Below are 144179 nucleotides of genomic sequence, written 5' to 3' on the forward strand. Positions count from 1 at the left end.
AGTGAATTGTTTAGGTGTTGAAAGTACAACAACTAAATATTTACATTAAAACCCCTTTCAGCCTTTCCAAACGTGAGGACGCGAGCGTTCAGCCGTGACAGAGTCACAAGGTCGGTGACTAATGGAGTTGACTAAGCCGTCCGTGACGTCATTGAGCTGGACTAATTGAATCACCTGGTCATACTGTCAGGTCAAGTAGTAAGAGGACAAATCAATTGTAAACCTCTTTGTATAATAATTCGGCTGGCATTGGTAGTTATTATAAGTTTGTACAATGTTTTGTAAACCTGACTTTGAAAGGACTCTTACATTAATAAGAGTAAAACGCTTTAAATTAGCCAATGATGTAGATAGTATAGACGGATAATTTTATTGCGCTCGCATATTATTGACAAATTAAAGGTTTCCATAAAAAAATTAAATTTTAGGTTAATCTGGTCTAAAGCCATTAAAATCTAATTAAAATCAATTAAACGGACCATCAATTAGGAAATCATTATGTAAGCCGGGCTGAGTTTCAAACCTACATTAAATAAAATACTTTCAAAAGGTTTGAAGCGTAAGTTTACAATATAAATATATAAAACTATTTCATTCATCGTTACCCTTGGTTGTATAGTTGTTATTGTCTTTGCCTGGTTTCATAGAATAAATGCTTATAATGCTTTTTTTTACAAAAAAATTCTTGGTAAACCAGAATTTACTTTGAAATCAACATGAGTTGGAGAACTTCAAATGGCATATAGTACATGATACCATTATGTAATTTAGACCCTCATCTCCAGAGGTTTCAGGTCTCACATGGTTTCCCACATAGAAAATTTATATTGAAAATATAAAAAAAAAAATATTTGAAATATAAAGCTATATATTTGCTAATATATATTGTCAATATATTTTAAATATGCAAATTATGGGACCGAGCAATATATTTAGTTATATTTCATTTGTTGTATTTATATATAAGTTATATATTTCAAATGTGTTCTTATAATATATTTTAAATATGGAAAAGAGCTAGTATATTAAAATTATATTTAATATAATGTATTTCAAATATATAAATAATATATAAAGCTGTTTAAACAGTGTTTGTGAGTCGCAAAAGTGACGCATAACACCACGGTGGTGTGTTATGAGTCGTTTTTACGACGCTTAACATTCGGCGTGCTAAACAAAACCAGGCCTATAATTTAGGACTACTTAGTCAGCTCTTTTATGGACAAATGTTATGCTTTTAATTGAGAGAAGCTTTATCCAAATATATTATCGTAGTATTTTAGGTTTACTAATTGCACAGATTTGCTTCATTCGGGATGTAGGCCGGCCTGATATCACTACTATACTAGTAAAAATTCAGACTCGCGCACATATTTACAAAATAGGCTAGAATGTTGTTTGTAAAAATAGATTGAATATCGTACATTTTTATTGGTAAATGTACCGTATATATTCTAATTTATAAACAATTGATCCACTTACCATAAAATCGTGCAACTAGGCCGTATCCAAATTACTAACACTCATGTTTTGAGGTTAGGTCCAAATTAGCACTCATTTTTATTGCCTAGCCTAATAATTACACATATTTAAACACTAGACAATTTCACTTATACTCTTTTTTGTTTCTTCAGCAAACATTCTACAGATACGCATATTAGGCATATTGCCTTAAACTAGAATCGTGAAACTAGGCCGTAACCTAAATGACCAACACTCATTTTTTGAGGTTAGGTCCAAATTAGCACTAATTTTTGTTGCCTGGCCTAATAATCACACACACATTTAAACACAAGACACTTTCATGCATACTCTTTCTTATTTCTTCAGCAAAAATCCTGTAGATACGCATATATCTGTTAAGTCCACAACATATAACCTACGGACGCAGTCCTACACCCACCTATCGCCGGCACAACACTGCTCAACTGAACATAATTAAATAAATATGGCCGCATATATATGTGGAATATATTTATAATATAAATCTATTTTGTATTAGAAATGTAAATGTTAAAATATATTTTTAATATATTGAACAAATACATTTAAAATATAAGTGTAAAAATAATCTTAAACTATATTTAAAATATATTTAAATAGTATATGAAATATATTTACAAAGATATATTATAAATATAACATAAAATATACACTTTAAATATATTTTAATAAATATATTCAAAATGTATTATGAGAAATATGATTAATTTATAATAAACTTATATTCGATTTATATTTAAAATACATTCTAATATATGTTCCAAAGTATAAACTTTATACATAATGCCAACTATTTTCTTTATATATTTATACTATATTAGGAATATAGAATGGAATTATATATTTGTACAACTATATATATTAACTATATTTTGAGAAATTTTTATATATTGAAATATATTCTTAATATATTTTCATTAATAATTCTTTTATGTGGGTTGCTCCTATTACACAAACTATTAAGCCCATTGAGTTCCTTGTTCAGCCCGGGGGTTTTAGTTGGAAACTGTCGGAAACATTTCCACATGGGGTCATTTAAAAATTTAGTTTATTTTTTTTTCTTTTTATAAGTAATACAGGCATTTAAAAATCTTTAGGGGGCTTTCATAGCTTGTTAGTGCATATTTAATACAAATCTACAAACCTTTTTGTATGTTTTTAAATACATTTTATAATACAATTACAACTGTACACAGAAACGGGGTTAAAGTGTTTAAAGTAAATAATTAACCTGGTAGTCTGACAAAAATATTTATTTAATAATTGATGAGTATCTGAAACACCTTATTGTTTTTTCCTACATTGGTTAGTGGAATCAGCCAATGGTGACTCTATATGCATTTATTACTTCTAATATTACATGTTTTATTGTTGACAAACACTTGAATTTGAAAAGTGTTTTCCTCATGTACTAACACGTTATAACCTTAACTGTAGGGCTTAGAAATAAACGTACTCTGTAAGATAACTAGATAACTATATCTGATCACATAATGTATTGATATCAGTTAGTTATGTGAACGTAACTATCCTAATCGATGTAATAAGTGCAGTGCGTGGGAGATTTAGATCCTATATTAGCGTTTCGACTTTCAAATGAGACCTCTTCACTAGCTACCATATTCCCCTAATTTAGTTAGTCACTGAAAAAAGGAAATATTTTTTTTCCTAATTTTTTCGCATATAGGCATTGTAGATGATATAATTAGAGCGAGTCTGTCCCAATCCAGTTTTTGCGAGATGTGATTGTTAAGTGGTGAATGGGACATCTTAGCTGTGTACAGTAATGAATGAATTTGCAGAGGAATTATCATGCCCGAATATCAAGGTGCTATTGTAAATATTAAGTAAATGGTTTTTGTTAACATAACATAGTTTCCTACGTTAGACATCGGATTAGACTGTCATATTTTGGTGATAACGATCAAACAGATATGATAATAACGTACACCAGGGTAGTATAGTAATGCATATTATGTATTGCTAGTTATTGATTTTTAAGTGTGGCGATCTGTATAAAAAAACTTTACACAAGAAACAATACAACCAAGTGGTATTTTAAAGTAGACCAAGTGATGGGTCTTAAAATACTGTTTGCCGCAGGTGGATAACGCTGTCGAGAGCAGAGTTCAAATAATTCTAAATATATTATTTCTACTTTTTTCGTGAATCTTTCAACAACAACGTAAATATTGGAATATGTTTCCCTTAGTTTATTATTATTGTTTTTGGACGCAATCATAACATGACTACGTTATTATAAGGGGGCAGTCTGATGTAGTGCCGCATTTTGCTAACGTTAATTGTTATCAGATAGGATCATAATTTGTTAACCAAATGACAAATGCCTTCTTTATTCGTTAATATAAAAAACATATAATTCTGCTTTTCGATGAATTGTAAAATACCAAGTTAAATTTCCAAGTATTCAAGTAAAGAATCCAATATTGGATGTTAAAACCAAAAAGTTATATAATAAAAAAACAAACACCCTTATTTACCCCTCCTAAAAATAATGCTACACAAATAAGTATTTAATAATACAACGTTTGTGTATAAAAATGTAATACTCTTTGATAGAAAGGCAAAATGCCTATATAAGAAGATGTATGTGCATTAGCCTAATACTAGTCAATACTATTAGTTATACAATTTTTTTAACAAGAGTAACTGCTTAACCATTTAGGCGTATGTAAAACATTTTAAATAAAAAGGAAATACTGAATTAAAATAATTTATTTAAGAATACGACTGTGTGCAGAATAGTATATGTTTGTATTATTACTACAACAATCCGCCAAACCGACTTCCTTTGGAAAGTTGTCTAACAAATATAGCAAAGCATAGTTTCTCAATGCAAATATCTAGACTCGGATATCAACACTGAATTGTCCAGGGATGGAGAAGATTGCTTACCTTGTGTTATTGCATCGAGCTGTTGCCTTGTACCAATATTGGGGATGACCAACTCATTGCATAACGATATACAATATACATACACATACATATACGATATACATAATAACAATAACTATACATAACATACTGCACATACATCAGGTTAATCTGAAAACGTTGCACCCCTTAAATATTTAACAAATGAATCTAGGATTATTTCGTATTAAAAATTAGGGTTATAACCTAAAAAAATTGTCATTTGTATTAAGTATTTTACTTTCAGTGCTAGTTATTATTGCAGTACTCATTTGTTAATTTTTTAACAATTATCACCGTTCAATTCAAAGGATGGCAAGGTAATTAATATAAATATTTTTACCGTTCTGGTCCGATCATTAGTTTGGAAAAGTTTTTATAGAAATTATTTTTAAAACTCATAACACAATACCATTTTGCCGTTTGTCTTTTTCAACAACTTTGAAATCCATACAAACTAGTTAACAAATTTATGTTTTCCATTTAAAGTTAGGTTCTGATAATAAATACGAACTATGGATTGTAGGGACAAAGCCACTAAGAACCTAAAAAACAATATAGTTAATAACGAACTAATTAAGCAAAAATATATATATCACAATTTCTCCAAAGCGGATTTAGTATTGGACCACAATGTAAACTCAATGATGTAATAGTAGTTTGCGCAACGATTGCGTTAAGTGAGTCTTTACGACACGAGTAGAAAATTTAAGGTACGAGCCTTGGCGAGTGCCTTAAAAACTTCTACGAGTGTCGTAAAGACTATTAACGCGAGTTGCGTACACTACTTTACCTACGACCGTTTTTTAATTACTATCAATCTGGATTTAATTACTAACAATCACTAATGATAACTTTTTAGAGAGGTTATGTTTTCGTGTATTGTCATTGCCACTGAAAGTGATGCAACGACTTGTTGTATAATCAGCTGATTTCCTGTAATTACGTGTTTGTTAAACTTCGTTAAATATTGCATTGCTAGCAGCATTCTTACCATAAATAATATTGTATCAGGTACAATTCAGCAAATATTTAATTTATTTTTGGACTTCCACCAACTTAATTAAGAATATGCGAGTATCAACATGAACAAGTCGGATCAACAATTAAATTGGTCAACCGATCAGCTGATCAGCTGATTAGTTGACGTTCGAAGCATTACAATTTTAATTCTTTTCTCTCAATACTTAAACCTCATTGGTCCGTTACCTGTGTGGATATGAGAAAACTATGCGGATATGAAATGAAACTATGCGGATATGAAAGTAAACAGCTGTAAAGTGAAACTTTTCAATTCTTAGAACTGGACTGAAATGGCTACTTTAAAAAACGGTCGTAGGTAAAGTAGTTTTTCACCGTCCTCTATGAAAATAACTAAAACAGTTTGATTGAGGTTTGCCTACGGTTGAATTTTACACACCACGATTCAGATCACACCTGCATCATGCGTATTAATATATCTCCTGAATTATCGGTCTTCTAAATGGTGGGTGAATGATAGTCTCACTTTAGTTCGAGATTGATTACACTTGCTCGTGTCTGTGTGTTGTAGTTTCTTTGAACGACTCCAGTCTTATCCCCTTAAGCGTTTATAAATTTAAATTAGGAGAAGAAATATGTATTTCCAGAGAACATTACGTCGTATTTTCAACGCATGTTTTAAAATAAATAGAAGCGTACTTTTTTATTTAATCTTGGATCTGACTCTATGCATGAACAATAGAGAATGTAGTTATTCTGTATCCAGCCATCTACAAAGACCGAGGATGTACCCAACTTCCCTAAAAACTAAAAGGCTTATTTATAAAAATTCTGAATTATTCCTACTCAAATTAGCATTTAGGCTACACACAACAGACCTACTCTTGCATTAGTTCAAGACTGCTGTGAATAATTTGATGATTAAGAGACCGTTTCACAAAGTAGCTGATTTCTTTGAGGACAATCTGGAGCGGGACAGTAATTTATTGTACCGTCTGCTGCCTGCCCGCCATGTAAATATAGTTTTAATTATGAGTGTGTAGCTTTTTTTTGTGTGTTTTTCGTACTAAACTCTTATGCAATCTCTTCTCTCTGCCAGAAGGGACTGATGAGCCCAATGAATATGAATATGAATACTGTAGGCCTACAGCAATTGCCATTACATTAACCTTCAGCAAAGAATTGTTAACAAAACAATATGTTTACAACCAACTTTAAGCAAGGATTTGAAAATAAAAAGCTGAAATAGTTATTTCATGTCGGTAACTAGTATTGCAATGAATTAGTAAAATAACCATAAACTGTTGATAAAGTTAAATGAAACAAAATAATTTATAACAAAGCGGGTCACCGGAAATCATCCCCTGGAATATTACCCCATAGCAGAGTTGACGTCACTGATGAAGCAGCATGAGCGCTCTCGAATTTGATTATGTACGAAATTTCCCTCCCGTTGATTTTGGTGTTTAACGAAAATAAACAGGCATGATAAGTAAAAACGACGAATTTTTACCCCTACCATTATAGCTAGGTTTTTACCTGTAGATGAATGGCCTAGAGATTTACCCCCGGAACTTTACCCTCCGAAATTCACCCCCGAAATTTTACCACCAGGAAAAACTCTCTTGGTAGCTAGCTCTTCATTTTACCCTTCTAGACATTTTCTCCATTACCAAAAATAGAGTTTTTTTGGGAATCATTATTTGGAACATTTTGTGCGTAATTTAGAGAAAGTCCTGTAACATTTTTTTTCTGGCCTATAAAAACTTCTTTAGTCACTCTAAAAGAAGCCCAGTATGTACTCAAGTTTATATTTTTACAAAATTCTATCACAAAATGAATTTTTAGAGGGATAAAGTTCCGTGGTCAAAATGCTGGTGGTGAAATACAGGCCAGTACCCTCTAGTTTTTATAATTTGATTTGATCTGAACAAATTCACAACCTTGAAAAAATACGTTTAATTCCACCTTTAATTTATTCAACTTTTGTTGCGGAACTCAAAAGTTCGCGGGCTTACTACGGGGAAACCTTCCATGGGGGTTAAAATTCCTCTACCCCAATAAAGCTTGATGATATGTTATAAAATAAAAACGAAGCATAAATTTATACAGGGTAGCTGAAAAGTAACTTGCACCTCTCTTAACCTGTTTACCATTTGCAATCGGTTTGCGGCAACGTTCTTAGGTATGAGTGGCTACAATAATTATGGTTTATTTTTATTGGTAACCTCAGAAATTAAATATGTCAATTTAGGCACTAATATTAATACTGTAGTTTACCAACAACCTACAGTCAAAAGATCAAATAAACCCCTACTGAATTACTTATTAGTCATGTCAAATGAACGTTGGCGACAGACAACTCACATTCCTTCTCACCAGTGGAAATTCCCAAGCTCACGTTGGAATGTTCATAAACTTTATCGTATATTAAGTTTTGCTTACTTTAGAGTAGGACAGTTATCTAGAATTTTGTTTGGTGCTTAATTTATTCTGTTTTTAACAGGCGATGTTTAAAACATATAGGAAATTAAAATTAAGAACTGTAGTTTAATTTTTTACGGATAATTTGAAAAAAAAGAGTTTCCCATCTAAATATTCCTGTTATTTTTTTTTCGAATCAATAAAATAGTGAGACAACAACCTTCAGCCTTCAGATAGACAAAAATTGTACGCGTTTTGTGATGCATCTATATCAAGCTTTTGATTAACAAGCTATTTATTGGTGTACTTAAAATACAGCTAAGCTAGTTTTTGAAAGGCTTCCATTTTTTACTCAGTTTTTCTTTTGAACTCAACATTGTGGCATTGAATTCTACTAATTAAGACCTTTAATCTGATGTGCATATCAACCTGTGCCTACATTTCCGATCTTCTTCCCAATCCTAGCGGGCCGTTTCCCTGAGAAGGTAGCGTATCCTTTAATATTTTGTTAAAATGAGTTTAATGCCCAGTTCCTGTGTACCAATAAAAAAAAAAACTCTATATTTGTTACTTTTTAAAATATTTAACCGTCCCGGGACTTATTTTCCACCTAATTAAATGCTCGAACTATATTGTAAGGACTTAACAATCACCATGAAGATTGTAAAATACCGGATTTCCCTAATAGAAATCCTTTACTTCATACTTTTATTAACTTTTTACAATAATTGTATTATAACGGCAGATTATGAGATTAACTACCTATCAATCATATCCTGGCTGTCCCCGAATATTAATACGATGGTTATAACGGTGGGTTGTGTATGTTGTTTATAGAAAGTGCTATGGATGGGTGGGTGTTACATGGAAGTTAGAAGCATAACCTTTAGTTACCAGATGGGAGGTTAGGTATTGGTGTACTTCGAGGATTCACTGGTCAGGCTAATTTAACTGAGGGCTTAGGAAGCGCCAGATCTGTTTAATTAAAAAGGAAAAGGCTTTACCCTGAGGCTGAACATGCCTCAGTCCATAGAGGAGTCTTGTTTATTGACGAAAACACCTAAGCTAGCTTTTGATGAGCTGTGATTAACTAATGAAAACATGCACATGTTAAACAGCCACTACAAATCTCAGATCTGCATTGACATGAATAGATAAATAAATATTTAACTATTGAATATTGAGTTTTGGACTGTAATAATTTTATGGACTAGAGAATTACTTGGATTAGCAGGAGGGGAAGCACTATTGATGAATTTAACACCTTGTGATTTCTGTTACATTGTCCATTCGTCATAAACTCAAAACCACACCCTGAAACCTCTGGTTTCTCCCTGGCAACCTATGAATAATGCATACCAAACAAATCAACCACAATTATTAATAATACGATTCTACTCTTAAACGTAGATACTTATCGAAAACGAACCGCAAAAGGTCTGGGACGAGGGAGGCTAGATTTGTCGCTTTTCGTTTCTGTGACGTTTGATGACTGATATTGTTTGTAGTCAGATCGAAAGAGATTTTTGCCAGGACCTTTTTTCTTGCATGCTGGGTATATATATATATATATGAAATGGTGACGCACACGGCACACTGTGAATGTTTTAATAAAGTTTGTGCTTGAAGGGTTTTTAATTACAAGGTACACAATTTCAGATTGTAGTTTGTATTTCATCGTATACCTAAGTATGGAACGTTGAGTTTGTTATATAAGTCATAAGTCATTTATTCAGCCAAATCAACCAAATACAATTAGTGTTAGCTATGTCAAAAATATGTTCACTGGCATAAAGGTTTCCCTGTTAAAATGTTTAAGAATATGTATAGTGCTATAAAGAGTGAGAGTCACTAACAAAATTTGAGCCAGGCAACTGATCGATACAATAGCACAAGGTTCAGTCAATAAAATAGCAATTCGGTCTTTAAAAAATAGGGCCAGGTTTGTAAGTAGACCATGGAGATTACATAGCAGCTGAAACAGCTTATCGTGCAATTCAGTCTTAATATAAGAAGTTAAATATTTGCGTTATAAAGCTATGTTTTATATATTGTATACACTACCGTTTGTATATAATAGTCTATTAGATAGTACAAGCAACGCAAACTAATAGAGGAAAATTATTTTTTTTAATATCATATTACAACTACTGTGACATTTTTGAGGTTATAGGAACTGTCAATAATCCATCACCACATTAACCACAAGTCACTAGATAGAATATATTGCAGTACAGAGACATGGTCTTTATATCATGTTATAAATACTGTGGTGTTTTAGAGGTTGTAGGAACTGTCAAAAATCTATTGCCACATTAACCACGCGTCACTAGATAGAATATATTGCAGTACATGGACATGGTCATTATATCATGTTGTAACTACAGTGATGTTTTAGAGGTTGTAGGAACTGTAAATAATCTATCACCTCATTAACCACACGTCACTAGATAGAATGTATTGCAGTACATGGACATGGTCATTATATCATGTTGTAACTACAGTGATGTTTTAGAGGTTGTAGGAACTGTAAATAATCTATCACCTCATTAACCACACGTCACTAGATAGAATGTATTGCAGTCTAGGGACCTGGTCCACATTTCACGTAATAACTACTGTAATGTTGTAGAGGTTGTAGGAACTGTCAATAATCTATCACCTCATTAACCACATGTCACTAGATAGAATATATTGCAGTCTAAGGACCTGGTCCACATTTCACGTAATAACTACTTTAATGTTGTAGAGGTTGTATGAACTGTCAATAATCTACCACCTCATTAACCACACGTCACTAGATAGAATGTATTGCAGTCTAAGGACCTGGTCCACATTTCACGTAATAACTACTTTAATGTTGTAGAGGTTGTAGGAATTGTCAATAATCTACCACCTCATTAACCACACGTCACTAGATGGAATATATTGCAGTCTAAGGACCTGGTCCACATTTCACGTAATAACTACTTTAATGTTGTAGAGGTTGTAGGAACTGTCAATAATCTACCACCTCATTAACCACACGTCACTAGATAGAATGTATTGCAGTCTAAGGACCTGGTCCACATTTCACGCAATAACTACTGTAATGTTGTAGAGGTTGTAGGAACTGTCAATAATCTATCACCTCATTAACCACACGTCACTAGATAGAATGTATTGCAGTCTAAGGACCTGGTCCACATTTCACGTAATAACTACTGTAATGTTGTAGAGGTTGTAGGAACTGTCAATAATCTACCACCTCATTAACCACACGTCACTAGATAGAATGTATTGCAGTCTAGGGACCTGGTCCACATTTCACGTAATAACTACTGTAATGTTGTAGAGGTTGTAGCAACTGTCAATAATCTATCACCTCATTAACCACACGTCAATAGATAGAATATATTGCAGTACATGTACATGGTCTACGTATCTTGTAGAGGTTGTAGCAACTGTCAACAATCTATCACCTCATTAACCACACGTCACTAGATAGAATATATTGCAGTCTAGGGACCTGATCTACATATCATGTTATAACAACTGTGGTGTTGTAGAGGTTGTAGGAACTGTCAACAATCCATCACCTTATTAACCACACGTCACTAAATAGAATATATTGCAGTCTAGGGACCTGGTCCACATTTCACGTAATAACTACTGTAATGTTGTAGAGGTTGTAGCAACTGTCAATAATCTATCACCTCATTAACCACACGTCAATAGATAGAATATATTGCAGTCTAGGGACCTGGTCCACATTTCACGTAATAACTACTGTAATGTTGTAGAGGTTGTAGCAACTGTCAATAATCTATCACCTCATTAACCACACGTCACTAGATAGAATGTATTGCAGTCTAGGGACCTGGTCCACATTTCACGTAATAACTACTGTAATGTTGTAGAGGTTGTAGCAACTGTCAATAATCTATCACCTCATTAACCACACGTCAATAGATAGAATATGTTGCAGTACATGTACATGGTCTACGTATCTTGTAGAGGTTGTAGCAACTGTCAACAATCTATCACCTCATTAACCACACGTCACTAGATAGAATATATTGCAGTCTATGGACCTGATCTACATATCATGTTATAACAACTGTGGTGTTGTAGAGGTTGTAGGAACTGTCAATAACCTATCACCTCATTAACCACACGTCAATAGATAGAATATATTGCAGTCTAGGGACCTGATCTACATATCATGTTATAACAACTGTGGTGCTGTAGAGGTTGTAGGAACTGTCAACAATCTATCACCTTATTAACCACACGTCACTAAATAGAATATATTGCAGTCTAGGGACCTGATCTACATATCATGTTATAACAACTGTGGTGTTGTAGAGGTTGTAGGAACTGTCAACAATCCATCACCTTATTAACCACACGTCACTAGATAGAATATATTGCAGTCTATGGACCTGATCTACATATCATGTTATAACAACTGTGGTGTTGTAGAGGTTGTAGGAACTGTCAATAACCTATCACCTCATTAACCACACGTCACTAGATAGAATATATTGCAGTCTAGGGACCTGATCTACATATCATGTTATAACAACTGTGGTGCTGTAGAGGTTGTAGGAACTGTCAACAATCTATCACCTTATTAACCACACGTCACTAAATAGAATATATTGCAGTCTAGGGACCTGATCTACATATCATGTTATAACAACTGTGGTGTTGTAGAGGTTGTAGGAACTGTCAACAATCTATCACCTTATTAACCACACGTCACTAGATAGATTATATTGCAGTCTAGGGACCTGATCTACATATCATGTTATAACAACTGTGGTGCTGTAGAGGTTGTAGGAACTGTCAACAATCTATCACCTTATTAACCACACGTCACTAAATAGAATATATTGCAGTCTAGGGACCTGATCTACATATCATGTTATAACAACTGTGGTGTTGTAGAGGTTGTAGGAACTGTCAACAATCTATCACCTTATTAACCACACGTCACTAAATAGAATATATTGCAGTCTAGGGACCTGATCTACATATCATGTTATAACAACTGTGGTGTTGTAGAGGTTGTAGGAACTGTCAACAATCTATCACCTTATTAACCACACGTCACTAAATATAATATATTGCAGTCTAGGGACCTGATCTACATATCATGTTATAACAACTGTGGTGTTGTAGAGGTTGTAGGAACTGTCAACAATCTATCACCTCATTAACCACACGTCACTAGATAGTATATATTGCAGTGTAGCGACCTGGTCTACACGTCATTTACAGTGTTGTATGAATTGTTTACAATATGTGGTAACGCGGCCACTAATAACGACGTTGTTGATCGCATGAGTATGATATTCTAAAATCAAGCAGCACACATTATCATACCAATAAACAAGGTGTATCCACAGACATTATGGTAATGTTTAAACAATGTATATTTATAATTACAAAATATTTCATAAACCTAGTATAATATAAAATATTTTAGATACTTCGAAAATGTGTGTTGCAAACTCATGTCGTCCAACAACTACTTGTCCTTTGATGCTAATTTAAAGTACGACAAAATTACATATTATGCTGTAACAGGGATAGAATATTGTTATTCCTTAAAATAGTTTATCGAACATGTATTTTAACATAAATATGATCACATAACGATTTGCCAGACTTAGTTGTAAGTATAAGTGTTCTTGGTTAAACGCCTCTACCACTAATCAATGATTAATTTTTATGCTTATTTATTCAGTTGCATTTTTCCTTAAAGTTTTATCGATAATTTTGGATCTTAATTTTTTTAGAAGATATGAAAGGGGTTCTAAATTTGAAATCGTAAGGCTTTTATGGAAGGAATTTGAAGCCTGAGTGTTACAAATTTTTATTTTTATTTTATTTTATTTTTATATTTTATTTTTTCTGTAGATTTTCTGTGTGTTTCATGACTGGTAACGCACGAGTGTGTTCTTCTTAGTTTATGGTGAAATTTTCAGTGTGCGAGCTTCTCTTTTATGGTGTCGATACAAATCAAACCAAGAATGCGTATACTTAGGGTTTTTTTTGCAGGATGCGTTGGTGGTTTGCATATCATTACGTTTCAAAAGCACGCTATAACATACAGAGTGTCTCACCTAAAGTAACCCAATAGCTAACTTTTTTATTTGAGATATTGAGTTAACTTCTTATGGGGCACGTCTCTTTATAATTAATATGTTTTTTGGGATGTTTTCAAATTTAAAAATCATGTCCTTCATTTTCCAATATGACCGACATCTTAGTATATTTTTTACCCTATATTTTATGATCGTTTTAGAATATAAATGTAACTTTAAAAAGATTTTATTCAGAAATGTTTCCTCTAAAACTACTTTTTTAAGAGTTAAAATGTGTTACATCTAAGAAAAAATAGCTTGTGGTGTATATTTTGCATCATGTAGCTCCTAAGCGAGTAAGCTTAGAGAGAAAATGCAAAGAATAAATAAGTCTTAAAATCGCATCTACGTCATAAAAAGACCATAAAACAGAGTTTTCCAATATTAAAGGGAACTTAAATTTTGAAAATGGTGGCAATTTTGAAACAACGAAATCTATATTTTTACGTGTTTTATGATCTGTACTCGTTATTAGCTGCATGATGAAGAATGTTTCTCCACAAGCCTTTTTTTCTTCAGTTTAAGCTGGGTTTTCCTAGGCGTGGAGTCGGCCAGCGGAGAGAGGAACGCGGAGAGCGGACTCAGCTTGTCTTAGGCAATTTAATGTTACTGTTTTCCTAGCAGCGGAGCGGAATGCCATGTTAATTTCAATTCCGCTCTCCGCGTTCCTCTCTCCGCTGGCCGACTCCGCGTCTAGGAAAACCCAGCACACGAGCACACGCTGTACCTCCTAAGGTAGTAGCTTTAGAGAGAAATGTCAAGAATAAAAACGTTTTAAAATCGCATTTAAAATTTAACACAATGAAAAAAATACAGAGTCTTCTAGAATAAATTACAAAATTACCGATCATACTGGAAAATGGTGGACATATTTTTGAAATTTGAAACCATAAAAAAACATCTATAAAAATAACGGGAGTGTCTCAAAAGAAGTTTACTCTATATCTCATAATAACAAAGTAAGGTATTATTTCACTTTAGAAGAAATACCCTGATGAAAAAAAATATTTACTAGACAGTGGACATTGAAGCTTATCATTATGATTGTTCTTTATTCCTAAGCAACATACTATTCCCTTTGGCTCAAACATCAGGCACGTTGTACACTTAAATTTAAAAATGAAGAGCAATTTTGAACCTCATGTACATTTAAAAAATGTTTTTCTATATATTCTACGATACATAATCATGAAGGAATTATATTTTAAAACACACATTTACAGTAGTCCATTCTGTTATTTATCTACAATGTTTCAGTTCAACAACACAGTCCTCCCTTGTGACTAGCCTTAAGTAAGCTCAACAACACAGTCCTCCCTTGTGACTAGTCGTGAGTCAGTTCAACAACACAGTCCTCCCTTGTGACTAGTCGTGAGTCAGTTCAACAACACAGTCCTCCCTTGTGACTAGTCGTGAGTCAGTTCAACAACACAGTCCTCCCTTATGACTAGCCATGAGTCAGTTCAACAACGCAGTCCTCCCTGGTGACTAGCTGTGTGTCAGTTCAACAACACAGTCCTCCCTTGTGACTAGCCTTAAGTAAGCTCGACAACACAGTCCTCCCTTGTGACTAGTCGTGAGTCAGTTCAACAACACAGTCCTCCTTTGTGACTAGTCGTGAGTCAGTTCAACAACACAGTCCTCCCTTGTGACTAGCCGTGAGTCACTTCAACAACACAGTCCTCCCTTGTGACTAGTCGTGAGTCAGTTCAACAACACAGTCCTCCCTGGTGACTAGTCGTGAGTCAGTTCAACAACACAGTCCTCCCTTGTGACTAGCCGTGAGTCAGTTCAACAACACAGTCCTCCCTTGTGACTAGCCGTGAGTCAGTTCAACAACACAGTCCTGCCTTGTGACTAGCTGTGTGTCAGTTCAACAACACAGTCCTCCCTTGTGACTAGCCGTGAGTCAGTTCAACAACACAGTCCTACCTTGTGACTAGCTGTGTGTCAGTTCAACAACACAGTCCTACCTTGTAACTAGCCGTGAGTCAGTTCAACAACACAGTCCTCCCTTGTGACTAGCCGTGTGTCAGTTCAACAACACAGTCCTTCCTTGTGACTAGCTGTGTGTTAGTTCAACAACACAGTCCTCCCTTGTGACTAGCTGTGTGTCAGTTCAACTACACAGTCGTCCCTTGTGACTAGCTGTGTGTCAGTTCAACAACACAGTCCTCCCTTGTGACTAGCTGTGTGTTAGTTCAACAACACAGTCCTCCCTTGTGACTAGTTGTGTGTTAGTTCAACAACACAGTCGTCCCTTGTGACTAGCTGTTTGTTAGTTTAACAACACAGTTCTTCCTTGTGACTAGTTCTGTGTTAGTTCAACAACACAGTTGTCCTTGTGACTAGCCATGAGTCAGTTCAACAACACAGTCCTCCCTTGTGACTAGCCGTGAGTCAGTTCAATAACACAGTCCTCCCTTGTGACTAGCCGTGAGTCAGTTCAACAACACAGCCCTCCCTTGTGACTATCCGTGAGGCAGTTCAACAACACAGTACTCCCTGGTGACTAGCTGTGTGTCAGTTCAACAACACAGTTCTCCCTTGTGACTAGCTGTGTGTCAGTTCAACAACACAGTCCTCCCATGTGACTAGCTGTGTGTCAGTTCAACAACACAGTCCTCCCATGTGACTAGCTGTGTGTCAGTTCAACAACACAGTCCTCCCATGTGACTAGCTGTGTGTCAGTTCAACAACACAGTCGTCCCTTGTGACTAGCTGTGTGTCAGTTCAACAACACAGTCCTCCCTTGTGACTAGCTGTGTGTCAGTTCAACAACACAGTCGTTTCTTGTGACTAGCTGTGTGTCAGTTCAACAACACAGTCCTCCCTTGTGACTAGCTGTGTGTTAGTTCAACAACACAGTCCTACCTTGTGACTAGCTGTGTGTCAGTTCAACAACACAGTCCTCCCATGTGACTAGCTGTGTGTCAGTTCAACTACACAGTCGTCCCTTGTGACTAGCTGTGTGTCAGTTCAACAACACAGTCCTTCCTTGTGACTAGCTGTGTGTTAGTTCAACAACACAGTCCTCCCTTGTGACTAGCTGTGTGTCAGTTCAACAACACAGTCCTACCTTGTGACTAGCTGTGTGTCAGTTCAACATCACAGTCCTCCCATGTGACTAGCTGTGTGTCAGTTCAACAACACAGTCCTACCTTGTGACTAGCTGTGTGTCAGTTCAACAACACAGTCCTACCTTGTAACTAGCCGTGAGTCAGTTTAACAACACAGTCCTCCCTTGTGACTAGCCGTGAGTCAGTTCAACAACACAGTCCTACCTTGTGACTATCCGTGAGTCAGTCAAAAACACAGTACTCCCTGGTGACCATCTGTGTGTCAGTTCAACAACACAGTCGTCCTTGTGACTAGCCGTGAGTCAGTTCAACAACACAGCCCTCCCTTGTGACTATCCGTGAGTCAGTTCAACAACACAGTCCTCCCTTGTGACTAGCCGTGAGTCAGTTCAACAACACAGTCCTCCCTTGTGACTATCCGTGAGGCAGTTCAACAACACAGTACTCCCTGGTGACTAGCTGTGTTCACAGTTCACAGTTCACAGTTCAAAAATCTTTATTTTTCTGCATATGAAATAAATACAAATACTCCCATGAACCACGCAGGGTTCGTGCGGGAAAAAATACATTATGGTTAGTACAGAATAGGTGTCTGGCAGCCTAAATCATCATAATGTCTATTGTTCCTTTCTTCAATATTAGGTAGTCATATCACTTTTTTCACTTTTAACAATCAATAATAATTCTTTCTTTTTTTACAATTATAAAACATGCACAATATAGCTATACAAAAATACGTTTAAATAGGTACATTCATAATAATTTAAAGATATTTTTAACATGCATACTTTTTAAACAATTATAAATTTATAGAAACATCCTTTACCTTACGCTAATATATTATGGCACAACTTCATCCCTATCATACTGTAATACAAACTCTATGACAGTTTTCTTAAATACCTCCCTACTGTCTACATAAACTTGATTTCCAAACATTTTTACCAGATTATTGAAATGCTTGGGCCCGAGAGCACTGAATTGATGCCTACTGATTTCTTTTGCACAAAACCTCTCTTGAATAAGATTAAACTGTGCTGAACGAGTATCTCTAACCACTGGTCTAGCATTAAACAGACAAATATACTTTTTTACATACATTATTACGCTATAGACATGCAACTGGTTAAATGTTAATAAATTATTTTCGAGAAACAAGTGAGACACACTATCATAACGCTTAACATTAAATATTGTGCGGATGGCATTTCGTTGACACATAATAACAGATTTCAAAAGAGTTGGGTATGTACCACCAAAATGAATTATTCCATACCTTAAGACACTTTCAAACCATGACAAATAAATATTTTTCAAATAAGCACTTTTCACATGATCTTTCAGAAAGTACAAAGCATAGTTTATTTTTCTCAATTTACTACATAAATGGTTAATCTGTGGACTCCATTTCAGATATTCATCAACAAACAAACCCAAATACTTAACACTACTGACTATTTCTATACTAGTACAATTACATACATAAACGCAGTGATGCTTGTGGCACATGATATTGAAATGTTTTGTCAAAAACTCTTTTGAAATACTTTGGTCAAAGAACAATATGCATTTGGATTTTTCTGTATTTATCACTAGTTTATTACTCACCAGCCACTGTGAAATTTTTTCCAAATCACTGTTTACTTTTAGCCTTAAAGAATTCTTGTTGTAAGAAGAACATACAAGTGCTGTATCATCAGCATAAGCAAAAATCTGTGAATTTAAATTTAAACTTAACAAATCATTTACATAAATAAGAAAAATTGCAGGCCCTAGAACCCCTCCTTGAGGTGTCCCATATCCTAATTTAAGTACACCACTCAAATTGTTGTCTATTTTTACTACCTGCATCCTGTCTTTGCAAAATGACATAAGCCATTCCAAAGCTTTCCCACCTATACCATACTTGCTGAACTTATGAAATAAAATGTTAAGATCTAGTACATCAAATGCCTTTTGGAAGTCCAAATACAGTGACAGTGTGTACTTATTTCTATCCATTGATTCGGTAATGCAGCTAATGTGCCTCTCTATAGCCAAGTCTGTTCCCTTGCCTGGTAAAAATCCATATTGATGATTCGAAAATAATGATTTTCTTTCAAAGTATTCAAATATTTTTTTCTTAATGAGAGATTCAAAGATTTTAGCTATTGTATTTATAACTGAGATTGGACGATATGAAACTATTTCAGAGGGGTCACCTGACTTGTAAATGGGGACAACAGTGGCTACTTTAAGTTTGTCAGGAAAAACACCCTGTGTCAACGACAACTGATAAATTTTACACAGGAGAGGGGCAAAAATATCTAAGTTTTCCTTGATTACAAACAGTTCCTTGTGTCAGTTCAACAACACAGTTCTCCCTTGTGACTAGCTGTGTGTCAGTTCAACAACACAGTCCTCCCATGTGACTAGCTGTGTGTCAGTTGAACAACACAGTCCTCCCATGTGACTAGCTGTGTGTCAGTTCAACAACACAGTCCTCCCATGTGACTAGCTGTGTGTCAGTTCAACAACACAGTCGTTTCTTGTGACTAGCTGTGTGTCAGTTCAACAACACAGTCCTCCCTTGTGACTAGCTGTGTGTTAGTTCAACAACACAGTCCTACCTTGTGACTAGCTGTGTGTCAGTTCAACAACACAGTCCTCCCATGTGACTAGCTGTGTTTTAGTTCAACTACACAGTCTTCCCTTGTGACTAGCTGTGTGTCAGTTCAACAACACAGTCCTTCCTTGTGACTAGCTGTGTGTTAGTTCAACAACACAGTCCTCCCTTGTGACTAGCTGTGTGTCAGTTCAACAACACAGTCCTACCTTGTGACTAGCTGTGTGTCAGTTCAACAACACAGTCCTCCCATGTGACTAGCTGTGTGTCAGTTCAACAACACAGTCCTCCCATGTGACTAGCTGTGTGTTAGTTCAACAACACAGTCCTCCCTTGTGACTAGCTGTGTGTCAGTTCAACAACACAGTCCTCCCATGTGACTAGCTGTGTGTTAGTTCAACAACACAGTACTCCCTGGTGACTAGCTGCGTGTCAGTTCAACAACACAGTCCTCCCTTGGGACTAGCTGTGTGTCAGTTCAACAACACAGTCGTCCCTTGTGACTAGCTGTGTGTCAGTTTAACGACAAAGTCCTCCCTTGTGACTAGCTGTGTGTCAGTTCAACAACACAGTTCTCCCTTGTGACTCGCTGAGTGTCAGTTCAACAACACAGTACTCCCATGTGACTAGCTGTGTGTCAGTTCAACAACACAGTCGTCCCTTGTGACTAGCTGTGTGTCAGTTCAACAACATAGTCGTCCCTTGTGACTAGCTGTGTGTCAGTTCAACAACATAGTCGTCCCTGGTGACCAGCTGTGAGTCAGTTGGACGTCGGTCTACAAGGTGATGAATGGTCTTGCTGTGGAGAATACTAATCTGGCCGGTCTTGATTGCTCTATCTACATTTACATACTACTCAGACTAATGCAGCTGCTTATAACGAATACTACTATTTGGACGGATTAAAGTTATTTTTTTGTAATTAATAACGATTTATTGGTTTTGCTTCCTTTTAGTATTTATGATTTAAAATAAATTTTAGGTGTATTCCAAAATAAAGACAAACTTAAACCTTGACAAATGATTATAAATTGGGAAATATTTTTGTTTGATAAGTCTGGTTAAAATATTACGTCCTATTATGTTCTTATTATGTAGTTTTTACATGCTAGTTTCTGTTCGTCACAGCAATTTTTTTACGGTTTTAAAGACACTTCCTGTATTTTACGAAACACTCACAACATTTACAAATTTTCATTGTCCTGGTAAAGTCCCTAATAGTAAGCCTGAAATGTTTTATATCTGTCAAAACCTAAACATAAATATGACACTTGGTTAATAATTCTCTTTGGATTGTCAGCTTATTTGTTCTGGGAATGATTGATTTAAGAACTAAATGACGTACTCCTTTCCCTGATTGTACGAATTACACTTTAAGTTATATTATTTTTCATCATATGTAAGTATATAGTTTCATATATATGTAATACACACTTGTAATTTTGTGGTGAAAAATATCTAAATGAATTTAAATTTATGAAAAGTTCTACAATTATGTCTCATAATGTGTATTTATAATGAGATATAATCAATATATTGCAGTAGTGTCTTAAATATCCTTAGTCTTCTCAAGAGTTGATGTTTGATAGGTCTATAATCAATTACCTCTTTAACTCGTGCTACGAGTTAGAAGGTATTGCATTGTTGGAGCTTGGGTCTCATATCATGTTCTAATAACAAGGATGTGTTCAAGATACCGTGTTATATAATATTGTCGTGAAACATTTTTAATACCTCATTAATACAACGTTAAGAGGTGGGGTATAAGGTATTGGATGGACAAAATACATATATAACGACTATTGCAAGGCATAAAAAGGCACTTGATATATTGTTATATGATTTACTGAAACATTTGATAGACAATGGCTATATCATTTAGTTATGCGGTTGTAGGGTCGGGCTTACGGTTCCCACATTTGTGATCATTTTTAGCTTTAAAATAGCTTTAAAAGACCTATATTGCGTTAGCCAAATGTTTGCACATACTTACCGTTTTTATGTTCGTGCAGTGATTGTTTGCCGGGTTTTTAACAAGTTTAAAGATTTGAAAATGTTGTCTTCGCAAAGAAACATGTAAGCTTTTGAGTGATCTCAATTGTTGGACTATTTAACGGAGGTACGTAAAACCTTATTGTGTAAACATAATTGCCCAGGGGCCGGAAACATGAATGAATATATGAATAATTACTTATTAATAGAAACATTGCATTCGTGGCTATTGACATTTTTACAGATTTTTATTATTTAAGTGTATCAAACACATTTATCAGGGTCTGACTTAGGGGAGGTACGAATGAGGCATTTAGTTCAAAATTCCTCCGCGAACAGCGCTGTAGTAGAGAGCATTTTGGCAATGAAGGTTTACTATTCGCAAAAATAGTTCTGGTCATAAAATAAAATTATAAATGCCTCAAATTCAATTTTTTAATTTTTTAATTATAAAATTAAACTATCATAGCCTAACCGAACTAACCAAACTTGCTGATAGTTAAATAATATAAAAAAGATTAGTAATAGAAAAAATAATTATGTTTATTAAATAAAACTAGAAATTGCTCAATTAAAATTTTATAATGACTTAATAATAAAATTAAACTGTCATAACCGAACCAAACCAACCAAACTTGCTGATAATGAAACAAATCTTAGACAAAAAGTTAATGCATCCAGCGAGATTCGAACCCGGGACCTTCAGTACACCAGCCCGGCATGCTAAACACTCGACCACGGACGCCGTTGTCCACAAACCGTATTGTTACGGTAATAGCGTTCCCTCAGCTAATAAGAAGCCCACAGCTGTCATCGTAGCCTCTTCCGTACCTCCCCTGAGTAAATACCCATTTATCATACGTAAACCTAATGAAATCTTTAAAAAACCAGTTTAAATATAATTTTTCATGTGAAACGGTTCACTTTTATGAATACATATGAATATATTCTAATGAATACATTTTTATGAATAGACTTTTATGAATACATTTCAAATTTACAATGGTACACAATTAGGAAGCTGAACTACTTTTTAGTAACGATTTAAGCAAACTCTGTAAGCCGTTTAGTAAATTTTATGTACTTTTTGTAATATCTTAACTTGTATACACGAATAATATTTCAATTATAGACTAATTTAATATATGTCTAAAACGTCTAAATACTATAATATCGGTATACTGAAAGTGAAGTACAATACCCTTACATATTGTTTTTTTTTTGTTTTTTATTTCAATGTGCGTCATTGGGATAAATTACACGGTGGTGTTATGTGCATTTATGTATTCACTTCTAAGATTGAATGTTTTATTCATGACAAAAACTCGATCATATTGAGAATTTTGAGTGATTTTTCTCGTGTAACTTTTTACAACCTCTGACATTGCATTACATAAAGTCTAGATAAATTATTTAAATGTATGCTTTAAGTTTAAAATAATGACGATTCTGATCACATAATACAGTTTAATGATGCCAGTCAATCAGACACTGCCACCATACTGTAAGTTTTATGGATATTTTTGACAGTTTTGTGTTACAGGGTGGAATAAAGTAAATTTAGATACTTTCGTGAATATTATTTAGGATAGGTTTCTGTTTTTCTCTTCGTCATCTACCGTTGCTTTATTTTTATTTTTAGGTAGACGTTGAAAAAAAACTTTACTTCTCCTGTTGTACGTTGACCATAGTTACTTTACAGCTTCGAAACAGTGTAAGGCCGAATCTTGTTATTTTATACCATTTAAACACTTGTTTTGGGACGTTAATCATAATTTTGTTTTTGTATTTACAGTAGGAGTGTTAAAAAAATGGTTAAAAAGCTATTTGATTTTCATTACATTCTTGGGAAAATACAATATATGTTCACTATAAAAATGTTAAAACAAAGATGAGAATGTAAAACCAGCCAGGGTCAATGTTAGTGCTAACAATAGTTCGGAGAAAGATCGCCGGCCTATCACCCAACAGAGTTAAATAAGCAGTGTATTTATAGTTCATGTATATTTTAATCTACAAATATCGTTTGTGATATGTTTAAGTCATTTTAATTTTTAATTACGCAAAAAATATTTTTTTAATGAGTGGTGAGTTATTAATAAACCCTTTGTAAACTCGTTTTGATAGTTTAAAATTAATGTTATTTTTGTCCGTGAAATGCCTGGTTTATAAATCTGAAAGAGTCTGGAGATATGATTTCTTCTTTTCTTTAATATATATAAAATCCAATGTATGTTTGTTTGTTTGTTTGTCCATTATGGACTCCGAAACCGCTCGACATATTGTAATGAAACTTTTAGACATTATTTAACATTATTCAAGGATAGTTTGTGTGAAGTCTGGTGCAGATCCGTCAAAAGGGCTCCACCCCAGTGGCTCTGGAGTTTCCCATATAACCTTATGAGTACTCATATTTAAATTGAATTGAAGAATCTTACCAGCTGGTTCAACTAAACAATTTGATTCTGTAATGTTTAATAGCATTAAAAAGTTAAAAGGTTTACCAACAGGGTGCAGCACCATTATTATGGGGCAGTCTATGACCTGGCTAACATCATGTGCTAATAAAGGTGATGTGGAGTCATGCATGAAGTTAATGTTTAAACACTCATCCATTCATCGTTATGAGGATACATTGCAGAGTGATATGACACAAATACTACATGTTAACAACAACCTTAAAATATTAGTTTAAGCATTCATAAATTTATTGCCTCATTCGTCATCAGGTTCGAATTGTTATTGTATCTGGGGGAATTTCCCTTACAATAATCTTTTACACGATCAAACGCAGTGATAAAATTGTGGTTATTAGCCAAAAGCCTATATTGTTACTCATGATATAGTATTTTGTGTAGTGTATCATGGGCTTTTATAACTTCAATCATGTTAATAAAGTTAACATCAAATGTGAAACATAGGTTTCTGACTGCTTCATATCTTTACATGCCCCTCATTCTCATTATTGTTTTGGGACCACTTATTCAATGGTCGTGTCTCCTACGCCAATACCTAATGTAGGTTATGCTCGTAAGTTTATACATACATGTTTAAAAGGTTTTTTGGGTCAACAATGATTATACAAATTTATAAAAACAAAGTTTATAAATAATATTACATTATGAAAGTAATGACAATTATAGTATAACATGAAACAACGTTTTATATAATATTAAATAGTTTGATTGACAACTATTTGCTAGACATCAATCAAACGGAACAGTAAACATGATTCTCGTGTTCTCAAAGGCTACAGCAGAGAAGTGTTTGGCACTATTGTGTGATAGAGTGACTACAAACAGGGATAAGTACCAGACAACTCTAACTACAATTATAGCTTTGTAACTTGGTTGCAAGGAGGCAAGTCTATTAATTGATTAATTCTATTGGCTCTAAATTAATTCTGGGTCATTTAAGTAAGCACTGAACGTATTGGTCCTCAAAAATTCCAATATGTTAAAGAGCTGAAGTTTTACTTTAAGATATTTACGTATTAATAATGGAAATAATGGCCAAGTGGATTTATGGGCGAAGTTCACTATTAGATAACACAATCCTTTATTTCATATGTTACAAGTTGTGGAGCCTATCAGTGTAATTTAATTTACATAAACCAGTTTAGAAGAGCTGAAAGTGTTTATTAAATGTTTCTGAATTTTCTTTGGTAAAATTGTATTAAAACACTTTTTATTATTTCTTGTGAGAAGTATCTGTAGTAGGTTATTATTTTAATGAAACGCAAATATGTAAAGACCCCATGTTTTATAAGTTTTGACAAGTATATTTTTATTAAGGTAACTAACTACCTGTATTATATATTATCGAAACGTTTAGCCAACGATGTAGGACTACACACTACATGAGTTGTCTGTAAAATAATAGATATACTCAAATTAATATTTATATAATCTAATAACAACAAAGAGTAAACCACTATCAACAAAAACAAAGAGCAAAATTAAAATCGCTGTTGCCTTAGCTGAAGTCTTTTACAAGTGATCCAATATATAGGTTACATTACGATAACCATGCAATAAATGTTCTTCCCGAACATATTTTATGAAAAACACATATCCTTTTATAGTCATGGAAATCTGGCCAGTAGTTAATGCGTAATTGAACTTCAAATAAACAAACAAACACACAAACTTTCACATTTATAATATTATTATGATTATATATTTTAAACAGCTGTTTTCAATTAACAGTTTTTGACCGGCTACCTGTTACTGATAATTAAAACTAACCTGAGTGTGCTAATTAAGATTAATGTAGTAATAGTAATTCCTATTGAAAACGGGAGGAGTTAATCCACCCCCAGAAACGTTGTGTAGTTTTAAATAGAAGAAAGTTTGAAATCCAAATAATAATAGTATAATTTTAGAACCAACAACATGATGAATTTTACAAATTTTAGACACTTCAACGTTTTAAAATATGACGATTCCCTCAACACGTTCGGAAGAGAATGTAATTACCATAATGTTTAACACTTTTTATGGCATTACATTTGAGAAAACAACAACCTAACTAAAGTTTCTACAAGTTTGGCCCTCAGAATGTTAAGAATTAGATCAAATAAAATCGCTTATATAGTATTCTGATTTCTCATAACTATTGAGAATTAAACATTTAGCATTAAATTTTATCAAAAGTGCATTAGAGTATAAAATCGTCTTTCTCACAAATTAACTATTCAATGAAAAATAATTAGATCCCAATTAAAATTGTAAATTTAAAATTCCCATGTTATTCTTATGGAGAATAAGTAAACTGTTGTAGTTTGCTTGTTTATGAACATATTTTGATCAAATTTGGAAAATGTTTTTATTTCTTACTAACTATTAACATTTTACAAAAAAAAAAAAATTTACCCTCCCTGATGCAGCAAACCTAAGTACTTGTTAAACTAATTCTATTTAAATCGGGAATAAATGTTATATTTTTAAGTAGACATTTCAGTGTAAATCCAATCAGTCAAATGGAAATTCGCTTAGTCTGCAGGTTTGCTGCGGCGGGGGTATTTTACTCTTCTGGCTTAAAAGGGTAACCTTTGAATAATATAAAACATTAATTAATTGAAACTACTCAATAAAAAAAAAAATTATTACCCAAATAATTCTTAGTATCCCAATAGAAGTTTAGTTAAATTTATTTTAAGGAAAGATTTTAAACACTAAAATAATGCACAAACATGAGTAAAGTACATTCCGAGAGAATTAAACTGATAGTGAGAATGGAGCAACATTAGCTCTCTTAGCCAAAAGTCTGTGGTAACTCAAGAATGTGTGGGAAGTGTGTTGGTTGGGGGGGGGGGGGGGAGGGGGAGGGTTGGTTTAAGTTGAAGGGGCTGGAATGTTTCACTTAAGCAATTTAGGATAATTATTGCTTTATTAGTTTACTTTATACAAATCACAATATTGATAATACAGTAGTTTTATCAATGTATACTTATAATTTAAAGTATGAAACAAATGCTAGGATTTTACTTTTAAAATATCATACAGTTAATAACAACCAGCTTAAAATATTTATAACATAGGCTTTTACCAAACTTAAAATGATAATTATATCAAAGTAATTTCATCAAAGACTCAAACAAATAATAAAACATTACCAGCCATACTACATAACTTACTCGTTTCTTGTTACAATAATTTAAAGTTACCGATTGATAGACTAGACATGGGTTTCTCTCAAAACTAACTAGTTAAACATTTTGTAATAAACTATACCTATATACTTGAATTTGTTTACATTGTAGTTATACTTTGACCCTAACACCCATAAGTAGATCAACCAATGGTATCCTTTTTAATTTAAAATTAGTTAAACTTTGCTTTTATACTGATAAAATAGTATGTTGTATCAATTAGCTCTAAAGTGTTTATTTTGGAATGAGTTCCTTAGACAACGGATATGAAAAAATGTTAAGAATATTTTTCCCATGTGCTGAACCACACTTTTCGTGCCAATCTACACGATAGATTTAAGCAAAATTTATCGTTCCCATAATATTATAAACAAGAAGTGGTATTTGTGTGTTTGTCTTTCTGTCTGTCTATCCGTACGAATAGTAACGCTAATAAGTTAACCATAGAACTTCTGAACCGATTATACAACATTAAAAAAAAAAATCAAGCGACACCTTCGATCGTTTGGATTTATTCCCCGTAGGCCTTCAGAGTTCTGCCGTGAGGCTTTTATATATAAATGTTGATAGGTCTTAATGATAAACAAAAATTGTAAAACTTACAATATTATCACCTTTGAATAGATACTAGCGCATTCTGTAACTGCTAGATGGATGGGATGTCTACTTCAGTATCCAATAGTCGATGACATAACCTTAAAAAAATATACAGTATATTAATATTTCATACATTTATTGATTTAGGAAATGAGTAGGACTGTACTAATCTAGTCTCTGAAACTGAGTTTAAAGCTTACCTTATGAGAACAATTCTCTTGATTTATCTTCAGGTAAATAATACAATTAAAATGTTTATATGTTTAGACTAATTTAAAGGGGGTTTTGTGTCTTCTTAGCATGTCATTGGATTCGGCCTTACACCCCATGATTGATTGTGTAGTCCACAATTCGTATCCCATTGTGAAAACTAAAGTCTTTAATAAAATGAGTTTTAAGTTAATTAAGATTTAAGTGATTTGATATTGGCAAATGTTAACTGTGATTTGAACTAAGTTTTATAAGAACTAGTTAAAATTTACTAGGCATGTATTGAAAAGGCGTTTTTCTCACAGTAGGTAAAAAGTGATATTTTAAATATCTTTACCAAGTGTGCTGTCTGAAGAGTAAGAAACGGAGACAAGATAAGGACACTTGTCTCAATCAGCAGTAGATGGCACAATAAATGTAGGAGTTATCAGGGTCCTGGGAGGGGGGAGGCCAGCCCAGCTGATGGGGTGGTTGTGGGGGAGGGAGCCGTGGTGTCGCCAGTAGCGACCGAGACGCGTGGATATCTGCAACTGAGCCGTCCGACCACAGTGTGATAAGTTAGTGAGGTGTTGTGACAGTGATTCATCTCACCAACACGTTTAGTGACACACAAATTAAACGTAAGGATCTTTGGTTTATAAACTTTTAATTAAGTGTTCTCAAAATGTCCATCCTGCTGATAGCAAAGTTAATCCAAGTTACTGATTTATTAGCATAACTATGGTAAAAGTATGTAAGGAAATTCTAAAACAATTTGTTTTACACTTTATGTTGTATATGCTCTTGGAAACGGGCTTAAAACTTATTACCCCAAATAATGGGTATTTTGCTAAGTAATGAGGCTTAGATTAATAGAGTGTGCATTTACGTCGTTTATATAAAACATATTGTGCATGTGTGTGTGTGAAGGGTTTTATACCGATTAAAAAAAGGTATAATTTTTTAAATCAAATTGTATCTGCCAGTTTTTAAAAGGGTTGCGAGGGAGAACGAGGACGTTGAGTCTTGGGGGGAAATCTGTATATAAGTAAAAATCGTTAAATTAGGTAAACTTTTATTGATTACGTCTAACGAATGGAAGAGATGGCTAGTAAAATAGAAATTTACCATTAAAAAGGGAAGGACAATAATAAATACTCGGTTTTAGGGTAAGTTTGAAAATTGTATTTACCTACAACCATATAAATATTTAATATTATAGATGGAACAATTTAATTTAAAAACAACGTACTACTTACTCAAATTGTACACATTTCGATCAATAATACCTGTAATCGGTGATACGCCCAGTTGGAGAATTTAAATCGCATATTACCTCATAGCTCATTTGCAATAGCTCTCAGTAATATCCAGTCAGTATCAACTTTAGTATTAGTTGCCTAGCTTTGAGGTTGATTAGGTTTATAGTTAGTAGATTATAGTTTGTAATTAGGACTCAAATGTTGCAGATTAGTCTTAAACGGTGATTGCAGCGAGCTTAATTCTCCACTGGGTTTACAATCAATCCCTATGTAGTTGATAGAAACCTATTTATGATTCAGCTTATTTAATTAGACAATATGATATTTACTTATTTATTAACGGAAAACTCCATTTTACATGTACATACAAAAAATATGGCCTTACGTCAATTAAAGACTAGATTATTATTAAGTTTAGATTATTTTTATTAATTAAATTAAATTGAAGAATATTATTAATGTGTTTGCTAACAAATAAAATCGCTTTGGTACAAATAAATAACCAGTCGTATTACAGACGTAAATAAAAGTTTTAAAAGCTAGGCTTTTTTGGACTAAGCGCTGTACACTACATATTAATATAGGGCATGAACGGTTTGCTATTACACTATTAAAGTTACTTGAATAAAACCCATTTAAAAATAATGTGATGTTTAAAATGCATGCTCAAAGACAACAAGCTCTACAGCAAGACCACAGTTCATTATATTAACATTAAATTGATTATGTATTTCCATTAGAAGCTTTTAAAAGTATGATAACATGTCGAATATTTTATCGTAAAAATACTAAATACAACCACGATTTTCATTGTTATTTTAGTCCTAGTCACCTATAGTTTCTAATGTAAATTTTATTGATTAACTATGCGGAAGTTCGACTTGATCCCCAAAACATGGACTAACACATTTGGGATTCATTTCAAACTTTGAATTTGTATTTATTTGTGATGACTTTGTTATTGAAATAAAGCATTTTTTCTTTTAATTTGCTAGTAAAGGTATTTAATTTGATGTACATATCAAACTATGCTTATATTTAAGATTTCCTTCTGACTCCAAGCGGGACGGGACCATGATATGGCACAAAATTGATAGTTCCTTAGATTCTTAGGTGTAGTGTTGATGTACCAAATCTTATTGATTTATCTGTTATCGTTTAGAAAATATTAAGCCGGTCCGGGACTTTGTACACACTCTATTACAGGGATTACAGGACACTATTACAAAATCCATTATACATAATCAAGATATACAATATTATGTTTTAATGTATCAAAACTGTTTCTACCGAATACAAACCAACTTCTAATGAATGATATTTATAAATATAAATATATGCACATTGATGTGTTTGTTATAGTTAAAATGGAAATTCTTAGGACCAAATTGTAAAAGACAAAGTTGACTCATTCAACCACTATTGGCTATATTATATTTCTTTAATTTACTCTCAGTAGTTTAGGAATACAGCCTTAGTTGAGTTCTCTTGTTTCTGTATACTTGGATCTTTTTGCCTTTTTGAGAGCTAATTGCAGACGCAATAACTATTACGGATACATTTATTTAACTTAATTATTATAAATAATTGTTTATTGATTAGATAGTGCCTTTCTCGTAGGATTTTGACAGAGTATTTAAAGTACACGAATTTAAATTTAAACACTCACATAAATATATTTAACAAAATATAAAGATAAAGTTTCAATCCACGATAACCTAAGGGGATTTATCCTTCAAAACTGCTATTTCAACGAATAAATATTTAATTTATGCTTATTATATGACAGAATATACGATCCATGATAGATCAAATTTACATAGGTGGATTTACCGACCAATAAAACTACAAGCAGTACATAAAGATAAACGTTACTGATAACGCAATAGATAAAACTACAAGCAGTACATAAAGATTAACGTACTGATAACACAGTAGATAAAACTACAAGCAGTACATAAAGATAAACGCACTGATAACACAATAGATAAAACTGTACGATTCTATTTGTCATTTGAATAAAATAACGAGACGTTTGATGTTGGATTTGAACTATGCAGCTATTACAGCAACCGTGGAGATGGCTGTTATATGACTACCGATATCCCTGGCCTCGTACCATCGTAAACATGGCTTTATAGACTGTAAATGTCCACATGAACCGCGGTGGAGTTTGCTCAAACAACAAACCCTCCACACACGCTCCGCTGTCGTTTTAATAGCGTTTGTTTTGTGCATTGTTCCGCCAAACAATCAATTTATACGTCAATATGTTGTTAATATGAAAGTGTTTACACGTTCGTAATTGAACCGCCTTTTGTGTTTGCTGTCCTTAGAGAAAAGGTAGCTTGCGGAACAATTAGTTTGTATTTTTGTTTTTTTATTTTGCGATTGCTTTTAACATTTTTAGATGGAACATTATGCGACTGAATATTGATTTGATTGCTTTAGATAACGAATTCGGTGTAAATTAAATTAAACTTTGAAACTTTTCAATGTACAAAGCAAGAGTTATTTCAGGAATATTTGCTATTACATGCCATAAGCCAGACATGACCCGAAAATGAATAAAATTAAAAATGAATGGTATGGCACCAAATTAGACAAGATCTTCTGAGATAATCACAACAAACGACTATTCTAGGCGTTCAGAATTCTTTTTTGTCGTGTTTGTTTTTATTTTGTACCAAACAGTTGGAGTATTCTACCTTTTCCCAGCTATACATGAAGAATTAAACTGATATGGGGTTGAATGTTCCTAAAGCAGATCTAACTCTTTGCGAAGATATTTTAAATATTTGCAAACTCATTTATACAATACTAGTAGAGTACCCGTTCTTCGTACGGGGTTGGAATATAAGTATAAAATGCTTATTGCAGTTATACTCAACCTTGCGTTTGCAATAAGGGAGGACACAGTTTGATAAAATTTGCTTTTTTAAATTTACAGTATTCTATAGTATTACACATCTACCATAGCCATAATGTTCTACCACTTCACCTAAACAATAGAGAAAAATTAGTTATCTACAATTCGCAAAATATCACAAATTATTCATGAAATGAAAAACATAAACATAACTGTAAACAATCCTACTTTGACAGTTTTCATTGCGAATCACAGTTTTTTGTTGCTGCTTAGTTCAAATTAGCTGTTTTCATAAATGCAAAAAAATTTAGTGCTGCACCCTGTTGGTAAATCTGGTAACTTTTTAATGCTTTTCCATATCATAGAACCAACTTTTTTAGTTGAAAAAGCTGACTAAATTCTTTAATTCTCTTTAAATATAAACACTCATAAGGTTAACATGGGGAATTACGGAGCCACTAGGGCGGAGCCCGAAAGGATTTTGTAGATAAAAATATGCCTATATGTTAATCGAGAATGTAAGCTATCATCATGCCAAATTTCAGCCCAATCCGTCCAGTGGTTTATGCGTGATTGACCTTCAAACACACAAACAAACAAACAAACTTTCACATTTATAATATTAGTAAGATATATTTTCTGAATTCGCTAGTAAAATGGTGATAAGAAAATATAAAAATAATCTCTTGTAGGATGCTGAAAAAACATACGATAGATTAGATGGAACTTGGTATACGGTTTATTTCCTTTGAGAGGATTTCAGTTTGAAACAGTTTGTTTCGACAATTTAAAAATCGCATATCTTTTATAAAGTTTCTTTATTATAAATGGTATTTTTAGCAATTTGTTTAATAATCTCAAATCTCTTACATGTTGAATGTGATGAACATATTTATGATGTACAGTATTATACTGTTTATTTCATTTATGCTAACATTCTTGAAATAAAGTAGGCTGCATTAAATTCGGTAGAGCTACTTTAAAAGAATCCCAATATTCTGTTACAAAAGTGATTGTAATTCATATTACATGCATTTGATTCAAATATTCTATTCTTAATTTTTTACAACTTAAGTTCTAGGGTTACACTAACCAACTAAACTGTTTTATTGAGTAAGTAGAGCATATTTTCCTAATTTAGTAACATTTTTTTACCTATGTCCTTAAATCAATTATGTTTTGAGAATAGACAATATAAGGACAGGGAATTGGTTCGGGGCCAGTTACAGGATTGTATGCAAAATCGCTGTTGGTATACAAACTATTATCGATGAACAGCAACTATAGAATATATTTTAACTTTTTTATAATTTTCTATTATTTTAAACACTTAAAACCTCTTTTTTACGAAGTATAACGAAATCTCTAAGAGAGGAGTTATATCTAACTGATATTTATGGATGTATACGTAACAACTGTGTTTTTATTAATCATCAGTTATTCCTGTAAAAAAAGTTTTGATTTTGTTATCGTTTTTATTGACAAACAGTCATTTCCCTGTACATGTTGGATCAGTTTGATCGATTTGAGAGGCAAGACTAAGCGTTTTAGTGCATATATTATTCATAACCTATATAAGTGCAATAACCCAAGACCTTTTTATAGCGCTATTAAAGTAATCGCTTTGGATCAAACTTTTCCAACGTTTCAGATAAACTATAACTATTAGATTGTTATTCTCAACAAGGAATGAAGTTTTGTGTTTTGGCTGTATGAATCGTCATGAAAAGCAAACGTTTAAATCCAAATATTTTGTTAATTCCTAAAAGATATTTAATTAAAGTTTACTAAATAAACTGTGCCTAAAAGGTAAATCCCTGTAAGGCTCATGTTAGATTTAACCTCCTGTAGGGGAATCATACACAAGAAGCCATAACTTAAAATAATCAAATGTTATTATGAACATCCGTAAAAAAATTAATCTAAAATAATTAGGAAGCTTAAACATTGGTTGAGGAGATTTCTAAAATGACTTTTGTAAGACGAACCATATGCGGATCACAATTATGAGAAACTTACTTAAAATACGTTTTACAAGTGCTAAACCCATATTGAATCTACAGGATTCGTTTCCAAATAAAAAAAAAAAACTAATAAACTTTCAGAACGGAAATTACAATCTAATTTGTAATTCTGAATACTGTTTTAATAATTCACAGACTTAAAGGAAAATCCACCGAATCTTCTCTGAAATTAATTCTGCCATTTCAATATCACGCCGCACGCTACCACTTAATTTACATAATTTAATTTTGCCTGATTAGTAAAACTTTGTTTATAAAGTTATGTTTATGTGTGATAGTTTATGTGTGATAGGCTTGCAGATAAATAACTTCTACGGAGTTCAATATATATATACAGGGTGTCCCGTAACTCTGTAGACACGTTATTGCTTAGGTCATATTAGGGTGCTTAGGGATTATGATTTTCACAAACACATTTCACCATAGGGACATGGGTCTGTGGTGCCTAGTTTTCCGTCTGTATGTATTTATGTGTTATTAATGCTATACACATTAACTTATACTTATAATTAACAAAAACAAATTATGCAATCATCTGTTATGTTTTAAAACACCTGATTGACGTATAACAGATGATTGTAAAGATATTTAGAAAATGTAATAGGAGTATTAGCATTGTTTAAATGAAGAAAAGTGGTCATGCATTTGGAAAAGAAGACATTTCTCTGTTGTTATCAATCCATTCTTAACAATTCAGGTATCATCGAAAACTACATAAAGCTTTTTTGTCTCTTGCAATTGTTTTTAAAGTTAAAGGTTTTCGTGAAATTTGGCATCAAACTATTTTAAATGGCCGCCATTTTAAAACGGTAGATGCTTTTATAATATACTTTTAAAATAAAATGGTTCTAAATAAGATAAACATTTTTGCAAAATCTCAATGCTGTATCTCAAACTGTTTAGGAGTTATTATTATTTTTTTTAATACATAAATACAAACAGACGGAAAACTAGACACCAGAGACCCATGTTCCTACGGTGAAAAGTGTTTTTCTTGACCTAAGCAATAACGCAATACATGTATCCAGAGAGTTACGTGACAGACTGTATAAACCATCTGGAGTAGTAGGTTTTATAAGGAAAGTTATCCCTGTTTAGTATGTCTTATCTATAACTTTCAACTATATTTCAAGTGTAAGGTCCGCATTCTTTCTAAAATTCAAGTATTTCTGATGAATTAATTAAGATTAATAAAATCCTAAATGTTGATGGTAATGTATCTATTTTATTAATTCTGTAATTGAGTCTATTCATGGGTCAAATATAAAGACAGTTTTGATGCAATGTGAGTGTGTAGGGTGTAAAATAGATTCTGTAACTACATTACTGACTACGTACTGACCACGTTATTTACTATGTCGTACTTCCGGGATTTTTAGCTAGTTAAAAGCCTCGTCTGATAACCAGTTAAGGTGATTTATGCACGGAACTTTGTTAATTGTGCCTGAACATTTTTAACTCCCTATTTAAAAATACATCGAATATCGTATTCTCGGCCTCTCTTTTAGTTCTTAGAGCAAAATTCTGCCACACAGTTCAGACCGAAAGTCACGTTTGGCATCCTAAAGAAGATTTCCCTGGATTTAAACTTAAATTGGATTTTACTTACATGTACATTGTACACCGCCTATAAATGTATACTAAATAAACTTATCCAACCAAAATATCTCTGAATAAAATAATTACTAATTAATTAAAATTTTATGGTGGCTGCATAATAAGACCAATATTTGTTTTTAGTATTTCTTTTAGTTAAGTGGCTAAGTGTAAAAGAATTACCATTTCTAAAATTCAAGTTATCCGCCCCAACGTATATTCTAACAGTAATGCTTTTTCGACTCCATCTCAAAACGTTTTTTATCTTAATCCACCTTAGGTCGAATTTAATCTTTAAAAATGAAAAAAAAATTATTAAACTTGTACTTATATATGTATATATTTAAATATTTCGCTTCAAAGCAATTTTTCTGAGGTGCAATAACTAAATCAACCTTATGCCATCAAAATTAAATTCCAAATCGTCCCAAACCTAAAGAATATCTGTTTCCGAGAATGTCTTAAGTAAATTTCTCAATCACTGAGAGTATTTTAGGGCTGGAGGAGAGTGAAGAGCAAATATTTAATTAGAAGTCTCCCTTTCAGTATTAACATAATCCAGAGATTTTCTTACTCTTTCGCGAGATTTTATTCTTATAATAAGCTATGCTAATTTGGATTAAACAGCACGATACTTAACGGGACTCTAGAGCAGTCACTCTTGAGTTTATTTGTTCGTTGTTGCAGCTGTTGAAACGTATTTTTTTTTATTTAAACTTTCAAAAAATTCGAGTTTTTCTTCGATGTACTTTTCATTCACAATAAAACTAATCTAATTATTGGACCCAATAAAAAAAAAGAATCGATTTTTTTTGCAACTGTTAAAATTACGAAAAGCTCACAATATATCCGTATCCATTTAAGATAATCAAACAATATTTGGTTCTTTTTCTGTATTTTCATTTGTTTTCCAAAAGAATGTAAAACCATCCATCATAAAAAATGCATGATATTTTATGTATTTGTATACTATAAAAGACTTTAAATTGTTTAGTTTAGTTACTCTAGGTAAGTGAGTGGAGACAATATTCTTACAATAAAAACTACAATATTCTTAAAAATAAAAACTTGTCCGGATTGAGCTAATGAAAAGTCAGTAGGTTAGTTGTAATTTGAAAACTATTACCAAGAGCCCATCTATCCTTGATAATCAGAAATGGCACTGGCTTAAAAGGTATCTTATGATGTAATTCATTCAATGCTCATATTTTGCTCAAATCTACCTTAAAATTACGCAAACCATTTAACCGTTTAAATATTTAACTAACCGTTCCTCAATCATTGACTTCAACTTAAATTAATACCTGATAAAAATACTTCTCTGCTAGCTAGCAGAAAGATTGTCACTGATAACGAGAGAAAAAATTAATATTAATATTCTTACTATTGCTCAACAGGTGTTCTTTGCTTAATTAAGGCAACTTCTTAACTAGCGCTTGGATTGTTAAGTACACACGGGTGGCGCCCGGTAGTGGTAGTCCGCTCGAGCGTCGCTGATTTGTCACTTCCACTTACCACATTCCCCCTTTAGCAGTTTGTTCAGAAAGGATTTGGGCACCAAGCACCCTTGGTTGAAACACAACTTCAAACCACAATCTATCTCATTAATATGCTCATTGGTTAAAGCTATCTCATAGTGACCTAGAAATATTTTAGATCAAATAAATAAATAAACAAAGCCAGGTTAGTCCTTGTTCGTTATACTGTATTAATATTGAGAGTGCTTTGCCTGCCATTATGTCTTTTGGATTGATTTCTTTGGATAAAAAATATCTTGTTTACTCGACAACTTTTTGAAGGAACAAGTTTGTGAATCCCACGAAGCTACAGATCTAAGTGCTTATCAATCGCCATTTATTGAATCCGGCTGGAATAAAAATAGTTATTAAATTCGTTTGTATAACACCTTTTTGAGTTTTTAAGTCAACTCAGAATTATAGTCTACAGCTGATCTTTGACGAGAGTATTGTGTACATTACTAAACTGGATATGGTTTAGGTTTGGAATATGCTAGTAAAAGGTAATTTTACGTTTTAAAATAACATTGGTCGTCAACATTGGTTACTACCAATAAATTCCAGTCTTAATTAAAGAAAGCTATACCAACAAATTAGTCATATCAACGAATAAAGTATCTAATTCTGATTGTAATGTTTTTCCTAGATGAGAGATTTTGAACTGATCTCATTATAAAGCGATATAAAAAGGATCGACAACTATGATTGATTCTAAAATATTTTAACGATTAAATAGATGGATCTTTATACACTTTTGGCTACATTATCACGTCATGGATAGTAAGACCAAAAATACGTTATGTTTTACATGTTAAAATTAGTCTATGATAACATCTTGTAAAAACTACATTTTAAACCTAATTATCCTTATAAAATCAAGGTTAATACATAAACATACTAATACACAAACTAACTCATAAATAACAATTCTAACAAACAGTTCTAGTTTTGAAACTCTTAACACTGCTCAAAACTTAGTACCAATTGTGTTAATATAATTTAATTATGACAACAAGTATACTGCGTAAATGCATACAATGACAATCATCAATCAATCAAATCATCAATGACAGGGATTAAATTGTATATGAATTAAGTGAATAAACACTGAATACTCAACGAAATTAATGTTGTTAATGTTTTAGGAAAGATAGTATCCATAAAATGCACTGTCATTGATAATGGAAGTACCATAAAACATAAACAAACTAACAATAAAGGCAAATATGATGATTATGTGATAATATTTACCTCCAAACAGTGAGTTGTAGTTAAAACAATGTGACATAAAAATATCAATCTCACTATAAAGCGTACTACAAGCATTGGACGTTTACAATTGATGACTGGGTGGAAAGAAAAAACTTAAATTACATTTCAAGTGTGTAACAATCACTATTATTTATAGGTGTTTATTGAAACTTTTATATTTTCAAACCTTTAGATAAAATTTTTCTGTTACAGGTTTTGGATACATCAGGAAAACGAGCCCGATGATTCATTGAAGATTAAAACTAAAAAAAAAATAATAATCTTTTTTAAATCAAAAATAGTTTTAACATTTGGTCAGTACGATAGGTTTTAATGGGGTTCTTCTGTAGACGTACTACAGGTTAGCATTCTCCGTTTTTATATTGCTCGAATTTCCACACTAAATTATTAGATTCAAGTATATATTTCAAGAGAATGGAATAGAGGTACAACGTCAGGTTGAGGGATGCACCTATGACGATGATACCACGTGACTGCCTACACACATGGAAGTTGTCAGTGATTCTGGTAGCTACATCTCACTTGGTCACTGCTTTACCACCCGTCATCAGGATAGGTGAGTGGTAGCGTTTATCTTACATCCAATATCACCACTAACAATGCGTACAGTGATCAATCAAATCATCAATGGCAGAGATTAAATTTGATATGATCATATCACAATTATGAAATATTATAGTAAAATTTGTAAATAGTTTAAAACTAAATAAATATATTTTATTGGCCAGCTTTAACATAAAAGAGGTTTTACGTTGATAGTTTTACCAAAACCCGAAATAAGGCTTTTGGCTAAACATCCGTAGGTGATGTAATAAGTTCATGATTAGAACGCAATAATGGCTACCAAGTAACAAACGTACTTCTTAGGTGGGTTAAAACGACGTTTCTAGCCATTTAGATCCACTTTGCATCCTTTCTGAGTTTAGGCTGAAACAATAGTAATTAACCTATTGCTCTGAAAATAAAAAAGAAAATGTTTTTATTTATTTAGTAAGTAGGTAAATAAACACTTTTCAAGGGTTGATCAACTTTTTTTATTGAAAATGGTGAATGTAGTCAGAAGCCAATTCAAAATGTACATATCAATTGAAACTGTGGTTAGAATGAATTAACAGCTTTTGCCTATGTGTTAATAATTTTGATGGTTTTTAAGGCATAGCACCGTCGACATTAAATTAAAATTTTATTTCTTCTTAAGTAACTAAGAATGTATCCATAAAGACAAGTAGCCAATATTTTGTATTTCTTGCAGCTTAAGACAAAAATCTGTATATAGTTTGGCTACTTTATATGGTTTGGTTATGGTACCATCCTTTAAGTGTATTTGTTCGTTAACACACACTTAATCGATATTTTGTAGGTGCATGAATGTATTATATATATAGTATAGGAAAATCAGTGAAAAATATCAAGTATTGTGATCCATTCGTGTTTACAAAAGCTCTAATTAATGTTAGTGAATCATTTATGACTGCTGTAAAATAATATTTTTACAACCATACGTTAAAACACTACATATAATTTTAGAGTTAACCCTGCCAAGCGTATAATAATGAGCGTGTATGTAAACTGATACACATTAACGATAAAAGCGTTCACAGTGTGGAACGTCTTATCGCTCGTATATGAAGGAAATTATGAGAGGAGAAATTGTGTTTCAGACAGCAATAGGCTTCATATAAACCTCATCAGCCTAAAGCTTGAATCTACTCCTCTTGGTATACCCGTTATGTTGGTACAACCTTTTAAATGCATTACTTAATGTTGATATGTATGTATGTATTAGTTTTTATTTTTTTATTTTTTATTATTTAGATGTAATATAATACGATCTAATGGAAATAGAGGGAAATATTTAATGTGGCACTGATTTTAAAAGTGGTTTTCTAGAGTAAATAAACAGTAATTACATGCACGAGTTAAATGAGTACATTTGTCTTTATACATATAATGCGTACGTATAATGCGTAAGTATAAGTTTATTTTAAAATATAAATATACAGCAATGCCCGTTTTAAAAATTAAGTTAAGATATTATACATTATAAATAACTTTCCTTTCCCTGGAATACTCTTTGATTTTGCAGATGCAACAAATATCAATTTATTTGTAGTTCTTACTTTCTTGTCATAAATACGTTGATTTATGGTAGCTATTTATGTATTTATGTGGCATATATTTTATTAATGGTTTACGAAAATCTAGAATATTTCAATTACATGAGTATCTGAAACAAATAAATGTTACATTCGGTTGTTTAACTGCACAATCCGTCCACATGTTTTATTTCTTTATTAGGTTGGAATGTTTTAGAAACATTTCTTATACAACAAGATGTATATTATTGTCTTTGTCTATTTATTTCTTCAGCATGTGGTTGACTTGTGTGACAGTATAGCATAACTGTTAAATTAAGAGGTATGAACTGTATAGAGTATAAATTGTTATTTATTATACATTTGTTACGACATTTCACATCGCACTATTGTCAGTAATGTGATAAGCTGGGCATTAATTGGTTAATGATGGTACTAATGGCTCTCTAAATCATAACGAAGTCAAAAAATATATTACTGTAACTCCATTCTTTGAACAATGTAGTTTGTCAATATAGCTTAAACCTTACTACGACGCAGCAAATAGATAGTATGGTAGCATTGGTCGCATAGCTTTAAATTCTACCTATGGCATGGATGGATGAATGTTAATATAAAAATATTTATTGATTATGAAAAAATGCTTATATAAAGAAAAACCTATTGTGCTTGATCAAACCCCGGTTAATATTGACTGAGTTTTGGATGATTAAATGAAGTGGTTTCAAACTTTATTTTAGATTTTTCTTATATCATTTAAAAAAGAAAATATAAGACATTTTAATCGTTTAATATGTTACAAAATATAGCATAATAACTGGAATTTTACAGCTTGTGAAGTGCACAAAAGTGACTTAAAAAATATATATAGATTTGTTATCTTTAAATTTGTTTAGAATATATATATAATTTACGACTATACAAAGCCAGAATTAGACGTCAAAAGTATGCATGGTACGTTTAAATTAGCAGGTTAAATGAGCATGCTTTCGCCATGCAAGAAAGCCATCATACGTGTGCATATAATGGTAATAAACCCTACACCCCAACGTGACTTTGGTCTTTACAATTTAGCACGTTCGCCTGCCTCTTACAACCTGCCCTCTTAACAATATTATCTCTCTCTCCATTGTGTACTCACCCTTCATTCGTATTTGGTTTCAAATAACAGTTTAAGTGTGCGTCGATGTCATTCATAATTGAATTGAGTCGAAAAATTGCATTTCAAAATGCCACATAAACTGGGACGGCGGCGTCGTCCTGTAATACAGAACTAAGAACTTTGCAGCTAAGAACTTTGTAATACAGCTAATGTATTACAGGACCATGTATCAGAAGAATTTAATGTATCATAGTATGTTAATGTATCATTGGAGGTCACGAATTGTGTAGTTAGTTGTACACGAATCACGAATTATTGTACTTATAGGTATACACTATGGATGCAATGCTCCCTAGTGTGGATTAACGTCCACACTAGTGTGTATTACGACTATCCGCAGTAATATCCTGATAATTAACATCAAATTCATTAATTACAAGGAAAATGTGTTTCGGATTCCACTTTAAACTGTAGGTCTTAGTTGTCATTTGCTGTGTAGGATATTAATTAACAGCTGTGTCAAAGGAACATGTTGGCCTTAGTCACTAACTAACCTACAAGATTTCGCCACTCATCCTAAGCTCATCCTTCACTCATATTTGGTTAAACTACGCACATAATTAAATATCTTAAATAATTAAATTAATGTAACCAAAGCTAAAAAAAGTTTTCTTCCAGAAGAAGGTTTAGCATAAGAATGAAAATAAACTTATTCTACAACACATTAACTAATCTGGACAATTAACACGCCACCCGTTAAAAAAACCATAAACACATATCCATATATTTTGTTTCCATTTTCCATCATATTTATATTCAACATATTTATTTAACATGTTTGAGTAGTTTAGGTCTTCGTTATTACGAAGTGTTTGTACAATCGTGATGATTGGTTAGATTTACAAGATCCTCAAACAATAGATTCGGTTTGGTGTATATATCAAAGTAAATGGTTTGCCACAAGAGTATCTTTGGCTACCACAGGACTAGGAAGACCCACAGAGCTAGAAGCCACTTACGTGTACATGACCCCTGTTGTGGGGTCGTAACTGATACACCTACACACCTACACACATACTTTACTTTACAACTACTTACAATAACAAGTACACAGAGTGAGTCTAACAAATATGTATTTGTGATTTACTTAATTTTATGATCAAATAAAAGTAGGTAGGCATTTGTTGAGAATTAAATTAAATCCATTGCACACTTGTTAATTTGTTATTCTCCTAGTTACTTGTATTAAATCTGTTAGCTTGATCCACGCACAGTACCGTTATATCAAACGCCTGACCGAATAAACTAACCCTATTAATTGTTCCATCGAACCACCCTCCGTTCCCACTGCTACCATGATCTCCCGACACTCTCTGTACCTTTGTTCGTCGTCCTACCTAAATGGCTCCCATTGCTGGTTTTATTTAATGTAAAAAGTGTGTTTTATTTGAGTACCTGATTTTTCGTTCGCATCTAAGTCCAAAACCGACAGTATTATTGGAGCAAAGAGGAAATATCACAGTTTGTATTCAAATTTATATTTTTCGCTTTCAAACTAGTCGTTCCTAGAAGACATTTTTGTCTTAGTACAACATAAAAAGTAAGTACATTTCCACTTACTGCCTAACATTTAGTACCAAAGTTGTTTATAACCAAAAATAAAAAATTCATAATACTTTATAAATTTCTTTATTTAATAATTATGTATGTAATGGTTTGTTATGTAACAATGGTATATTCATTATCGTTAAAATTCTTTGATAACCAAAGCTTTATTTCTCGTCATTGATTTTAGTGGCGTATCAGTAGGTTCATTGAAACTCAATAAGCAACTCAATAAGCAGATAACATATTTTATAACTACCCTTAGAGTGTAGACTTGTTCATTGCAACCCAACAAAAACATTCAATGTCAGTTAATCAACGATTAAGAGTATTCTATATGTATTAAGGTTGTTCTGTTTGATATTAGCTGAGTAATTTGACTTATCACATAAGTGAGTTTCAATCAATGTTCGGCTGTGTATCGGGTACTAATGTTGAGCTGGCTTGCAGTGTGTCGTGGACATTGGAAGACCCACATTGCTATAAGCTGGTTATGTACTCGACCCCTGCGGCTAGATGCGGTGTCGACGTTACTCATACCCTCTACTAACAAATCTATCTAATAATGAAACTTAAATCCTTAGTGATTAAAGTACACAATCTCATAAGCATGGCAAAATATTTTATTTTATATTTTGTAAACACATCTCAAAATCCATTATATAAAACTATGTTGTATTTATTTTTACCTAGTTTAAATGAGCTCCGGATGGGTGATTATTTCAATAATTTGAATTTTATCCATCACAGCCCCTTTGTAATAACAGTTTCCTAGGTACATACGCCTTTTATCAATTTAAATTAATCAAATTCAGGAGACTTGGTATGTGATAAACGTCTATAATTTTGAAATTGTTCATAGATACATCTTACTGTAAAATAAATAAGGAGCCAATTTTATTTTGTTTGCATTTTCGCTTTGCCTTTAAGTTATAGCAGTGACATACCCATTAGGGAATTGTTTTTGAAAGGTGTTAATATGTTCCAACATATATTAAAATGTGTTTGTATGATATTAAGACGTGTTCTGTGAATTTTCATGAAATACCAAAGTGACGGAACCGTTCATATATTTAAATAGTTTTACATTTTGAAAGTTAAGTAACAATGTAAAAGAATGACAAACTTAAATTTACTGTTCAAAAGGATGAAAAAATAATTTTCGCCAAAACAAATAAGTTAAAATGCCATAACAAAGAAATGATATACACATGCTGAATTACAATAAAGCGCATCGTCCTTCCTACATTGGGTACACTCGCCTTTCGGATCTGTTTCGCTCCCTTTTTATTGACCTTGCGGTTGAAGTTAAATCAGTCATTTATTTGGGGGATACTAATATTGATATGCTGTCACAAACCTGCGAAACAAATTACTTGCGTAGGCTGATGAAAGAATCTAACACTATACAAATTGTCAGCGAGCCTACAAGGGTGACAGAAACCTCGGCAAAATTGATTGATCACATCATAGTAGACAAATCAGCCGAGATTGAAAGAGTTGGAGTCATAGACACCCCCAGCATAGTTGACCACAGAGGAATGAGGATGACTGATCATAAACTATTATATTGTTGTATATCTTGTAAGAAAGACAAAAGGGGGTCGAAGCTAATCACATTTAGAGATTTTTCTAAATTTAATGCAGATACTGCACTAAACATAATTGCTGATACTAACTGGAATTGTGTGTACAAGCTAGAGTCTCCTGATGAGATAGAGCAATTTATTACTGATCATATAAAGAAAGTTTTTGATGAGGTTGCTCCTATTGTTTGTAAAAAGGTAACACGGAAAAAAGCTCCCTGGATAAATGAAACAATTAAAGAATTGTCAATTGTTAAAAATAAACACCGTAACAAATATTGGAGGACCAGAGATTCTTCAGACTGGTATGAGTATAAAACCATAAGAAATAGTTTGAATTTCATGATAAAAGAGGCTAAGAAAATATTCTTTTCTAACAAGCTTGCCTCATGTGAAAACCCTGCAGAGTTCTGGAATTGTTTAAAAAATTGTGAGATTGTAAGTAGTAAGAGAAATAGTAGGCTCCCCCCAGATTTAGACATTAATATGATAAATGAATATTTTGTCAATATGGGATCTTGTAATGATATAGACATTGAATTGCTAAATAAACTTCAACAATGTAAAAAACATGGAGATAACGATAAGTTTGAATTTAAAATGATTACAGAAAATGATGTTAAAGAGGCAATGAACTCAATAAAATCAAAAGCTGTAGGTGTTGATAGTATATTGATACAAATGATAAGATCTGTTAGCCCATATGCAATTGGAGCAATAACACATTTGATAAACATGAGTCTGGCCTCAGGTGTTTTCCCTACAAGTTGGAAGATTGCCCATGTGAAACCATTGCCTAAGGTTGCTGCGCCAAAAACCGTCCAGCATTTAAGACCTATCTCCGTGTTACCTGCAATGTCAAAAATAATGGAAAAGATAGTAACTAAACAAATTGCTTCATTTCTAGATGACTTTGATATATTGCCTAAGCTACAGTCAGGGTTTAGAAAAAACCACAGTACTTGTACTGCACTGACTAATATGTTTGCGGATCTATTCGATGCCAAAGATAAAGGCCTATACAGCACATTAGCTATTCTAGATTATTCCCAAGCATTTGCCTCTATTGATCATGAATTGTTATTGGCCAAAATGAAGTGCTATGGCTGTAGTGAAAAAGTTGTTTGTTGGTTTCGGTCCTATTTGGAGTCCCGACTGCAGGTTACCAAAATTGGGAGTGAGACATCAGATCCGCTTTGCAAATTGCGTGGTGTTCCTCAAGGTAGTTGTTTAGGACCTGTGCTGTTCAATTTGTACACGTCTGACTTGTCCAGAAGTGTAGAATATTGTACGGCACACTTGTATGCTGATGACTGCCAACTACACTTGTCATACAAGCCAGACAAGACATCAGAAGCAATCCGGCTCATCAATGCTGATTTGCACAGCATTTTTCAATGGTCTGTCATGAATGGCCTTGGATTGAATGTTGACAAGTGTGTAGTCATGCATACTCGACCAAAAATTATGATGCAGGAATTGAGTAAATCTGCTATAGAAATCACCCTTGATGGCATGAGATTGTCTGTTTGCGACACTGTCAACACACTTGGTGTTGTACTTGACAAAGACCTCTCTTTTTCTGACCATGTCACATCTGCAGTTCAACGTGCAGTGGGTAGACTGAGAGGTATTAACAGATTTAAAACTCTACTGCCAGAATATGCCAAAATGCAACTCATGCGGTCCTTGGTCCTCCCAGCCTTTACATATTGCTTTCCTGCATATGGAAACAGCATCTCTAAGGAGGATATGGCAAGAGTTCAAAGAATTCAAAATTCTGCAGTAAGGTTCATTTATGGCCTTTACCGCTTTGACCACGTGTCCTCCTTCCGAGATGCTGCAAAGCTCATCCCAATGGATGAAATATGCAGGAGGCTGACCTGCTGCCTGGTCCACAAAGTGCTCACGCTGGGAGAGCCTCAGTACCTCAGCGAGAGGCTTAAGTACAGGGGGGAGATCTGCCTGCGTGGTACTCGTTCCGACCGCAGGCTTCACTTTCCTAAAGTGAGGCTTGAGGTTGGAAGAAAGTAATTTTCTTATTTTGGCCCGCAGTTGTATAATGGCCTCCCTCAGGAAATAAAGAGCTCCAAATCGTATGGCTCATTCAGGGCCGCAATGCATAAAAACAAATGTAAATTGTAAATGTTTTTTCTTTGTAATTTTTTGTATATTAAATTTCTGTATATATTAGGTTAGTTTAGTTTTAGTTTGACTTGAGTAAGTTTGAAAATCATGTATATGAAACTCGCTTGTAAATAAAGGCCTTTTTATTTTATTTATTTATTATTTATTTAAAGAGCTTAATCTACACGATATTGTTTATTATTTACTAAAACTGCTTGGTTACGCTTCAGTGTAAGAAACTTGTCTCAAAACTTTGGATTTGGATTACAATTAGGGTGTTCTGATAATCTAAAACACACTTTACATAATTAAAGTTGGTCTCTTTATTGAATAATAACTCAATATGCAATAAAACAGAGTCAAAACTCAAATAAGCGATTATCCACTTATGATAACCTGTAAACATAACTTCTTAAGAATGGTGATGGTTTTGACTTTAAGTCAAATAATTAATTTAACTTATAATATCTTGAAGGTAGGTAGTTTAAAGAAACCTATTCTAATATTACAATTTACACATTTTAAATTCTGGTATAACATCAACTTTCTTTAATATCACTGTAAAAACTAAGTAATATAGACAGCAATAAGGTGACAAGAAGCATTCAAATAAAGCATTACTGCAATTAGAAAAGCCAGCGCTAATTGAAATGTTTGGTATGAGAGCTCAATTAATGTCACCATTTTCCCTCTTAATATTATTTTATAATATTAATAACGTAGAGTTAGAAGTTAGTTCTACTTCATAATTAGTTTTTATAATGTTATTTGGTAATTAAGATAATTTTTTATTAAGTATATAAAACTGTTTAAATTACGATTTGTTATTTCTTTTTGTTAAATAATGTACTGTCTGAATATGAAAAGCATCGTGAGGGGTTCGCAAAATATCTTTTGGAAACCAACGACTCAGGGGGAGTAATATAAATGTAATTAAATATTTATACAATATCGTATTAAATAGGGAGAGTTCCGAGATAAAAGCAACCACTAATGAAAGCGTCCAGCGAGGTATTACAGGACATTTACGACTCCTGTAGGAAGGTAATGGAGAACGGTGGACGCTTGTTTACATCAGCGAGGTAGGGAAATATTAAACCAAACTAATATGGTACTTTAACAACATAGATAATCTGTCCAGTCTTTTATCTTATTAAAACAATTTTATATGTTCTATTTTTCTGACTGCCTGCCGGTTAGCGAATTATGCTTTAAGTGCAGTGTATTATAAAATATCCTGATAAACTAATTAACTTAATAAATTAAGTTCAAATAAATAGTGAAAAGTTCCTTACTATTTAAAATAGTATTAAATTTTAAAGTAAAAGTACAACAAATACAAAAGTTTTCATATTTAGTAGAAGACTATTATAAATTTAATCCTAATATTTTTCGGATTGTTAGGTTAAAACTATACTCCGTTCAATTTCGCAAAAAACATCTTTACAAAAAGAACGTATTTATTTTATTCATGAGAATTCCTAATGCAAACGGGTTTTCTTTTCGAAAAAGGTGTAAAAATTCAGCTTCAGCACAAAGAGTGAGGTAATTGCTATCACAAATCAACATCACACTCACTAATTACCAATTACCCGTCATGATAGAAGGTGGAGTCTTACATCTTTCACCTCTCATGTAATATAAAACTACAGCTGCAAGCTATGTTAAGGGTAGAACACCGATAAAAAGATGGTTTCTAGTTAACAAACATATATGTTTAGGGCGTAAATAAAAAAAATCATATTTAAAATCAGCTGGAATTGATCATATAAACATAGATTATGCCTAATATTGCAATTGGTGTTTACATGGTATCAAATTTATCAGTTCAAATACGATTATTTATCGATAAGTTTTACAAAAAATCACGAGGAAAACCTAACTAATTAAATTCGAAATGATTATTTGTACATTGAGAATAAACAAAGAACATTAAATTCTATACCTTCAGATAACTTAAAATGTATGCTAGACAGAAAACAATGTTAAATAGTAAAAGTTGTAATGTAAATAAAAGACGGAATAGATCAAAATAGTTTTAACCAAATGTTAGCTATGAATCCAAAACTGGAACTCGGTAAACTCCACAATTCCAGCGCGCCTCAATGTTAAACGAACTGAATATAATTCGTTATTGCTATTCTGCGTTCATTTATCACAAGCAATGTTATAGAGTATAAACATTTTTTATCCAGTTAGCTTAAATGAGATAAGGACCGTAATAAAGTAATCAAGTTTCAAAATTATTTACTAAACTATATACAGCTATGATTGTCTCGGTCAAATGAAGGTTATTTCAAATCAAACAAATTCAACTTTTGATGTACATAATGCCACAAAATTTATTTCGATATTTTAGTGTAAGTCATTGATCGATTTCATGTTACCAGATCGTGTGGTATAGTAAACATTTTGAAACCTTAATGAAATAAGTGTGCATAACGGACACATAATAACTATGCATATGTTTAGGAACTGTTTAAAATGTGTAATTAATTTTTTTGTTTTTTAGGTTACAAGTATAATCTATTAGCTTATCTTAAGTTGTTTGAAAAAATGTGCAAATAAAAGTTTTCAAAAACAAGAACCGAGTTATGAATAAACGGAAGCTTAGTTTATACAGTATATATAAATAAATGAGCTGGGAAAAAATGTATAAATAAGGATATTGGGTATTGTGGACATCAAATAAGTCCAAAGGTTTACTCTTGTCTTAAGATACGGATTTTGGGAGCTTCTGTCTCCCAGAGGACAGAAATCAGTTGGACAAATATTTTACTCCTTATCCTCACAGAGAATAGACCATTGAAGGTATATTGTCTGTGCTATGATGTAAAACATTTTGTATGGAAATTTATGCATACAGATAGGGATTAGTTGGATTGATTAATAGCTCACTAATCAGTATTAAAATTCAAAATAAAATGGGGCTCATGGGATTATTTATTCTTTTACCCTTAAGCTTATAAATAACTAAGCAGCTAATGTAAATGGTATTATTAAAATTGAGTTTAGATTGTATTTAGATTTGTAATAATTTATATTTTATAAGTTAAGTAATCTAGAGACTGGGATTAGTTGTAATATATAAATACAGTTACTTAATTCAGCTATAGGTCAAAAACTCAAATTCAAAAATGGGTTTAGTTCTTCCCCATAGTCAATGGATAGGGGTTTTATAATTTATTTTATGAGGCGTCTACATTATACGTTCTTTTTTCAATTAAAAATGCAACAATGAGTACTATAAGTAATGATTGTATTGAGCAAAAACGTAGAATAAAAGACAACTCTATGAAAATGCACAGCAGAGAACTAAATAAAAGCAAATTTCCGTATCAAAACATGTTATACGACTAACTGAAACGTTACAAAAATTACGAGATAAAGTTTTACAATAATGCAATAAAACTTCGCTCGTTTTTGTCAAACAACCGCTTTGGCAGACATTTCATATACATCTGTACCTCATTCAATTATGGATGAAATAAAAGATATTTCCGTTGCAACTATTTTAAAACGTACGTTGACACTCTATAATCTATAGCTTATTTATTTTAATAGTGAAATTATTACATTTAAAAGTGTTTTATATAATAATTGTGATTGTAAACAGTTTTAGACGCTTATAATAAAAACACCTTTTGTGTTATAGCTAGATAAGAAAAGTTTCCTTTTTAAATCACGGACAAAATTCGTTTTAACGACATCTACAAGTGTAAGTATGTTTTATACTGTATATAGTTTTAGTATTTAAACATTTTATAAATTAGTTAATTCTATAGTTTAAAAAAATATCTTCTTATAATGCCTCGAGATGGAACTAGTTTTGTATGGTAAAAATATTTAAACAAAGTTGTTATTAGTTTTGCACTTATAAAAAGGTGTACCAATTTTCATATTGCTCTAAAGCAGAATCTATTAGCAAAATAACTTATCTGAAACAAAAGACAAATCAAATAGTATAAAAAAAACCTAAGCTATTCACTTATAACTCTAGTATGATTGGTAGTAAAACTAATGATTCCATTATAACTTCATAACACTTACTAGTGTTGCTATTAAAAGTTTATGATTTACTTTTTCCCGAAAAAGATTTGATATTTTGTAACTCAGATTATAAACTTTAAATTTATAGTTTTATAAAAGAGTGACTATGTCTCATTCGTTATTGACACCATAATAGTTTTAGGCCTAGTGACAAATTGCATCTGGCCTTAGAAATAATCTCGCTTAAAAAAACCTTGCCTTTTGATTCCTAGATGATAGACGATTACTATTATTATTCTGCTACCGTAATGTGCTTGTATGCGTAAATTAATTATTACATTTAATTTAAACTGCCCCAAAAAGTCATGACTTATTTACAAACTATTTTATGTAACTAATTAACGTTGGAAGCCTCTATTTGGCAGTGAATATAACATTTCCAAGTTAACACAAGTCAGTCCGCGGGCGATGGCAGGAGAGGTCCTGACAGCTTGACAGTTGATGGATGACTTACGCTTTGGGTAATTATCGCCTAATGTCAGTTTGTGACAGCTGTAGTCTTAACACGTACAATGTTATACACGTCTTCAGTCTTTTATGCGTACTTGACATTAAATATACAACCCGACCTTATTAAATATATACCTATTTTATTGCTAAAATATACGGTCGTAAATTAAAGCCAATCTGTAAATTAAATCGTAATTGAGGAATTACCCTGCCTACCTTGCGATTCGAAGATTGACACGTTGATTCTAAGGTATTACGAATAAAAGTTATCAGACTGTATAGACATTTGCAACGTTCCCACCTTATTAACTGGTGTTCATATAAAGATTACTTGAAAATAAATAGGCTAGTTACAAGGTAACACATGTATATTTTATTCTATCATATAGGTTAGGCTATCACATACTTGTGGGCTTGGCCAATTAGATTTATAAATAGGATAGGCTAGGTGAATGGGCTAAAATAACAATTTGGTAGAGCAAATAGTCTTAAATCAGGGTACGGTTTCGTGCCGGGCAATGCAATTCTGATTGTTCATAAAGAAATAAGTTACCTAATTTATCTTGATAGTTAGGCATAACAATGAGAGAAGGCTACAAGTAGGAGAGTCCTTAGCCTATGAAACCGTCTCTCTCTCTTTTGATTCAATTGGATCATTACATTTCTTGAGGGTAAATATAGCTTAAAATAATTAAAAGTATAATTTTGCTTCAAATGTTGATAATTGTGTTTTAAGTGGGATGACAAAAAGGTTTCTGAGAAGAAATTAAGAGTTCACAAGGGACAAGGTGATTGTTGAAACTAGTACTGATGAGTGTAAATGTTGATATTAGATATTACCAATTTTCTGCTTAGTAATCTTATTTTTTAGAATTATTTATAAAATATTCAATTCTTTTTGGTTAATTCAGTAGACTTTTGGATAGTAGTTAAATCACTGGACACTTGGCCCCCTCATACTTACTTCACTAAGGTTTCACCAAAAAGCAAATTTCTTTTCATTTGTTGCAGGTTTACTTCAACAATGCAACCTTAACACAAGGTACATACACAGACAAATACACAGACAGTATACAGGAAATATTTATAACCTAGGCACTTGTATATCTTATTTTTAACCTTCCAGAGGTCACGGAAGTAACCTCCAGGGATGTTTTATTTTTCGCGATTATATTATTTTGAGTGGTGTTGGCAGTGTTAGTGTCACTGCACCTCATTCCTAGAATCGAGTGAAGGTCAAAACTCACCCCTACTATTTTATATTTGTTAGTTTTGTTAAGTTTTGTAAGAGGCTGGAAGTAGCTTCCGTGTGCGCCCTGCCGATTCTCGTACAGGCTGGAGGCAACTTCCGTGATGCGACCCTAGTTTAGTGTGTGCGTTGATTATTGCGTGTAAAAAATTACTGTGAATAATAATTTTTTTAACGATTCATGACATTATTTTGTTAGTATATAGTTTTTACAAGATGAGTGAAGAAGTTAAATTTCGAATTGCAACACTCTTAGCCATGCTGAAAGGGAGATTCACGAACGACGTATGTACAGAGTCATTTAGTATTAAGATACCCATTATGTTAAATTACTTAAAACATTGGGTATTGAGAGTGGTATCATCTAAAACCACATTGTAGGACATTGTGGTAAAATGTAAATTAACTTCTTGAATATATTCTTGTAAAAGATTTCTTCATATACTTTTATATTAGAACATTTGATAGAATAATAGTTTAACTTTATATTTATAAAATCAAAATTACGTTACTTTAAAATTAAGAGTTCACTAAACACATTTTTTATGTTTAAAACTAAAAATAAAACCTAATTTGTGGACTAAATTACAAATTTTACTTCATAAATGTTTGTTTTTATTGACCTGGAAGTAACCTCCGGGTGCGCCCTCTCCCGTTTTGAAAACCAATGCGCCCTCTGAAAGGTTAATATATTATTGTTGAATACAGTGTTTCTTATTAGCCACTAATTTGATTTATAATAACATTTAAATATTTTTACTCCAATTATTTGCCATGATTATTATTATTAAATATAATTAATAAATATTTTTTTTTAGTTTTTTGGGTAATTTAGTTACAATATTTAGTTAGGCCCGCATAAACTCAAAAGATAATAGCACCAATAACTTGTCATACTCTTTACAGTTAAGGTTTATGCTAACTTTTTGTATTTTCCATTATCCAAGAGGAAAATCCTTAGTGAAAAGTGGATAACATTTTATGGTGTGTATTAAATATGACAAATTCCAATATTGCCGGTTTCAGATGTAGTTCTGGATCCACAATAAGCCAATTGATTTGATAATTTGCAATATATTGGTGATAGCGACAATAATTATCATTAATTTGGTTATTATCACTCAGAATGTAAGCATGGCATATGAGAGTACCTGAATTAATACGAAGCTTACTCATGGAATCATTAATTTAGGGTTTACCGATTATAATACTTTAATGTAGCATTTTAAAAGAACTGTTCAATATAATTAGTCTAGCTTTGACCTAAAACCAATTTCCGCATCTCAAAAAGATTTTTCGCTTAATTATTAACGCATATTTTTCCGATAATGTTGTTAATATGATGAGGTAGCTATTTGTCTGGATAGCTAAGTGGTTATAGTGCTCGCCTTCGAATCTCAAGTTCGCTGATTCAAATACAAGCGAGATCGTTTTCAGACCCAGAGGCCATTTGTCATTGGGCTATGAACTAATGATGATATCTAACAAAAAGGTCAACGTTGGTTAGTAACAAGAGCAGGGTTAGGAACGTTCCCTTCCAAAACGTAAAAATGCCATTGGCGTAGAAAACACACACACCTTGTTTCACAAAAGTAAAGCTCTTGCTCCACACCAGTTCACACTGCACCCAGTCACTGGGCTTACTGCTGAATTATGTAACACCTGCTAGACCAGTCCAGCTAGAAGCATTAAATGGTAAAACTACAAAATTACCAAGATTAGTGCAATAACTATCCCTAAGTAAATAACCAAATTATAATACTCCAAGTAATTAAAAACTGAGCATACGGTATAATACAATTAGATTAGTTTTTATAATAATCGTTGACTGAAACATCTGGATTGGCTGTTGCAAAATATTATATCTAAATACTAAACAAGATTACAGCAATTCACATCCTACAGAATCATAAAAATTTCAAACACCCTTTCCTTTGGTATGACAAATTTCATTTATTACCTATTTACCATTTAATTGATTCCCTTCAAAATACACTCTTAAACCATAACTATAAAACGAAATGACTTCTGCTTTAAACTTTGAAGACATGGATAGCTAAACGCTGCCAAACCATTCTCTAAAATATGGGGGCGGATTAAATAGACATTGCAATCATGAGAACTTGATTACGACTTTTTCATAAGTAAGCTATATCATCAGGTCCATATAGTTGTTCATGATATATCTAAAATAATAAAATATTTGAAATATTGTTTATAAAAATACCCTTTGTTCGTAAAAATTTAGTCCAAAAAACAAAGTGTTAAATATGTTGTAAAAGGCTGAGAATAGAAATAAAAAGTTCTCTGATAATGAAAAAAATATTCCGACTGTAGTTTTTCTTGGACGAGCAAGCTGGTCTAGTGTTAAGGAGCGGGGCTTCAGTTCCCAAGGTCCTGGGTCTAAATCCCACCAATCACAAATAATGTTCTTTAGGCAAGTGATAATGATTTAGGCCTCTAGGCTTAGCGTAAAGTAATAAATAAAACAGATCCACAATAGAGCCTACTTTGCAAGAATGTAAAAAGACTACTATTGCTTACCAAATAATATTACTTTATTAAGCAATATTTATTTACATGACGTAGTAGTTTTATAACAATTATTTGTTCTTTACTTTATTAATTTCAAATCATCTTTGATAACAAGAAATTGTCAATAATCAAGTTCATATTTATGGGCGATGTTACAATGATAAACATATTTTAATTATTTTGTTTTTACCAAGATATTGCAGTATTTGAAGCAATAAAACAATAGCTTTCCATGCCATATATTTCACGTGGCTACTGATGTGTTTTGTGAGAATAATTTATACTTTATGTTGATATTAGGGAAAAATGTGAAATGTCATTCTGTTGTCAGTTAAATGTTTTCATAATTTATTCCTAATTTTTATCAAGATTGTATGCAGTTAGTCTACGTACTAGTGATATTTTCAAATGCATATATTTCTAAACAGGTAAATATGGTTGAGGTTTAGTACGGATTATTCTATGGTTGAAAAAGCATTTGTAACAAGTAAATTACTTTGACTTTCCATCTGTTGAAAGTCTCTCACGATATGATTTGATCATTTGCGTAACAAAAATAATACAGAGAAACGAAACTTGCTATTTTATCAACTTGATATACAAAAACTAACTGTATTTTATATTTTTATTTATGGAAGTGTTATTCTGTTATTAAATATCGTATGTAAAAATATCTTTCGTCGAAAGAGACATCTTTGCAAATACATCACTATGAAAAACTCCGAAATATTTCATTACACTTCACAAAAACCATGGTTTACTTTTTGTACACGTCTGCAGACTTAAAAATATAAACCATCCATTTCAGAAATATAGAAAATCAACATTTTTATATTATACAAAATATATGTTAAATTGGCTTTGTTTGGCTCTAGGTTTTGTCTGAGATGTTGGCTGGCGAGCTGCCCGGTCATTTCCGCTCATTCTGTGATTGTGTGAGGCGGAGTCTAGAGCTGATCTGTATAGTACACTGCGACTCCAAATGATATTACCCTTTCTTAAGCTAGATGCTTGGTCCTAGAATCTTATACGCTAACATATTTAGTACACCGGAAGATGTACTATACCGCATAATCCAAACATTTGTTAAGTAGTTCAAATTTATAAACAAAGAGCCAGCAAATATAAACAAAAACTATCACCTACATTGTTATTGTCCTACGGTTTATACTTAAATATATAACATAATTATCCATAATCAATGACATAGATAAACCTATGGCGTATTACATTGTAAAACATTTTATAAAACATAATTTATAAAAGTTATTTGACAATGATCTTTGATGGTGTAATAGGCTAGATTTTATATTATACTTTTGTTATATCATTTCTCTTATGAAATTTAACAGATTGACATCATCTTTTATAAACGATAAAAGACGTATTTAATAAAAGATAGTTTATCATACATTTTACAGTGTAATACCATAGACAAAAAGAATTAATTATAGACTGTCAGCCGTGCTGTGGTTACCATGGCTACCATAGGTTCTGGCGCACACTGCTGGAAGCGCTGTGTAGTTACATAGCACGTACGCCGTATTTGTAAGTAACTGCAGCATAGCTGACGGTCTATATTTAATTCTTTTTGTCTATGGTAATACATACCCTGCGCAGTGCGCACACTACAGCAAGCCATTATTGTGCCTAGTCTGTACAACTAAAAGTCGTAATTTTTCAGCAAATCTAACTATTCCACATTTTGAACTGGGTGTAGTTTGAAAAGAAACTGTAAATATTAAATATTTTTTTTCTTGACTAAGGTCATAGAATTACATAATAATTTAAGTTATAAAAACTAAAATTAAGCCCATTTCGAAACAAATATATCTTTATAACTATTTGCTATTAGCTTATTCCTACCGAAATTCTATACCAAGTGTCGTATGAATGTATCTTTTATAGCTTATAAGCTAATTTTTTTCTTGTTTAAAATGGCAAATAGCAAAAATGTCGATGGCAAGGTGTTTTCAGATAAAAGCCAATCTTCAGTTGTTTTATCCATAAGGTCTTTTCGTGATGTTCTCTACAGTATTTACTTACTGGTTATCGCTGTATAAATTGATATGTCAATTTTCTAACGTGATTTGAGATTTTAGTAATACCATCTATAATAGATGGATAATGTGAATAAAGCCCTATGTAAATAAGTCTATCTTAATTTTAAATACATATAATTTTTTTATTGGGTATTTAAAAAAAAACTTAGCCATGGACAGTACTTGTTTTTAAATTCAAAACACATCACTTTCAAAATAAAATCAGCATCACAATCTATGTTTGTTGCAATAAACTAAAAAATAATTAAATACGTAGGAATACCAACTTTCAATTACTATTCTTCCAAAGGTTATTTTACAAATGTTTCCAATTATTCGAACATGGTCGACTTTAATCATGCCAAAGGCATTTAGGTTTAACATTTTGGATTAATCATATCTTTTCATGAGCAACGTATAGCAATATAAGCCGTTACAAATAAGGCAATTTTATTGTTTTGTAATTTCGGCTGAAGTATATCTGTCATAACTTTCTTATTTTAAACTAACCCAAGCCTGATATCCTTGTAAAAGTTTGTTTAACGATATGTCATAGAACCGACGGTCAAAATGACCGTTGATATGAATTAGGCCTACTGTATGAAGCAGCTATTGTATAATTAGTTTTTATATTTTATTGTATGAATTGTAAATAGTTTAATTAATGGTAATTCAATTAAAATAATTTTCGTCTAATTCTTTTGAACTCAACAATATCTTTAACATTATTATTTAATATATGTATTATTCTAACCTAACAGTCTTTTGGTGGGAACTTAAAGGTTAAAATGATTTATGATGCAAAATTCATAGTATGTTGGCAAAAAACAAAAATAGCCGTTGGCCAAGACACACTAAACTACCAACATAAACTCACCTATAAACTTGCTCAACCCATAAGTTCTGAGTTTGCTATAGAATATTTTAAATTACTGCGAATGAGGATAATTGAACAACAGTAATAATTAAAATTTAGTGCGTTCTTTATATACACTTAGATAAAATTAAACTGATTTGCCTGTAAAATTTGAATAGGTTTTAATCGGAGACAATGTCCCTGGCTAGCAGAGAAATTTAAGATTAGCAAGCTGAGCAAATTGACTAATGCCCAGAACACAATACTTTTTTATTTTATCCCTAAAAATACTTTTTGACTCCTAAAAAAATCTATTTAAAAATCATACCGATATCTGATTACTAATAAAGAAAAAGATAATTGACCAGAAACCATACAGGTATGAGTAAGGTGAGGTTGAGTGTAAAAAGTATTGATTTGATTCATCCGTTAAAACATAGGAACTGTATCATTTTCATAAATATATATATATTTGATGAGTGATATAGCTATATATCTATACTTATTTAATTATATAATATTACGTTATTTTATGGTGTGTCTTTTATTGGTGTTTTTATTAAAGAGTTGTAGTTATGAATATATTAACTAAATTTTCTTATACATAAAACATAACATGAATTTAAGATTTTCAGAACATACAAACATTAACTAAAAGATTTTATTTTTTTAATTATATGGTTAAAAAAGCTGGAGGTATAAAACTAGAAACATAGCAACAATCTGATACTTTTCATTTTCTAAAAATGTTCACATTCCAAACACAATTACATTAAAATTTTTAATTATTTTTAAATTATTAGAAAATTGGGATCATTAACATATAAAGATGTGTAATATAAGATTTTAAATTCAAACAGCAGTTTTAATGAGCGAAAATAAAACTATTGTTAATTTGTGAACCTTCACATATCCTACTGTATAGATACCAATAACTATAATAAATGCAACATTTACAATATTTATGGATAATTCTGTATAAACTTATAATACTTCTATTCTATAGTACTATACTTTGACGAAAAAGGAGATTGCTAAAATTAGAGGCCTGCATGTAATACATATTTTATACTACATTGAAGTTGCAAGGTGAAACCAAAAACTAAAATGTTTTACTACTCTGAATCATAAATAACTAACTCTAATAAGCTAATTAAATATAGAACATGTATATAATTATATATTATAATACATGTTATGGTTTTAGTTACCTTGTAATAAATATAATATCACCTAAATCAGTTATAAAGTGATACCTCGTATATTTCTGTTGTTTTTACTTTCAATGTCAGCAAATCGTGTTATCTTGATTTTACGTAGTGAGTCTTCTTGAAAAACTTACTTAGTATAACTTTGTTTTTGCGAGGGAAAGAGACAAGTTAGCGCGCAGCAGGGGAGGTTATAGCCCAATAATACTCAGCAGGCATTCTCTATTATTAAATAAGTTTGGATTTTATGGAGTGATTGTTGTAACTAGGATCTTCATTCTAAACTAAATAGTATAAGCTATTATTCGAGACAATATTAGATGTATACGTTAGTCACAGCGTCTACATGAGTTTAGGTTTGTTTGAAAATAAAGCAAATAGGTATACTTTAACACATTTTCTGATTTTTTTATACAGGTGGGTATAAATCAAGAGCTAAAATCTTGTAACATGATTATCAACCAAAATTTACATAAAAGATTAGTTGTTATGAAAAAGAAATATACATTTCATAAGGCCAGTTAAGTTACGGGACTGAAAACTTAGTTTAGACCTCAATAACTTGTATAATGTAGTTTAAAAATATAAGCGTATTTTCAATAACCCTTTATTGAATTTTGTTTCTACAGAGTCAACATCCAAATCATCAGGACCATTATAGCCAAACAGAGCCGGACAAATATTAATCGTAAAGGTCTATTGTATGTTGACGTTAGTAAATTAAAATAACTGCAACAATAATACACTATATACTTTATTCAATGTCTGGCCCCAGAGACCGATGGTCAATATAGAAACAAATAAAATCTGTACATATGATTTAAACTAAACAACAATTTGAAGGTTTTTAACTGCACAATGCGCACAATGAAGCACTTTTAACTATGAAGCTATTGAAACTATGCTTATTCAATGTTAACAGTTGTTAAATTTCCTCGCTCAAGGGGTTGGTTTTACAGAAATATTAATAGTTATGAGATAGCCTGTGTCTATTTGTTTTATTCCGGAACACCACGCTGACCTTGGAACACCTACTTAACTACTAGGACTGAAACAAACGCCATCTTGAAGGCACTAGTTAGAAGATTATCATTATCAGAGTCTAGGTTATTAGAGAAATACTAATACTAGCAGCTTCCACGATTCAAGTTTCCATTAAGTCGATCGAGAATTTAGTAAATTGAGAAATCCTTTTGAGTATAGTTTTAATGAAGCGAGACTTACAGTTTTGTTTTGTAATCTTAGGATATATGTATCTCTTCTACGGTGTCCGAATTGAATGTTCTGATGGTCATAACTAAATCAGCCCAGCTGAGGTCATACAGTCATATTATAGGAATATTACGTGAGTTCTGTGCAATACAAAACGTCACTATTCCTTAAAACAATATGAACACATACAGGTGGAACTAGCTGTGACTCTATACGTAAAAATATAACCTTATAAAATAAATTAAGCCGCACGTTAACACAATTCATATATATATATATATATATATATATATATATATATATATATATATATATATATATATATAAAGCTGTTGTCAGTGATACACTTTGACTTTTAACTTAAGGATCTTGTTTCACCGTATGTTGCTTGAGTTTTTTATTTTTTATTTATGTTGACCTTTTGATTGTTTATGATTAGAACACTAATCGAAAAAAAAACATACCTAAAAACTACCAGTTGATAAACGATAAGGTTTACATAACTATCATTGAGTACTGTTAATAATTATAGACTATGTTCATTCATGACTTACTTCTATTAAACTGGAAACCGTTTTTCAACATTCAACTCTCGAATGTATAAGAGATTGAACCAAAAACATATTTAAATAACATTTTGTAAGAACGCTATCTTGATGAATCACATCTATAAGAAGTTTCACGTGGTTGTAATTCTTTTTAATGCTAAGATACATATAATCTTATCGTGGTTGTAGCTTACATCAAATATACTTATGAATACAGTATTTGAATACATATTTTAATATATATATATTTTATATTTACTTATATAATATATATATATATATGTTTATCATATATATGCAAATTTCAGATATGGAATAAGTTTATTTGCAGCTTATTTAATTTGAATAGCCATTCTGACTTTAGCCACGTTAAACATTCTTTTGACGATCAGACCAATGTATAGTTAGGAACAAGCTCCGAGAGGTTAACTGACAGAGTTGCCTTTACAACGTGTAGTATTAATAGTGTAAATTGATCACCGACGAGGCAATCCGCTTACCGACCCTTCGTGTTCGTACCTCTCATTTCCATGTTTCAGCGTCGCACAAGGGCACATGGAAAACCTCTCACAGAGTCACACTTTCAGAACAAATTGATGAATTTTTATTGAATAGTTTTTCGCAAAGCTGTAATAATGTCAAGGAATTCTCACAGATAGACTATTGTTGCCAATGATATTATATTATACGAAATGTTACTACAATAGATTATAAACATTTACAGTTCTGTTTACATGCTTATGTACGTATACAGTATAACTATAATATTTTGAATTTAAATATAACTCTAACTTTTTTTAACCATATACTTTTTTTACCCACAATCGTAATTATAGAACTTAGAAATTATAGAGCTATTATAGAACAGTTTTAAGTTAAACTTACAAAGAAAAATTGTTGTATTGCATTCAATCTTATTTTATTTTAGTGAAACCCTTCAAATTATCTGTATATTACAAAAGTGTATTTCTCAGTTATATTTCAAAACTTAAGCTGGATAAAATTATCTGAGAACATTTACCTAATTTATTGACGAGTTCCTAATTTATATTCATGGTCAAATTTAAAAGTATTAATATTTTTTGCAAATAAATTCTACTAGGGAAATGTAAATGAAACATAACCTCGTGGAGTTCGTTGGTAGATGTTTTATGATATAAAAGCATTACAATTGACGTTTATGAGAGCGTGACGGCGTCTGGATACTGGATACATCGCGTCTCTACTGGGAAAATCATTTTGTTCCAACAAGACTCCCGAGACTGCGTCTCCGATGTATGTGTTCCATAACAAGTAATACGATAACTGTGATATTGGTTTTATATTACACTTGTATTTTAACATATTTAAATAACCATTTCAACTCGGTAACAGGGCATACTTAATAATTCAGTGCAATAATGTATTTTAAATTGCATGTTACTGAAAGTTTTAAAATTATTTCCCAACATGTTAGTGAAATAACTAACAATACTAAATAACAATAACAATAAATAACAATACTAAGTAGTAAAATTAATAATTATATCAACAAATTATCTTTAAAATAGCATGCTTTTAAATTGCAGTGTTCCTTATGCATTTTTTAGATTATAATTTACATATGCAAACGTAAATTTATCCAACTTTGGAGAACCCCTATTCCTCTTTCAGACTATGTAGAGAATTGTAGAAGAATAATCGTCATTGTGGATATCTAGGAGATTATGTCGGGTCAATACCATCATTTGGTGCTTGTGGTTGCATTTGATTATCTGAATCACAGACAATATAATACCGTAGTCCGTTTCCGTAGTCTGTGATCCGAATGCTTTTCGTTTGAGGACAAAATGCTTGATAGGAGATCTGTCTGGTCTGTTAGAGGGGGTAATCAAATATCTTCCATCGTGTGTGGTACATCAGACTGGGACTCGTGTATTGTGTCTATACCACCAGTGTAGTGAAAACTGAATGACGTGTCTCTATAAACTACAATTAGTTAGCTCACCTACACTATCCTTCTTTTACGTCACAAAAAAATTGTTTAATTTTTTCTTATTTTAATATGAATTTATTTTGTGTGTATTTCTTATTATGAGTTGGAAGAACAATGTCAATTGAATATGCAAACTTTTTTGAAGTAAGACACAACCGGATACTTCTTCAATGTTTAGCTCAGCATGTAGTGTTTATGACTTGTAATTGTTGACATGCCATGGTTGGCGTAGTGAGTGTACTAACACTCAATAAAAGAGCATTTATAAAAAAAGCATTTATACCAATAAATGCTTTTCAAAATATAGTCACTAATTCAGATGGTTTAACACGAAATGGGTGATCAATATATTTTTCGTCAAAGTCAATTTCAGATCGATTGTCTACATTAAACATTCGTTGAAGCAAAGCGGCTTGGCCTGCGAGAACATCGAATATTTCTATGACCATTAGTTGTATTTTTACCTGGCGGTCTTATACTATTTTCTGAGTCTTAAGAATGCCTACGGTTTTCATGTAATGCGCTAGTGGCCCAAAACGTATTCCGCCTCTTCACTCTTCATTTTGGGGGATTTCTATCTTCATTGCACCCCCAACTAACCGTTTAACTATTTGTGAATCTGGGCCCAGGCCAATTTACCTAATCGACCCTGGTGTTAAGAGTTATAAAATTGTATGATGTTGGTTAAAGAGTTCATATTCCGAATGTTTCTTCTGACAATATAGATCATATGTTTATCTAAGATATTTTTATCAGGTAGAAAAGTGTAAGGGATTTAGGTTACGGGGGATCTGAAATATTGTTAGTTTATATACACATAACTCTGCTTGCAATTTTACAGTCAACTAAACTATTTCGTTTTAACAAAAATGTAATTGATTTCCTTTTGAACACTGTACGTATTTCTGGGTGGAGGGGTGATATTAAACCAAAGACCCAGGATACACTGCTGAATTATGTAACCCTGGTGATCCTCGTCCCTGATTGTTTGGCAGAAGTCCTTTCCAAATACTATACCTAGTAGAGGCGAATTACTTTGCTTACCTGAGAAAACTATTGAAATATTTAAAACAATTTTCAAATTTCAGAAATTATAGAAAGGAATTTCTTTTAATAAAGGAATTACAGTGAGTTTCAATAGATTAATTTAGTATCTTCTCATGTGAATTTTATTATGAATTATTTTGAGATTAGACTTTACTAGCCTTGGGAATTATAGCTGAGGAAATGGCCTTTCGGCTTTTGAAGACAACCAGAAATGGATTTTCTTTATGTAAACCCAGATATAAATTGGTCTTACTTTAAATACTTTTGATTAAAAATTGGCAACCATAATTATAAAGTAGGTATTTTAAGCCAAGTATGAATCGAGATGAGTGTGGGATGAGTGGCGCGATCTTGTAGTCTTGTTAGTGACTAAGGCCGACATATTCTTTAGACACAGCTATTAATAGACCATACAGCTAATGGCCATTCAACTAAGGGACCTAAAGTTAATAGTGGAATCCGAACCCCAATTTTTGCCTTGGTATAAACGAATTGGTCTAATTATCAGGATAGTACTGCAGATAGTCGTTGTACTCACTAGTGCAAACCTTAATCCACACCAGGGATCTTAAACTGCGAGTAATGAAAATTATAAACTGCCAAAATCTTCATGCTAATTTACACTGTAAAAATGTAACATTCATGCCACTTTTCGCTTACAACCATTTTTCTGACTTCTAAAATTTAGAAATGATAAGAAATTAAATAAAATTATTCCGAGAAGAAAAGTGAAATCACCAAACTACCGGTCGTTTGCCTTTTGTCTTTTGCTAGCTCCTTGGAGCGAAATAAAACAATAAGTTTCACTGTATTTTTTTTTTGTGTGTCATCATCAAAGCTGACCTTATTCTTTTTCTTAATGCCATTTCAAGCATAAACTTATATTACAAAATAAATGTAATGATTTACAGAAAAACATAAGTATTTTGTATTAGATACTGGTATTTAGCTGATGACCGTGTAGATTAAGACGTAGTTGTCTAACTTTTAGACTTGATTCAGCAATGTATTCTCAAGGCACTCAAGTAGTAGTGTTTAGATCGTATCCAAAATGTCGTAAACTACTTCATCATCGTCTTAATTTGCTCGTTTCTTACCTAAAGACCAGGATATACACCTTTTAAGAATCCCAAGTATTTTGTGTATTTATTTTACTAGACAACATAAGAAAACAATATTTTTCAATCGATAAATTTCCTATTAAACATCTTTTAATAACACGGATAAGAATATTTTATTTATGGGCGTTGGTGATGTTAAATAAACACACAGAAGTAATTCATTACACCATTTTAGTTTAATATTGTAAAAATGGTAAAGGGCTTAATAATTTCTCAGTAAAGAGATTAACACTCAATGGAGAAGCCGGACTGACGAAAGATGAGTTATTTAATCTGACAGCTCAGCTGGGAAAACATTTATAAGAGAAGCGTTTCTCTTTGCTGAACATCTTAATTATCTAGCGTATTTATTTATGTAGCACAGTTCTTTTAAGTCTCAACCATTGACTCATTCCTTTACAAGTATGAAAATTAGTTTTCTCGTGAATTAAAACTAAAACTATATATTAACCGATCAAATTGCATTTTAATTAGACAGATATCTTAATACAGCTTCAATTATTATGTATATTTAAATTTAAATCGAAATCGTGTCTAAAAAGCTATTTTGCACCAGGTTAAACTTTATATTAAAATATTGCAAATATTTAGCTGATATTTTATACTTATAAGTTATGTTATAAACTCTTATAATTATTTTTTGAAGTACAAGAAGTGGGAAATAACGTGTCACAGCAATAGTTTTCATGTTGTAGGCTATGAAAAAAATAGAATTATCGCATTCTTCTGCTTATTAAGATTTTGCTATTTCAAAGAGTAACTGTTGTGTTTGAGATTGATACAAATGTCAATCCTATTTATTCATCATACTATATTTTGCCTCGTAGCTATGAGGACAAAATATAGCGCGCCATATATTGATATTGATATTGTGGTTGATATCAAAGATCGTATTTTTTTGTGAAAGTCCTAATTCAAAAGGTAAATCAAAAGGCCTAACACGAATAAAGCTCGTGTCTAGTACGTCCCCTCGTGACTCAGAAGTGAAATAGTCTAGTTTCAAACCTAATCTTGTTGATAAGCAGGGGATTATTAAGTGGCCGACTAGGTAAACATGTTTTGTAACATGGCTAGTAACCTATCTAAAGCGCAATATTTCACAGTCCATAGATGTTTAATCACATTTTACCTTAACACCTCTTTGATTTCATTGGTAAAATAATACCTATATAAACTCTTTTTCATAAATATGGCAAAAGTATAAATTTAAATACCTATTTCATATCAAATATATATTTTTATTATGGAAGGTGAATTTTCAAAGTACTTTAACAATTTATATAATATTTGTTCAATATAAAATAATTAAAAGAGATGCAACATAACCACTATTAATATTGTTTCTTGTTTATGCTGTAGCCTCAATACGACGTTTAGTCTTTTCAAGCATACTTTTATATTGTTTTACTTGTGCATGATTACTCATCAAATCACTAAAGTAAACACTCAATCATCGCTCAATAGCTGTTACACTTTATTTTGTGTACATTACATGTTGACTCACCTAATGTAAGCTGTGTGCCAGATGAGAGTCAGCCTACAGTGATATATCGTCTCTCTCTTGTTTTATGTATGTCTCACACCGTATGCTCTTTGATAGGTGACATTGACAATCCTGTCTCTTTGTACGACGTATCTACATTGCATTACAATTTGATTAATTTCTTCTTGAAACAGATACAACTAAAGTAATTTTAAAGTGCACTTGTATACCGTATGCTAAATATTTAAGTAAACAAATGATTCAAATTATATTGGGACTGCCCATCTTAAATGTACTATTTTAGTAAGTAAGTAATCGAGCAAAGCGTATAACTGAGCAATGCAATAATAGTATGCAAATTGTTCTATATTTATAATTACTTGAGAGTGCTAAATATAAAAACACTCTATACCCCGTTAAATAATGTATTTATCATATAATCAATTCTAGTTTATGTTTTAAAAAGTCTTAAAAGGGCCCCTTTATGCTTAACTAATGTACTTTAGGTACGAAGTGTATCTAAACCTCTTGCTATATACTGACTTAATGTTGGATACAACCCAAGACTCTGGCAATCTACCAAACACTCGCCATAAATATAACTTATTGGAGCACAACCCCCGCCTCTAAATTCTGAATAACAAAACAAGCCTTTGTGATGAAGTTTTTAATAATGTGTATAAAATAAGTATTAAAAAATAAATTAGATACATTAGAATATGTCATTATTCAAGCAGAAAACAATAATTATCTAGTGGGAATTTAAGATGGTGAGGATTTTTTTTTACTAAAATCATTATCTGTATAATAATAACACATTGTATATCTCATTCGCACCTAAATATAACAAAATAATGAAAACCCCCCAACTTCATTGTAGTATTGCATTTTGCTTCCGCACAAACAACAGCTCTTCAAAGATAAATGGTTTTACGTAAAGGTATTATTATGAAGGTGCTAGAGCAAAATGAATATCGATAGAATCAATTAACACTACACCTAGGATAGGGATGATGCATGTAGTAGTAAGAATGTCATGTAATATTTGAGAATAAGCAGTGTAACGAAATCTAATTTAAAACATGTATTGACGAACGACATGGGGGTGTAGATTTTTAATAACGTATCAGATACGTATTTAAATGTAAAAAACTTTGGATCCTAAATAGTATGATAAATTGTTACCATCAACCAATAATAAACCGAATACCAACATGAACCCTTGGTCCATAACATATTGGTTACTTTATCAACCAAAAGAACTTTGGCAAGAAAATTGGGGGTGAGGGTTATAAGTTTAACCATGAAATCGTGGTGGAGTTGGTCGGATGTTGGCCTAGGTCCTTCTACTCGATCGCCTCTGCTACAACGAAAGTGTAACGTTAACGTGAGTAAATATTTGTAAATGATATACACAACAGTGTTATTGTTACTGTGATGGTAGAAGAAGACCTCTGAATATACCACACAAGCTAGCGAAATCAGCATCACCTTCATCTCAATAATAGAGGCAACAATAAACGGTAACAACTACTTTATACTACTTATCGGCAAGGACCTGCACACCCAAAATCTTCAAAAAAAAAGGTAACTGCTTGGCTTTTAGACAACCCCTTTTAAGATACATATGCATATCTTAATACATGTATAGAAATTAGATTTTAGTTAGCCTATATAGATGCATGACAATCTGATTTAATTAACTGTATTAATCATATGACAATGCCCATTTCATGTACATGATCAACGGCAAATAAATCATTTAATTTCATTTCATTTAATATAATGCAAATTCTTAATTCTGAGATGGCTCCAAATAAATTAACTGTTTTTGACACGTCTCTTGACAGAGCCGTTTTTCATTATTATTGTATTAGTTTTAATAGTAAACAATGTCTTATTACAAAGTAGTTTTTTTTAAAGAGAGTCTGTGCATTTTTTAAAATTTGTTATCATATTATAACACATTGTACGCTTAAATCTGGAAGGGTAGTGCAAAAGCAAACCCATACAAAATATATTAATTTTTATTTAATAGATTGGACGTTAAAATGTAGTGCGAAAGAAATATTTCAGGAGCGATTTAATAAACATAGTATTCTCGGAATATTGTGATGATATTTTTGGAAAAACACCCGTTCCTATACATAAAAGTATTATTAAGTTCCACATTTGTTTATACTTAGCCCACTAAACCGCTATAAATATGTTGTCTTATCTTTCTTCAGCTCATCATAAGTTAAAGTAAACTTAAATTAATCCACTAATCTCTAGGGTTTGCCGTGTATGGATTTGGTTTACTTAAAGTTTGGATTAAGTTTAAGTCAGGTTTAAAAGTTACTTACCCACTACAGCAAAGCTCCTAAATATTACAACAACAAAAATGGTGTTTAGAAAAAAATCTATCTTGTAATAGTTAAGTCCTTATTAAAATTGTACGTTACTAAAAGTAAAATAAAGATGAGTAGACAGGTGAAATTAAGGTTGAGTTTTTAGGGATATAAAAATAATTATATTTTTAGGAATACGTTCTCAATAGAAAATATTATAATACCGAGCCATTAATCCCCAGAGTACGGTTAAAGTGACATCAATATATCTGAGAAGCAGTAAAGTTTGTATACTCATTTAGCCATCAACCTATTACCAATCACCGCTAAGCCAAGAACTCCTTAGCGTTTTGTTACTTAAAATACAAGAACTGCTGTATTACATTTGGACTACGTTTATTATTGTTATTTGAAGAAATCTAAAAATCCCACTTGTAGATAAAAACCAGTTTTTTTATAATAATTATTCCCGTTTTGTTTCATATAAGACCGATATTGCTTTGGCCTAAAAGTTCCAATCTTTATCATCGGCAAGTTTAGTGTGTACAATACACAGCGAGCACATAATAATAATACAATACACGATTGTTGATAAATTCAAAACTTTAATTCTAAATATTAGTTTACCGACAATTTTTTTATCTTGGTAATTAAGTAGTATTTTAAATAAATGAAAATAATAAGGGTTACATGTCATAAAAACTATTATTCGTCACTAAACTGCTGTTCTAAAAATTCATTTTGTAAAGGTATGTGTATTTACCCAAGGGGGAGTGGCATCTCAAGTTGATCAGTAAAGGGAGCGCGTGACCTTAATAACCGTCCTTCGTCCTTCGTGCGGACGTGAGTTGAGCTCCTGCTTGGGTAACTTTGTATTTACTTTCCCGTTCACTGAGACCTGTATTGTAATGTTTACGTGTGTTTAAATATACCTTATTTGTTCGATACACCTTACCTTTCCTGTTTATTTATCTCAATTGGGTGTGTTTGCTAGCCTAATGGTTAGCGTTTTGGACTTCGGTGCGGGAGAGACGGGCTCGAATCCTGGCACACCCACAACACTGGTTTGGACCGTTTTCGCTTACAAGTGTTTAAATTAACTTCATTGAAAAATTCCGTACTGGCATGGACACAAGCAATTTTTTTTTTAAACCAAATCTAGCATTTATATAATCTTAACGTCTGTTCGTTATTTTCTTTCGTAGATACTTGTTTAATTTCCATGGTAACGTGCCAATTTAACTTGGATTCAAAAACCAAGTAGTTTAAATATACAAATAAATAAAAATAGGATGTATGAAATAAGGATCTACCTACGAAAATGTATACAGTAAATATTGATCTAGGAAAAGTCCTCACAACTTACTTACTCATAAAATGGAAATATAAAATAAAACCAATCTTAAACACTTAAAATTAGAAAACATTATTTTGCTATCTTAGTGTTATTACTTACAGACACGTTCTTTCACATTACCTACTGATAATCTACTTTGTTTGTGCAGTCTTACGTGTTAAAACAATTAACTGAATAAGGTTGTGTAAACACTACCAAGTATGATAATATTACTATATTACACATCATCAGGAAAAAAGGACTAAATAATTAACACACTTATGCAAATAAAACCATATAGAAATGTAATGAATCTCATTACTGTATGCAGTCAAGAAGTTCAACACTTTATGTTTGTTACGTTGTGTACTTTATGTTTGACACAAAATATGGCATCTAGCTTATACAATTTAACTTTACGCGGTGAAAATTTTTAATTTTTAATAATACAAACATAATTTATCAGAAGTAAATTAACTTTAAGGAACATGAAATTTTACTGTGAGCCATTGAAACATAAGTAATTTGGATGAGTGTTTTAAGCACTTTTTCAAGTTATATGACAATCATTTTCAGATCATTATAAATCCTGTCAGTATTTGTTTATGAAGTTTACTGTCAAGTACCAAAAACATTTAGATGTATATGGTCCAAACCCCTTGAAATAAAATATTATTTTGATAAATGAGTATACGGCAAAAAAACTAATATAGCTACAAATTCGGTGATTCAAGAGACTTTTTGTTAGTAAGAAACTACATATGCAGTTCAACTGAAAATCTATTGTGTCGTTTGAGCTATTATCGTAACTTAACGTTACTCTTGGTACTGAACCATGTGAGCAGTATGAAAAATAAAAGATTATTGTGTAAGTTTTTCACTAAACTATTGAAATTACAATTTTATTCTGATATTTGTCTTTTAATCAACGTTGATTATCGCTTCAACTGTTAAATAGAGGTCAAGTAAATAAGACATTTATTTGGCCATAAATCAAATAAATTAAAACAAAAATACATACAGTAAATAATATAATTGTTTACTAACTAATACATAAACATTATACATTCATATTACTCATTTTTGTGAATTAGAGAAATAAGAATGTGATGTAAAATGAGAATAAACTAAGTTACTTTTTAAATACGGGTGTTTCAAAAAGAATCATCCGATTTCGTAGGTTTATAATTAGAAATTAATAGTCATATGGACATGAGGTTAATTTTATATTAAAGAGTAACTAATCAAGTTTTTACATACCATTTACAGGTGCTCAAATATGGTGCCATTTAGATGTACACTTGCATGTAACTTGCAAAACAAATTTACTTAGACAAAAAGTAAAAAGTTAGAAAATAGTTGTGAAAGCAATTGAAAATTTGAAAATAAATGTCAATTTTTGAAAGTAGGGCGTTTTTTGGGTGAAGGGGAGAGATTTTTGGGAAATGATTAAGAGCGTTGTAATTCCCGACCATTCAAATTCTGTCAAATCTTTACTAGCTCTTACCGCTTTCTAGTATAGCCGTAAAAACGTGTTTTGTCGTTTTCAGATATCCGCTATTTTGTTAATACAAGTATAACAAGTTTATAATGTATAAATGTTTAATCCGTATTGATTCATTTTTACTTGAGGAGGACGACAGAACAAACCGTGATTACCTCAGGAAATAAAATTTACCTAAGTTTTAATCATAATTCTAGCCAAATACAATTAATACATTAGATAAATACTATATAATACGTTTTAAAGGTGCGTCACTGAAAGTGCTGTTCTTATCATCTTTTTATCAACTTGTTATTCTATGGGGCTGCTAACTAGGTATTAAATTAGTAAATTTATTAATAGGTATGGTTGCTATAAGACTAATTAAAAAATTTCAGAATAAAATTTTGTATAATTTGCATTATTTATGGTTAGTTACTGTTGCTCGTTGGTGGTTCTATTAACGAATGATTTTATATGTTTATTAGTTTAGTATATTTCAAAAAAAAGTAAAATACATATCTTGTCCACACTTCATTGGAAAAAAATTATCGTCATAAAATCATCAACACAATCTCTTAATGCACTTTTGGCGTAGATTTTGGCCTTAGATTACCTCTGAGAGTATGTGTTCATTAGTACCAGGCCATTTGTATACAGAGTTAACTAGACGAAAACACGCTCTCGGCGTCCCAAAACTTCCTCACTTCCTCAAACAACTTTTCTGCTCTCAATTAACCACGAGCTAAAATTATACGTTTGGATATCCGTGAGCTTAAAAGTTTATGTGACGAGTGAGTTTAAAAGTTCCACGGTACAAACAGATGGATTGTACACATTTCTAATTACTTTTAGCAACAAGACATTTACAAACTTAAATACATGATGATGTTGGTGGTTGAATGATGATGATATCTAAAGATTGATGATACAAAACGCAAAATTATTCCCTGGTTCGGTTTTTTATTGTTCACTGCTCTGTTACGTACGACGGTTAAGAAAAAACTAGAATTGTAAATTTACTGTAATAAAACACAGCAAAATGTGATAAAAATAAAATATAATTTTCCCTACAGTCACACTTTTTTCTTTGTCGCACAGTGATTTTTTTTCTTTTTTTACCGCACATTAGTATTTAAACCAAACAACACAAATCAGCGTGTTTTTATTATGCACGTAATCCGTGTACGCTTGGAGATAAGTTGGCAACACTTAAAGATATTACGACTACGATCAGCTAGTACAGCGTTTTCCATTTCGTTCAATGTTTTGATTTAACCTATCCTAAAAACGTGTTGTACAGTGTTTGAAAGACTAATTATTTATATGATTTATAGTAACGGTAGAAAAAATATAACGTGTAACACGAGTGCAAACTGCCTTTGCTGCTCTCGAGAAACTTTCCATACTTGCCTAGGGCTCGTGCGTAAACATTTATCTCGTGAGCAGAAAAGTGCCACTTGGCCACACAAATAAATATTGTCTTGCACTGGAAATTTCAGTGTACCGTTAAAAGTGATGGCGTCTGGATATTATTAGGTATAATTTGATTAGTAGCCCTCTTCACAAATAATCTTAATATAGGTTTCTATGTATTCTCATCATTACATATATATATTATATATTTATACATATTTTTTATATAAATGAATAAATGAATTTATTTCCATTGAGAACAAACTTATTACATGCATTTACAGTATTGGAAATTGACTGGCCGCTTTTCAAGTAGTGCGGTCAGTTAGAACAAATAAATACAATAAATTATAATATATTTTGAGTCTAGCATCATGCATTAAAAATACTCTCATGCCGCCATTTGGGTATCTGCTAAATACATATATTAAAATGTAAATAAATAACAATGTGAGTGTTGCAAATTATTCAAGCACAATTAAATAACACTAATTGTAAATAATAAATAACAATAATTATAGGTAATAAATAACAAAACAACAATAATTATAGGTAATAAATAACAAAACAACAATAATTCTGGAAACTTAACGAAAGGTAGAGAAGGTCATTTCATTCTTACATGCAACTATTGGCCTTTGGTACCATATCTATGAGATAACATTGCTTAAATAATCGATGTTTTGTTGTGCAGTAAGCCAGAGATTCAATTGTTTGGAGAATGATTTTAGATTTGTGAGATTTTTAATGTTTGAAAGAACTTGATTAAAATACTTCGGTCCTAAATACTCAAAGGAATGGCGAAAAATTGATTTATTGACTTTGGGTAGTCTGAAATTATTTTGACGTACATACCTAGTATTGTAATACACATTGTCACTAACCACATTTCCACTCCTTATAAAAAATAATCTCTGGACCTTGAAAACAAAAAGATGTTGAATAGGTTTAATATTTAAATGCTTATAAAGAGGGAAAGAAGATTCTGTTTTGAATTTGTTTAAAATTATACGTAAAAAATAGTTTTGGGTGGTTCTCAGTTTATCTATCAAATATTTATAAGTTCCGCCCCAACATATTAATCCATATTGTAATCTAGAGTTTATTAATGCAAAATACAGTGATCGTAACAAATCAATACTACAAATATTCCTTAAAAAATAAAAAGTTCTAATTGAAGACCTTAATTTTGCATGCAAACTAAGTATATGTTGATCAAAACTCATTTTTTCGTCCAAAATAATTCCTAGATATTTAAATTTGTTTACTCTTTCTAAAGGTTGGCAGTCGCAGACTACTAAATTACATGAAGCAGAATGATAAGTGAGAGGAAAAGGTATTTCAAAACCTGAAAGATCAAAATTGACATATTTTGTTTTATTTGCATTCTGTTTTGGAGGCACCATTGTCTTAACAACAAGAGATCGTGATTGATTGACTCACCAAGTATTACAGAATCTTTATTGCAGTAAAATATTGCTATGTCGTCCGCAAAAGCACTGACATTCCCCTTAAAATTAAGTTCCAATAAATCATTTATAAATATTAGAAATAAAATACCAGAGGTTACTGACCCTTGCGGAACACCTGACTCAACTGTTTTCGCAGAGCTGTAATGAATTAAACATTTTACTTTTTGTTTCCTTCCTACTAAGAAACTTCTGAACCAACACAACGCAGTTCCCCTAATACCCAACGCTTCCAATTTATCTATGAGAATATCATGATCAACTAAATCAAACGCTTTTTTGAAATCAATAAAAAGTCCTGATGTTTTACAATTTGAGTTTAGACTATTGAATATTTGTTCTGTGACATTTAATAAAGCATCTTCAGTCGATTTACCCCTTACAAAACCAAATTGATTACTGCTAAGAAAGTTAATTTTCATCAAATACTTATTCAACCTTAACATCATTAACTTCTCAAATAATTTAGAAAAAACTGAAAGTAAACTAATTGGTCTTATATTGTCTAATTTTGTAGAATTTTTTATCTTTTAAAATTGGTACGACAGAACTCAATTTCAGGCTTTCGGGAAATATGCCCAGACTAAAACTCTTATTGACAATATGTGTTAGTACTGGCGCTATGTCATCTATAACAAATTTTAGTAGTTGTGTAGAAATATTATCATATCCTGAAGATTTTTTATTCTTTAGACTTTTGACCACTAACTTTATTTCGTCTTCTGAAGTTGGTGCAATAAAAAATGATTGTTGTGAGGTGCGTAGTGGAAGCATATTTGTGGTCGAAACTCTTCTAGGACGGTCAGCTTGTACAGAGATAAGGTAATTGTTTATCTCCTCTGAGATAACGGATGGGTCCGTTGCATAAGTCCCATCTGATAATTCAACATTCTTAATATTCCTATCTGACACTTGCCCTGTCAAACTATTTATTATTTTCCATTGTTGTGAAATGTCGTTGTTATTGTCTAACAATAGTTTAGAATAATATTGGTGTTTTGCAATACATATTTTCTCATTCAAATTATTACAAAATTTAGCAAAGAAATTTCTGAAAGTTGTGTCATATAAACGTCGCTTACTAATTCTATAAAGCTTTTTGCGCCTATTAATGCCATTCAAAATATCGAGAGTTATCCATGGGCTCAATGATTTAGCTTTTTGCACTCTACTTTGCCTGTTTACCTTTTTACAACTTGTTACAACTGAATACAGTACATCATTAAACTTACAGTAACAGCTATTTACATCTTCATCATTATATACTATGTCCCAGTTAATCACTTTCAATTTATCTTTTACTAAATCAAAATCAATTCGAAAACTATCATTATCAAACTTAGATATGCTTGTTACACTACTGTGAGATTTCCATGTATTTTTATGAACAAGTCCTAGAATACAATGATCTGTAATACCATGATCAAAAACTGCACTATTAAAGTTATTAATGTCTTTGCTTCTAATAAAGATGTGATCTATACAAGTTTTAGATGTAACAGTAATTCTGGTTGGGGTGTTAACTAATTATGTGAAACCTTGATTATGAAGTATATTGAGGTAGCTATTTACAACAGGTTTATTGTCTAAAATATTTATGTTGATGTCGCCTAAATAGACTACATTGTTATGCATATTTTTAATTACATCAGTTAATTCTGTTAAAAACAAATTTTCTGAAATGTTTTGGAGCCTATATAGGCAAAATAGCTTTGTAAAATTTATTTATGGTAACATGTAACAATAAGGCATCAGCTGAGGTCATATTTATTTCTAATTTCATACAATCTATACTATTGTCTAAATAACATATAACACCTCCTGACCTGTATGTATCATTACACTGAGCAAACATCTTGTAGCCTGGAATGTTATATAAGTGAATTTCGTCTGAACCTATCCAAATTTGACTAAGTATTATACAATGGATTCTATTATTTATACTATTTATTTCTGCTATAAAACTATTGAAATTTTTGCGCATACTTCTTATATTCATACAAATTAAATTCAAACTATTGCTTTTACTTTGTGTGTCGAAAAAAAACATTCATATCTAAATTTTCACTACTTAACATTATGAGTTAGGGAAATTCTGCTGAACTACAAAAAAATTAAAACAAAAATGTATCTGATGTGACATAGATATTTTGAAGCAAATGACAATATAACAGGGTCTATTGGAGCTTGAGTATATATTTTCAAGTCTAAGATAACTCAAAAAAAACATTAACTATTACATTAACTGTAAACATGATTTAAGCTGTCATAAAAACTTGAAATAGTATTTTAGGAAGGGGATGTTTAGAGGTTGTTCCAGGATAAGAAATCAAAATACTCGCTTGTAACTCAAGTCACGCTTTGAAAACAAAGGTTAACAAACCTAATCTAAACTGCGCTTGTTTTCTTAGCTCTGTCTCTTATTATTCTGGGAAAAGTTTCTTACAAGAAATGTGTTTGATCAACAATTCTAGCAAAATTTGTTTGGTTTTATCTTTGAACAATCGGAGATAGGAATTTCATCTACTATATGTGTAAAGCTTCCTGTTCATAGTTGCAACTTGCTGGTAAATCCTCCGTTTATGACAACGAAACTAACAGGTTTTTACAATAATATGTAGTACATAATGGGTGATGTGTTACTGACATCCTTTATAGTAAAATTAGATTGTAGAAAGTTATTTTTAAGTAGTGAATTCATCACACATGAAACTGTATGTTCTTATGAGGCCAAGTTATAAACCCCGATACATATTATGACAAACCCATCATGTTATTAATGTTTAATTAACAGGCAACATTTGGAAGTCTTCGGTTGAAATCGACAGTGAAAAGGGGTGAGGTCTGCAGGCTGATCTTGTCACCTTGTGAAATGGAAGGCCTTCTCGGACCTCACTGTAGTGTCCAAGCACATTTCGGCGATGAGATCAGCCAGTAGATCTTAGCCATGCCTCGGTCTACAAGTCATCATCTGGAAAACACCTTGTACTTGCCATCATCTGTCGCATCTACTGCTGTACGATGAAATGAGGATTCTAGGCCCCAACCACATTTTTCGGAGTTGAGATCTACTACTAGCTTTAAATTATAATTCATCGTATAAGACTGTGTCTTAGTTATTTAAGCCACGCTATAAAACACTGTATTATAATTAATAACTAATGAGAAATAAATTGTCATTTTAGACAGTCCAAATGCACTTAAAGCATAAATGGTTCAGTACTTATTTTTTTGGACATATATTTCGAGGGAAAGAATAACATAATCCATCCAATGTGCATACATAATTACATGTAATCATCACGACTACTAAAACATACTGTATATTAGTTACATTAGTTGAGTAATATTGTTGAGTTGAGTTTATTGTCTAATGTGATGTATGTGAGCAGAAGCCACACAATAGAAGCCAGCTAACCGGTTGACAAGCACAACATTGACACATCAGTCCAGACTTTACTGTTCTTGTGCGATGTGTCTTGCATTTGACACACCAGTTTACCCTTTGATTACAATGAATGGTTCAGCTAAGCCATTTGCCACTTTGGCATCTTGGACGTCACATGTCTGGTAAAGGCAATTTGCCTGCTGGCGAACATCCAGCAGACTCTAATGTCGCTCCGGGCTCCATGACTCTCTATGTATGCGTACTATGATGGCAATCTTGAGTTGATAACTATGCAAGTCATGTAATGTAAGGCTTCTGTAATGTAAATATATAAAAAAATGTTTTAGCGCTAAGAAAACTAAAGTTTATGTGGATGCTTACATATATGTGAACAGTATTACTGAAATTTTAGCTAAAGAAGTTGTAAGTAATGTATTTACATCAATGATCATTGAACCAATATATATAAATAAAATATTTTAGTGTAAACATTTCAAAAATTATACAAAGGTGTCCCAGGCCACCCGTCTTTTATACCTGCAATATGAAAGCTAATAGAAAACTTGCGACTGTAACCCCCTATCTTGACCCCAATGAATTCAGCAAAATGATTTTTAAACCCAAAAAGTACCAAATATGGTAGATTATAGAGGGTTAGGTGGTGGTTTTTGAGAAATGTATAAATGTAAAGGGGGGTCGTGTTATACATTTTGAAGGATTTTGAGTGTTATTTTAGTGGAAAAGGTTTTAATTATTTTTATCCCTATTTACAGGTTGTTTAAAACGTAAACGTAAAATAAACCATTGAACTACTTTTCACTGCAAAGACGTAAAAGCTTGTGTTAGGTTGACATTTAGATAACACTTTAATTCTTTAATGAGCTTACGAAAAACTCTGGTTTCAACCCTTTCGTAACTGTTTACCTACAGTATGTTATGCATTTTCAAACTTTTTGTAGTTTCAAAAGATGTTATCTCGAAAATGTCAAATGGAAATATGGGTTTCATAAAATAGCACATTGTAGTCCTTAAAATTAGCTACAATTTTGCAATTCAATGTTTTTTGGCATATTTATTGGTTGAAGAGCTATAGCAAAATTAGTTTATTTTAATATTTAATGGTTCATTAAATGGTATTCAAAGTATTGTGATTAGGTTTCCATTTGCTTTCATATTGGAGCTATTGAAGCCGGCCGGGTGGTCTGAGACACCCTGCATAATTGAGTATACTTGAGGTGAATTTAATTTCAAAAAAAGTCTTGGCCTAATGCAATTTTATAAAATCAACTCTCAGTCTTGAAGTAAAAAGTAAATCCTTAATTTATGTGAGCAATACTAGTATTTTAGTATTTAGTTGAACAGTAAAATGTACTTTGGTGAAAAATAATAGTAATGAAACTAAGTTTTAATAGAACAATGTAGTATTTCTTTTGTATATTTAGTGTTATAAATTAAATTTAATGTGGTATGACATGGAATCAGCTTGGAGCAATTCCAATCAATTTGTGAATTAGCCTAAATAATACACATAAGAATTGGTACAAGATTTAAAAACTGTCAAAATTCACAGATCTATGTTAAACCAATATCAAAAGTAATACAAACTCATCCAAGCTAGAATGCTATCTATTTATTTTTTTGCTATGTATTTTTATTTTGTGCCTTACAAACATTCTTAACGAAGTACTTTCCAGGTGCGATATTCACACAAGACCAGAAAGACAGCAGCACAGAGTTAGCGTTCAAATATGCTGTCTACAGACTGAACAAAGACAAAGAACTACTTCCCAACACCACGCTTGTGTACGACATTCAGTACGTCCCGAGAGATGACAGCTTCAGAACTTCCAAGAAAGGTTTGTTTTATCCTTATTTAGATCGTTACAAGTATTACTAAAGCCAAGGAATTCGGATTTTAACAAGTATAGTTTTCTCAAAAAACTATGTTTTAATAGTTACAACCGCAGTGTATTCGGAAATTAAACCTTTTGATTTTAATGGTACCGTACTTGTTACTTAATTAATTGTTACTTAATATCAAACTTAATTTGATTATGCATAGTCATTAGTAATATTTAGGATTGGAAATATTCATCAAGTAGATTTGCTAACCTAAAAGTTAAATTTAATGATTAAGTCTGATTCCCAGTAGTTTTTGTATCTTTCTCTTATTTCGAAATTAGTCTTAGTTATTACGTGTGAGGTATGTAGGAATGTGTTTATCTGGTCTCGTGATTAGTTTGAAAAATGTATTTTTTATTTTGTAATTTTTTTTAGTTTTAATAATGGCACAGTCTCCGAGTCTATCTAATAACAAGTGGTTTTGAGCCCTGGCTGATAAAATGTTTCCGCAGCCTGCAAGCAGATGGAGTTCGGTATCCAAGCACTGTTTGGCCCCAGCGACCCTCTGCTAGGCGCTCACATCCAGTCCATCTGTGAGGCACTGGACATCCCCCACGTGGAGGCCAGGATAGACTTTGAGCCAGCCTTCAAGGAGTTTTCTATCAACCTTCATCCATCACAGGAACACATGAACCACGCCTTCAAAGACGTCATGACATTCCTCAACTGGACCAAAGTCGCCATCATTTATGAGGAGGATTACGGTGAGTTTCACATGTTTCAAATGTAGAACCTCAAAACTTCATTTTTATCGCCATTAAAGTGTACATGGATAGTTTATTATTGCAGATATAACCTAAATTTAATTCAACGTAATTTCAAGGATTAATAAATTAAAACTAAATTTATATTATAATAACAGCAGGTAAATCGGTCGTCAATTCCTAAATTATTGTTTGTGTTAGTCCCTAAAATTATATAATACAGTAAGACATGAAATAATATAGATTAGCACTATCTTTTGTCAAGTAGTAAACTAATTGTCAAAGAGTAAAGATAATTCCTTGTCAATTTACCCTGGTGTATAATTGTATCTGTGTCATACGCATTACCATAGTAAACAATTTTCCAGTCTATTTTTATCCAAGCCAATTTTTTTGTTAAGCTGTAATTATTTAGTTTTCAATTATCTTTTGGAAATAATATCATGAATGTAACCTGTTTGGTCTTATGGTTGAAAGAATAAGTAAACGTAGCCGTCTAGCTAATATGCTAATAAATAGCCTATGTCGAAATTATTCTTTGAAAGAACTGCTAACATAATCACATTCTAGAATTATATTCAAGAAGAAAGGATCATGCTACCTCAGAATTTAGATATTTCTGAAAGCTTCTTCAGAATTTTGACTATTGTAAATTTATTTAAATTGACAAAAAAAATTATCATGACGGGTTTGAACATGCCAGGAAAAATTCTAAGCAAAGAGTGTATTAGTATTTAGCTCAGGAATTACTATAGTCAGGGTTAATGTGGGATGGAATGTTGAGAAAAGTTCATTGTCCTTGCTATAAGCTGACTTTGTTTTAACAGCCAGTATCGTGAACACTAAAGGTCAGATGATATTAAAGTCTCAAGGCATGAACGTCAAGCATAGTTTAGTTGTGATGATGAGCTTGCTAATGCACATCTCAATGGCTTCAGTTTTATTAAATATGAAACAATCTTTTGTTCTTTAGCTGGTTATACATTTAAAGCTCTTCTTCACTAAACAATAAATGTGACAAAGTCAGAAAATAACTGCGAACTAAAGAATGTTATATTTCAAATGTTACAGTAAAGAAATGATCGAAGATTGACGCGTAGGCTTGATCATAAAAAATTTAAATAATAAGAAGCCTTCCATTTTAGATATAGATTTTCCCACATGGACTTCACGTTTTTCTTGAAGATGCATGACTTTAAAAAACAACTTGCTACATATAATTGCTTACAAATATATATGTATACGCTGAACTGTAGTAATTTCAAATAGAAAGGTATATATGTTTACAACATGTTTTTAGCATGCTGATAAAACTGTGCTTACCTCATTCAAATATGCTAATAATTTGTATATACATATCTGTTTAGATTAGTAGGCTTGTTATTACACACATTCTTTGCATCCCGGATTGAAAATCAACACTAAATAAACAAATATGTTTGTTATTTTTTGTTTAAGTCGTCAATCATATAGTTTTTAATAGTTCACTATAGTACACAGGTAAGTGCTGTATTCAATTACAAATGTTTTATATTATAAACCTTCAGCACAAAAAAAAGAAGACGGGAGATTTGAGAATGTGGCAATGCCTTGAATCCATAGTTAACTTATGAAAACATAGGGTTTACTAGTATATTGTAAAATGTAACTAACTGGCCTCTTTATTAAGCTCAGACTCTGTATGTTAAGAGACGATCTTCCTTCTGTAATAAGAAATAACATATTTTGAAATCTTGATCGTCTGTATATATGTATACCGTAATAAGAGATGTACTTTTTTGGCTTATTTAAAAATCAAACCATTAGGTTTGTTGTAAAGTTTTGATGAATAAAATAAATGCGTAGTAAAAGTTCTATAAAATAAATTTTCAACAACTACCATTGCATAAGTAATGTTTTGAATTTGGGAAATGTTATGCATTTCATTGTATGGTGTATATATGAAAACTGACCGGTTCATGATAATTGTGTAATGGTTATTAATAATTAATTGGTAACTTTTTCATGGCATTATGGATTTTGTTGATTGACTTTTTTATAGTTTAGAGCATCTTCCTGGTAGAGGGTTAAATGCCTTTTTTATCTTTTCATTTATTTGGGATACTACTGTTATATACATTGCCATTTTTTTTATACATTTTCTAGATTTAAGGAAAAAGAATATTCAGTAAATGTAGTTAACGCCGCTATATCATCCGACGAAGCCCAATTTCCATTAATTTATGAAACTGTATTTAAAGGTTAAAAGCTTAGTAGTAAATGTATGTTAAAAACAATGCAATAAACAGTGCAGGATAGCTTGGAAATGAAACGTTATTATTGTTGAAGTTTTCCAAAAAAGCAAAGAGATAAGAACTAGGAACGAGGCAATATATTAACTTATCTAGGTCAATGAACTTGTAGGATAGCAGCTTTTAAAATAGTTATAATTATGAAGCCTGGTTTTATTTTTGTAATTTATTTCTTAGGAATTAAATAAGTATTATTCGTTGCCTCGGGTCTTGTCTTTTAGCAAAAGTTTGATTTATTGTTCTGATACTAGCATTAGTCACGTTTATTACGATTCCAAACAGTCAGTCAGTTTCTGGCCTCGATACATTAAATTGCGCAATACACAATATATAACTACTTTGAACAAATACTTTGCTGACCAATATAAATTATGAAAAGGAGTATATACTAAAATATAATGAAGGCTTATAAAGCAGTAGCTTATCCAATAGTAAACACATATTATTTTCAAACTAATGCTAGTGAAAACCATATTGATTGGTTCCTACGATAAAATATAAGTGTAGATTGGAATATATTTAAAGATTAGTTTCATAATCCACAATGCATAAAGGTGTTAGTAAAACTGGTTTAAAGCATCAAATAATAGCCTCCCTATACATGAGTATAATGCTGCGGCAAGACCAAAGTGGCAACACCGCAATCCAGGCCTACATAAACAGCTGTTGCACTAGACCATCTGCGCAACGTTTACACGTGTGTTATTATGCTACTGCTGTTACTATATATAGCAAATGCCAATGGTACGTCAACGGTGAGTTTAAAAACAGTTTTAAAACATAAACGTTAACAAAGAGCCTTACCCAAGTTAAATTGCGTCTTTCAATATTATATACGCTGCTCTCACTTCTCACTAACCCCTCGCAGTGTGTTCAGGCCTGTTCAAGCTGCAGGACCTTGTAAAGGCTCCGCCAGCCACCAGGACAGAGATGTACATCAGACAAGCCAACCCGGCCACCTACCGTCAGGTCCTGCGGGAGATCCGCCAGAAGGAGATCTTCAAACTCATCGTTGACACTAATCCTAAGCACATGAGCCAGTTCTTCCGAGCTGTAAGTTACTTTGCGACAATCAAAATTATAAGTTCATTCATCATTACAAGTTCATTCAGTTTGTGTTCATGGAAGGAAGATATGTTATGATGATAAATTCAACCCTTATCACAGTAGTTGCAGAACTTGGGAACTGTGTCAGCAGATTAGTTGGGCCATCCAGCCACATTCGAAACGAGCATTAATTACCACTGTCCTATTTGTGGTGAGACCATTCATTTTGTATTTAATAAATACCATTAGTTAAGTACTATGTCATTACGTATTACTAACTAACTGTTAATGGCATAAACTATAATCAGACATATTTTACTTGTATCAATAATAAATACTATAAATTAATAAGAACAAAACCATATTATGACATTTGAGAGCCCATAACGAACAATTTTCTAAATATAAATAATAAGGTTTTATAATTAGAAAATATGTACGATACATCAATCCTTTCTTTAGTAAATAAAAGGGTAGGATTAATTCAGATCAGTCAAATCCAGTTGAGAAAAGGGATCACCTTTCAATGATTTGTCTATAAATATGAAATTTAAACAACGTCTATTGATAAAGTAAAACAATTTTATATTCTTTACCTTTGACAAACATTGACTTGATTTGTGTAGTAAGTTAAAACAGCAGATTTAAGTTTTTTACCTGATTTTATTGCATAAAAACAATAAATACTGTACGTTTGATCAGTGATAGTTTTATAACACAGCAAGAAACATGTTTATACTTCAATCAATGGCCTTCTTCCAAATGTGTTTTTTTCTTGGTACTGTATTTAGGTCTTATATCGGCTTCTTTATAGACGTATGCTATAACTCTTTTTTTACATCTATGTTGTCATTTCGAAATCGTCATTGTAACCAATACGCCCAATGTAAAACATGTAAATTGTATTATAATGTTATAAGCATTATAAAATGGAAATTTATTTTTTAAGAATTCTCAGTGTTTGTCGAAAGAACCTCTGTGATTTTGACTGAAATATGTTCATTAGTTATTGCGCGATGAGATTTCAAAGTTTGCATTGAAGAAAAAGCTTCGCTTCATTCCACAGAAAAATATTTTTAGGGATGTAACTGTTCTCTTAAGCTGGTGCTTTTTTAGTGTTAGTCAAATTACATTCATTACTGACTCATGTCAAACTTTACATTTTACAGATACTCCAGTTACAAATGAATGACTACAGATACCACTACATGTTCACTACTTTTGTAAGTATCGTGAAATCTAAATATGTTATCTTAGTTATAGAGACGTAGTTATAATTTATCAATTCAAATAAATAAATGAGCCTTACATAAATAATAAGAACAGGACAGGTTAGAGTTTATTTAAACGCTTAACGTGTATAAATAAATCTTGATCATACAGTAATAGAAAAATAAAGGAGAAATGTAACCAGCTATTTTAGAGAACGCAAAAAGTTACTTGATGACATAACCTATCAAATTAAACCTACTTAAAAAACTAACAAACCAATTAATTACCTAATAACTAACAAACTAATATTCAAGCGATGATATATACACTAAATTTGGTTAGTATTATTTGTGTCCGTATATGCCTATATAAGTTAATTTTTATATTAAATTGTACGCAAAGTTTGTATAAATGTATACTGAATTCTTCAGAATACTGAATTTAAGGAATACCTGTAACGCTAGACTCAGCTGTCAGATGGAGTCATAAAATATATTGCATGCAGAAAATCCTACATTTAATAATGTCACTAATTACCACTCAACGGGTGAATTGTAAGTTTTTTGACCGATAAATGTGCATTCTTAGCTAGGCTCTTCAGTCTGCAAAAGAAATGTAGAAATACCTAGTACACACACCTAGTAGAAATAGGCCGTAGTGGAGACATTTATGAATTGTTCGTGTACGGAATCTTTGCAGGGCATGTACAATATTTGGCCACCATTATCAGTCTTATCATAATGTGTGAAATGCCTCCCTGTAATGGCCCAGAACCGTATGTATATTCCGTCGCTCCATTGAATACTGATTAGTCAGGATACGATACAAGTGCAAATCAGATTGTCTTCAGATTCTCTATTGGGTTTATCCTGGTCCTGAAACTAAATATATATATCTCACTTAACTTAATAGAAATACTAAATATATGTTACATTATTATGAAACACGTGCTACGCCACTACACTACACTATATAGCATTTTTGTTTATCTTTGTATTTTTTGTTTTATCTTCTCCTAGTGAGTGAATTATAATACTGTGGTCACTTTTATTATTATTATTTAACTGGCTGGGTAGCTGAGTGGTTATAGTGCTCGCCTGGTAATCAAAAGGTCGCCGGTTCAATCCTGAGAAAAGACAGTAGCATTTTGATGGTTCGAAACTGGACCCAGCGTTTCCTGATCATTGGGCTTTAAATAAATGATCCTAAATAGTGAAACCACTGATCTTAGTCAGTAACAAATCTACACTGGTCATCACACACCATTCTACACTCATCCTTCACTCATATTTGGGTTTTAATACGCACCTAGGTGGTCCCCATCTAAATGAGTGATTGATTCATTATCTTAAACGGTGATTGTATACAAAGATCTGGTCACTGAGAAGTTGCCTCACTTTTCATCAATAACTTTTAGTAATTCTGACACCCGATAGTACTATAAAATGTTATTTTATGTTAAAAAAGATCTATCCATTCTAATGGTAAATTCGTTGCAAAAACAAATGAAAATATGGGAAATAGATTTTTAAATACCTAATAAGGTAACATTTTAATGACAATTAAATGATTTTTTTATTCCTACAAACTAATGCCTATTTGGATTAAGCACTGACACCTTTAACTACGAAGGCCACTCAAGTCAATATCTGAACGGTACACACTACATTCTTGTACTAAAAAACTCACTCAATAACTCACTCACTGAAACATTTCCAGTGTATACTTTTATTATCCGAAGCAAAATTAATTTGAAACTAATATTACAATAAACTTTACAAGAAATAAAAAGTGGTTGTTACTAAATATGTTTAATCGTGTTCAATCGTTTCAGGACATCGAGACATTTGATTTAGAAGACTTTAAGTACAACTCCGTTAACATTACTGCGTTTCGATTGGTTGACGTGGAGAACGCAAAAGTAGCAGAGACATTGGAGCAGATGGAGAGGTTCCAACCAATTGGCCATGCGATCCTCAACCGAAGCGGGGTCATCCAGGTATATTTAAAAGCGTAACGTAAGAGTATGGTTCTACCTACGATCATATATTGAGTTACATTTTTAAGATTGTCTATTGCTGTCTATAGACGATATTGCTATTGTCTATAGTCTAGTTCCGTAGACATGTCACAAATGCCTGCAAACTTCTAAACTTAAGACTAAATAAAAAAAACTGACTAAGATTAAAATTTGGAATACAAATTTAGACAAAAATTTTGACTCTCAATATTTTAAAACCGCAAACAGAGTTGACTTTTGTTTTCAGGCCGAGCCGGCGTTGATGTACGACTCTGTGCACGTGTTTGCCAAGGGTCTAGCAGCTTTAGACCGCAGCCACGTCCTCAGACCAGCCAACCTCTCTTGTGAGCTTGAGCAGCCCTGGGACGATGGTCTGAGCCTATACAACTACATTAGCTCTGTAAGTATCTTCTCTGAATGCTATATGGTAAAACAATTCGCAATGTGTAAAAAAATAGCTATGGTAAAAAATATTTTACCTACGACCGTTTTTTAAAGTAGCCATTTCAGTCCAGTTCTTAGAATTGAAAAGTTTCACTTTACAGCTGTTTACTTTCATATCCGCATAGTTTCATTTCATATCCGCATAGTTTTCTCATATCCACACAGGTAACGGACCAATGAGGTTCAAGTATTGAGAGAAAAGAATTAAAATTGTAATGCTTCGAACGTCAACTAATCAGCTGATCAGTTGACCAATTTAATTGTTGATCCGACATGTTCATGTTGATACTCGCGTATTCTTAATTAAGTTGGTGGAAGTCCAAAAATAAATGAAATATTTGCCGAATTGTACCTGATACAATATTATTTATGGTAAGAATGCTGCTAGCAATGTAATATTTAACGAAGTTTAACAAACACGTAATTACAGGAAATCAGCTGATTATACAACAAGTCGTTGCATCACTTTCAGTGGCAATGACAATACACGAAAACATAACCTCTCTAAAAAGTTATCATTAGTGATTGTTAGTAATTAAATCCAGATTGATAGTAATTAAAAAACGGTTGTAGGTAAAGTAGTGTACGCAACTCGCGTTAATAGTCTTTACGACACTCGTAGAAGTTTTTAAGGCACTCGCCAAGGCTCGTGCCTTAAATTTTCTACTCGTGTCGTAAAGACTCACTTAACGCAATCGTTGCGTAAACTACTATGTTGTAATGATTTATCTTGAACGGAAAAACTACTAAACCAATTGGGCTGCCATTTACATAACTTTTTATCACGATCCTGTCAACAGATGACACGCCAACGCATTAACTACATTTCAATTCAACTCTGACTACGTCCAGACATTTACAAGTTGGTAATTTGGAATTCTGATAGTATAAGTTAAATTGTCGGACAACAGTAAATATTTTATTAATATGTATATACTTTGATAAAGTTATCAATTTTGTCTTGCAAAATACTAAATAGAAAACCATAAAAAAGGAAATTTATGGAAATTTATGGTAAGGAGATTTACTTTTATTTGGATTCTATGATCGATAGTAGGTGGGTGATTACTGATTACTGCAGATTTGACACTAGAACCACTGTACATTGTTATCTTACTCCTTTGCGAAGTGTAGGTAATGAAACTAGTGACTAGGGATCGTTTATGGTGTTTTTGTCATTACGGTAGTATGATAACTTACAGCAAAAAAGATGTATGAAAAAAATATTTTAGCGAAGTGGGAATAAATAAGCTATTACCCAGTGACCTGAGGGGAATACCCAGTGAGGGGAGTAACATATAGGAGGGGGATAACATGTTAAGACCTCGACTCGGGGCCAGGTAATTTTATTTTACTTTTTCGTTTTAGGTCCCTAGAGGCCAAAAACACCCACCATTCAAATGCACACACACACATATTATAATAAATGTCCGTTAGCGAGATAACTTGAATATAAAATGATCAGATTTTTGTTAATTCCATACAATCCTGAAAACCTATGTTTAGTCAAGCGAGTTTGTAAACCAGCATGATCCCACTATTAGAAGGGTGGTTTTAGCGTGTTTATTGGCGTTAAAATAGTCTTCCCCCCACCAAAAACATAAAGTTTAACGATTTATTATCAAATTATTTTCTTATGGAGGATAATAAACTGTTGTACTGTGCTTGTTTATAGATATTTATGTATGAAATTTTCCATTTTTGTTTATTTTATACTCAACTTTCAATATTAAATAGTAAAACACACCTAATTTACCATACCTGTAGAAGTAAATATTGTACTCATAAAAATGAATGTTATTTGAATAGGAAATAGATCTGACAGTTTCAAGTGAGTGTTTTAGTGGAAATATAGCCATTTAATAATGGAAATTCGCATAGTCTTCAGGTTAGATCTGGCGGGAGTAATTATAATATTTTTTATTAATATGTTCCTTTTTAAAATACATTTTTAAAGAAATTATAGCTTTATATGATAATATTTCGGGGCACATATGACACTAACAATGATTAAGGAGTACCATAGTATATGGTGTATGACACCATTACTCAATCTAGCCTAGTAGCATCTTATGCAAATGTATGCCTAAACACACACATATTTGCATAAACATTGCATACATGTTGAAACAAATGTAGCTACCAATAAGACAATGCCCCATTTTGTGCCATCCCTTTGTATAAATTTTTAACTCATAAACCTTCATTCATTATTGTTGCACGTTCAAATTATTGTTTATTATTTTTTTGAAAATGCAAACCTTAAATAAAAGAAGTTTACATGGCAAAAGTTGTTCTCAATATATACTAAGAGTGTTTCAACGTAGATATTTACCAAATAGTTTTCATAGATATAATACAAATGGTATAGATATTTTACTGGTTTGTATAATTTTTAGAGAATCGAGTTAAAATAAAAACTTAGCCCTTATAAATTTATTTTTACGTAAAGATCAGTGATCTAGTTTCAGCACTATATAATCAGTATTATTAGTCACTTAACCAACCTATTTGATTTTTAAGACATTCAATGCTGTTTCTTACAAACTGCGCTATATAATAATATTTATTAATTAAATTACGAAATTAAAAATGAAATTAGAAATTAGAAAATTAAACTACGAAATTTAAATTATTAAATGGATTAAAAGAGTATCTGTTATTATCTATCATGTTTTAGGATTGATCGTATAGTGACATCAATAACATTTTGCAAAAAAATATTTTTATTTGAAATGTTTTGGGATAAAATAAATTGATTAAATAGCACAAGCGTATATGTGATTTATTTTAAACAAACAAAACTAACGGTATGCTTTTAATTGTCATCGAAGCCAGTTTTATCTAGGTTGATGAACTCGTGTTATTGCATCGTAGGACATCAAAACTTTATCAATTTTTTTTTTTTTTTATCTATCTGTTCTATCAGTGTTTAGTTTAATTAATTTACTCATCACATTAACAAACTTAAGCAATATCGTATAGTTTTTACTCTCGCGCAAAAATATTTCTCATATTGATAAGCTACATTTTATTTTCAAATGTATCTTTAAGAAATGGTTCGTAATTTCCAAGAGTACCACTATATGTAAAACATTTTGGATAATATGTATTTCATATAGGGAATACAATAGCTTAGATAATTAAGCTAAATTCATTGAGTCATTAACATAAACGCAGGTATTGAATACGCTGCTTTGTCAAATATATGTGTACGCATGAATAATGTGATACATATATTACCTATACACATTAAAACACAGATATGAGATGCAGAATAAGTTTAAAGGGCATTAAATTCTATTACCAAAATGTTTACCGTATTTTAAAACCCCTGGTTCTGTGGAAATTAATGTAAAGTCTACAGCTACTGTATTTCAGAACGGCTATTTAGCTTTAAAACCGAACATACCTTGTTGTAAATAAATATAAAATTCAAAGGAAAATTTTTCATCAGGCCATTTTAGAACTAAAGAACGACAGAAAGTTAAGTAAGAAAAAGGAAGAATGTAACTTTAAAGTTGAGTCGGGTCTAATTTAAGTTGATGTTAACAGGCGGTGGTGAATGGCCTCACCGGGAGAATTGAGTTCAACGAAGGGAAACGGAGTAACTTCAAACTGGATCTCTTAAAACTTAAGAAAGAGGAGCTCCGGAAAGTCGGTCATTGGACGCCCGCAGAGGGAATAAACATCACTGACTCGACGGCGTTTTATGAGAGTAGTGCGACCAACATCACTTTAGTCGTCATGACGAGAGAGGTAAGTTTCCATTTAGCTTACTTTTCCAAAAAAAATCATGAGATTCACAGTTTATAACAAGGGTTTGATTATTTGTGTTGACCCCTTAAAGTATAGTTTTTATAGGAAACCTCGGGCACTTGTTAAATATATGTTTCCCTTTTTGTAATACTTTCCCAAATATGATTAATGCAGTATACCTTTTTTTAGGATTATAAGGCAAAGTATTATATTTGAATAATTTTTCCTATTATTCAGTTATTTGAAGTGTCAAGATTAGATCTTAGTCATCTGTATTGACCATAAAGAGAAGAAACTAATAAAAGAGAGATAAAAGAGAATAAACGAGAATGAACATAGGCTCATAAAACAAATACATGCTGTGAAAATTAGGTGGGGTGGTTCTTAGTGTAAATTCATTCTTTTTTTGCAAACTAGTTTGAATCAATATTAAATATAAAGATTACATTTTGGCTTGTAATACGGCTTTTTTTCTTCAGTATCATTTTGGAAATATTTTGGAAATACTAATTAACTTTTATGATAGCGTCAGTGTCAAAATGATATTTTGTTATAATGTAAATTAATTACAATCTAACATGTTCTATTTTTTTCATCTTAGCGTTTTAACACCTGCCTTGCAGTAATTAACACTAGTTATCAGTATACTTATAGTTAGTTTTTTTTTCTTATCAAAAGGTCGTGTTATCATGTTGATGTTGCAACAACATTCAATAATGGATTCTTCATTAAAAACTATATTATTGAGCTATAACGTCATAATATCAAGTGAACTTTTTATAGACATTAAATGACCTTAATGTTTTTCATATCCTTACTGACAAATAAAGGACAAAGTATTTTATATCTCGTCAAACTACCAGTCAGTATAATTATGTTATCCTTCCTCCATATAAATATTTCACTTACTTATAATCATGCTACCTTAAATCTGTTGCGACAGGACTCATTTTATTATTTTAAATTTTTGTTTTTATAACTACAAAAACAGAGATCTTAAAAAAAACATTTACTTTTTTGTCGTTTATAAGAAATTACGTTTAAAGTATTTCTGAATACATTTAGTACTTACTTCTATATGTGAGTAAGCAAATCTATTAAAGTTTATTGATCCTGGAGGTAAGGACCGGGCCGTAATACGTAGGTGTAGAGCGGCAGATGTTAGGGTCTTGTAGTCGGACCACGTGAATATCGGTTTACACAAAACTGTATTGCCAACACGTGACCCACATACTACTACAACCACCACTTTACTTTACAACCCACACATGAGAAATCTCGGACTTTGGATTTCCTACATCTGAGTTGTTTGTATATTAACATTTCTAAATCAAAAATATTCAAATATTTTTAGATCAATGCATCCTTTAGTAAGCCTAGTACTTTCTTACATGGCATTCTAATCTATTGGTTATTTTAGTAATATGGAAAATATAATTCAATTGTATGTTCGTTGCATTGTAAAGTCTTTCAGTCTATGCCATGTTTAATTTAGATCTAATAATGTAATTTTTGTATTTGGAACAGAACATTCTGTTTGGATACGTTATGGTACATCCGTGTAAATGCATTGTTGTCTGTCTTTTTAAAAATGAATATTTCACCGGTTTGAATTCACTATTATAAATGTTTTCCAGGTATCTATATGGGGGAGAGGTAGATTCGATTTAAGCTGTATATTAAATCTTCTCATACCATGATTAGCAGCTTATAATTTATGGGTGAACATAATCTGTCCCATTTTACCTGAAAAATTAAATTTTTTTTGTATTAGGTATTTTATGTCAAATATTGCAGTATCACTGCCATTCAGTGGTAACGAAATTACATTAGTAAGCAAAGTACTTATTTTGTATCCACGATTTCAGGAAAAGCCGTATGTAATGGTAAAGGAAGATAAGAACCTCACAGGCAACGCGAGGTTCGAAGGGTTCTGTATAGACTTGCTCAAGTGGATTGCCACTCAGGTGGGGTTCCACTACGCCATTAGACTGGTGCCAGACCACATGTATGGCGTGTACGACCCTGACTCCAAGGAGTGGAACGGCATCGTGCGAGAGCTAATGGAGAAGGTAGATTGGCTATATTTATACATTGTGGTACATTTACAGTATTATAATGTTTTAGAAACACAGTCATACAGCTAAGTGCTCACTAGACATCTTAAACGGTTGGTGATTTTATACTGAGATAAGTTGCAAACATTTTTTAAAGTTTTGAAACCATGTTCAGTTTGTATTGATCGTTGCGCTTGGGGGCTTCTTTTAAATTAAGTTCAAGTGGTATCCCTTGCTGAAGACCGATTACTGTACTGAATATAGCGAGAAACAAGTATTGAAAAGAATGTGTATTGGTGAGAAGAATGGTGGAAGCTACGACGCACTCATGGCGTAGAGGTAGAAATTGATCCATTGCGTGTACAATCGGCATGGGTAGGTGTCCTTGAGGCATTTTAAACAGCAGTATACTAGGTGACTTTAAAGTTGTCACGAGATCGCGTATCGCCAGACATATGCTACCTTAAAACATGGAACTGGTCAAGTCATCCTATGTCACTGCAAATGTATGTCTAATTAAATTTAATTTCTTGGGGACCGATTCGCTTACTGAATTAAATATATAGATTTCACAAAAATATATCAAAAATAAAAACAAAAAAAAAAACACCAACCTTGTTTAGTAAATGGGATGGATATTTGAAGCATGAGTTGGAGTGATTCATTTAAATTGTGGTACCTTGGATAGGTGACAAAATTATTTGTGCAGTTTGATTAATTTGAGTTGAATGAGGTTTGTATGTGTCCAATCTGTGTACGTGCAAGAAAACGAGTTTTCTATAAAAGTTAACTGTAGAAAGGAGACTTTCACTCATTTGTAAATAGTAGAGACTGACTTTTAATTTATAGAGACTGACGAGGGCTTGGCTTTTAATTGATGCATGGAAAAATAGATTAAAACTTGTGTCGGGATTTAATATGGGATAAATCTTTAATATAAATACTTTTTTCCTTCCTAACGTGTATCGGGAAATAGGGAGTAGATCATAGGGAATGCATTGTTAGTATAGTATTAAACATGAAATAGCCAAAGCCCAAAAAACAGTCCTTTGTGCTACAGACGATTTAGTGCCGTAGAACATAAATATTAATCCACAAAAAAAAACGCTTAAAAATGTTGCGTGTGCATAAAAAATGCGTGTTTTAATGGATATATTTGGATTATTAGTTTATAACGTCAGTTTTTTCAGGGGGTAAAATTCCAGGGCGATAGAACCCCACTACCCCGATAAGTTATTCATAAGCTCTTATTCTTTTGCAATCAGGTATTGTGTGTTTTCAATAAAGTCACTAGTAAGTACTAGATCCATCTCGTTTATTTCATCATACAGTTAGACTAATATTGTAGCTGAGAGCAAATATATATATTTTAATGAACTTGTCCTACTTCTGCTACCGACAAAGTGCTTCAATATTACTATTCTCATAACTTTACTTTTAGACTATTGTTATATCATTCAAAAACTGACATTTTAAGGTCAGAATGAAGGTGTAGTTATTCTTTAAATATGTTCTTGCGTCGTAATTTATTTTCAATAAAGCCTAATAGTATTTTTCAATCATTCTTATGATTACATTAACAATACCTATTATATAAAAGTATATATTTTGTAATAAATTTACTTGTTATTTTAAATATCAAGATTACATTTTTTTATGTATTCTCATAATTGTGTGACTTAATTAAGCATCATTTTCAGAGAGCGGACTTGGCAGTGGCGTCGATGACGATAAATTATGCGAGGGAGAGTGTGATTGATTTCACTAAACCATTCATGAACTTGGGTATTGGGATCCTCTTCAAGGTACGGCTCACTTCACCTCTACCTTCTTGACCCTATTGCATCTCGATAGAGCCACTTTCCGTGGCTAGGGCTATTCAATTAAGTCTCAACCAAGTGTCAGCTCCTACACTTTGTTATGAGAACAATACATCTTCCCTTACGTAAGCTTTTTCCTACACGGTATTCTTCGTTATCAGGTACAACAACTTTATTGGATTCACAAAACAATGTGGTTTGAAGTAAAACTGTTAGATAAAATACTATTGTAAGTGAAAGAAAAATTAATATATTCGCAAAAGACAGTTTTTGCAATTACCTATATTTTCACAGTAAATTTATAGAGGTGAATTCGAATTGATTTTTTATGGTTAATTGAAGTGAAACTAAGTTTGTAATGAAAAGTTTGATGTCGCTCATTCATTATATTTTATACAAAATAATAAAGACTTATTTGGTCACAATCCATCCTTGACAAAACTCTCTCTAGTTGTTATTATTTATTGTTTAGGCCTAAGAGTTGATAGGTTTTTTTTCCATTTTGTTTCATAGTTTTTCTTTGTAAAATTCGTTAGATTTTAATATTTTCTTCAACATTAAAAATTGATATTACAAATCTATTGTATTTAACAAGGAATATGTTTACTAAAAAGATTTAGTTGGGCCTACATTAAATCAAAATTCAAAAAAACCTAAGTTTGAGCTCATAGTTGGAAATATAAAAATTAAAATAATACCGACATTGTTGATGTATATTTCTTTACAATATACGAGAGTATTTGACGTGTAAATGGCTTTTTATCAAAATTATTGTTCATCAATAAAATTCAAATATGTAAAAATAGAATCGAATTAATACGGCAAAAAGAAGCGGTAGACGGTGTGCAGTCGATCATTAAAATCAAAACAAAACAGGTCACAGTCCAAACCATCCATTTGTGTTTTATACGTATTGCAAATACAAATAAACAAGTAAAGCGTAGTGGTTGACTGTAAAATAGATTTTGGAAGAAATTCGGTTGTCCCAATGTCGAAGTAAAAAAAAAATACTATCTCACCAAAAAGTATTTTCCGAGTAAAGGTGTAAACAGACGTATATCAAGCCAGAAAAATATTTATTAGTAAATTGACTAGGCAACATCAATATTATAGGTGCCGACATCTCAGCCCACACGACTGTTCTCGTTCATGAACCCTCTGGCAGTGGAGATCTGGCTGTACGTGCTGGCCGCCTACCTCCTCGTCAGCTTCACCCTCTTCGTCATGGCGAGGTTCTCCCCATACGAGTGGAACAACCCCCACCCCTGCCTCGCCGAGAGTGACGTGGTAGAAAACCAGTTCTCAGTGTCAAACAGTTTCTGGTTCATCACGGGAACCTTCCTGAGGCAGGGGTCGGGTTTAAATCCAAAGGTGAAATTTTAGGTTACATTCGCATGCCGTTGGAAGCTGCCATGAATGTTGTCGTCTTGATGTTGTGCTGCATGAGGGAATGCAGTTTTTTTCACTTTGGAATGTCTGGTTATGGGTTTGTAAGCAAGTAACATTGACATTAGATCTTAAACAATAAAGAGTTAATAAGAGTCGAGGTTGGAATTTTTCTCAAATCTTTTGTGATGTTTACACTAAACCACTTTTTTCAATAAGCCGAAATAGCTCACCTAACTAATTGAAATTAAATAAACCTATATTTCTCCAAATCATTCAGGATAACTACAATATGCAACTAAAAAGTTGTATAGGCTTCTGCCTAGGCTGATAATAAAGTGTTGACGCTAATTATGTTTCTCAAATACTCAATAAAATGGAAATAATGCACCAATCTGATATTTTTGCGTAGCAGATTGTGAGACACCAGCATGTTTACATGATTGCTTGCATAGGTTCTATTTAGACCTAAATCTTTATTTAAATCTAGTTAAATCAAGATTCAGGTCTTAATTTAAACTTATATTATGCATACTAAAATGATCTTTTTTTGAAAATATTAACAATCGGATTACTTTACCAGCCTAGTCAATGTTAATTGCTTCAGACTAGCATTTACATTTAAATTGTAAGCTTTCCTTACATTTGTATTTTCCGTTGCAAGGCGTCAGAGAGCATGCCCAACCGTCTGTTCTCCTTCATGAACCCACTGGCGGTGGAGATCTGGTTCTATATGCTGGGTGCGTACGTGTTGGTATCACTAACTATATGGGTAGTGGCAAGGTTCTCACCTTACGAGTGGTATTCACCAACCGTATGTGACGAGTGTGCGCTGTGGGAACTGGAGCACGGGCAGGAAATGGTATGTGAGCACGACTTAGTGCATGGTCATGGCTACGACCATGTAAGTGACCACGACCATGACTACGACCATCTTGACCACGACCATGACCATCACGATCACCATAACCACCACGGACACGACCACGACCACCATCACGAGGACGAGGACCAGATAGTAGCCTCTCTACTGGTTGTGGAGAATGACTTCACTTTGGCGAACAGTTTCTGGTTCACAATCGGCACCCTAATGCAACAAGGCTCCGACCTCAACCCAAAGGTACCATCGGGTCCGGAATGCTTGAGATTAAGCACCAAGCTTAGATCTGCATGTTTTGTTTTGTTTGTAACCGCATGCTTGTACCTTAGAAAGGGAGGGGTTAGAAGCACCTGTTTTAATTCACTGCTCAATTTCTTAGTATATTACTCAACGTATAAAATGTAATATGGTTTATATATTTGAAAAAGAGAACAGTTTATATTACAAACGTATCTGAACAAACCTACATAAATTATACCATTTTGAAATGTCACCTTAAATATTTTTTTATGTTTCTATATTGCAAAAATTCCTCCGACCACTAAAACAATAGAAACAAAACATTTCCTCATCAATTTTTGCGGATAATGTGTTGATTAAAATATATTATTTATGTTGGTTGTAACATAATTAAGTTAAAACAGTGCAACACATAATTTTATGCATTTATAAATAACGTTGCATGCATTGAATAAAACATAACTGCATGAAAAGCTTGGTGCTTAATTTCATCTATGGATTCTATGGTACAGCAATCGGTTGCAAAACATTCATGGCAGCATCTAAGTTTATTGTTTATGTGTGAGTGTTATTATTATTGCTATCCTCTAACATTGCAATAACGTTTATGGACCATTATGTTTTCTCTGATTTTTTTTAAGAAACAGTTTTCTCCTCTTCTATTTTATGGTTAGTGGAGCTTTATGTCTGGTTTTGAGTGAATTTTAAATGCCACTAAAGGATTTTCTCCACCCTAAACATTTCCTTTTTACCTTCAACCTCGTCTCGTCTACTCTATAGCCTAAAAACAATAAACCACTGGGCAACATCAGTATTTTATAAACAAGTTCCAAAAAATAGTTTAAAACTTAAAACTTGTAGACTTCTAAAACTTAATTCTTTTTTTAATAATTTTTTCCAAAAAAAATTGAATTTGAATACACGAAAATATAAACTTTATTTTAAAGATAGATGTAAGCTTAAACATTTAGGCTTATACTGTATGTTTCATGGAAAACAACTCGATTTCCTTAAAATTCGTATTTGTACACTATAAATAGCTTGTGACTCCAACTTAGTGTATTATTGTTCAGTTTTAGCGTTTCGTAAACATTGATAAGAGAAATATCCTAGTAATATGGTTAAATACTAAGACCCTTTTTATTTAAAATTTCCAATATACAAGCCAAGGATATGGTAATAGACTAGTTTATGACCTGATTTTTAGTCAATACAAATAAATTAAACAAATACCTGACATAACCTATTTACCAACATTAGTATGGAAATTTTTATATCGACAATATATATTAAAACTTTACCCGTAAAATAAGAACCAGCAATCAACTTAAAGTGAGTAGATTAATTTGTAATATTAGAAGTTATAGTAAAGGAGGTTACACATATTATTTAGTAATAATACATGGATTATTTCTGTTTTACTCAAAGGTTCAATGTGTATGATGTTTTCTGTAACGATCAGGCGACATCTACACGTATCGTGGGAGGTATCTGGTGGTTCTTCACTCTGATCATCATCTCGTCCTACACCGCTAATCTGGCAGCCTTCCTCACAGTAGAGAGGATGATCACCCCCATAGAGAACGCTGCAGATCTCTCGGAGCAGACTGAGATCTCCTACGGGACTCTAGAGGGTGGCTCCACCATGACCTTCTTTAGGGTAACTATTTATAACTAATAATTGTATGTTTGTTAAATTTTCAATATTTATCCGTTGTCCCCTGGCATGTCGCGAAGGTTATTAAAAGGGAGGCCTACGCTCACTGGGAGTCCCTGGAGTTCCCCATTTGTATGCTGGGGTTTATGTTTATGTGTGCTTTGCGCTGCCGATGTTTATTCTCAATAAACAGGATCGTGTAGAGCTAGCCACTTTGGTCCTTGGTCGGAAAGTGCGGCAACAATAAGCTCTGTACTCCAACGGGTGACTCCAACATATCAGGTAAGGGATAATGGTGGTTGTGCCCGGGGAAATAAAGTAGTCTTAGGAATTGTTTATAATACGTGGAATTCATATATGAGGGGATGCTGGGGATTCAATCTTTTGAGTGGTAGAGAACTAGCGACACATTCGATAACTGTAAACCACAATGTAAAGTCTAAAACTGCGATGGACGGATTGTTGTACATCAATCACGCACAACACTCATTGTTGTTTTATGCATGTAGATACGAGGTAAATCGCGCAGAGTTCACACTCCATTAACTGGCCACAATGCCACAGCCTCTCCACTGTGTTTGTATTGATGTGGACGTTTTGTCACACGAGATTTTATCATGTCGAAACTCTATTACGTCATGAGCAGACTCCATACATTTATATTGTATGGATATCATATTTATTGGGTATGCAAGAGTCACATGGATTTCATTTAAATCATCGTATGTGTTACCATGATTTGACGCATAATATAATACATGTTATAGCGTTGTATACTTGTTTGGCATCCCTTTTGTTTTGCATTGCATCAAGATACATGATACAGTAATATGACCCCTTTCCTTATATCGCTTAAGGTGTATGGTGTAAGTGTTCAACAGAGATACTAAATATTAGTTTTTAATAAATCTTTACTATTTTTCGAGAAAAAAGAACAACCTTTTACCACTTAGTATAATACGTAATTATAATAACTCAATTTTGAGCCAAATCACGATATGTAATCTGTTAATGTACTCAGTTTTCCAATAATCTTTATTACATTACCTACATAATATCGGTAAAGTGGAACATCCACCAAACATCGGTACATGGCGTAGTACGTTGCGCATTAAATATAACAATAGTATAAAGTAGATTATGGAAAATTTATGTCAAAATGAAATTTGAAAAAAAATTTCGTATACATTAATATTGATGCTCTTATAGGAACACTGGTAATCCAGCTTTAGGAATTAATTGTTATCATAGAAAAAAGCTCTCGTAATGTCACATTTATGCAAAGTTTTCCCCACGTAATTATCAACATTGTGTACGCTTTAATAGGATTCCAAGATCGGGATCTACCAGAAGATGTGGAGATATATGGAGAGCAAGAGACCGTCAGTGTTTGTCTCGTCATACGAGGAGGGAGTCAAGAGAGTTCTGGAGGGAAACTACGCGTTCCTCATGGAGTCCACGATGCTGGACTACGCGGTACAACGAGACTGTAACCTTACACAGATAGGCGGGCTGCTAGACTCCAAAGGCTACGGCATCGCCACGCCTAAAGGTAGTATATTCTTGTCACTTATATACGTTATAATATATCTCTAATGTTATTTTTCATCTCTATCAGCACTTTTACCTTTATAGTAGTGTTTGAACCCATTTGAACGCCTTTATCTTAAGCCATTGAAGTTTTTTGGTTCTTTAGCAAGAGTCGATTCAAATACTAGTTCCCTCTTTTTAGGTAACGTATAACTAAAATATTTTGTCATATTGTATTAAAAATAAATTACCACGAACATGAATGTTAGTACTAAATATAGAATCAATTTTACTTAAAATCAAAACAATGACGTTCGTATTTGAAGGTGAACACTTTTCACATAATTAGAAAGTTTTGTTTACCTATGACCTTCTTTTAACAAGCCTTTTAAATTAATTTGTTAGTTGTTTAAGCATTTTTTACTTACTTTCATGCATTACTTTTTTTATTTTTTTATTTTTTTTTTACTTTAAATAACCAGTTACGTACCAATGAGATTTAAGTATTGAGAGAAAATAATCAAAAGAATATCTGCATTACTATCAGTAGCAGTAAGAGGTTATAAACGAAAACATAACCTATCTTAGAAGCTAGGAGTAGTGATTGTTAGTAATAAAAAATACATTTGTGGGTAAAGTGATATACGCAGCTCGGGTAAATAGCCTTTACGTGATCGTTGCATTAACTACTATTAATACATCCGTACACTTAAAACACACGTATAATGAGGTCACACTAAGGTATTCAAACAAAACGTTTGATTTTTCTCCAACAAACAATAAAATACTTGAGAGCCTTGAGTAAACATTCATTACATTTATTTATTCCTGGCATGAGACTAATTCAGCTATCTGACTGATCAATATGACTCAATATAGGTTATAACTGTGGTACAGCAATCGTAAATAATTTCCCCCGATGAAAAGCAATCGTCATTACTATCAGTTCCCCATAATTAACAAATTGTTGGTTCCAATAGTCTAAGAGTATTTTGTTTTTTATCAAAAGGTTCTCCATGGAGAGACAAGATATCGCTTGCCATTCTCGAGCTGCAGGAGAAGGGAGTTATACAGATCTTGTACGACAAGTGGTGGAAGAACACGGGTGACGTTTGTAACAGAGATGACAAGAACAAGGAGTCAAAAGCGAACGCCCTCGGGGTGGAGAATATCGGTAAGATTGACGATCTGGTCTGTAGCTCCTTGCAATCCATTGAATGTTATTTTGGAAAAATAAAATCCTAATATAATCATTGACTATTGGATTGATAGTCAAATATATAACTCTAAAACTCACGTTTCTTTGCTTGGATAAAAGTACATTTGGTATAGATATAAATAACTCACTTTCATTAAATATATAGGCTATATTATATTATTATATATATATATTATATCAAATGTTTGAAATTTTTCAAACTAATAATATTAAACTTTGTCTCAACTAAACAAAATTAAGGAGATTTAATTATGAAATATATATTTTATTATCAACCACCTGTTTTACCTCATTGTATCTTATAGAATTTTTTAGATCCGTTCGTACTTTATCGTTTGTGGATACTTTATCATTTTTGCTTGGACATATAACTAAACTGTAAACATCCTGAGACTGTATGTCCAATAAAAACCCACTAAATGTGATAAAATTTGCCTCCGTAAAATAAATTGTTAGTACAGTATAATTTAAACTGACATTGCAATTGACTTATACATGTTCATAAAGATGGTTATTGACATAATAAAGAGTACTATATTTTAAAACGAGAAAACCCCAAGCAAAAATCATATCACTATCCATGTGTCTTAGACGTTGTTTAAGTTTCATTGTTCTTGCTTTCCAATTTAGTTTAGGTTTAGCATAAACTGACTATTTTTAGAATTACTTATATAGTCATCAAAACTTTTGTAGGGAAAGAACCTATTTATTAAATGCTGAACATTTTTCAGGTGGCGTTTTTGTAGTCCTTCTTTGTGGCCTTGCACTTGCTATATTAGTGGCAATCCTTGAATTTTGCTGGAATTCAAAGAAGAACGCCCAAACAGACCGGGTAAGTACTGTTTGTTTGTGTTTTTCTTTCATAGAACTTCAATATCTTGGGTTTACGATTTTTTTAAAGTTATATTTTACTAAATACCGGCATCGGTGTTATAAAGATTAAACTCTGAATAGCTTTGGTTATTAAATTGTAAAAATTCTGTGTAATCAGTTATAGTTCAAACGAGCTGTTAAAATAAAATCGTAAACTGTATCCAACAGTCAAAAATATTTGAGTCTAAATATGGATTGAGTAAGGAATTTTTTTAAACCTTTAGGGAAGAAAGGAATTAGATTGATTGGTGAGATCAATTTTGTCAATTTAAAATGACTCAAAACCTCAGTCTGTTTAAAAAGATTAAGACGTAGACTATATTATTTTTGTGATTGGAGTTGTGTAAAATGCGACCCCAATATATAACCCAATGCAGCTGATTAACTTATGTGAATTAAACTTAGTTTAATAACACTTAAAACATATATTTACACTCTCTGTTGATAAGAATACATATTCGTGAAAGCATTTAGTTATTGTATAATGAAAACAACGGCAATTTATTGGTAAAAATGTTGGTGGTAAAAATGGCTTTACTAACAAACATGTGGCAATGTTTGCAAATAAAGTTATGACATCTGTCACTCCGAACGACAGGTCATCATGGAGTCAATAACCGTGACCACTCACTCAATGTGCTCTCTTGCTTTGAGAATTATTACGCAAATATTGATAATATTGAATTCGTTTAATTAAAGCAAGTGTAGATTTTTTATTTTGGAATCGTTGTGAACTATAAAAAAAATATTATATATAATTGGAGCAAAATTATGAAATAAAATGTAATAAATTATCTTTATTTTTATTTTTTCTATCTTTTAAAAGTATGTTATTTGTCTCGGGTATAGGCACTAGGCATCGTCTAGCTCTAAAGCTTGGCTGTACTTGCTGTTCACCTGGACATCACATATACATCCATATACATATACATAACATTACATCAATTACATACATCGATCTTGTAGTAAAAGAGATCAATGCTATGCACCAAGTGACGCTTAGGCCTCTGTCATTTGTGTTCCAGCAATCTCTATGTTCTGAGATGGCTGAGGAGTTGAGGTTTGCAGTACGTTGTCACGGGTCTAGGCAACGTCCAGCTCTAAAGCTTGACTGATACTTGCTGTTCACCTGGACATCACATATACATCCATATTCAAATACATAACATAACATCAATTACATCCATCGATCGTGTAGTAAAAGAGATCAATGCTATGCACCAAGTGACGCTTAGGCCTGTCATTTTTGTTCCAGCAATCTCTATGTTCTGAGATGGCTGAGGAGTTGAGGTTCGCAGTACGTTGTCACGGGTCTAGGCAACGTCCAGCTCTAAAGCGTAGCTGTACTCGCTGTTCACCTGGAACAACCTACGTCCCAGCAGCATTGGAGCTTCCTCACATCAACGGGGTCAGTTCCGACGATGGAATCTATTTATGAATCATATTTACGCAAGTATGACCTATTACAACCAAAGATATCATCAATCCTGTGATTTTCCTTATAGACGTGGTTTCACATTGTAAAAAAATGTGTTAATATGAAATTTTTAGCATGTTCAAGATTTTAACAGAGTACAAAACCGTATTTTCTGTTACACACATATTGATTACTACTTATAGGAGCAAAAAAAGCAAATTTATCTAATAACTCAATGTAAAAAAATATATTATTCTTTGAATACATTATTAGTGTAGTGAAATATATTTTTTTTTATAATAAATTTAAAATGTGAGAAAATATAAAAATTGTGTTTAAGGTTTGTGATAACAATTATTATTTACATTGTAGGAGACGGCCATACTTCCTATGATTGAAATGAAGAAGTCGTCGCTCTGCTACGACCCCGATACCTAGCCCTCGCTTCAGGGCCTCTACGGGGGCCCATCCATCCAACTGTAGCGATCGTAGCTTTTGTAAAATACCACTTGTTTTATATTTTTGTAAAAAGCGTAAAAACATGACTAAATAGAGTATTTACTACCAAATGTAAGGCATGTTAACTGTGAGGTGTTGTAATAAAACTACAATGCTGATAATCAATTAAACATTTTACTAATGATTACTTGATTACAAAAGTTCATTTATATAAGTATGAAAAAACGTGAATTATAATCAGATAGACATCTGCTAGAAACTGTCTAAAAGGCCTAATACTCATACACGCTTAAACTAAAATTAAATTAGAGCAACGTAATATTCAGTTTATAATTTCAGATATAATGTGTTTTCTATAAAAAAAAAGAGTAATTAGTGGTGGTATATGAGGCGTTCTTTCGCATTAGGATGTAAAGTGTAGGCATTTAAGGCCTTTATGAGAGAACAGGGAACTATGATGTGAAGTTGAATGTTATTAAATAGTTTATTCTGTGTGAAAATAAGTAATACGAATTATGGTATTGTTTATACATACTGTTTAAAGTGGACCACACTTATATATTGGAACGTAAAATTTCTAAATATATTCATGATGTCAATTACAGAAAGATATATGCCAAATATGAGTAAATTTTATTTTGATGACCATACATACCAAATAATAATTTACATAGAAAGAAGTAAGCTATAGTTTTTGGTTTTGATAGTTTGTTACATGTGTTATAATTCCTTACTATAATCCTATAGCTACAGTTATGAAAATAAATAGCTTACTATTTCTGATTTTAATCAAGTTAAGTAATGTGTATTTAAATCTCACTGAAGAATTATTCTAATTGTAAATATAATGTTTCTGTATAATATATTATATAATTAAGTTTTCAGTAAAACGCAAATTCAAATACACTAAAATGATTGTAACACTCTAGGATAATTAGACCTTGTTTAGTATATTTTACCTAATAAAGATACAAATGTGATTTATAGAACTTTTAAGTGCCTACTGTTATAATGATTAGGGGGTTTTAATGTAGTCATTGTAAATTGTATACAAACACACTCACCCACGCCGTGGTAATTTAAGAATGTTTATATATAGGGGTTTATATAATTTTAATTGTAGTGTAAATTAGTGTTTAATAAATTATTCAAAAATCTTAAAATACTATAAAATATAAAAAAAAAAAATGTTTTTTTTTATAAGAACATGTTACTGAGCATATAAACATTTATGTTAGTAGCCTATAAGCAAAATATTTTGCTCTGTAACTGCCCAAATTAGAATACAAAATGAAATCAATTTAAAACTCAGATTGGGTTTATGAATTATCTAATCGGGAAGGAATTTTAAGTAATAAATTACCTCAAAACAGTTATTTCTTCAGACCAGCGAAAAAGTGTAAATTACAAATATTACAACTGTTCAAAAATGTTACATCGTAATATTATCACATACAACAAAGTTTTGATTATTTTACAGAATAATTCGTTTAACTTTTAGTCTTATGACATTCAAGATTTGATTTGAGTAATTAAGAAGTTCCTGGATGTCTGTAAATAATTTAAGGACACAATTTTTAATTAAGAAACATTTTAATAAGTGAATTGTTGTAATTTTTCTTATTGATATTAGATTATAGTTAACATACGTTTTAGCTCATAAAAATTCAAAATTTTGTTCTATTTATGGTTTGTCTCAGTTAAAGAAAAGGTGGTACAATATGTATTTTGGAATTTGCTTTGAAAAGGTTTTTAATATTGAAACTGAAAGTTCACCTAATATCAAATTTAACTATTTTCCATCAGCTGACATGTTGTCAAGGGTAAAATAAACTTTTAACTGTAGCAAAGACAATTAATTCTTCTCACATGCAGTTGATTAAATTTTATGTATAAAAAATCAGTTTTGATAATTTTTTGTTTTTTTGCAGTGGGGGTAGTTTTTATACACACGTATTGTGATGCCCACTCAATGTATTGATTGTGGTGGTTGTTAATAAAGTGCTTGTTTTAATGTGTTATTAATTTATTACCACGTATCATGCTATATTTATTATTAATAGATTTTTTGTGTTTTGAAATTTGTAACTACAAATAGATAACTAAAATAGATTTTAGTGTCGACCCAGGTTAAATTTACAGGACTTGTTGTAAATGATTCCAAATTCCCTAAACTGTTTCATGATATTTGTTAAGATTATAAAGAAACAGTATACACGTTAAATTTGACCCAATTTTACCAGTTCTTCATGAAGATAAGTATACACTTTATTTATGTGGGTCACGCAAATACTTCCTGCTTAAGTTGTAAGGACAAGATACCCTAGCCTTGCATTAGCCAAGAAATTGGACCGCCGAAGTAGAACTTGGTTCACTTATAACTTACAATATCACTATTCAATGTTCGAATAGTTTAATAAACTATTTAATAGTTTTTTGACAGTGCACGTACAGGGTTTTTTCATATGACGTTAAAAATCCTTATGCAAGTAAAACTTTTTGTAATAGAGTATACTTATATTTATCAACGTGGAAAATACAAACTATGAAAAATTAGAATGGAAGAATGTTCAACTTCGGTATGTATATTTTATTATTGTCGTCGTAAAGTTAATGACATTGATGTTGCATACTTATCAATTAATCAATAATTTCATTAATCAGTTTTAGACCGTTATAATGCAAGTTTCTAATTTGTTCTTATAAAAATAAAAAGATATGACCATAAGTATTTTGACTCAGATCTTTTTTAATAAAGGCTACAGACGATATTTATCAATCCAAATGTATGTATTTCAAAGCATCAATAAGGTGAAGTAAAATATTTTTTTAACCCTTAACCACAAGGAGATTAAAAAATAATTAGGTGTTTTTAAAAGATTGTACTAAACAGGGAGGGTTCCGAGATGAAAGCAACCACTAATGAAAGCGTCAGGCGAGGTATTACAGGACATTCACGATCCTTGTAGGAACGTAATGGAGAACGGTGGATGCTTGTTTACATTGAACAGGTAGGAAAATAGCTAACCAAAAATCTATGATCCTTTAACAATATAGATGATTTTACAAGTTATTTAAATACTTATATATACTTATACTTATATGATATGTACGAATTTATATTGTAAAATATTATATGTTTTTAATTTGTTGGCCTGCTTGTAGTCCATGGATGATATTTTTACGCAGCACATATTTTCAAATTACCTTGATTAACTCAAATGATTAGTTGATTAGTTAGAATAGTTATTACAGTGTTAAATAATTTTATCTTAAGGAGAAAAGTGCTGTGCAATTAAGTTCAGGCTTAAAGGACGATCATTAAATTGACTTATAATGGTTTTGTTATTTATTCGACGAATTGGCTTGAAAAGAAAATGCGATGTTTTAATCCGGCAATGATATGTACATGTACATGTAAAACAATAACCCGTCCAATTTAGAATATTTTGATCTGTAATAAAGCATGAGTATAATTACGGTAACTCTTAGTGAACAATATTTTTCCTGAAAATGTGTTGACATTGCAGGCTGAGCACAAACGAGTGTGGTAATTGCTATCACATATCAACATCACACTCACTAATTACCAATTACCCATCTTGATAGAAGACGGCGTCTTACATCCTTCACCTATCAAGTAATATCGAACTCCGCCGCAAGCTGTATTGAGGTTAGAACAATATTATGATCATTGTCTTTAGGTACAAAGAAGTGTGTTTGTGGGTTATACCATTGTTATACTAAATACAAATCTGCGAGAATTGATGTCTAAATAATCTTAAGCACTAGGGTGTATGAGTAAATCCGTGGGATGACAGCACAATGGACAGAGAAGATTGAAGATTGCTTTGAACACAGTGCAAAACAAAATAATTTGAGAAATAAGTTAGACGCGTGAGATCCCTAAAGTCTTCAAAGTCATTGTGAGATAGTTGATGAGACGTGTTGCAATTATTGACATTTTTTTAGTTTTAGGCTGTTACTTAACCTAACCCAACACAACTTATCCTAACCTTAAGATTATCATTATGGGTTGCAATAAGACGAAAAAGAGCTGTGTCCTTCCTGGAGATAGGGTCCCATAGAGAGTGGCGCTCTTATCACAGGGCGCCGTCATGTTACGTGATAATTCAATTAAATTATCATCAGAATCAATTTGTTATTTTTGAAACTAAATTAAAAGGTCAATATGGCTTTGAAATGTATCGTAATAATACCTTTTGGGGTTTCTTATCTCCTTTACATGGCAATGTCAGATCATGTTCCGTGTGTTACATTGAACTTAATCGAGTTATTCTAAGATGGAATTAACTGCCCCTGACTTAAGAATATACAATTATATTTTTCAGTCACACATTGTGTATGCCACAGGGCTATTAGGACACTCGTCACTCACCCAGAAGATCCATGTGCTACATAAAACAGTGAAAAAATAGTTCGCGTGATGTGTAATTAATGCTTATATTTTACAGTAATTAAATGCTATCAGGTCGGTACCTGTTCAGGATGGGCAAAGCCGTGTCACCCGACTGCATATACTGCCCAGGCATTCTCGATGACGTGGAACATACATTTTTCCACTGCCAGGGCTGGGAAAGGCCCCGCCTGGAGGCTCAACAGTTAGTAGGACTGCTGTCGGTGGACACGGTCATACCGATTATGACGGAGGGTGAGGACAATTGGACCTGTGTGTCACATTATATCCAGGGTATTCTCCGCGCCAAGAAGATCGACCTTGACCAGGATGCGGTGTAGGTCATTAAGAATTTAAATGCCAGAAACGGCGCGAGCCCTGAGGGCTTAGGTCACATGTTGGCCTGACTTGAAGTAATGTGACAAACAATTCCAGGTCTGTGTCCAACAGAGTATAGGGGGTTTTTTAGTGAGTAGTCTGATAATTTTCAGGAGTCTCACGCTACAGGCTGGCTACCTGTGTGCGTAAAAGCATTTTCCCTCCTCTCCCTAAGAAAAAAAAAGAAATGCTATCAAATCGATGGAAATTTTTTTTAATTTTTAATAGAGATATCATATATCTATATGGATAGATTATATCCATATAGCTTTCGAATTTTTCATGATGTGCATACTACTAGCGATAAGTTAAGTAAGACTCCAAATAATTTCTCTGTATCAGATTTAAAATTTATCAGTGTTCTGCCTGTTAGAATTAAGTACATAGAAAATTTATGTTTATAATTTAACAAATCCATTATATTGTTGAGGAGTGTTTAAAGGCAAGGAATATTGGTCAAATCATGTTATATTTGGTCCAAATAAAAATGTATAATTAGTTTATTTTGATCTTTGTGTTCTTTGTTATTTTGACTTGCAGTGGTGTTTGTATTGTTTCATATTAGGTTTTAGTTTGTATAGTATTTGTACAACATGTTTACAGGTAACCTAACGTTACAATCAAATGGCCACATAAACTATTTCAATCTTTAAACCTTTAAACAGTCACCTTTTTATAATCAGTTAAGATAGGATTTTAGTAAATGAACATGTTTTAAAAAGACCGTAGTACTATGATTAATAAAAACCGATGCAGTGGTTAAGCTGGGTTTTCCTAGGCGCGGAGTCGGCCAGCGGAGAGCGGACAGCGGAGAGCGGACAGCGGAGAGCGGACTCAGCTGGTCTTAGGTAATTTAATGTTACTGTTTTCCTAGCAGCGGAGCGGAATGCCATGTTAATTTCAATTCCGCTCTCCGTTGTCCGCTCTCCGCTGGCCGACTCCGCGTCTAGGAAAACCCAGCTTTTTATGGAACTAACTAATCGTTGGTAAAAAGAGTGACAGAATTTAATCATGAAATAATAAAACATTGACTTTAAATATTTAATTACTCGTTGGGGGTAGTTTTGAGGGTTATGATTTATCCAATGACAATTTTAATTTTGTCTATCCCAACATGTTGGCAAAATACAATTCCTTTCAGCATTAATAGCTTTTGAGTAGTGTGAATCAGAACGATTCAGAATGGACGCATTATGCAATAAGCTTTATAAGCACAATTCTTTTTAAGCTTTATCGTTTAGAATAAGGAGGTTTTCATAATGTGACGTCACAGAGTAGGACAAAGACCCGCACTCTGCTCTACACAATTACTGGAATGACCGGGCAGCTTGCCAGCCTAAATATCAAACATGACCCAGAGCTGAACAAAGCCTATCGAAAATATATTTTTGTATTGTATGAGCATGTTATTAATTACCATAATATTTTTATCTGTTCACGAATAAAATTAGCTGGAAATATTACTAAAACCTAGACTAATTACACAATATTTTTATCAACTAATTTTATTTTATCAATTATTATACAACTAAACTATACAACTATTTGACTTTAAAGTAATTGAAAACAAAATTTCACAACTTTTTACTTTACTAGTTATAAATAATTTTGACAAATAACATATAAATAGTCCCACAACACACGTCAGTAACCACATGCACTGTCAGGTCCAGGACTCATATAAATGTCTGGCGTGGAGCGCTATTGTTCACTTAACTGAGAGCTGCGATACAAAACTACTGTGATGAAAATATCAGTAGGGTGAACATGTAATCCTGTTTAGTAACTGCCCGGATTAGGCAATTGATTAGTAATATGCATTGTTAAGCAATTGTTTTGAAACCTAAAAAAGTATAAAAAATCATACTATTATAAATGCTTCATTATGCTGACTCACTTTTAATATTTTTCTATATAGTAATACAAGTTCTTTTTTCTTAAAGGGGAAAATCATACGTTATATTAGAATTTAAATGGTTAAGAGTGTATATTTTTGACCATATAATACTGCTCTAGTTTCTGGATAAAGTTATATAATACTTAATTGTGGGCTTCTTTCTAGCAAATATGCAAAAAATGATTTAAAAACTGAATAGCGCTTTATGTTAATAAGCGATAAATAAAATGATAACCATTGTAATTAATATAATTTTAATGAGTTTTACAATTGTAAATTTGCATAGGTATTGAAAATCACCCCTAACATCAGGTTAAGATAGTTAATTTGAGCTATCATGAACCGGTTGTAGTATTTTATACTTAAGGGAAAACTGTGTTGATTTTTTTTTACTTAAATAAAATATACTCAGCAAATTAAACTTACATGACAACTGTGTTTTTACAGTCTTTAAGCTAATCGACAGCGGATTGTAGAAAAAAATATGTATTAATTCGACTTCCCTGGTAAAAAGAGAAGGAAAAGAGAAGCCCTTTACTAAAATGCTTACTAAAATACACAGATACACTAAGATACACAGTCAATTTGATACAGTTTGTATTATTTTAGAGTGTGCTTAACTTATCTGGCCATCATCGATTTGTTTAACAATCCAACAGTTTTATTTTAACCAGTTGATATTCGAATATTTCCAATAACATCCCATCAAACACGGTAGCTTGTTATCTTACTTTGGTTAGTGGAACTGTCAATTCCACCAATATTACCAACGTGATAGTTTCATTTAGATAAGTACTTAACATAATAAGCTTAACATTGTGTAATGTTTTATGTTTACAGACATTTTGTAAATAGTAACCTAGCCATTCTAAATAATGTGTATGCATACAAAAATGTGTGAATAAAAATTAATTTTTTTTTGTAAATAATAAGTAACCTAGCCATTAAAAATAATGTGTATACATAAAAAATTTGTTAATATAAGGTAATTCCTACTTGCAAAGTTTTTGTGATGCTTTAAATCATCTCTTACAATACAAAAAGGTAAGCATTAGTTTTGGGTAATTCTTACTTTAACATCCTAGTGTCCTAAGCTCTGGAAGGGAACCGTCCATAATCTTAGATGGTTGCAGACTTTCAACATAGCTAAAAACCATTGATTATTGACGAGACTTAAGTCCAGGACCTCGGGAATTAATGTCTCACTATCTAAAACTAGAATATGTTCATCCCTTAAGGTAATGATAGTTAAAATGGTGTTTTCCGATATTCATTGAAGATTTTTACTTCTGTTTATAGCATGTTGCAGCATATAAATTTGTACAATTAAAATGCCCTAATTGCTTATAATTTAATAAAAAATTACCGTTTGGTCATTATTTAAGTATTTCAGTTTAGACCCCTTGCGTTGTGCTCCAAGCTGAAGAACTTCATGGTTCTTGGTTTATTGACTTATTTTAAAAACTACGATGGAAATCACTAAATGTGATCACCTTTTACGCCCTTTAACACAAAGTATTTGGATTTTTTTAAAGATTAGAATGTAATTTGCTGGAAGCTGAATAATCAATAAAAGCTTAAGCGTGGGATTATAATTTATCTATTGTAAATGAGTAATCAAAGGGTTGTATTTCACAATATTCAATCAAGTTGTCTCAGTTCAAAATTATAATAAAAAATCTATTCGTATTATACCGTATTCTTTGTTTAGTTTGAAAGTTGTGTCTATTTATTTGTTATTTGGCTATTTATTTGGGGATTATGACTGTAGTTTTGACTACCAAAACATTTTATGAAGTTTCAACTCAACTTCAAGTAAAAATGGCCAGTCTCCGCTGGTCTAGCAGGGGTTACATAGTTCAGCCAAAAACTCAACGACTTGGTTAAGTGTCAACTGGTGTGGAGCGAAGAGCTTTAATTTTGTTAAACGATTAATTATATTAACAACCTTATTAGAATTACTTGTGGTGATCCTCAACAAATAAAGTTTAAAAGAGCGTGTGTAAAAATGTGTAAAATGTGTGTGAGTCAAAGTCAGACTTATAAAATGAATTAGTTCTTTTAGAATTTCAAATAAAAGTAATATGAAGGCTAAATCGTATTTTACCTATGCGAAATAATTAGCCAGCTTTACTAAATACTGAATATTCAAGTATGACATCCATACAGTCTGGGTGACAAGTATGTAATTAATGATAATTATTGCAGCTGTAAATCCAATTATCGTCCACTTCATTGAATGAGCTTATTAAGGACCTAGAGCTGAATCTATGATTGGTATTATTGAAATTTAGCATTAATTTTACATAAAAAATACTTTAGAGTATCTAAAAGTATTTTTTCATCAATGTTTAGCATAGAACGGGATTATAAACCTTTTTTAAGCTAAATATATTTTTACGAGTTCTCGGTGTTTAACACAGAACACCGACCCTCTGAATACAGGGGTGGCGAAAAGTCCCGGGACGGCTTAATATTTTTTTAACCGTTATAGAAGAAGCTAAACAAGTTTGTACACTGTTACTGGGCAGAAAAGACCAGGTTAAGAATGAATTACCAATAATAACTAATAATAATTATAATAATAATACACATATACAGTACATCATTTATGTACTACAACTTCAATGAGCTGCTACAATTTAGGGGGGATGGCCCACAGGAGTCGGAAGAAAATCTTAAATTGAAGCATAGGTCGATAGACAAATAAAATTAAAGGCCTTAACTAGTGGAATACAGTGCCACAAATTTTAACTCAAATGGACAACCGAATCACAAATGGCGCCGTTCAAAGATTTCTTGAATATACTATTTTGAATTTTTGAACTGCTGCCATTTCTGACTCGGTTGTCTGTTTGAGTTTACATTTGCGTCATTGTATTCAACTAGTAAAGGCCTTTAGTTTGATGTGCATCTCAACTTATTCATACCATTTTGATTTTCTTCCTAAGTCGAGCGGGCGGTCCCCTGACGAGGTAGTAGTCAAAGATTGCAAATTCAATTCATATTTGAATGGCTGTTATTTTGGTTTAGGTACACTCATTAAATACCTATGTAAAAGGGTGTTCATTTCCTGAACTGAAAGGGTAAATTAATAAATTTAACTTATGTATACTTCGAGAAGCATTTCAATTGAAGTAACAAGTAAAAATAAAATGAGTTTAGGTTGCTGTTAAAAACTGATTATATACAGCCTTTAAAAAAGTCTTTACGTTTGCAGTAAAAAGAGTTATCTATACTTAGTATAGCTATTTCTTGAAACATTGGAAACATCAAGTTTACACTCATTAATAAGTATTTTGTTCGTAATAATTTGAAATACTTCAGCATTAATTTAAAACTAGTACTTGAATAGAGTTTTGTTTTGGTACAAACATCAGATAGAATACAAATTACTAACAAAATTAATTAAAATAAATAAAGCTCCCGATATTATTAAATTGATCTTTACAACATAAAACTTTGACCAACGGATTAAAAATAAAAGAAATAAAATACTTGATTTATGAACACTTTACTCAATTGCTGAGGTAACAATACTGTATAAAATAAACGGTATCAGCATTCTGACACATACTTTCTCCCATAAGTTTGTCAACAACCTTTATCATGTGTAAGCGGTGAGAGTAATAATTTTCTTCATAACTTAAAGGGCTATTACATACTAAATTTTATCAAAATCGTTCGAGCCAATTTTGGGGAAATCTGATTTTCCGTTATTTTATGGGGTTTTTATGGGAAAATAACATAATTTACCATAACTTTTGAACCTTAATTTTTACAGAAATGGGATTTGTACCATTTTGTTCAGAATATAAAGGATTGTAACATACTAAATTTTTATTAAAATCCTTCGGGCCATTTTTTGGGAAAATCCTATTTTTTCGTTATTTTATGGGGTTTTATGGGAAAATCCCCATTAAAAATAAAAATTTATAAAAAATGAAAAAAAACTATCAAAATTGTAAGGACCATAACATACTATGTTAAATCAAAACCAGATTTTTGTCTAAAATCCTATTTTTCGTTATTTTATGGGGTTTTTATGGGAAAATAACATAATTTACCATAACTTTTGAACCGTAATTTTTACAGAAATGGAATTTGTACCATTTTGTTCAGAACTTAAAGGGCTACAACATACTAAATTTTTATCAAAATCGTTCGGGCCATTTTAGAGAAAATCCGATTTTTCCGGTTTTTTATGGGTTTTTATGGGAAAATCCCCATTAAAAATCAAAATTTCAAAAAAATGAAAAAAACGCCTGGAGATACCATGGATTAGAACCTACATACCAAATTTCATCGAAATCGGACCACAGGTGTAGTCTCTAGCTCTGTACACATCCAGACACACAGACACACACACACTCACACACACACACACACACACACAGACATCACTTCGAAAACCACTTTTTTGGGTCCAGGGGGACCCAAAACGAATATATCCACTCAAAACTCAAACTCGAAAATTTTGACGAAAACAATACTTTCTCCATATACTATGGTATAGGGGGAGAAAGTAAAAATGATTGTTAAAGTTATTCATTCGTTGACAAAAAGTCCATTATTGTGAATTTTGTCTCGTAATTTCACTGACTTTCAGTTAGTCGTATAACAATGTTTGTTACTAGAATTGGTTTTAATTTAGTTCGTTGCTGTTCCGAGTTCGACCTAGAGTGGTTTTTTATTCTTCATGTTTACTCAAAACAGGTATTATCATTATTATATTTCCTGTTAACATTGTTGTAATTCATATTAAGTAAGAAACGTTATCGTTAAAATGCTATGACAATTGGGGTAAGTACACTATGATATTACTTATAAAACATTTTAGTGAAATTATGAACATAGCAACAAATAATGTCTCATGCTTCTCCCGTATTTTTGTACTAATTATATTTTCAGGTTCCAATAATAACTAAAACGGCACACAAAATATTTATAGTTATGATGCAGGTGTAAAAAGCCTTTTAATGTTACAATTTTTGTGAATTTTTGTTCGTGCTGTTTATTTTTGTTAATAATTATAATTCTTTGGACCACATTCAGTGGCTGTAGTCATATTTTGATACTTAGGTCAGACAGTTTGTTTTATTTTGTCTGCATCTGCACGACAGTATATCTAATTAAAATATACTACATAGACTCGTTATCGTATGAATTTACTTGGCAAATTTTTTGAGTATGTGCAGAAACGAACGCATCCAAATGATGTCTCAATAGCTTACAATTAATGTTCTTCCGATTATTGACGTGAGAGTAATAAAATTGAAACTATTCGCTACGCAAATTTTAATTGTTTTGGTTGGATGACATTTGTGCATAACACAAAGTTTGTTCAAATGTATGAGTGTTATAGAATTCTGAAATAGAATTACATTGTAGACAGGGACCTTTTTATATTTTACATGTAAATTAGTTCATTCGCCTCATAGATATACAGTCTTGACTGCATGCAGTATTTAGTGTCATTAATCGTACTATTTCATTATTTGCAAAGGTGGGTAAATTACTTGTTTGGTTTGTAATGTTCAACAAGAAACTCTATTTTCCTAGTGTAGGTTTTTCGTAGTGTTCGAAACCTGTCGTGTGTGATATAGTTTGTACAATTACATGTTCCTAAACAAACTCAAAGGAACAAAACAAGTTATTTAAGACAGTTTGTATCGTTGCTACATTGACTGGTATATTATACGACTAAAGACCGTTACGTAAAAGAGATAATACTAAGGTACAGTAGTATAAAATTAGGAGTTATAATTAAACACTGAAAGTGTTGGATTGATTCATTTGTTTTCTACAGTCGGGTGAGGGCATCTCAATTATAAATTCCCGTTACATGATTTATTGTAAGCTGATTAAAAAGTATTGTTATTAGATTATTTCTTTCTTAAATAACTCCACTGCAAAGATCACAAACGGATCCTTTTGCTCCCACAAAACTATTTAACCGGATTATTACATTGTTACACTTTAAACGTGGACTTTTAATTTGTGGTTAAATACGCAATGTTTTTTTATAACAATTTAAAATTTAAATTACAATATTTTTCCCATTTCTCTTCCGTTTACGCAATAGTAAGAATCAATATTTTGTATTTTCACTTATGAACCTCAACAGTTTTCACTGTTGCTCAAAATGGAATATTGTATGAATACGTTTGCTAAAAGCAACATGAAAAAAATCATCTAAATCGTTTAAATTTAGAGAATTATATCAGAGAAAATTCATGGTTCTGTATAAAATTAATGAAAAAATATTTAATGCAGTACTTATTTGCACCAGTGTTGCATGTATCGCAAACTACGTCAGCAGCCAGGCCGGGACACGGTGGCGCCTGATGCGGGTAACTCTATTGTTATCCTGGAAATGTTGCGAATCTGAAAACCCCTTTAAGCAGAGATATTTAAACAAAACAATTATAATGTAATTTAATTTGACGTCATATTATTTTGGCAGAGAATATTTCGATTATGTTCAATGGTTTGTGAGTAACACAAAATATCTGTGATAACATAATTAAAATGTCTACAATTTATAAATTTTACTAAAACTAAACCATAAATACTCTTGTTATCCCATTTAAAAAAGACTGGAATATTTAATAAATTTAATTTATAGTTACTATCTAAGGTCCCACACTGATTAATAGGGATTAATAATTTGTTTATAAAACTATATGCAAATGAAAATATGTGTGCCATGAATAAGCAAATATTGAGTTCATATATATAGTACATATAATAAAATTAAAACAAATGTATGTATGATTAATAAATATAAAGCGAAAAGTTTTTTTTCTATCTATATATTAATAGGCAAGCATGTTTCTTTAAAACCTTTTTTCTCAGCTCGTGTGCATCGCAGGAAAAATTTACGCATACGATTAGAAAGATATTTCCCTGTAGAAGTGCAGAATCCCTTTATAAATTAAAATAGGCTCAAGTATAAGCACAAAAAATTAATTCGAAATTTTAAAAACAACATGGGCTTTATGGGTTGCCATGCTGGTGACATAATAAAAACAAAATATAAACAGAAAATGAAAACAAATGGAAGAAATTCCAATCACATGTTTTATTTACAGCGTGGGGTGAAAATAGAGAACCCTGTACTTTATATTCCATACCCATGTTAAAGTTGTCACCTGTTTTTTTTTTTTTTTTTTTTTATATTGGTTAATATAGAATGGTAGTGAAAATAGAATGGCCCCCACAAAAAAAAAATGGTGACAGCTGGACCATATGGATGGGATGTCTACTTCAGTTTAAGTATCCAATAGGTATTGACATTGTGTACATTATATGTTTTTGGTCGAGTTTTTGACCACTGGACGACCACTAGTTATTATTAAACTACAGGTTTTAGCCATTTAATGTATTTAATGTATGCTTGCAAAGGTTCTTAGTACCACCATTAAACCTGGATATTTAATGGACAGAAAAACAAATTATGAGATTTAGTCTTTGAAAGTCTCTGGGTGTTTCAGATTTTTATATGAGAACCAAAGTTTCACCTGTCTTTTAATTTATATTGTTAATTTAATGCCACGTTTAGAAATTATCAGGAAGAAAGGTTAGAGAAAAATAAGTACAATCATAATTGATTAATAGTATTGAATCAAAGTGGCAGTTTAGGTTTAGGTACTTGTTAGAACAAACTTCTATCTGAAATTGGAAGATTTAATAGAAACTCGTATAATTGCATTATACTTTTTGGAAACTGGGCTCTAATGCGATTGCCGCTTTGCCAATCAGTGGTATTACATACACTTTAGTTTTATGAGTTTGTCTATGTGACTGGCTCATCCAATCAGCACAGACTATGGACCATGTAATTACTGTATTAAACACTCACATGATCATTACATTTGGGAATTCAAACTTTTAAAACCATTAGTTTACTTTAGTCCTAAATATATTACTCATTGCAAGTTTTATAATAACGTACTAAATTCTAATCTAAACAAATAATACTACGCTATGCTAAGATCTTTAAGATCTTTAGCTTGTTTTCAAAAAGCTACACGAATGTATTTGGAGAAATAGATTTAATTTATTATTATTCCAAATATATTTTATGCTAATGTGGTCCTTTACTAGAACATTTATGAGGAATAAGAAGGTTTTTAGAAATTAGCAAAGTAGTCAATCAATTTTGATAATCCTCATAGAACAGTATATTTCGTGGAAGCTTTTTGTACTGTTATAGTTGTTGACTGTTATAATTGTCTAAAGAAAAAGAAACACGAAATTTTATGTTGCATAACATATGTTTAAGTGTTGGGACTATTATTCGTGTAATTTATTTAATATTTGTATATGTTAATGTACTTTGAGAAATACTACGGTAAACTACTGTCGAACGTATATTTTATTATTAACTTATTAATGATTGATGTACTGTTTAACAGCAACATCAGCTACGCAAACATTAATATGTTCGTATTTGTTTTTAATCCCACCCAGGCCTGTAGCAATAACATTTTCCGGACTGGCGGGCTGCCCGGTTATTCCGCTAACTGTATTCCGCTCAACCGAAGTGCGGAGTTTCTCAATGTAAGTGTGATAAAGTGTTCAGTTCAAAAAGTATCTCTATACTATAAATAACGACTGAGGCATTAATACTGTCTTAGAAACATCTCCGCCCACTACATTTATTGTTTTTATTTGTCTTACAACCAAGACGCTACAAGCTGTTTTATTGTTTGACATGCATAGTTGTCATTTTTTAACCGTCGTAAAAATTACAGTACTGGAAACTTCTTGTTGACAGGGACTGCAAAGTTGGCACGTGCTAGTTAGACAACAATCTATATTTTGATAAGATAACATGAAACGCTTTTAAGTTGAGCGTTTTCTTCAACTCTCGAACTTATGATCTACGATTCTTAAAACCCGTATCACTAACTGATGTGCAATCTTTCTTTTGGTTACTTTAATCTGTATATTACATCCAAAGAGCAAAGAATAGAAAGACTCATATTCTGTGCTCTCTGATTACATCAAGGATACATGTTGAACAAGCATACAAGACTTGATTTTGTTTTCGTTTTTGGAGTAAGTGTTGTACGTTGATATATTTTGTTGAGTTACTAATTTATTCTATGATCTAATATCAAGCTTTGTTAAATTAAAATATGTAATTGATTCGTTATTTTAAATGAGTCTAACTTGGTGGTTAATATTTAAAAAGTAGATTTTGTTACACTGTTTAAGATGAACCCAATTTTATTACTACCACACGCATTATTCCTTGACATGATATTGTGTAAAGTGTTTTAAGTTATATTTTAATTCTTAGTATCACTTTCATAAGCAAACCTTAACATGAAAAGGCATTTTATGATGGTGTGGTGGGTGGAAGGAGGTTAATTTATTTGTATTTTTCATTAAAAAACGGCTTTGGTGATGCACTGTTATAATAATTACATAAGCGATGTTAGCAACAAACTGTCTAAGAGATAAAACCAACAGATGATTCTTGATAACTTAACCTAACCTAATCTATTCGTCTACATGGATAAAATATACTAACAAGAATATCAACCGTTATATAATGTCAATTTTTTGTTTTTTTATTTTTTACTTAGAGGGGTGGGGTGCGTTCTAATGCGTTATATTCATGGCGAGTGTTTGGTGGATTGCCAACGTCTTGGGTTATAACCTACATTAAGTCAGTACATCGCAATATGAGGCTTATGTATACTTGGTCGCTAAGCACTCAGTTGTCTAAAACATACTAAATTTGTATTTATGATAAACTTGATTTGTGTTCTATTTACTCTTTAACTTTTAGGACATTTAATCTTTTATACTATTCTGTCACGTGTTCATGTAATTGTTATCTAAAAATATGTGTACAAAGTTAATAGGAAAACAAATGTTAAAATTACAGTTTTAGTACAGAGATTGTCAAAGCCATATATCAAAGAGCATACAGCATTCGAGAGGTCGATTTCATGAGAGTACTGTTACTGTGGATATAGATTTTACTTGTGGTGGCCAAACATAACCTATTGTGAAAGTTATACCCGTGTGATTATCACTAACCTTAGATGTTATAAATTGGTAAGTGTTGTACTGTAACCATTACCATACCTTAACCTGGAGTATTTGTATATGTTTAATCACACATTTGACACACATATCATACAGTAAACAATAAGCAAATTTTTGGGGCTGGGCCTGGCATAAAGTCAGTGTCAGGTTCAGCCTGCTCAAGTGAGGATGGTAGCGCTAGGTATACTAATAAAATTAATCAAATAACAGACATGGAGACTGAAGCATCAGTAGCTTCAATAATAGTAATAAATCATAGTCGGGGGGCAAACTGTATTCCGTGGGATTTTTTGTGAAGCAAATGTGTGACTATGTGGAATCTCTTTATTATATGTCACATAATGGTGTAGTGCCGGATGTTTACCCTCAAATTGCGGGGTTTGGTTTTTATGACGTCGTAAATCCAAGATGGCCGCCATGTGTGACATCTATTCACTAAATTAATAATAACTCTTTTCATAGTAAAATAATCGAATTTTAATTTACACCATTGAATTCAGCTCAAAAAATCAAACAATTTGGTGTTTTGAATCATTGCTCTATGACCATTGGTTACCGAGATATTGAAGACGGAAAACACAGAACATTGTCGCCATGTTATCCTTAAGGGGAAAAAATAAAATTGTATATCTAGCTTATTACTCAGCATATCTTAATAATAATTGGTATGTGGCTTCATTTAGTAGAGATCTACTTGATTATGGCCTAAAATCCCCCATTTTTACATTTCCGTGGCAGCAAACCCGCATACTAACTTCCAATGTTATTCTTATGGACAATTTTTTGCATGCTTGTTCATGAACATACTTTGAGAAATGATGATGTGTGGCTCCATTTTAATTATTTATTGAAGCATTTGTAATTCGTTGAGTATACAGGTCTGCTGCTACGGGTAGGTCTGCTATAAACAAATTATAGGTATTAGAAAATAAAATAAATTAGACTATAGTTGTGAGGCATATGTAATTTTGTAGGATTTTGAATTAAGCAATTGTATGATTGTTGGCGATTGATAGGTAATGACATGTAGAACCGTGTACCACCGAGTATTTTGTCTGAAAGTGTGGCCAAGCTGGTGTTTTCGGTCGCCATATTGGATGTTAATAACTTTTTTATACAATGCTAGTGTTGTGACACATCATTATGAACTAAATTTTCACGCTGATTTCAATGCTGAAATATGTTTTTAAATATATTTTTTCGTTTGGAAGATATATTCAAATAAAAACTATGATTGGTGGTGATAGATAGGTAGTGACAAATAGAATCGTGTACTACCGGGTGTTTTGTCTGAAAGTGTGGCCAAGCTGGTGTTTTTGGCCCGCCGTCTTGGATCTACCATATTGGACATTAATATAATTTTTTAAATGTAATGCTGGTGTTGTGACTCATCATTATAAACTATAGATGTTTACGCCAATTTCAATTCCGAAAACCGTTTGTAAATATCGTCTTTCGTTTCGAAAATATATTGATCTGGGAAACATAATACACCACACCAAAATCAACCATCACCTTTAAGTGAAGAACCAAACCAATCCAATCTGATACAGCTTAGAAACCAATACAAAGTACTTGCTGACAGAGGACCTAGAAAACAATGGCAACCACAGCTACTCACCAAACAACCCCAAATCAAGAACCTACCCGTCCCAAACAAAATGCAAAATAGGAAACATATATCCTAAAGCTACACACCAAAGGGATACAACAATTAAAACCAACAGACCAACAAAATACTGTTAATGTAGGACTACCTGCATATAATAACAATGGACCCATCAAAAAGTTGCTGAATGGAAAAGTCAAAGAACTAAGAAACAAAATAAACATGGGAAGAACTACCAGCTAACGAAAAATAGATTACTTGCTCGTGCAATTTCTTAAAGAAATGACAGACAAAGATTAAGTCTAGTAATAGCCTAGGCCAAAAGATATAAAAACTATGATAACAGAAATTAATAATTCAATGGAATTCAAGGTCAATCAAACATAAATGGTCTGAATTGGGCAATTATATTACCAAAAAGTACATTTAGGAATCATAAAAGAGACTTGGTTGATAGAAAAAATTTATAATGAAAGTTTAAAATTTACTAGACTAGATAGATATGATGTCTACGGAGGAGTTGCAATAATTACACACAATTCAGTGCACTTTAAAATCATAAAAGAATATAATGAAGGATCACTTCAAATGCTTGGCATGCAAATTACAAACACTGCCAAGCCATTCAACATCCACAACATTTATTGTACCAAAATTTATGTTAATAAATCCTTCTGGAAAAAGAGGTTTTTATCCTGGACAAGGGATACAACATAATCTGTGGGGATTTTAACGCTCACCATCCCTTTTGGAACCCATCAAAATCTGATAAAAGGGGCAATGATATATATATAGGTATTTCAGCCTCAAACCTGATTCTAGATAACAGCCACTCTTTTACAACGATTCCAAATTTATACAACAAACAATCAGTGATATACCTAACCTTCTTAACACATAATCTACACACTTTAAAACGTGGGAAGTTATACCTGATGCAATAGGGAGCAATCATTTTCCGATCAACATGAGCCTGATATTTGCAAAATTTCAAACCAACTCAGAACATTAAACTTGAGCCAAAAAGAAATATATCAAAATCAAACTGGACTCGGTACAGAGAAGAAATTGAAAGCAAAACCAAAAGAATCTGCCAACAAAGCTATTCCTAACTGTGCGAGTCCTAATTTGCAAAACAAAAAAGTCATGATGGACAGAGGAATGCTCACTAGCAATTGCACGTCACAGACTAAATTAAATCTTAGTTTGTTCTTTTTTGTTCTTTAACAAAATTGAAATGAATCAACAAAACTACAAGCTATACCAAGAAGCACAATTACATGCCAAGGAAACAATAGAATAGGCAAAAAATAAAGATGGTACCAAGTATTTGCTAAAATAGAGAAAAAACTAAATAGTAAATTTGCATGGAAGGTAATAAGAAAACTTAAACTGAATCAAAATCAAGTAGATACTACATCAGTGGTTTCCTATTGTAGACTATGCTTTAAAGAATTAATAAAAATTAGTCTCCTGCTAATTTATTTTTTGTTTGTTACAAAAGGTGATAGTGGTGTTTGAGATACATACAAATTATATACGCTTACTGTTTATTAATTAAATATGTTTTTCTCAAAGCTAGTTGTGTCTGGTTGATAACATCTGTCAGAAATTTGAAAGTGATAGTCCTACAGTACTTTACAAGTTAAATTTCTATTATCACGAATGCAACTCGTCTCCCCGACTGATCGCTGTCCACGATGGGATATGCTCTACCAAGAGGCTACTCCTCTACCACATCTTGCGGTGCTGTCGGTAGAATCGGTTTGTGAGATCTTAATGGATAGTGAGGACAACTGGGACTGCTGGTCACGCTTTGTGCGGAATACTCTTCAAGTAGGAGAAACCTATCTAGATCAGATTTCAGTCTGAATCCTGTCAGAAATGATAGGCTAGACACGTTGTAAGCCCTTTGGGCATAGACAAACTCGGCCTAGTTCTGGTGAAGTGCGACAAGTGTTCCCAGGCTAGTGTACGAAGAGTATAGGAGGTTTTTAGTGAATAACTTGGGGGTCTTAAACCCTATGGAGTCCCACATTACAGACTAGCCATCCTGTGTACGTAAATGCATTTTCCCACCTCTGTCGAGATAAAAAATGCACTTCGTCTCAAACTCGTCTCAGGTACGATCCCTCGTGACTCAGAAATAAATTAGATATCCCGTTTATAAGAAGGAGTTTTTAAGGTAAAATATTTTCAACATGCCATAGATGCGTTGGTTAAATTGTATAACTATTTTTTATAACTGGTTAATACGTATTTAAAATAACTAATTTCCAAAAAACATGACAAATGTACAGATTGAAATACTCGTTTCCGTTTCAAATGTATTTTTAATTATTGGAGGAAAACTTTCAAGATTTATTAAGAAAACAAAATATACGTTCAATGTCATATATAAAGGATATACAACTTTAACAATAGTAATAATGATGGTCAATCGTATAACTAGTTTTTGGTGTACCCCAAATACGACGTATAGTCTTCTCAAACATATTTTTATGTAAATATTTGTTCATAATTACTCTTGAAATGACTAAAACAAAGACTTTTCAACAGTATTTACAATTTATTTTGTGTACATTACATGTTGACTCCCCTAATGTAAGCTGTGTACCAGATGAGAGTCAGCCTACAGTGATATGTCGTCTCTCTCTTGTTTTATGTATGTCTCACACCGTATGCTCTTTGATAGGTGACATTGACAATCCTGTCTCTTCGTACAATATAACTAGAATGTATTTAAATTTGATTAATTTTATCTTGAAATAGCTACAATGAAGACAAAATAAATCTATTTTGGTTGCAATATTGTAGTTTTCATTTAAATAATATACACCTAAAATAAACTGTATTCAAGCAAATCGTATTCTTCGTAATCTTTAAATCAATTTAATCCTTATGTTATGATTCAAACGACTTTGTAGGGATATATAACAAGGAATTTAGTTTTTTTCAAAATTGGTTATGGCTTTGTATATATACAGGGTGAATCTCGTAAGGTGTCCAGTATTGATTTCAGACAAACCGTTGGTCCTACGATGATGAAGTAAAATTATTTCCCACTAAACCAACTCCAAGGAATAACGTAAAAATATTTTTAACGATTTTTAAATACAGGGTGTACCAGATACTGAGGGTCACTAGTCCGAATCTACGAAATATCAAATACAAACGTATATCATGTTATACATCAAATTAAAGCTCTTTTCAATCCAAACCATTTGGCGGAATCGGATTTTGATTATATTGATTCATTTCAAAATGGCGGCTGTTTTTGTAAAAAAATTAGTATTTTTTTGAATACCCTGTATTTTTCTTAAAAATGCAGATATCTTGATTCTAATTCAAATATCGCATTCCTTATGAGCTAAGCTTTATTTTGATATGCAACACTTCAATATTATCTCCAAAAATAAAAAGTTTCAATAATATCAGTTTTTGAAAATATGTACATAGTCAAAACTCAAAAATTTCAAATTGCACCATATGTCAAATAGCATATCATTTTAAAGGTATTGCAATTCTAAGAAACTTTCAAATTTAAACCTTATGCGTATCTATTTTGGTTTCAGAGTTATCAACAAAAAACATGTTTTCCCACATTAAAACGCATGTTATTTGTTAACATGGTGGTAACCACAACAATAACACAATAACCATAACAAATTAACATGCGTTTTAATGTGGAAAAACATGTTTTTTGTTGATAACTCTGAAAGCAAAATAGATACGCATAAGGTTTAAATTTGAAAGTTTCTTAGAATTACAATACCTTTAAAATAATACGCTATTTGACATATGGTGCTATTTGAAATTTTTGAGTTTTGGCTATGTACATATTTTCAAAAACTAATATTTTTGAAACTTTTTGTTTTGGAGATAATATTGAAGTGTTGCATATCAAAATAAAGCTTAGCTCATAAGGAATGCGATATTTGAATTAGAATCAAGATATCTGCATTTTTAAGAAAAATACAGGGTATTCAAAAAAATACTAATTTTTTTACAAAAACAGCCGCCATTTTGAAATGAATCAATATAATCAAAATCCGATTCCGCCAAATGGTTTGGATTGAAAAGAGCTTTAATTTGATGTATAACATGATATACGTTTGTATTTGATATTTCGTAGATTCGGACTAGTGACCCTCAGTATCTGGTACACCCTGTATTTAAAAATCGTTAAAAATATTTTTACGTTATTCCTTGGAGTTGGTTTAGTGGGAAATAATTTTACTTCATCATCGTAGGACCAACGGTTTGTCTGAAATCAATACTGGACACCTTACGAGATTCACCCTGTATATTTCTTCAATTTTGTACAACTCACTATTATTATTCATAACTCAGCTTGGCCGTGAGATTTGTTTTTAACTTATATTCGTTTAATACTGTGCTATTTAACTCATTTAACGAACTTATATAACTGGCGTGTCTCCGGGTTAAACTGGTAGCGTCTCAAAAGAACTGATGAGATAAATACACTGGGAGATTAAGATGTTCTGTAAAGAGAAATGTTTCGTTTATAAATGTTTTCTCAGCCGAGTTGTCAGATTAAACAACTCCTCGTCAGTCAGTCCAGCTTCTCCAAGTGAGAATTTCTATACTGAGAAATGATTATCATTTACAATTATTTGTTCAATAATTTAAAAAAATGTTTAATCAAAATGTTCAAGGGAATCGCTCCTGTGTATTTATTTAACATAACTGAGGCATGAATTAATACAATTTAACAATGCATAACATATTTAGATAGATATCTAACAAACTATTTATAGAACGTGGCAAAATTATAAAATATCGTATAATTATACCATAATAAACCGGGGCTATAAATGAGTTGTTGGAATGAGTTTAAGGAAACGAAATACTTAATATTATTCTGTATCTTTGTACATTTATTTATCAGATATTTCCGTAAACTGTCAAGCTCTTGATCATACCTGAGCCCGTGTCTACTCTACTGGTGCCCTTAAGGGACGATTAGTGTGGTTACAGTATTAGACATTTGTGAAGGAAAATTGATATTCCCGCAAAGTATCAATCGCGTTATGTGATTAGAATTTTGTCTTTTGAATCAGTTGATGGACGTGGTTAGAGTAAAGTGTTTGAAATTGGAAAATTCATACAACGGATGGAGGGAGTTTGGAGATTGTATTTAACATTGTCAAGATGTTTTATACAGGGTGTCACAAAAATCCGCAACGGGCTATACAGAACCCGATTCTATATTGATAAATAAGATGAAAATTAAGAATAAAGTTTTCTCAAAATCGCTTCGTTAGCAAAATATCCGTTATTTTGGATTTTTCATTACACATTTTTTCAGTAGGTTGTTCTTACCGATCTTTATGGAACATTGTATGTAGGTTAAGGTAGAATTGACCAATGTGAGAAAGAAAAAATATCTTGATACATATCAAAATAAAAAATAGCAGCCATTCTAATGTTTTTAATTCAAATTACAAAAAATTGAAAAAAAAATTAGGTATACTTTTTAGCATAAAGAATGTCCTATCAGACAACACCAAGTTAAAAAATATCGAATAAAAAATTACTGAAATATCAAGATGTTTAGTTAGCAGTAGTAAATCGAGGTAGAATAGGGCTAAACTAGTCAGGTTTACATTATTTTACAATGTCTTCCTCTGTCTTCTTATCTAAATTGCGTGTTCATTCAATATTCCTTTCCAGTATCCAGTATCCTGATAGCTGTATTTTAAATGTGGTTGGATTGGAAGGGAAATTTATCGTTTAAAACGGGATGGTCGAATTAATCTGCTCTGTATATTTCAAAATCTTCGAAAGAGGTTCTGAATATTTGTGATTGTTATTTAAAACCAGATGTACAGCAAGATTTGATGCTTAGGGTGCTTTTTTGGCAAATGTTCTCCGAATTCGATCTGTAATTTTAATCCTTACGAACTAAATGTGAGGAAATCGTTTTATATTTGTACACACCTGATGATGATCTCATAGCAGTCCAAAACTAGTTATCGAATACAATAATCGGATTGCCAGAATTAGGTATTTAAACCACTATTATTAGTTCTCTGAAACTCTTCTTAAACGAGCGTGAAGTCTGCCCGATATCGTAGTTCGTGCAGTCATTACAATTTATATTGTAGACTCTAGACTTAACGTAGTTGTATGATCTTGGTTATGGTTGCTTTTTCAGTAGAGATTCAAGTTTATTGTTCGTCAACCCTATCAACCCACAGCTGAATTGACTTTAGAAATTTAAATTCCATTTTAAATCTAAAGTCAAGTTTGATACAAGTACTGCTTTTAAATTTACACAGAGGTGTATATCTGTTGTACTAGGGAGCTGCATTATTTCAACGAACGTAGATTGCGGACAGTCTACGTGAAATGAACTGTCAGGAACAATCTATTGCTTTCCTAGTTCACGTTGAATAATCTTAAAAAGTGTAATTTCAAGTCACTATTCAAGTAGAAAAATCTAAAAATAATCAGCTATCGTTATTATCCTATTCAAATGTACAAGGTATGAATCACCAAAATACACCTCCGGTTTTGTCAATATTTACCCTAAATAAATTCTATGGGCTTTAAATAACGACTTCGCTGGTTAGTTCAACATAATATTGAAACAAAAAATTTTCTAAATATCGTTTGAAATGCCTCTTTGGTCAAACTGTATGTTTAAAATGTAGAAGGCTACATCATTTTAAACCACCTTGATCATTTAGCTTATTAAATACTTTAACTACCTCAAAGGGGGTAGGTTGGTTCCGCATTTGCTACCTACACTAATCCGGGTCCCGTAGGGTGGGTTATAATCTGGTAGGTCAGTTCCGCATTTGACGGCTTCAACAATAGATCTCTTGAAATTGTAAAGATCAGTGAAGCGTACAAAAATGCCAGTCAACCGAAATAATCCTTAAAAATAAGCAAGTTCTGAATGAGTTAAAGTTGAAGTAGCATGTTCCAGTTGTAACGATTTCTCTAGTTTTTTACCATAGCTGATGCAGATATTTCTTTCACCGATCCCAATCTTAAAGGGCGAAGATTATTATTGATTATTATTATATTGAAGATTATTATCCCAATCATTATTGCGAAGCCGCAATCTTAAAACTAAAAAAATCACATTACACCAGCTGCTGCTTAAATACGCTTATGTTACAAAATGCTAATAGCTCAGTTGGTAAAATAAACCTGTCACAGGAAAAACTTTAAACTTTGTAAGCATCTTATAACAAATTAAAAATATAAAACAAAACTAGTGTACCTGTTGCTCGAAATCAAGCAGTTGTCTAGTACCGGCACTACAGAAGCTATATTAAAACGAGTAGTCATAATTTTCTATGAGTTTAAAAGACCCTATTAAAAGCGTATGCAACTAATGGAAATACATACGCATAGATACGCATGGATAATAACAGTTATAATAAACACGTCTTGTAAATACTGACAACAAACTAAATATGTTCTCTGCTGTATTCCCTGTAGTAAACAACGCGGTGTAACATTTCTAGGAATTCCAAAAAAAATATTTCCTAAAATATGGGAATCGGGGGAAGAGAGTATTTGTAGTACGCGCGGATGGTATGTGGCTGCAATCACTTGGAGAATTCAAGCATCTAGACCGCGTGCTATTCTGTGTGTTCATAGATTTTTTACATAACTATTATCACAACTAATCATAGTGTGTACAGTATCTGTGCAGTATTATTACTAAATAGTCAAATCAGTATTATTACTAAGATCAATTTTGTTAACATTTATGAAACAGGTGATTTTCTTACATCCTAAACCTAAAATATGTAGAGTTTGTATCATAAATATTCCGAATTTCGAATCGGATACAAGGGTATCCAATCTTTGGATATTTAACTTAAATTTGTTCAATATTCATTCTACGTCGGCTTTTAGTGAGGCTAATTACCCTTGTCTAATGGAGTGTAACCCACCTTTGTCAATATAAATGCGGAAATAACCTACCTACTTAAGGGGCCCACCAGATTCAAATGCGGAACGAACCTACCCATTTATGGTCCTAGGGTCATTATCTGCGGAACTAACCTACCACCACCTCAAATTAGTTTCAACTTAATGACATTCTTTAGAAAAATAATAAACATTAAGTAGTATAAGAAAGGAAAAAATCCATTTTTACGAAGCGTGTAACCAAAATAATCTAAAAATATTTCAAACAAGATCATAATGATAAGCATACGTAAATTGATCATATTTAACATCAAATAAAGTGTGATGATAGTAATGAAATGTATGACAAAATTAAAATGATCAACTAGGCCAATCTATATATTAATTACGTAAGCCGATTCTTTGCGTCAAAATTGTGGGCGACTGGGAAGTCGACGGACGACAAGAGAGGGCTCAAAAAAGGTCTCGATCCCGTGACGGCGGGAAAAATGATGAAATTAACAACAACAAAAAACTTTAACACAATATTAGATATAACGCAAAATGTTTTCCATAAGAATAGCATTGGAAGCCATTTACTGCAGATTTTTTTTACTTCAATGCAGCTGATCGTGGTTAATCATTAAGCCAGTAAGCAATATTACATTTGGATTACTCATTTGCCAGTCAATTCTGCAATGTACTGTATACTATATAAAAACGGGGATAACGTTACTTATAATAACTAAGACTTTTTAGTTACATATTAGAAAGTCGAAATAAATTATTTTACTGTGAAACAAAATTTTTTTATTTGTATGTTTATGATAAGTAGTAGAATCATGGGAGCTGGCTCAAATCAAAAGAATTGAACTTAGAATCGCTGTGTAAACTGTCTAATGAAAAGGTTATTGTTGTGTTGAAGGAATGTTTAACATTAAATTACCACATTGACTAAATAATTAACTATTCAAGGTTAAATAGATCGAGAACTTCTGCTTTGCTTTAAAACATATTTTCATGATTTGTTTTATACTTTCTTTGTAAATTACAAACTTTTTTTTAGTTTGAGATGTATTGTAGAATATAAAATAATATAATATAATAACTTCAACGGCTACTGTTAGAAAATAACCTGGGAATAAAGAGGAAATAGGTTCGTACAAGCAATATATTTGTTAATTGATGAGTAAATACTATGACAGGTTCCGTTGAGCAGAAAAACAATGTTGTTTGGAGGAGATTTTACACAGGTACTGTCTGTTGCTCCAAGAAAAAACTAAAAAAGTTTACTGTAAATAATATAGCCTAGCATGTATAGTGTATATAGTAAAGAGAGCATCCCTATATAACAGAAACCCCTAGATATAGTTTTTATTTCTATAAAACTACCCGGACCCTTCTTAAACTACCCGAAAATATGCAGGTCAGTGCTGATGAAAAGTAATTTCGTTATGCCTATTGGTTTCGATAACTGTGAAATAAAACTCTAACCAGTCGCAACAGATTTAGGAATCAGCCTAAGATTAGGACTATTTTTGATAGAATATGTATCAATATGGTCAATCGCACCTTTAGGAGGAATACCACCACATAAACTTACACTAATTGTACTTTTTTTTATGTTGATCAGAAAAAAAAATCTAGGGCTATGTTTGTTCCATGGGATGTCTTTACTTTAAACTAATTTTGTTAAGCCTTTACATAAGGAGTATTATCATAAGTGATATAAAATCCGTTATATTATATCCGTGATATAATATCACGTTGTTATATGTATAGCGTGTTTGGTGGTCTTACATCCCGACCTGGTTATTATTTATAAAAATAATAACCAGGTCGGAATGTTTTAACCAAAGGTTTTGGCCAAGAACTAAGCTTATTTCAACACACCTTTATTTACCTTTTCATATTTGACAAAGAAAATTTCAAAATTTCAATCAGGGTTGCCTTTTCATCCCCATTAACCCCAAGAACTAATAAAATGTTTGGTGTAAACCTGCAAAGCTCGTGAAATAATAAACAATTCCTTGGTAATATAAATACGTAAGTAATGAAAATAGTTGTTTATGTCCTAATTTTACATCCTGGTACGCTAGACTATTGTCTGGAATCGTTTTACGCATTTGATTGAGCAGAAATACCCAGAACGTATTTCGGATCTCGGTGCTGGGAGTTACGTTGAATTTCGTTTTTTGCAGATGAATCGAACTTTATCATAAAAAGTCATTGTGCTGGTATAGGAATCCAAAACATCGAGAACATTCCTACACTTAACACCAGATTACTTCACTCCCTTAAGGCAAACAAAAGGTAGATTTTTATTCATAAAATGTTTTTTTACTACTGTTTTCATCCTTTTGCAAAGTTTTTGGATAGTTTACTTCTTAGGAACTGGAGATTTAAACCTACACACATTTTATTCATGGGCTATTACCATTACAGAGTTTTTTTTATTTCATTGCGTATATCCCACATAATATAAAATACCTCGTCAAAGTTGTAGCTTGATCTCCCACCAACATTCAGTCCTCATGGGCTATAGAACCGTCCCGAGTTATACAGTCTTCATGACTTTCAAAACCATTTAACATCAATGACATCCATTAAACTCTCGTTTGATGTCCATGTTTATATGAGCATTTCTTACAATAGATATTGGAATATACACAAGTTATGTAACAAATCTAATTTAACATCCATAATGACAAAAAGATAAACCGGATTGTATTTTATTAATTCGATAGAATGTAAATTACTGGAAGCCGAACAATCAATCAAAGTTTGATCGTGGGATTATAACTTATCTGCGGTACTTGAGTAATCAGAGAGATATATTTCGCAAATGCCAATCAAAAAGTCTCAGATGAAGATTATAACGACAAAATTAGTCGTATAATACCATCCGTTCTCTATTGATCTACTTTGTATCCTATTATTTGGCTATTTATTTAGAGTTAGTTACTAATTTTTACAATAATGTAATTTTGTAGTTTTTCCATAATAATTCTCCTTTAACGCAACGTAAAGTCAAAATGGCCAGTCTCAGCTGTACTGGTCTAGGCAACGTATTTCAGCAGGGGACTCCGTGAATTGGTACAGTGTGAGCTAGTTTTAACCTAAAAGCTTAACTTAGGTTAAGCTAACAAAACTTAGGTTAAGCTACTAAAACAAGTATCATATGACAACCTTATTAAAATAAGATTTTTTTCAGCTTAACAAAAAAAAATCATCGGAGGTTATACTTTATTATCAAATTGCAATCTGTATTGTCTTGTATAATAAATTATGCACGTTATAAATGTTTGTATATTAATTTGAAATCATGATATAACAGAAGCGGATTATGTTATAACTTAAATATCTTGAAACTGAAATTAATTATTTTACAACTCATAGGAAAAGATGTTTGAAAGAAAAAAACATGTACTATTAGCCGTATTGCTGCCTAGATCATTCATGTCCCCTGATCAATTTGTATTCATGCAAAAAGGAAAATAAGTTTAGCAATTAACATATGGACACATCTGTCAGTCAGATACTTACTTACTTGAATACTTGAATACTTGAAGTCTTCATCTTTGACCAGCGTTGCTGGATTGATTGCGTCAATGGTTTGTTTGTTTGGCTAGACGAGGTCACTAAAGTTGTCCTCGAAGAACTCTTTCAGTGAATAATATGCTCTACCAATGAGCCAGGACTTAATTTTGGTCTTGAAACTATTGTCATCCAGGCATTTAACTCCAGCTGGCAGCCTATTGAACATCTTGAGGGCCAAGTGGGGGAAACAGTCCTTTTTTTTGTGAGTCTGCAGTACGGGAGGTTTAATCTGATGCCATGTCGAAGATTCAGGCCATGGATCTCCGCTCTTGTACAAAAGGCGTTTATGTTTACCTTGACGTGTAGTAGGCTTACGAAAATATAGTTGCTGTACACAGTGAGGATTCCCAGTTGCCGAAAAATTGGCCTACAGTGGTCTAGATAGTCGGCCGACGACACTACCCTAACAGCTCTTTTCTGGAGAAGGAGGATGGCATCACAACTAGACACATGGCCCCACAGCTGCAGGCCATAGCTAAGATGGCTATGAAAGAGCCCATGATATATTATGGTTAGGTGTTCCTTTAACAAAAGTGGCTTAAGCCTACGCAACAGGTGCACAACTCTTGACAGCTTCTTGCAGACATTTTCTGTATAGTCGTTCCACATTAGTCTTGAGTCGAGTTGGAAGCCCAGTAGTTTCACCGTCTCAGGCTGGCAACCCTGGCTGAGGCTGCATGTCATAGTTTGGGTTTTTTCAGCATTGAGGCTTAGCCTATTAACTTCAAACCAGGCCTTTGCCTTGTTGAAAATTTCATTTGCCCTCAGACTTGCATCTTCTGGTGTCTTACCCCTTGAGCATATGGTGGTGTCATCTGCAAAGAGCAGTATATCACCTAGCAAACTTAAGTCGTTTATCACAATGATAAAGAGCACTGGACCCATGACAGAGCCCTGTGGGACACCATGACTCACTGGAAGGGGGGAAGATGAGGCTCCTTGTATTGAGACTATCTGCTGACGGTCTTGGAGATAGGAGTACAACAGATGTAGGACTGGACCTTGGACACCATATTTCTCCAATTTTTGTAATAGAACTTTGTGAGGAACACATTCAAATGCCTTACTTAAATCGGCAAGAATAAGGGATACTGAACATCTTTCCTCAAATGTGTCCAAAATATTAGAGACCAGTTTTAACACGGCAGTCAATGTTGATTTCTTCTCCCTGAATCCATGTTGTGCTTCTGCGAATAGCTTGTTCCTCTCAAAGTGGGACACCAACTGGTCCTTCATAATAGTCTCAAACACTTTGGCCAGTGCTGGAATAATAGAGATAGGTCGGTAGCTTGACATTAGATGAGGGTCTCTCTTCTTAAATATTGGTACAGTTCGTGCAGTCTTGAGGGCTCGAGGGAACACACCTTGTTCAAAACAGGCATTAATTACAACTGAAAGTGGGTAGGCTATCACATCAGCAATATACTTGAGTACAATTACATTCATACCATATACATCCGGACTATGTGAGTTCTTAAAGGATTTGATAACCTTCAATACATGAGTTGGGCTAACATGTCTCCATCTGGTGAACTGATTATTTATATTAAAGGCCTCTCCAAAGTTCAGATTGACGTTACTTTCAACTAATGGTATAGAATCAACAATTCGATCAACTTCTCCCAGGATAAACCGGTTGAAGGAATCCGGACTCTCAGTGCACTTCATAATAGGGCTGGCCTTACTAGTCCTGTTAACCAAATCCCAAGCTGCCTTACATTGGTTTGGGGCCTGTTGGATTTTCTGGATGTTAGCCTGCCTTTTGGTAAGGTCAACTTGCTGCCTGTAAAATTTCTTGGCTCTTAGGTATGCAGAGTACAGTCCATCTCTTGTTACACCTACAGCAGACTTGTACCTATCATGCAGAGTCACAACAAACTTCCTTATGTCTCTCAGGTCATTGGTATACCAAGTATTGTCTTGCTTTTTAGGTTTCTTATTTGGGCCTGCAGAATTTAGCTTTCGAGTTTTGGTCGGGAATACAAGATCAAAGTTGTACTTAAAGAAGTCAAAAAAGTGATCAAACATTAATTCAGCCGGTTTTTTGGAGATGATGTTGTTCCAATCTACATTCCTTAATATCTGTTTGAATTCTTGTAGTCTTTCTTCACTAATAACTCTGGTCAGCTGAACATAGTTTTGTTCCCATGAGACCTGGTTGGGGTTATTGTCCGGGATCATGTTGATATCTAGGGTTACAGGGGAATGATCAGCAATCACTGGATCTCCAACAGTAACGGAATGTTCCCAGGAATTCAAAGTTGTAGCCACTGTATCTAAGCAGTTTTGTCCACTTGTAGGGCTTAAATTGGTAATAAACATACCATAACTTCTTAATAAATTGGTAAAATATTTAGCCCTATTGTTGTCCAAATTTAGGGGAATATTAAAGTCTCCTCCAAGTAAAATATGCTTGCCTAACTTACTTAATTCAGAGAGGCATTTGTCAAGCTGGTTAAAGAAAATCTCAACGTTACCGCTGGGTGAGCGATAGACGGAAACAACAATTGTCGAGATTTCGCTTATTTCCACACCCGTGAGCTCAATATCCATCTCAACACAAAACTCATTTAACTCTACTGGCTTGGTATTATACTTGTCAGTAACATACACAGCAACACCCCCATTTTTATGAATAGTGCGTGTAAAAACTGATTTCAAAGCTAGGTTACTAATATTATTATAAGCATGTACTTCTTCATCTGTTAACCAATGCTCACTCAAACATAATATATCAGGTAGGTGGTTCTCTGTAAATAATGTGATTAAATTAATTTTAGACCTTATACATTGTACATTCAGGTAAGAAACTCTTAAATTGCTAGGTTTACATTTAGGCCTACCTTGAATAGGCGTGCTGCGGTTACCTTCATTCTGTTCAGTCCCTTCTGCAGGCCTCAGATCCGCCTGAATTGAAAACTCAGCTGCTTGACTAATATTTTCTAGATTATGATTAATTTTATTGTACTCTGTCGCCACTCTCAAGACAGAGTTTAATGTTAGTTTTTTCCTTGTAAGCCCACACTATTTTGATTAGTAGGTCTATGTCTCTGTTGGTTAAGATACGACCTAGGTTGTTCAAATTTATTTTCATTGTTTTTTGTAGATCTCATTGCTTTAGGTGGTTTGTATTTGCAAACTAACACACCCTCGGGCCACAATTCCGAGTTAAGTAACTTGTCAAGATTTTCATAAGAGCAGCCTACCTTAAAGGATGAATATGTGTCGTACCTTGTGTTGAGCTTTTCACAGCGCAAATTTGTGCTCTTGCACGTGTCTTCCACATATGTTTTTAGAGCTTCAGGTTTCACTGAGGGGTCCAGTCTCGTAACAAACAACCAGGAATATCTGGTGGCTGGTTTGATGTCCTCCGTGGGAGTTGATTTCCCTAAGATCGCCGAGTAGCTAGATCTCACTTTATTCACCGCTTGTACTTCACTCTGAGGCTTTGATCTATTTCTTTGAGAGTAAATAATAGGCCTACTTTCACTTCCTGTTGCTTCTTTGCTCAAATTATTTTTTTTACGCCTTGATTTTTTGAGATAAACTGAGGTGGCGATCATTCTATCGAGATGTAAACAGGGAAATCTCTCAAAGAAAAAATAAAATTACAAATTACGGCATCATATTTTAACGTAATATACCTAGTTTTATAAAAATCGGTTTTCCTACAATTGTAAGATCTCCGCAAAGCCTGAAGACAATAATACACGTGTTAAGACTACAGCTGTCACAAACTGACATTAGGCGATAATTACCCAAAGCGTAAGTCATCCATCAACTGTCAAGCTGTCAGGACCTCTCCTGCCATCGCCCGCGGACTGACTTGTGTTAACTTGGAAATGTTATATTTACTGGCAAACGGAGTGTTTCAACGTTAATTAGCTACATAATTTGCTCAAAAGCCATTTAGTACTGTTTGAGGGGAGTTACATTAAATTTAGGAATCATTAATACGTGTAATACAAATGTAGGTATATGTATCAAAGTTGAATCTAGGTTAGATGAATAAATCATATTTTATTTTACAATCTGGAACTTAAAACTAGCCTATTTCTTTTTCGTTTACCTCCTGTAGCCAAATAACATAGTTAAGCTTGAAATGAGTTCTTTCTACTTAGCACCCCTAAATAAACTGAATAATTATTAGAAATGTAAAACCGGAGGAAATCTTGCTAACTTTCAGTCAGTTCTGACACAAAAATTAAGACTTGAAGCTTTCAAAAACTCTTTAAATGGAAAATCAGAAACATTTGTTACTGAAAGTAACCGTAATAATTATCATATCAAGAAAATATGACAAAAATACGAAAGAGATTTGGAAAGATTATGTAAAAAGCCTAAAGCTAAGTATTTAAACTGAAATGGAGTATTATTGTTTCTAGTTTGGCTCAAAAAATATTTACAAAATATTTTTTTTATTTTAGCAAAATTGACTATGCCAGTTGCAATACGACATTGTAAAAAGAGCAGACGAAAGAATTGCCCAAATTTAGCATAGCAAATTAAAACTAGTTTAAAGCTCTGCTTTAAAAATATATAAGGCAGTACTTATTTTCACCAGTGTTCCATGTATTACAAACTACGTCAGCAGCCAGGCCGGGACACGGCGGCGCCTGATGCGGGTAACTCTATTGTTATCCTGAAATGCTGCAAATCTGAAAACCCCTTTAAGATATTTAGATTATACAAAGATAATGTAATTGAATTAATTAATTTATTCATACAGTTATAGTCATGTAACTTTGGTGGCATGGACCTAAGCTGATCAATAGGACGAATAAAATAAAAGTAATACTAGGCAAAGTAAAAAAATATCTATATTAATATTTTATGTCACACTACACAATTTTGACGAACTTCCTACGCAATGATTTAGTCCAGAAAACAGCTGTTTGCCACCAGTTTAATGAAATTGGGTTTCATTTCGTACTACTGCATTGTAACGAGTTTTACCGGACACCAATCAGCTGATTATACTGTATTTGAGTGGCAGTGAGTGGTAATGAACAAAAGACTCTTAGAGGTAAAACCTCTAACTCTCTCTTACAGGTTATGACAAGTGATTTTTAGTACTTTAATTGGTGGTTATATTAAGGATTCGTACAGATTTAGTAGTATGGCGTAAACTATCGTACGACACTCGTCCAAAATATGTTTTCCGGACTCGTTTGGTAATCCCTGTACTCGACTTCGTTTTGCACGGGAACGACCACACTCGTCCGGTAAAGACCTTTTTTCAGATTTAATAACGTAATATACTATTACATTATATGGCTCACAGTTATTGATAAAGTATTAAAAATTGCAAAATAAACTGTTGCATTAAAACTGAATATTTATCGGATACAATTAACTTATATTAAAATTAAATACAAATTTTAGGAAGGAAATATCATATCGCCTTGCTAAAAATCCGTCAAATTCATCAAAACTAATCGAAAAGTTTATATATAAGTCTTCGGAAGTCACTGAGCATTCTTCTTTATTTAGATAGAAATGATTAGGCTACCTGGCCGAGCAGATTTTTCTAGTTGTTCATTTAATAGTCCGCATGGAAACCATAACTAAAAGAAAGAGAAAAAATATGTTTATGCAACAATAATATTACCCTTAGTCAACCTAATAGTTTTTACCATTTACTAAGTGAAATAAATTCTGGTTATATTGCTTGGAAATAATGTTGTAAAATACAATTATTATAAACACGTCATAGAGTTAATACTGCTTTGCCTATCTGTGGCATTATTAAACTTTATTTTATGAGTTTTGCTATTTGACTAGCTCATCCAATCAGCACAAACGATATACAATGTAATTACTTGTAATTAAATAACGTGCTCAAATGATCATTACTAGCATCCATTTAGGGATTCTAATGTTTATAATCAGTATAGTTGAATAACACAATAATAATGTTAGATTAGTGGAATTTATTTTGCATATCTAGAAAAAAGATAAGTTAAAGGAACGGCCGTTTTTATTTGTGTGCTGAATGTGGGTCTCTTTACGGGAAAATTGTCATTATATTGTCAATTGTGTTCGTTTAAAATATATATATAGCATAAATTTAATTTCCTAAGTGGGTACCCAGTATGGTAATAGTTAACATCCAAACAAAGTATATACATTTTCTCGTCTTGTCAAATATATATTTAGCACCAATGAACCCCTATGTCACCACATCTACGTAGACCAAGTGAGCTTTTATTGAAGTTTTATTAAAACAAACTCAGGGATAAAATTAAGTTATCTCACAGTTAAAACTTAATAAAATAACAAGCTAATAGTATTTATAGCTATTCTATCCACAGCTTCATGACAATAAGGAGAGCGTATGTGGTCAACATTTAACCAAACAAACACGGAAAATGAGATAATACAGCAAATTATGTACGAGTAAGGATTGAGCCACGAAAGATTGTTTTAAATGGTGTTAAAAATATTATTTTATAAGATAACATGATACGAATTGCATATTGAACTCCCTCAAAGCATAGTGCTCTCTTATAGGTAGTTTTGCCTGAATGGATCATAAAATACGAAGTAACTAGCTAAATAAAATGTTCAAGCTGGACAGCATTCCTTACAAGTTATTTTAGTATCATGTTTTTTTTTTTACCTGACAACTGCTATTATTTTATTAAACATTAATATGCCAAATAATAATAAATAATATGCCGAATTATAAAAAGAGTAATGAAAGTCTAACGCTCGTAATGTGTTTTTGAAAGTACAGTATCATCAATAAGTGTTTGAGTTGATTTCTATTTTTACATTTTTCCTCATAAAGTATAAAATTCTTCCCAAGCATCCATCACATTTCCCTTCTTACAATTTTACGTAGGTATTTACGTAGATATTATACCTAGGTATTTTAATTAGGTATTTTACGTAGGTATTTAAAGGAAACTACTACACAAGCTGTCCATTCAGGCTGACCTTTTTTATGTTAATCAAACATTCTGTCAATTTAAGATATTGAAACATGTATGATTACATGAATAAACGTCTTCCAAATATGTTTTGGTACATAACACATTTGATGCTAGTTTTAAATGTTAACTTATCGTTGTATTTTTTGATCATATACATCCATGAAAAAAATAATATCTCACCTATGTAGTTGTTTGGTTCAAGTCTTATTACTACACTTGGTTACGACCCCTAAGAAAACCCGTAGTATTTCTTTACATTCACTCTACATGAATCTTTATAAGAAAAGAACCTGTACTTGGCCCTATCATTAATAAATTAAATGCTGTTGTTCATTAAAATAGGGGTTTTTATCTAGCGACTGTTTTAAGTGGAATTGTTGTCTCTGGATTCTATTGTTTTTTAAGTCCATTAGACCAGAAAGCTTACATACATTTAAAGGTATTTATCATTCCAATTTACAACTACAAATAGATACGTGAATCTACGTAAATACGTAGAACGCGTACGAATTACGTTTTACGTAAGTAATTTACGTAGATACTTAACGTAGGATTTTAAGTAGGTACTTTACGTAGGTATTTTACATATGTAATTTACGTATTTATTTTAGGTAGGTATTTTACATGTAATATACTTTAGTATTTCAACGAGATATGTTACGTAGGTATTATACGTAGGTAATTTACGTACGTATTACGTAGGTGTTTAATTAGATATTTTATGAAGATATTAAACGTAGGTATTATACGTAGGTAATTTACGTACGTATTACGTAGGTGTTTTAATTAGATATTTTATGAAGGTATTTTACGTAGGTATTTTACGTAGGTAATTTAAGTTGGTAATTTACATTGGTATTTTACGTAGGTAATTTACGTTGGTATTTTACGTAGGTAATTTACGTCGGTATTTTACGTAGGTATTTTACGTAGATAATTTACTTAGGTGTTTTACGTAGGTAATTTACGTTGGTATTTTACGTAGGTAATTTACGTTAGTATTTTACGAGAATCTTTTCACCTGAGACTGCAGCCCAGATGGACCCTGTTTTTTCATCTATTAAGATTTCTAGAGACAGAACACCGCGTGAAATGGAATATTTCAAGACACTGAAGTCCGAACTCGAATCCCGGCTAGCTAATAGAGAAAAGGACTTGAAGATAGTCTACAAAAAAAGTATTCCCCAAATTGTGGATAGTTAAAAAAACGTGTAATCTCCCCCAACGGTAAACACAAGAAACTCAACGGCTTTTTCCAAAACGTTAGTGGATTAAGAAGCAAACTTCCTGATCTATCCAGATCATTGGTAACGTCAAACTACGACTATATAGCCTTAGTGGGAACAAATCTCACATCGGACATCAATGACAATGAACTAGCGCTAACTGGCTTCAATGTATATAGATGCGAATGCTCCAAGAACACTAGTACTAAAATCAGTGGAGGTGGTTCTCTTATTGCGATATGCAATGATATTCCGAGCAATACATTAACCCCAACTACATGCTCGACTGAATGTGTTCTTGTCTCTATTAATCTTTCCGGCTCTACACTTGTCCTTTGCTGTGTCTACATTCCTCAAAACCAACCTTCTCGTGCTTACTTAAATTTCCTTAACTTATTTGATGAAGCGATATCAACTATTAATAGGTACTTAATAGACCAATTTATGTATTGAAGGTGAGTTATTAACACCTGGGACAACATACTGTTGCTCGGTGATTTCAATCTTCCAGATACTGATTGGGCAAGTACCTACCTTTACCTACCTTTTACCTAGGTCCTCTTCTCCATAGTCGTTAAGACCAGGGAATCGTCAAAAACTCTTGTTTTTTCTTTTTCTTTCTTCTTTGGATATTGTTATGTATTGTTGTAGAGTGTGTGGTCTTCGAAATATTCATTTAGACTATAGTAAGGTTTGTTGATTAAGTATTGTTTCAGTTTTTTTAAGAAAAGAGTGTTTGAATCAATTGATTTCAGGTTGTTTGGCAGTGTGTTAAATATTTTAGTTCCTATTATTTTTGGATTTCTGCTGGTTTTAGTGAGTCAGTGTGGTTGTAGATTGTAGTTTGTCTGTAAATTTCTGAGGTTGTAGTTATGGCAATTGTTTCT

At 32.2% G+C, this 144179-nt stretch overlaps 1 protein-coding gene across 6 annotated transcripts; it reads left to right on the forward strand.

Moving 5' to 3' along the window:
- Positions 1-38934: 38934 nt before the first annotated feature.
- On the forward strand, positions 38935-107262 carry LOC128985744 (glutamate receptor ionotropic, kainate 2). Of its 6 annotated transcripts, none has more exons than XM_054405581.1 (18): positions 38935-39188; positions 80041-80202; positions 80701-80952; positions 81780-81800; positions 84112-84296; positions 85460-85513; positions 87337-87501; positions 87770-87922; positions 91522-91725; positions 93594-93797; positions 95483-95587; positions 96716-96973; positions 99571-99768; positions 101092-101317; positions 102305-102469; positions 103246-103346; positions 104643-104795; positions 105177-107262. In XM_054405581.1, exons 1-18 carry the CDS (start codon positions 39086-39088, stop codon positions 105240-105242), a joined length of 2775 nt encoding a protein of 924 aa, XP_054261556.1. In that variant the 5' UTR covers positions 38935-39085; the 3' UTR covers positions 105243-107262. The 6 variants fall into 6 exon arrangements, with proteins under 6 accessions (XP_054261556.1, XP_054261552.1, XP_054261553.1 ...); XM_054405577.1 differs by lacking the exon at positions 96716-96973 and adding an exon at positions 97653-98108; XM_054405578.1 differs by lacking the exon at positions 96716-96973 and adding an exon at positions 97653-98108 and having other exon boundaries at positions 84121-84296.
- Positions 107263-144179: the final 36917 nt, after the last annotated feature.

This window comes from Macrosteles quadrilineatus, unplaced genomic scaffold, assembly GCF_028750875.1.
Source record: "Macrosteles quadrilineatus isolate MER2022 unplaced genomic scaffold, UCM_ALF_1.0 Scaffold_2__2_contigs__length_208266976, whole genome shotgun sequence".
Classification (NCBI taxonomy): Eukaryota; Metazoa; Arthropoda; class Insecta; order Hemiptera; family Cicadellidae; genus Macrosteles; species Macrosteles quadrilineatus.

What these genes read in the sequence shown, in the direction of transcription:
- LOC128985744 (XM_054405577.1), top strand. Translation starts at nt 39,086, where the DNA reads ATGACGATGATACCACGTGACTGCCTACACACATGGAAGTTGTCAGTG. An exon ending in CATTTATGAGGAGGATTACG is followed by an intron (nt 80,953 to 81,779) that starts GTGAGTTTCACA and finishes TTGTTTTAACAG; the next exon opens with CCAGTATCGTGAACACTAAA. An exon ending in AGCTTCCTCACATCAACGGG is followed by an intron (nt 104,796 to 105,176) that starts GTCAGTTCCGAC and finishes TTTACATTGTAG; the next exon opens with GAGACGGCCATACTTCCTAT.